Source organism: Protobothrops mucrosquamatus, unplaced genomic scaffold (assembly GCF_001527695.2).
Source record: "Protobothrops mucrosquamatus isolate PMUCROS unplaced genomic scaffold, P.Mucros_1.0 scaffold388, whole genome shotgun sequence".
NCBI classification, from domain to species: Eukaryota; Metazoa; Chordata; class Lepidosauria; order Squamata; family Viperidae; genus Protobothrops; species Protobothrops mucrosquamatus.
Window position 1 is genome coordinate 222,025 of NW_015386720.1, and position 127,444 is coordinate 349,468.

General features: G+C 38.1%; 3 protein-coding genes across 3 annotated transcripts; 1 reads left to right on the top strand and 2 right to left on the bottom strand.

The window, feature by feature from the left end:
* Positions 1-16,170: 16,170 nt before the first annotated feature.
* Positions 16,171-103,280, bottom strand: RPS6KC1 (ribosomal protein S6 kinase C1). The gene is made up of 16 exons (XM_015815946.1): positions 103,176-103,280; positions 96,034-96,069; positions 90,025-90,145; positions 84,928-85,043; positions 82,966-83,059; positions 81,841-81,897; positions 79,256-79,618; positions 64,172-64,293; positions 59,494-59,586; positions 50,800-50,847; positions 49,045-49,177; positions 40,752-42,290; positions 40,391-40,480; positions 25,653-25,735; positions 23,234-23,329; positions 16,171-16,367 (listed from the first exon to the last, which is right to left on the bottom strand). The coding sequence occupies exons 1-16, from the start codon at positions 103,278-103,280 to the stop codon at positions 16,257-16,259; spliced, it is 3,207 nt and encodes a 1,068-aa protein (XP_015671432.1). The 3' UTR covers positions 16,171-16,256.
* Positions 103,281-108,909: 5,629 nt separating this feature from the next.
* Positions 108,910-109,677, bottom strand: KTI12 (KTI12 chromatin associated homolog). The gene has a single exon (XM_015815950.1). The coding sequence runs from the start codon at positions 109,675-109,677 to the stop codon at positions 108,910-108,912; it is 768 nt and encodes a 255-aa protein (XP_015671436.1).
* A 602-nt stretch (positions 109,678-110,279) lies between these two features.
* ANGEL2 (angel homolog 2) lies at positions 110,280-123,934 on the top strand. The gene is made up of 9 exons (XM_015815947.1): positions 110,280-110,363; positions 113,728-114,134; positions 115,581-115,837; positions 116,723-116,792; positions 117,381-117,802; positions 118,691-118,817; positions 121,267-121,330; positions 121,927-122,090; positions 123,546-123,934. Exons 2-9 carry the CDS (start codon positions 113,735-113,737, stop codon positions 123,695-123,697), a joined length of 1,656 nt encoding a protein of 551 aa, XP_015671433.1. The 5' UTR covers positions 110,280-110,363; positions 113,728-113,734; the 3' UTR covers positions 123,698-123,934.
* Positions 123,935-127,444: the final 3,510 nt, after the last annotated feature.

A 127,444-nucleotide genomic window follows, 5' to 3' on the forward strand; every position in this document is an offset into this window, starting at 1 on the left:
GGGGGGTAGTTCATTCCAGAGGGTGGGGGCACCCACAGAGTAGGCCCTCCCCCTGGGGGTCGCCAGCCTACATTGCTTGGCCGACGGCACCCTGAGGAGGCCCGCTCTGTGGGAGCGTACCGGTCTATGGGAGGGAATCTGTGGCAGAAGGCGGTCTCGGAGGTAGCCAGGTCCGATGCCATGGATCGCTTTAACTAACTATTTCCTGCCAACCCACCTACTTGCTGGCTCAATCAATTGATCTTCCCAGAACTTTCCTGCTCCCTTTCCCCAACCTTAAACTCAAATAAGAAATACACATACATCTCTTTTGGGGAGGGGGGGGGAAGGAGAGGTCTATTATTTCAGGATGCCATCTAAATGTAAATGTTTTCATTATATCTGAAGGCTATTACTCTGAGATCCACTAAAGCAGGGGTAGGCAACCTCGGCTCTTTTATGACTCCTGGACTTCAACTCCCAGAATTCCTGAGTCAGCTGTGCTGACTCAGGAATTCTGGGAGTTGAAGTCCATGAGTCATAAAAGAGCCGAGGTTGCCTACCCCTGCACTAAGGCAAGAATTAACCGTAACTTGATCTAGACCACCTACAGTAGCTGCCTTGAAGACAACAGATAGATAGAAAGTTGCATTGTCCTTCCTTTTTTAAAAAAAATAAATAAATCAAATTCTAACACAAAAAGTTATGGACTTTGTTTCCAATACAGATACTGTGATACACATCTGCCTTATTTCTGAAATGTCGATGTGGCACTTGTAACTACAATATCCAAACACTGTCCAGTGCTGCTCAGTTCCTGGAAAGTTACAATGTTCCTCAGTAACTGGAACCCAGCCAGCAGAAGTGAATGAGAGGCGGGAAATTCCTGCTTCATCTTGCCTGAGACCCACCCTCAGCCAGCACCTTCATCTTACTGGAGCAAAGATAACAATAAATTCCAAATTAAATGCATAGTAAATGGTTTGTGCTGTGTATTTTATGACCATAAGCTTCCCTTTTATGTCTGATTGACATAAACAAGTTTATGCTTCTAAAACAGAAAAGAAAAATCATGAGCAAACCAAAAAGAGTGGATAAAGTATAATATAATGTGATTTGAGAGAATGAGACCTATGAAAAGCTGGCATCCACTTCAGCACAAAGTCTTCTAGAACAGACATGTCAAACACAAGGTCCGGGGGCCTGATGCAGCCCGCAAAGTGGTTTCATGTGGCCCGCAAAGCCATCCTGGAAACAGTGAGGGGACGGCCCCCGCTGCCTTGGCCCTGGCCCAGGCCGGCTGGGAGCCAATGTACAATTTTGTGGTGGCCATCTATGCTGAAACACATTCAGTCTTAGCTCCACAAGGCCGTCTAGAAACAGCGAGGAACCAGCCCCTGCTGTGTCGGCCCCGCCCCCTGGGTACATGCTGGGGAGGTGTCACCCTTTGTGAGGAATGAAGAAATGCACCATGCCTTGGCGCTTGCCCCAGTCCCACCCCCTTCTGCCAGAGACCCTCAGATCTGTCCCACTCCTGCCCAGGCCCCTACAGGCACCCTTGACGCGAACAATGTAGAGCTGGCCATGCCCACCCAGTAGGCCACACCCACTCCATCCACGCCCACCCAGTAGGCCACACACCCACCCTGGCCACACCCACCTGGCCCCCTGAGAGCAACTGCAATGCTGATGCGGCCCTCAATGAAATTGAGTTTGACACCTCTGTTCTAGAATATTAGGGTCATCTTTCCATTATCTCTCGTGGCAATCAGATTGTTATATTCCAGGACTACCATATTTGGTCAGCAAAAATCCAAATGTCCTCTAGATAGCAGCATATAGCACAGATGACTCTAACTCTTTACTGCTATTTAGTGGCATTTGGAATTTTTGCAACCTTTTCTGGTAACTTAGCCTTGACCTTTAATATTTTAAAACTGAATGTATAAGATTGATATCCTGCCTTTCCACTAGCAATCAAACCAATTTACATAACATTTTAAAAAAGAAACAGAGATGGCATGGTAAACTCTGCTAGAATCATTGAAAGAAGAACTATTCCAGCAAGGTAAGCAAGAAGGTTTCAGTTTCCCAACACTGCTTCAGATCTGTTTTATTCAGCATATTTCTACGTATCAATCACACCTAAGTTGAGGGGAACAAATATAAATGCATACATTTGATTGCCACAATACTCAAGTACTCAAACACAGTATTTCGGAACTAAAAAGTTGCTAAAGGGACAACTAAAATGGTCAAGACATCTTGAGCAATTTCCATGCTAACACTTGGTTATAATAAGAAGAATCATTCAATTTTTTTAAAAGCAAGCAAAACCAAGAAGATGATGGAGGTTTATAATATTGGGCTTGGTATGGACAAAACAGGCAGGATAAATATTTATCTTCTCCTCAGTTACAGAATATCTCTACGTTAGCAATTTAGAACATCACCTAGACATCACCGAGTTGATATATCTCTGATGTAGACATATTTAGGGTGTGAATTTTTATGGGGCTACTGCATGAACTGATAGACTTTTGGCCTATCCAGTGAAGGCTTTCTTTTCTTTCATTTCTTCTCTCATGCTGAACTATCTCAGAAAGCTGCATTAAGGTTGAAATGGAGTTTTTCTGTGTTGCTCTGGACTTGGAAGAAAAGCAAGATCAGCATGTCTTTGATTGATAAACAGCTTGTTTCAAGAAGTTAGAACCTTAACTTGCATTCAGAAAAAGACTACCATGTAAGACTACCCTGTACTGCCTGCTCCAAATTGTATTTTTCCTAATTGCTCTGGTCTGAGCCAAGTCTTTCCTCATCACCACCCTCTCTTCATTTAAGTGAGAAAGGTCAGTTTGATTTTTCCAAAACGGATACAAATCTTTAATTTTAGATACTACATTTCCAAGGACTGTGCCAACAATGTGACAGAGGGAGAAAGAGTGTCTGCTTGCATTGCAACTGATGCTGCTCTGAATTGGTAGGGAAGGTCACCAAGCCAGTCCTGGAATTATGGCCACGAGACAGTCCAGAAATTCCATGCACTGTGCCAAAAAACCCCTAAACCAAAACAGACAAAACGGCTCACGTGGACCCCTGCACTGTAGTGGGTGGAACTCCTGAAAGGGTCACTCGCTACTCTGGCAAGCTTATCTCACATGGACAGTACCGAGCCTGCCAAGTGTTAAAGTTGATTTGTGTTTTGAAAACTCCAAAGAAAGTTTGCTGTGGACTCAATGTTCAATCTCTTTCTCTTTTACATAGACCCCTACACACATAGACACACACACACAAGCATAAACAATTAAGTACAGCGATTAAATGCCATAGGAACTTTGCATAGTAGGAGCTAAATAAATAGGTGAATCCTTTCCCATTACTTCCCAATGTCAATGAGCTAAATTATGTTCAGTAGAGCCATTGATTCATCTAGTCTGATGTCTCCTGCAGAATATTTTTCTGCCCTTTCTCCCACAAATCCTTGTAATATCAGTTGCATTTTACCACCTCAAATAAATTAACACTTAATTCCCACAGCACGGTCTCATTTCTCATCTTGTCTCATCTTCTCATCTTTCCTACTATCTTCTCCTACAGATTTCTTATTATTTATCAATTGTTGTTTGTTACATAAGGTTAATGATTGTAACTCTGGTTATGACCTATGACCTATTACTTGCTGTTTATATGTACACTGTGAGCTTATGCACCAGAGACAAATTCCTGGTGTGTCTGATCACACTTGGCCAATAAAGAATTTCTATTCTGTTCTGTTCTGTTCTGTTCCACTTTGCTCTATTCTATTCTATTCTATTCTATTCTATTCTATTCCATAAATAAATATATAAAACCATTCTCCAAGGATTTGTTTGGATGTCAGTTTATGCCAACTAATCTGTGTATGCTTTGTGAACAGTTAAGTTTAATGTATTTTGTATATCATAAACAGGAGGTCCAGCTCAAAAATTTGTACTCATTGCTTTTTTTCTTTTATAAAATTTAAATCCAATTTCCTTGCTTTCTCACTCCCAACTTTGAAAGCCTTTAGACAGAGATAGCAATAGCAATAGCACTTAGACTTATATACCACTTCACAGTGCTTTACAGCCCTCTCTAACTGTTTTTACAGAGTCAGCATATTGGCCCCAACAATCTGGGTCCTCATTTTACTGACCTAGGAAGGATGGAAGGCTGAGACAACCTTGAGTTGATGAGGATTGAACTGCCAAATTGCAGGCAGCCCGCAGGCAGAACAAGTAGCCTGCAGTACTGCATTCTAACCACTGCGCGACCACGGCTCAGATACTAATCCAACTTTCCTAACTTTATGCTCTGCAGATATGTTGGCACCACTACAATTCCTAGTGGGGTTGATTGTGGAGTCTGCGTTATATTAAAACAGGAGGAAGTGATTGATATGGCGAACAAGAATATTATTTTAACACGAACAGAACAGATTCAGAAAATCTTTAATATCGTTCAACTAAAATTAAGCCAGGTGCCCTCTTGTGATTGCATTTATAATGACATTGTCCACTCAGTAATCTTCTGATGTTGTGGGCAACTTAACCAGGCAGCCCCTGTTCTACCTCGGAAGATTTATTTTTTTCTGGGGATTAATGATGGAAGAATAAATATATTCTGAAAAAAGTGCACTGATTTTTGAATCTATTATTGATACTGCACTACTGAATATAATCTGGAGTAGCAGTAATATAATCTGCAGGGATAAAGAGTAAAACTGTTTTTATTCTGTAAACAAATATCCAACACTTGGCAGTAATAGAGTAAGAACTCTCTTTCCCTCTCAAAAATCTGTTAAATAAATTCGTTTTCTCTTTCCTAGCTTCCTGCAAATAACCTTAAAAGTGTCCCTCAGTAGTCCTTGCCATGTTATTGTTCAGAGCATCTCTTTAAGCAGCCAAGACGTGAACAAAGCAAAGGAAAAGTAAACCCCCCCTTCCATCAGAAAGCCCCTAAAGCTATGGCATTTCTGATTTGTGCCATAAAACCCCATCCCCAATTTTCATAAGTACCTTCTTTGGATCCAGCTGGGTCATAGAAATTTAAATGCCACTGTTTCAAGGGAAAAGTGTATGTCATCCAACAAAAGATTTATCTCTGTTACCACAATCTCATCCCTCTCTGAATATATGAACAAGCTGCTTTTATATCTATATCATCATCACCACCACCACCACCATCATCATATTGTTGTTACTGCTGTTGTTGTTATTCAGTGGATTTTTCTCATTCCTAAAGCAAGTTGGTAGAAACCACGTATATCTGCCCCCTAAGGAAAGAATTCTATTCCTGACTTTTAAAACATCTGTATTTTTCTTTCAAGGAGTTCCATCCCTTAAGGCGCCCGAAAACTGTAATTGCACAATAAGAGAAGGCTGCAAAAGAAACATCACGATGAAACATCCAGGAGAGCAAATACAGGTAAAGCATTCGACAACAATCACCTGAGCTTGTAGCTTGCATCTTTAATACATGCATTTCCCCCTGCCCCCTTCCTTTCTTTGTTCCCTCAGTCAGGGACCACAGTCTCAAAGAATCAGTGTGCCTAACAGCAAAATAAGCCACATGACAGGCTCAAAAGCAGCCAGCACAACTGTCTGTGATGCCTGCCAATGAACCAGATGCCGCCACATATTGGCATCTGGGATCTGGAATATCAAGCCTGTCCTCCCCGGTTTGGCTGGGGATTCTGATCCAGGCTGCTGAAGGAGACAAAAGACAAAGAAAGAAAATAAAAAAAAGGTGAGAAGGAGAAATCACTTAAAGACAACCTCCCTGGGACTGATTTATACGCTCCCCCCCCCCTATTTTTTCTTTCCTCGTCTATAACATCTAACGGTGTCCATGAAAAACAAACAGAGGGCCAAACTGGCAACTCTTCAGAAATCAGAAGCAGTCATTTACCACAGCTGATCTTCATAAACTACATATCTTCAAAGTTGAGGCCATGTTTATTCTCTTCTACTGGTAGTATTGCTCTGTCAAGAAGGGAGGACCAGGCATCAGGGTCTGTTATGTGATCTTCAGGATGAAATCCTAAACATACAGTGAAGGATGTAAACTCGGTGGAGTTCAATGAACATATAGCACATCCAAATAAATATAACTGCCTGTTTCAAGGAAAAGGCATTTCTTTCTAATGGCTATCATATTTGTACTTCCTGGCAATAGATAACAATTGCCTTAGCATTGGCTTCTAAAGTAAAGTCGATTATGTGGGTTTTCTCTGTTATTTTTAACCAGGCCAGATATAGTGACCTCAGCCCAGTATTTGTTGAATGTCAACCATTTTGCATGATAGATGAGTGACATTAGTGCTCCTCCAGTCCCTAATATGGTTAAAATAGTAGAATATAAGTGCTCCAGGCAGAGCCTTTTCTGCAATCTTCTACACTTCTGTATACCATGCCATCTATGCTCATCAGGAGCCATCAATGCAGCTTAAAGAAAATAACAAAAGCCTTATTTATTTATTTATCCAAGTTGTTTTTTTTTTTTTAATTGAACCTGGATGACCATGGGCCAATAAACTTCTCTCACTAGGTCATTTTGAGGATAAAATAGAAAGGGGGTAATTACTGTCTTCACAAATTAAAATGGGCCTCTGCTGATTAAAAATCTGAAATGAATAATTTAGTTCTTCAGTTTAGTCCATGGAGAGCCACTTTTTGAACGCATTCAGAAATCGCTTTAGTCTCTTATTTTACTATTTCGGAGGTTGCATGGAATATAAATGACTTCCTCTGAGCAGTCAGAAGTTCTAGGGGTGAAGCATTTCCCTGTATTTGGCCAGTAATTGAAACATTTGCATTAATAGATAGGTTAAGCATAAGTCAATTGTCCCCCATCTGACTCCTAAGGAAGTGGCCAAACACTTATGATCCTAGGGAACCAATTTCTACATAGGTTCCTGCCCAAATACTCTAAACCTCAGGCATTCTGACATTTCCATGTGCAAAAGTAGAAAAATGAAAAATTCATCTATTTTAGCATCTTCCTTCTAAGTAATGTTTTAGTGGGGGTTTTTTGTCTATGGCTTATCGTGAAGCGTCAACCCAATTGTTGGGCTGTTCAGCTACCATGGTTAAGCAAACCAAGATACTGCAGTATAAAATGCAATCTGTTGGTGTTATGGCTTCATTCTGGGCTGGAATAAATGTAGCCTCAAAAGGAGAACTGATCCAGTGTCACGTCTTATAAAGAGAACATGTGACAATCAAAACTCAGAGGAATAGGCAAATAAATCTCAAGTCTTCTTTTCTTGTCATTGATTGTAATTTGGAGGCTCTGCAGAAAGTTTCATGATGATGTCTTTCCTCCCCCCCCCCCCCAAGAGAGGCAGCAATATTTAGTTATAGAACATATTTGAAGACATAATATGATCAGGAATGTACTGGTAAGAAGTATAAAGCAATGGATACAATAATTTACAAGTGCAATATAAATGAGAAACAGAAATATAAATGGTTTTCACAAGGGCAGCTTTTTTGCCCTTATTCTATGAAACCTTGCTGGATAAAATGATGAGCTAAACAGTTTTCTGCATATTAGCGCCTATAATTCAATTAATTTGCCTTTCCATCATATTTGGGGAAGAAAATTGCTCAGAATTTTGCATGGTGCCAAGGCAAGACTATTCAGAAATACGCCGCTTATTAACCCCCAGTCAAATTAGAAAGAGGTTTTGCATTGCCGGTTTTTTGAAAGAGCCTCTGACCATCACGACATCTGTTGTTTTCTTGGCCAGCCCTCCCCTAATTCAGTTTTCAGCTTCCCTAGCCAGATCATTTGCCAGCTGGCCAATGTGGTTTATTTCCCCCAGAAGGGCTTTTCCCAGATCAGCCAAACCCAGGATCTGGGGTTTACAGCTGCAAAAGAATCAGGGTGATTGTCCCTCCTCTGCATCTTACAATGGATGCCCAATATAAGGCTATATCATCTCACAAGCAGAAGCGCCTTAATTCTCACTGGGCATTATGCTTGCCAAGAAGACAGAGGTACAGCTGTCAGTGGAGAATTTTTGCCTGTGGTCCCCAACAGCTGGAGCACTGCCTTAAGTGTCACCCGGTAGCAGAACCTGGTCCTCTGAAACAAGTTTCTGTCTCCTCTGTTTTGCAGCAGCAGTTGCTTGTCCAGCAGCAAGGACACAGGGGCACAATTCCTCTTGCACTGCACAAAATAATGCAATGCTTCTCGACCTCATTTTAACCTCCTGGCTTTCAGAAGAGAGTCTCTGATTATATTCTGTCTTGCATCGAAACTTATTCGTTTTTTGAGTTCTTACCCACAGCTACCCTGATAACTGTGGTTGCGGGTATTTATCTTCTTACCAAAATATTTGCCAGAGAGCTGGCTTTGGCCTCTTTCCCACTTTCAGAACTCTTGGGTATGTTGGGGTACAAAAGGAAAAGCTCCCTCAAAATGAGTTCAGCTACTAGTGGCCATATGGATGTCTTGTTCATAACAATAGTGCAGAAATGGCTTGTCACTGCCTTTCTCTGAAAGGTCTTTTTGAATTCTCAGTCTAGTTTATACTTTTTACAGTCTTAGGAGTTCCTAGTGGTCTCCCATTCAAAAGTTAACCAGGAATTAGCTAAGGTTAACTACGGACTGTCCGTGCAGGTCTAACTTCCCGTAATTCCCAAGCTGTGTGTCCATTGCATGGCATGGACATTTAAAAGTTGAACTAAGGGGAAAGATACCATTGTTTTTCTCTGCAAATGTACACATACTCAGCACTGAGGCTTGGCTAAGCTTTTAGCCTAGTTACGTTTGCTTTTAGTGCATCCAGTTAATCCTGTGTACCAAGTTGATACGAAGTGTCATCAAGATACATTTCACTCTTTTGAACTTCTCCCACGGTTTCCATCTGTTGCCAAGCAGCAGAGAAGGTGATCATCTTGGGCATTTGTAGGAGGTGGAAGAAAAGCTGTTTTTGGGGAAGCAGAGCTCCCCCCCCCTCTTGTCCTATGTGAAAGGATTTAGGGTGTTAAGTATTAGTGTACTTCAGATTCTGAGATTGATAGGTTGTATTGGATTTTGTTGCTTGCTTTCTTCTCTTGGAAATGTACATACTTGAGACTTGTGAGAAAATGAGCCTAAAATGTTTCTCACTTAGATTACAAGCATTTCCTGATTAAATATTCTCCACCAGCTCCATCTAAACAGCAGGATTCAACTGATATTTGAAGTTCTTTTCACAAGGCACTGAGGGCTTCGAAAGCAAATAAGTACTCATTTTATTACTTAAATCACTATCATAAATCTTATCAAAGAGGAAGTTGCTGTTTCTTCAGCTTCCCCTTCAGTGTCCTTGAGAAAACAAATGACACGACAGTTACAAGAAATTGCAATTGGTAATACTTCCCATGCCTTTGGCTCTTGTTTAGTCTACATCTCTTTTTGCACATGAATTTGACGGTCAGGTCCACTTTATGACAGTAGTTGCCCTCCAGATTTTCTTTGCCTGGACCTCTTAAATGCTTTATCATGTGTTTGGAGAGTTATTTGCAAATATGCCTTGCAGACCTAATTCTAGTCACTTAGGCAAAGGATCCTGGAGCACACATGGCCCTTCTTGGGAAAATCACATACTCAAATGAGGGCCTCAAGCAGAGTTTTTCAGCCTGATCCAACGTTTGAGACTCCAGAGAAGGCTCAGTTGTGACCACAGACTCAGTTCATTCAGAAGAGTTTACCATTCTGTAATTGAAAATAGTTTTCTTATAATAAAATCAGCCCCAGATTACCTTTGATTTAGATTCAACATGGGGCCTTGGGAAGGAAGGAGCTGCCTCACTTTAGGATTGCCAGGTGGGAGATATCCATAGACTGTCTACAGCAGTGTTTCTCAACCTTGACCATTTTAAGGCATGTGGACTTCAACTCCCAGAATTCCACAGCCAGCATTGCTGGCTGTGGAATTCTGGGAGTTGAAGTCCACATGCCTTAAAATGGTCAAGGTTGAGAAACACTGGTCTACAGACTGCTATTATGATCTATTTGTATCATACACTGGATTGAAATCTCCTCTTTAATGGGGGTGTGAGGGGATTTGAATCCAGTGTGTGATACAGATAGAAAGGATTAGAATCCTCTTCCAGCAAATAATTAACTATACCTACAACTATATGACTGGCTGGCTTCCTTCCTTCTTTCTTTCAACAGTGGGAGGGAATAAATATTATTTGCTGGCATCAGAAACAACAGTCCTTTCTGATTATAAGTTATTTTTCTACTTGACTGGAGTATTCACTAGGTTAGGTCTTCACTTTTAGTAGGATTACTCTATAGAGATTGCAAAACTATGAACACTGGATAGCAGTAACAAGTTATAGAAAACATCTTTGCTGCCATGTACAGGTTGTCTGGATTTTTGTAGCCCAGATATTTTAGCCCTTGTTTTAAAGAACTATTTTCAGTTCTGTTTTCACTATATAACGATGGGATGAGGAATAATAAAAAGATAACGTATCTACTATCAGCTGGTGAAACAGTGATTCAGGTTATTTGTTCTTATGAAAAATTGAAGTTCACCTTGACACATTGGGGCATTGCATAAGTATTCCAGGTTCCTTTATCCTCCCTCAGAATGCTCATTTTCTTCATGCTTCCCAACAAAGTCTTCCATTGCCATCAGCCCTTCTCCCCTTATACCCTACCTTCTTGGGAGAGAAAATTATAAAGATATACATCGGGAGTGCATGACATTCAGTGCTGCTATTCAAGGATCCTATCCGGGCCCTTTTTATAAGATACTGCATCCCACTGTCTTCCTCAAACCATGATTTTTTCCATTCTCTCCTTCCAAATGCTAATGAGTATTCAATGACAGATTCCTGCTCAGTCTTCTCTTTTTCTTGATTGTGTCCTTAGGTTTTTCTTCCAAAGATTTTGAGTAGTTTCGCAAAAAAGTAAGTCACCTAGAGTCATTGACTGAGATGTGTGGCTATAGAAATTGAATGAATGAACTAACTAACTAACTAACTAACTAACTAACTAACTAAAGGTTAGGGATAGGGGGCATCTCTCAACTGAGTCCCAAAACTCAAACATATAATTTTTTTTAGATCATTGAAATTTCATCTTCACTAATATGAGTGGTCTTACTTAGTTCTTTGGTGGGCTTTGCTTAGTTCTTACACAAAAGCATTGGGAAAGATTCCTCTACTACGGTATAGGCATTCTGTGAACCTATGGATCTCTCCCTGTTTTGCACGAATTCTGCTTTATTTTCACTTGTGAAAATAAGTACACTACTAACGTTGTCCTTTTGATATATATGGGAGACAAGTTGGATTATCACAACATTTATACTTCAGTAAAATAAATATGAAAATTAGATTTTCCTTTTCACAGTGAAAAAAAGGAATGATGCAGTAAGTGTTATTTTTAGTGGAGGGATACAGTCTCTATTTCTGTACATTTCCAATCTACCTTTTCACACAGATAGAAGGCTTCAATATAGCCAAAGAAGAATGAGACTACCTCTGTTCCATTGCCAATACCAAAGTGGAAAAGTCCTGGAATAATTCTTGCTTTCTTCTGAAGACAAGGGGAAATTGAGGAGGCTAGGAGAGGAGGATGTTGGTCTTCTAAAACAGGGCTTTTCAACCAGTGGTACGGGTACCACCTGTGGTACATTGGCACCTGGCAGGTGGTACGCGACCATCCTAGAAAAGTGGTAGCAGGGAGGGAAATGAGCTGAGCCGGTGGCAGCACCTCACAAGCCTGAGCGAGAGATGGCTGGAGCTGGAGGCCTGTCAGGACTCAGCAGAAACGCTAGGATCAGTGCCGCTTTCCAGCTGATTGGCGCTTCTTTGGGGCTGTCAGGGCTCAGTGGAAGCGCCAGGATCAGCGCCAGGCTCCAGCTGGAGCTCAGCACTGATCCTGTGCTTCTGCTGAGCCCAGAACAAGCGCCAATCAGCTGTAATGTTGCAGCATCTCCAGGGTCTTGTGATTTACATTGAGATGCTTGCCAACTGATTCATATTTATGATGGTCACACTATCCCAGGGTCATGTGAAGTGATCAAAACCTGCTGCAATCACCCAGAAGATGGGGGGAATAAAAACCAAACACCCCCACCCCACCCCCGCTGTCAATCCTCAACAGAAATGCTCACAACAATGAAAACCTCAGACAGGAGGAGGAAGAGTGCCACCGGGCGGGCAGGCAGGTGTCTTGCTCGGCTGTGGCTTGGGGGGCACTTTTTTCAGTGCCATTGTAACTTCCAAGAGTCACTAAGCGAACTGTTTAAGTCGAGGAGTACCTATACTTTATCACTTTTTTCCTTTGGGGGGGGTCATCAAGTTTTTAACACCTTGCTAGGCAACTGGTGGTACTCGGATGTTGTACAATGGGTGAAAAGTGGTACAATGGGTGAAAAGGTTGAAAAGCCCTGTTCTAAAATGCCCTTCTTTGTTCTATATTCTGTAGTTGATGGGCTGCATAAGCAGGAAAGGCCTACATTTCCCCAACCTTGTATTATGAAAAGCAAATTGCTTCTGATAAAGATTTGTAAGATTCAATTCCAAATTTAAACCACCAATTCCAGATGGTTGTGGGAGAAACTTTATGCGTACACTTCACATTAACACTTCCTCAGATTATCCCACTAAAGTTATCACACTACAAATATTTTACATCATAATTAAAATTTACTAATAAGTTATACACTTTACCCTCTCCATCAACTTTTCCCAACAGATCATTCTCTTTTATTTTCCAGAAATTTTGTTCAGAAATCCCACTGGTGAGTTACCAGCTGAGACCACCATGAAGACAGACATCGGGCTATAGCTGATGCTAAGAAATGGACTTCTGTCTGTGCAATGAAGCTTCCTACCCTTTTTATCCTACTATATTCCCCTCCCTTTGTTCTAAGGCTATCCCATCTTCCAGAGCAGGTTTCAGGAGTCAGCAATCAGCCACCAGTTTCCCCAGCACATAGCACATCTTTGGATATGGTGCTATTCTCCCTTCTGCTGTCTCAGTCATTTGTTTTCATTCATTTATTCTTTTTTTAGAGGGAGAGGAAAAAATGATTAATTATCTGATTCAGAACTGACATGTATAGTACTCTTAAAATCTCTGCTAGAAGGACATATATATATATATGAATGAATATTTAGATGAAATCCAGACAAGAGCAAACCACTACTTGCTTTGGGATTGCAATTCCCAACATTCTGCTGGAGAGAAGACTGTCCTAGAAAGACTCAAAACTCTAACAATAAAAAATGGCTAAAGGTTCATGGTCACAACTGGAGGTTTTCTTCTCTTCCAAAACCACCACACGGCCACTGCTGGAAGGAAGCTCTGCATTTCTCTCAGCTTCAGAAATTTCCTCACCTCTCAGCACAGGAAGTTGTTGCCGCAGCTCACCTGAGGGAGTTCCTGTTATGTAGCAGTGGAAGAGTTTTGTTCAAATGAAGTTTTGGAGAATGATGTAATATCAGATAGCCCTCCATAATAGTAATTCTTTTGGTGACCTGGTTACAGCCTACAGTGTTATTACAGTCCCGTGGTTTGTGTTTTTATCACAAAGGGTGGAGGTGGGGGAAAACAGGAGCAGGATAATTTCAAAAGGAACCAAACAGAGCTTCCAGATTTCCTTTGGATCAATGAAGTCTTTTCCTTTTTCCACTTTATAGTAGCACCAGTTCTAGCATCCAACAGATGTAGCCTGTCAGATGCACATAGGGAATGGCCTGTAAAAAATCTTAACTTCCAGTATGAATTAGGATGAAGAGCAGGAATTACTAAAAAGCCTAAATATTTCTTTACCAAAGAAATTTACCCTTTGGTCTCCAGATAAAACTAAGAGAAACAAACAGACAAGAGTCTGTACTATACAATAGCCTATAGGCACCCTGGTATTCTACAGCACACTTACACAGATAAAAGAATGCTGGTGTTTATAACTTTCAGATCATCTGATTCTTTTTGCTATATGTCCCATAGGGAATTGCCAACTTGATCAATATTTCTGGAAATGGTTTAACTCTTCTTAAACTTGGGGGACTTAGCTCTCATTTTAAGCAAAAATCTCTTCATTTCTACAGTTGAAGAGTAAAAATTTCACTCCTTCTCCTGTAATCCTGGAACAGCAGTCTTCCTCAAATTTCTTGGCAGGTAACCCGTGTTAAACTCCCTGGGAAGTACTTCAGAGCCATGTAGACTGCTCATAAGCAATAAATAGTGAGAAAGGCATAGCCTCAGATGCAAACAGAGAGAAGGCTCGCCAGTGTGTTAGGATGAATTTAAGGAAGTAACAAGGCACATGTTTGTCTGGTATTTTAATATATGCTTTTAGAGCTTAATATCTTAATGAGCCATCCTAAAGTAGTTATTACAGAAGATTTTTACATGTACTAACACATTGACCTTTTAAAAGAACGAGTCTTTATTTTAAGTAAATATTAACTTTAGGTTGTCTTATCCTCAATTTTTGGAGTCTGTGTTTCCATTTAACAAAATTATCAACAGATTAAGGACCAATAGCCAAATCACCATTGTTTTAATTTTATCAGAAGTCAGCAGTCTTCTGAAACAGCTTCTTGGCAAATCTGTTTAAAAAACGATATTCATGAAAAGCACAACCGTTCCCTTGTAGACATCTCACCCATCCCTTTTCAGTTGGCCCTGTTCATGGCACATACAATGGAATTCCAATTGGGAAGCACCAGTGCTTGCGAAAGGTTTCCAAATGATCTTTCTGATAGTGCACTTTAATATAAAACTCCCAAATTTTCTCAGAGCAATTGTTTGCAGACTCTCCTCCTTAGGAGGGATTCACAATGGTAAAACACATAAAATAATGTACTGTTTCTAAATGAAGAAACAAAGTTATAGTAAAATTGAGAAGATAAAACATTTTCAGAATTCACACGAGCAAATAAAAACACATGTACATGTAACTGGAATTCTGCAAACTTGAACATTTCCCACGTAAGCAAAAAAGAAAAGAAAAAAGATTAGCTATATGAAAGCATGAATTTCCATACAATAAATGCTAGCTTTCCTTATACCCATACAGCCATACTTTTTTCTGCATTCTACTTTCTCAGTCCATTTAAATTACTAAAATAATCATTATCTAGATGAGAGATTTTTAATCTTGCAGTGATTTAAAACTTGAGGTTAAAATTAGTGCTTTAAAACAAACATTGCTTTGCAACCAACAAGCACAAAATAGCAATAGCTAGATTACATTTTAAGATATGACACTTAACCATTTTGGAATTACATTGCATGATGCTAGCTTTCATTCTCCTGCCATCCCCCTCTCCAAACTAGACATATTAAATGTCAAGTTTTGCAGAAGCACCATAATATTTTATTTAGCATATGTTAGTGTTAAGTTATTTTTCTCCCTGTTCTCCAGTCCACTTAAATTCAACTCTGCCAAGGCTACCAAAGTATAAAAAGGGGGCTATATTCAGTTGGCATAGATAATAGACATTGGAATGTACAACAGAAATTCCACAACTCATCATCGTTTAAAACAGTGGTTCTCAACCTTTTTAATGCCGCGACCCCAACCGGTCGTAAGTCGAGGACTAAACCGGTCGTAAGTCGAGGACTAAACCGGTCGTAAGTCGAGGACTTTCCCTGCCCGGGAGCGCTGCGCATGCGTGGTTCCGCCCCCTGCACTGTCCGAGGCGTAGCTGGCAAGTGGCAGAGGTGGAGCAGGCCGACCACCAGCTGGCCCAGCCCAAGGGAGGTAAGGCACCCGCCGGAAAAGGGGAAAAAAATGGCGGACAGCCTTGCTTGGCGACCCCCGTGAAATGGTCGATCAACCCCAAATGGGGTCCCGACCCACAGGTTGAGAACCACTGGTTTAAAATGAAACAAAATACAAGGTGTGCATTCTTATTTGCATAATTCCCCACTAACACCAGAGCTAGATATGACTTCAGTCACAGGGCTACTTTTCCATCCAGATTCCCATGATTTGAAATGTGGGTAAGGAAATACATGGCATGCAATGGCAACCACTTGTAATGCCCTACAATTAGCGCTGCACGTGATCCCAGCTCAAAAGAAGAATTGAAGTCAGTCCATACAAGTGTAAACCACACCTTTCTTTTGCTCAATCAAGCTTAAACATTTCATTTGGTGTTTGGATTCCAATTTCCAATTTATGCATCCTGGTCTGGAAACACCTTAAAGTCTTCATGATGGCAGCAAGCCAAGAGCATTGTCTGTTAAAAGTCTGCAGCCTAAGCATAGACAACTTGTACAGTTTTTCACTTAGCTAATTCGGTCCAATCAATGGTGGCAAAAAAAGGGTGTGCTTTGATGTCTTCAACTCCAGCAATTCCAGCACCAAGACGTTCCACAGAATTGAATTGCAAAAGCTGAAAAGAAAAGAACACACCAATCAACCCAGGCTTTTCTTGTTATAGCTTCATCAGCAGAGAGGATTGCATCCTCTGGAATTAATGGCTAAATTTCAATAATATTTATAATAAACTTAACTTGTTTTCCATATCAGTTTAACTAGTACTAGCACATTTAAAAAAATGGGAAAAGATCAGGATAGAGGCCTCTCATAGTTACAGCCCTAGTTTTATCATATTGTTGGCCATTCTCTTTTCTCTAAGTCATTTATCATTACTACATTACTATTGTAAAATAACAGCCTGTTTGTTGGAACCTGTTTTTACATATCAGTTACTTTGGAAATGTGGATTAGGAGGATTATTTTGGTATATTTTAGAATGTGTTCTCTTCCATCTTCCATAGCAATTCTGCAAATACTCATCTTGGAACTAATCATATAACCAGCCATTCTATGGAGACCCTGTAGATTGAACACAGCAGCATGTGATCAACCATATTGAAATGGTTTCCATGCTACACTGGTAGTAATTGATCAACTTAAATATCTGTCTGTTTTTGAGACTGAAAAACCAAAACAAAAAAATAAAATGTTGTAGTGTTAAATTCTGTTTCTTCAAAACTAGTTCTCTTTTACAGGTTTTATAAATAAGTACCAAATGTAGCCTGATATTATGGTTGATTTCCCTTACTTATATGAGGGTAAGTAATGCCAGGGCTATAGGAGAGTGTAAATTATCATAATTGTATAACAAACATGAATAACAACCCTTGAAACATCCGGCAGAGGTCAAGATAGTAAACTGAAGCAACTGATTCTATTAATGAAATGTAATTGGATTTATTTATTTCATTCTTAGAGCACTCTTCTCTTAAAGAACTTAACAAAGCTTATGTATTGCTACAAATGCTCTCACCTAGGAAGCATACATAGTTTAAGGCAATTATATCCCTGATAGCCACTATATATAGGAAATAATAGGGGTGTCTGTTATACATTTTATAGAAAGGTAAATGCTCTTTCCTGTAGAGAAATCCACACAAATTCTGTTCTATTCTTCTATCACATGTTATTATTCCTTTTATATTTATAAAAACCTGTAAAAATATTTGAAATATCAGTACCCAATCGCCTATTTTTTTGTCAATATCATATTCATACAAAACACTATCAGTTCTTCTATTCTGTCAAGCTTACTCTTTACTGAAACCTTTCCTAACCTGTCAAGATTGGTAAGTTGATGTAAGAAAGTTCTAGATCAGTGTTTCTCAATCTTGACAATTTTAAGGCATGTGGACTTCAACTCCTAGAATTCCACAGCCAGCAATGCTGGCTGTGGAATTCTGGGAGTTGAAGTCCACATGCCTTAAAATTGTCAAGGTTGAGAAACACTGTTCTAGATTCATAAAGCATGTCTTTTGACGAACCACATACCCTAAGTATAATCTGACATAAAGGATCAGTCCAAATCCTCAAATTCATAAGCTGAAGAGCTTGCGGTGTAAACCTCAGCCTGCAACAAGAATTGGTTGAAGAGAGCACCCCTGAGATCACCTAAGTCAGCTGATTAAAAATGCAGTCAAGGTCCCAAGCCAAGCAACATCTTGCAGATTAAGAGACAGCAGAGGAAGTCAAGTGTTCTGCTTGAAAGAAAGAAGCATTGACCGAACCAGTTGGTTAAACTGATAGAGATGGTTTCTAGAGATGGCTATTTGAGGCAACCTTATGCTTAAATCTCCTACCAGTGACTCTGACTGTTATGTTTTTGTTCGATTAATTGTATATTTTAGATCAGAAAAGGACTATTCTTGAATCTTCCTGAACTTGAGATACAGTATCTCTCCAGACTTTTTTGTAAGCTCTTGTGAATATTTTCTACACAGAAACCTTTGAGTTTACAATATGCTTCATGTTATTTTAATGAAAGATTTACAATTACAACTTATCTTGAATTTGTTATCAGAAGCTGTGTGTATATTTAATTGGCAATAAAGAATATTCCATAGACTTCTGTAAACAGTGTAACAAATCTGCAAGATGATTTGACAAGAAAGGACTGGCTATATCCTTGCTATTTTTCACTTTCCCTAAGCAACCGCCTAGGCTGCAAATTGTGATTATGTGACTGCAGGATGCTGCAACCAATCATAAATCTGAGCCAATTGCCAAGCCCCCAAATTGTGATGACTTTGGGGCTGCTGCAATCACCATTACTGGGAGTACAGGTCAAAAGTCCAAGGCCACCATAACTTTGTCATTAAACCAATGGTTGTAAGTCAAGGACTACTTATACTGACTTATTAATTTTACAATATCTGTATATTATTCCAATCTCTAAACATAATTATATGTGGTCATCTATTATATATTTAAGCAGTAAGTAACTTTATGCTTGTGGCTTTCTCATCATATCCAGATTTGTTTTTAGTAAACTTGATTAAATGTGAAACTCAAGCATGGCACAACATAGGAGAACAAATCCATCAGGACAAGATTCAGCAGTCCATCTGCATTTAAAAGACAAAGGCCATTCTTTCAAAGACAGCAAAGTCCACATTCTAGACAAAGAGGACAGCTGGTTTGAAAGAGGGTTCAAAGAGATCATCTATGTCAAAATTGAACAGCCCTCTCTCAACAGAGGGGGGGGAAGGATATGACATCATCTATCTCCAATCTACAACACAGTCCTTTCAACAGTTCCAAGAAGGCTCCACACCCATTTGCATTACTAAGATGACCCTGATGACACAGATAAGCCTCCAGTGGCTTCAATGACTCGCTAAAAGAATGCAAACAACCAGCTGTCTGCAAAGAGTATAAATTCTGCCATTCCCCACCATCCAGTCAGAGCTAAAGAAGCTTCTTGGCTGAGAAGTGAAACATCTTTAAGAAAAACAAGAAAGTCCAGTTGCCTCATGAAAAAAGCACCTTTTGGACAACCATGACCTGGATAACTGAGAATCTCCATAGACATGTAGAACTTAAGCTGTACTGGATTTTTGCACCTTGCTTGTGAGGCCTAGACTACTGAAGTATAATGTTTTTAGGTTAACGGAGAATACGTTAATTTATCTGAGTAAATATGTAATAAAAATGGCATATGAAAACTTTACTTGTCATAGCTCATTAAAGCATGCAGAATTAAAGTATTTCAGATAAAAGGTTGGCTACTATGTGAATGTACTGAGGAAGGTAGAGCATGGCTTCTGGAATTCTTTACTAAAAAGATACATAGGAGGCATCTGTGTTTAATTGTATAAGTAACATGTTGCATCTATTTAAGTGTACGTTTATCCTCTTCTCCATGTGGCATCTCTGTGTATGTGCACCAGGAAACATAGAGTGAACTGCATAGGTTCTGCTCTGAATCAAGATGAAGAAGGAGGAAGGTGGAGTTAGAAGAGCAGGATTTCAAGCTGTTGTCAATGACCTCTCCCATATGGATATATCTGAGAGTTTCTTCTGCTTTTTTTCCTCTACTGCAGTGTTTCTCAACCTTGACAATTTTAAGGCATGTGGACTTCAACTTCCAGAATTCCACAGCCAGCATTGCTGGCTGTGGAATTCTGGGAGTTGAAGTCCACATGCCTTAAAATTGTCAAGGTTGAGAAACACTGCTCTACTGCTTCCAGCTGAATCTAGCCTGTTTCAAACTTGCTCTTCTTTTGCCAGCTTCTCCCACAACACCAAAGTTTATCCCAGAGGACTAGCCTGCTGATAGATGAACACCTTTACATTATTTTCCAATATTTGGGGGAGGCTAGGAAGACATCTAAAAGAAGCTATTACATTATATGCAAGACTTATTAATGGTAGTTAACTGTCAGTAATTTTCTTTCAAGCTATCAAATATCAGCTCCTTTAAGCATTAGTTGTTTCTAAAATAATCTTGAACATTCCACTTATTGGTTCCTAAATGCAGAATAAGAGAAAGAAAAAGAATATATCAGCAAATACCTGTTGTATTAAAACACCCTGTGGTCATTTTCAGAGGTATTATCTTTTATGCTGCCTCTTATATTTATCAGCCTACAAGAAATACAGTGAAAAAAGATCGACTGTCTCCACTTAGTTTAGATGAAAACTAAATTTCCTTTTACCTGATTTTAATGAAGGTGTGTGAGACAGCCACGGTTTAAGACATCAGGCTAGAAACCAAGAGACTGTGAGTTCTAGCCCTACTTTAGGCACAAAGCCATCTGGGTGTCCTTGGGCCAGTCATTCTCTCTTAGCCCTAGGAAGGAGGCAATGGCAAAGCACTTCTGAAATCCTGCCAAGAAAACTGCAGGGATTACGTTCAGGCAGTTGCCAGGAGTCTCGATATACAATGAAGGTATGTCACAAAATGTATCCCTATTTGCACTACATGCAAGAAATATTTGTTTAAATCATATGGAAAAAGATAAAAATATTACTTGATGGATAGCCCCAGTATGGGGTTTCAGTGGAAACCAATGTGATCAGATCAGACAGAGGAAACTAAGATGAACTGATGCTTTTCGGACAATTAAAATATTGATCTAAAAAAAGTCTTCAAAGAGGCCCAGGGAGCTTTGGCAGCTAAAGTCTCACAAATGAAATGTAAAGAAATGGTACGATTGATTGTTAGTAGTAATAATACTAAGTAGGTTTTTTTTTTAAAAAAAAAATCCACAATAAAGTCAAAGGGGAGATGAATATATACATAGAAAGTGAAGTGAACTCTTCTTATCTGCAATTTCTGATTGAAAATGTTTGAAAGGAAGTAACCAGCAAAGCATAAAAATATTTACAAAGGATAAAGGAACTGAAGTTTACATTTCTTCCTTCTTATGAGTCTGTCACATAAGCAGTTCAAAAGAATAATTTCATTTCTAAGTTTCCTTTAAAGGGAACTATAGCATAATGCAGTTGTCTCTGGTATTATTTGGGGCGCGTGCCTTCATATGCATACATCTAATAATCAAAGTGAGAAATTTCCCCATAAAATGTATTCATTTGCACATCTTAAGTTGGCTCTGCCACTTAAAATTGCTCTAACCTCACTTAGTAAAATAACTCAGATAACAAAACAAGCCTTCTTTGTGAATATACATGAGTTAGTAGATAAGCAGTCAGAAAACAGCCACTCCGCCGTCTTCTGGAAAATATAACAACTGATACCAGGTGGAAAAGTTAAGTACAAAGACATTTATGTTCTGAAGGCTTTCCCTGTTACGAGGAAAAAACTTTTAATATGAGAAAGAAAATGCAAAATAAGCTGCATTAAAGTTGCATAGTTCAAAAAGAGACTGGTTATTATGCTAACTGGGGCAGCTTTCGAGAAATTTGATGTCAATTAAGAGAGCCTCAAGAATTTCATCTGTATCTTCAGATAATCAAACTAAGGAATAATAATAATAATAATAATAATGGCTCTGAAGTACGTAGCTTCTAGCTGGCTAGATCGGGGTGGGGTGTTATTTTTTCAGTGAGGTCAATGATTTTGAAATCCATGTCATGGGACACATTTGGCATGTATCTGCACACTGTTCCTCTCCTAGACATTCTGTGATGGGCTGACCCAAGCAACCTGTGAGGAGGTGGAAAAGGAAAATCATAATGACAAATGACTAGCTATGCCAAGAGTCCCTTTTTCCTTTTCCTGACAAAGCTTCCTCAAAAATGAATGGTAGTTTCCTTAGAAAGACACACAAAAGAAAATTGATTTACTAGCCAATGGAGCAGACTCTTCAACTGTAAAGTCAGCCACATGCAGCCCAGAGATGAAACACTTCCTTTTGGACATGGGTAACCTTGAACCTGGGGGAGGAGGGAAAATAACAAGCGGTCTGGCATAAAGTGCTAGTTGCTATGTATTGCTTTAATAAACTCCCAAAGATGCCAATGGTAAAATTCCATTCATTTTCAGTCTCCTTTCTGAGGGAGAGTATAAAATATCCTCTATTCTATGAGTCTAATAACTAGATGAAGTCATTGGGCTTAACAGTACATGTATACTTTTATTCTTATTTATTTATTTTAGTAAGTAAATTTCTACTACTCCCACTGAATACTGACTATAAATGGTTTATAATCCTATCTACATAAATAGATAAAACAATAAAAATAACCACACGATAGTAACAATTTTAAAAAACATAAGAACCATAACATTCAAACAAGAGGTCAGATCTAAATCAGTTTGGCTCCATCATCAAAGTTTGTTAAAATAACCAAGTTTTAGTATGTTTCTAAATCCTAATACATTATGCTAACTTTAATATTAAAAATATACCTTTACTCCCAAATCATCTATGTCAGGAGAGATAATTAAGGATAAATCAATGGATTTCTGCAGCAATTTTGTGCCCAAGCTATATTTGGTGACAACAGATGGATAGGTCTTATATACTTCTCAATCATTCCTTTTCTCCTTTCCAAAATTAAATAATTAAGTCCAGTGTTCATTCACCTTTTCCTGACAAAATAGCTCCTATTTTTTATAATTGTATAACTGTAAGACATTTCTACCCTACGCATTAATAGTTTAGTTTCTTTACTTGTTTACATATTAAACAGAATTTTACTGCTAAGAAGATGTAGCTACTGGGGACACTAAGATAAACCACAATCCTATTAGCACATTTTCAGATGCTGAATTTAAACATTACTCCCAAATCCTTTATAAAAGCTTCTAAAGATAAATAGGAAAGATAGGAAACCTTTTACAACATCAAGTATAAAAAGAACAAAGCTAATTTTATTAACACTGTAAGGTGATAAGGGGTTGTCATTTCCACTAAGTGAACAAAAATCCATTTATTACATTTTTTTATGTTCAGTAAAATATATGGCATATGTTAATCTGACTTTAGCCATAGCAAGGAGCACAACATTTGTACACATTCATCAAGAATTTACCTGTTGAAGGAGTGATCTGGCTTCTTCTGAAATGTGATCTGGCAAGTTTAAACAGGTATGAGTATTTATTCCTGCTGGGTGGCACTCCAAGAGACTCTATGGCAAACCAACAAGAAATGCATCATATTAAAGTGCATGTTATGATAAAGAATGGAGATGCATGTTACTATATTCAAAAACTTAAAAGTAATCCTCCTCAATCTATGTTAATATTTCCATAACTCTTAACCAGAAAGTGACTGATATTGCTGACTGGAAATGAAAGACGTTGTAATTCAACAAGGTGAGCTAGTTAATCAGGTGTAATAGAACTGATTATCAGCAGAACTGAACAGTGCAGCTTTACATTGGTTTAGGAGCTTCACCTTTTGAATATTCACTATGTATGCCTAAAATCTCATCCCTGTTGTGAGATGGAAAAAATGGAGGTGCAAGCTAAGATATACAATTCAAACAGGTAATTATGACCTCTGTGAAAATCTCTAACAATAATGGAATCTCATTAAAACCCAAAGCAATTACAGTGGGTATCTCCTCACCAAAGACTGTAAACAAATTTATTTTGCATTGTGCATACACATATTATCTCTTTCCACTGCAAACAAATCTGGAAAACAAGCTGATAGGTGTTCTGAAAATGTGAATGGGGACACGAGGATCAAGGAGGTACAGATCTCCGCTCCATTTCTCAGGCAGGTTACCCAACCTAATTATGTTCTTTTATACGGACATAACCCACCCAAATTCTCATCAGCTTCAAGGATAGTGGAAATTGTATTTCAACATACACCAAGACTAGCAAGAGGAAATATTCAGAAACACGTTAGGACCGGGGTATCCAACCTTGGCACCTTTAAAATTTGTGGACTTCAACTTCCAGAATCCCCCAGCCAGCCATGCTGGCTGGGGAATTCTGGGAGTTGAAGTCCACAAGTCTTAAAATTTACCAAGATTGGACACCCCTATTTTAGAGCAGAGTTTCCCAACCTTTCCTGCTTTGCAACCGGCGAGGGGGGGGAAGGGTTGGTTCTGCACGAGTGGTTGCCTAGCATGCATGTGCAGCTCCATTTGTGCAAGCTGCAAGCACGTGTGGCCGCCACTCACACAAGTGGAAATGCACGTGTGCATGCTCACCTGTCGTTTCCATGGCCCAGTTGCAAATAACTCATGGCCCACTAGTGAGCTGTAGCCCAGAGGTTGGGGACCCCTGCTTTAGGGAACATCATTTTCTTTCAGAAGAAGCTGAGGGGAAGAAGCCAATAGGCCCCTCCTTCCAACAAAAAGACCTGCCTTCTTCCTACATACTTTAACCCTTTCACCAGGCTGGAGGAAGGAGGATGAAATTGGGGGGAAAGATTCATTTGTTGAATAAAAAATATGGTCCTAAGTTGAATCGAACAAGTATGCCAAATAAATGTTGTTTTAAAAAAAATTCCCTTTGCATCTTACTATGTCTTCCTGAAGTCTTACAAGATCTATAAAGATGGGCCAAATACAAAACATTTAAATTCTATTCTATTCAAATGAGGAACAATGAAATAAGATACATCTTTTTCATGAATTAACTTCCACAGTGTACCCCAGCAACTTGCATTCATTTTTAATTACTTCTTGTTCCTTAGTGTTACATTTCAAAGGGAATACTTCTTTTACATCCATAGTTTTGGCCCCAGAAACACATTATGTACCCTAAACCCCAATAGCATGCCCTATTGACAGCATCATAATAAAATAAGCACTATTTTTCTTCCTTGTAAGAAAAATATATGTCTGGGTTCATCACCATGCTAAATCATAATATGTTCAGTTTCATTTTAAAACACTTTGTGAACTAGTAGTGGTATAGGCCATTGTTTATGGCTTAGCACATTGTAAGAACGTGGCCATCTGTGGTTTATTCAACAAATGATGTATGTGGTAGAGTACTAGCTTGGTCTAGTGGTTAAGGCACCAGGCTAGAAGGTAGTAGACCATGAGTTTAAGTCCCACCTTAGCCATGAAAGCTAGTTGGGTAACTTTGGGCCAATCACTCTCTCAGTCCAACCCACCTCACATAATTGTTGTGAGCAAAATAGGAGAAGAAAGATGTTTTACAAATAACTCATTACCTTGAGTTATTTGTAAAAATAATAAAGGCAGGAAATAAATACATAAATTAATAAAAAAATAGTATCTTCAATTGTTCTGTTTTTTTTCTTACAATACGAAAGTTCCTATCCTATATTTTTGTTATTTTATAGTATGATATTATTAATGCTTTCTAGGCTGCAAAAATCCTGATGTCCCCCTATATGTGAACAAAACATTACTTTTCTGTATCTCTTAGCTGCCTTTGGATATTTGCAGCCTAGAACTAATTCCCCAATTTTCTGTGGGATTTCAGAACATGGCATACTTTTTCCTTAAAGGTACACCATACCATTCCAGTAAGGAGTTCAAAGAGAAGGACACCCAAACTCCACCAGTCGCAGGCCTCTGTTTCTTCAAAAACAACACCAACTTCTGAATGAAAGGTAAGCACAGTTAAAACATAAAAAAAAACTTTTCAAACTTGCATTTGCAAGACAACTCGGACCATAACAGAACATCTTTCCCCAATTATCTAGACCAGGGGTAGTCAACCTTGGCTCTTTTATGACTCGTGGACTTCAACTCCCAGAATTCCTGAGCCAGCTGTGCTGGCTCAGGAATTCTGGGAGTTGAAGTCCACGAGTCATAAAAGAGCCAAGGTTGACTACCCCTGATCTAGACGTTACTAGACATACCAGTTTGCCACAGCAATCAGCATTGTCAAATTTTTATCTTCCAAACACAATACAGCTGCTGAGTTCACCCATCGTGTTAAACCATAAATAGTTTCAGTTTAACATGCTGCCTGAACCAGCCATTGTGGTTTATAAAACTTGTAGCCAATCACTGTGGCTTTTTCAACACATCTGTTGTTACAACAAGTATGATGGATGCTCCCACTCACTATCACAACCCTCACTTGGCTAGAGGAGCAATCTAATTGGCTGAATTAAAACAATTCCCAGTAATTCCAAAGAAAAATAAAACACACTAATAACAACATACAAAATGACAAAACTTAAAACAAGACCACAGGGGCGACAATAGAAACATCATAACAGGCACAGCAATTTCAATCAAGCCCACACGGGTAGGTATTTAGCTGAAAGCTCATTCATTTTGGTGAATTCAGGGAAGGAATTCCACAGTCAGCACCTGCCATTTTCATTCTGAAAGGAGATACATCTCCTCTTCATGTAGGAATCTGCTTCTAGAGCAATTGTCCCCAAACTGGTGCCCTCCAGGGTAAGGAATTATGGAAGCTGTTTTTCTGGGCATTTACATCTGGAGGTCTCTAAGTCAAAAAAAGGCAGCCATACCTCCTATTTTAGTGAAAGGACAAGATTATAGAATTCACTGAACAGCCTTGAGAAACCAATTATCTCTCAGCAATGTAGCATGGATTTAGCACTATAATTAGAGCCTTTTATCTTTAAGTGCTGTTGTTTTTAGGGTGGGGTAGACAATAAATTAAAAAAAAATCATGGCTATTGTAATGGATTTCTGCCAAATTTTCTGGCAAAGAAAGAGATGAGGAATGGGATTTCTGGGCAAAACCTTTGCGCATTGAACCTTTGGGTGCTGATACAGCACAGGGACTGAACTGTAGGAGCGTCCATGATGTGATCGAACTTTCTCTATGATGCACCTATGATTGAAGGTAGCAGGAAAGCAACTCTGTATTCTTAGCGTATTTAGAGTTGTGAAACTTTAAAGCAGGAGTCTTCAAACTTGGCCCTTTTATGACTTGTGGACTTCAACTCCCAGAATTCCTCATCTAGGCACGCTGAGGAATTTGGGTTTGGAAGCTCATGGGCATGCCAAAGTATATAAGGATGGTACATAAAGGTATATAAAGATGATATAACTTCCATACACCCAAGACCCAATGGTAACAGAAATATACAATATTCTTTCTCTGATATTAGTTCTCAAACCAACAAATGTAGCACTTGTTGTTTTATTGCTAGAACTTTTTATATATTTAGATCATATTAACAAGGCCTGACCATAATCAAAGTATGAGATTTGGACTAGAGCAAGGGGTTGGGCTACAAGGCCTCCAAGGTCCCTACCAACTCTGTTATTCTGTTAAAGTAATGTATTCATTTAATAAAAAGCATTATGAAATGTTGAAGTTCATAGCAAATCCCCTTTTTTGCTCAATACCCTGGTTAAGTACTTATGGTTTATTGTATGAATTGGATTAACCATTAGATTGTACCCACAGAATTAATTAAAATGCAAAGCAATTTAACATTTGTTAATTTTGTAAAATGTCAGCCACTTGATTAAAATTAAAGCAATTTGTAAATAAAATTTAAAGAAGTGATTTTTATAAAATTGAATGAAATTAGTATAGGAAGAAAATAATAAGAATATCTCTCATCACCCATGCAGAACACCCACAGGGGCAAGAAAGCTGCTAAAAATGTTTCTACCACCACCAGCAGCAAAACAGGTGTAATATAACTTTAATTACCCAGAAGGCACAATTTGTAAATCCATTTTAAGCCATGATTTTGTATCTCTTCACTCTACTTCATTATGAATGTTAATATTAGGTAGGTCTATGCAATTAAGCCTAAGATTTTACTGCATAGTTATGAGGAACACCTCTAAACTTGCAGCAATCATATATCCAGATACATCTATTGTTTAAAAAACTATTTTAACAATTAGGAAACTTTTGTTTACCTAAATTGCCCCATGCATGTGTTAGTAACCCTAACCCTAAAGGCTAATGTCAAGATGCCTAATGTCTAAACACCTGATTAGGTATTTTGCTTTTACTCATGTTGCCTCCAGGTCTCTTTAGATGGAGAGTTTATGAACATAGAGTGTCTCTGCCATCAGAGAATAAACAGCCATGAGTGGTTCTGGATCTTTCAGGCCTATGATACTGTTGACTTTCCTGAATAATTATGGAAATTCTACTTTTTTAAATGGTCTGGTAGATTTGGGGTCTGGATGCTGATCCTCTCCCTCATCCAAGAACAGTTTTTCCTCTTCCCTTTGTGACTGGTCTGAAAGAAGGCATCTGAGTCAGATGTGCACAAAATTACCTTGCTGGCCATTGGCACTGCTGAGGTGAATGGCTGAGAAAAATTGAGACAAAACAAACATCCCTCACAACCTTTTTAGTCCTCCACAGTGAATGGGATGGAGATACCCACTTCAAAACACCATGATGCCACTTATTGGAAAAAGCTTCAGAAAATATTTCCTCTGCACTCTCCTTCCCTTGCATTTTCTCTGCAATATATTGATATAATAACCTTTGCATATCACATCAATAAAGCAACCTTTACTCTAAGTAATATATCATAGAGACAAAAATAAAAAACCTATAGATTGCAAAATACATTTGAAGCCCAACCAATTAATGTAATTCTGCGTAGTGAAAAAGCTCTCCCCCTTCCAACCATCAAAAAGTTTTAATATTGCAATAAATCTTACTCAAATGCCAGTTCTCAATAATGAAGCCATTTCATTCATATCAGCTAAGACATTTATATAATAAAAAATGGTAGCCATAAACCCAAGCAACCATTTGCTTTTCTATTACTGTATTTCTAACAGAAGAGAATTTCAAGATATCTGCATTTGTATCAATTGGAACCATATGAAGATTTTCTTTAATATATATATAGAGAGCCAGTTTGGTGTAGTAGTTAAAGTGCTGGCCTAGAAACCAAGAGACTGGGAGTTCTAGTCCCACTTTAGGTATGAAAGCCTTCTGGCTGACTTTGGGCTAGTCCTTTTATTTTAGTCCAACCCACTTCATATAATTATTATGGGGAAAATAGGAAGGAGTATCAGGCATACTCATCATCTTCAGTTATGTATAAAGTAATAAAGGTGGGATAAAAATAAAATAAAAAAATAAAATAAAATAAATAAAATAATAAAATAAAATAAAATAAAATAAAATAAAATAATAAAATAAAATATAAAATAAAATATAAAATATAAAATATAAAATAAAATAAAATAAAATAAAATAATAAATAAAATAAAATAAAATAAAATAGCAAGTCATAAGAATAGACTGTCCACTAACTGACAGTACATTTTTCAAACAGGCATTTTTCCCAACCATTCTGGAGATACCAGGAGCACAATACCCAGAATATGCATTTAGCCACTGAGCAATAGTTCTTTCTTAACTAGTTCTCAATCTTCTCCTTCTGCTCCTTGTGAAAGAATCCTATTTATACAATATATCAGTCCATATATTCTGATGATATATTCACAGCATAATCAATTGTTCATTCACCTTTTACAAGAGTACTTCATTGAGAAAAAGCACAAAAGTATACAAAATATGTACCAACTCAAACGAATCTTTCGTCCAATCTACAACAATTTTCCTGTTCATTTAGTTCCAGGATTTACATCTTTCCTTTTTTTGACAGAAAAGATGGACACTAAATTTGGACCTTAGGCATTAAAATAAACGTTAAAACTAAAGAAAGGCATTCTTCTTCAGAATCTCTACTAACAACAATGGTTTCTGCCTGTCAATCTCACCTCTTTAAGAGACTAAAATGATATTTCTATTCTGATATTTTTGTGGCCAAGCATGTACATGCGCAAGAATCCTAATTCAAGCAACACCTAACTTCATGCACTTCCAACTTTCTCCTCTTTTCTTCAAAACTAACGTTATAATAACACTTTTCATGCCATTGAGAAATCATCATTGTCAAAAAAACTACCTGCAATTTGATATCAGAAAACTGTTCTGGTTCTAAAAAAAAGCCATGGGGTAATGTTTTTGTTTTGTTTTGCTCATAAGACCAGACTGGATATTAAGATAAATTAGCACAAGCTCTTACAGATTCCATTATTAGGATTTCAGCTTTTTCTGTGTCTACAATCCTAATAGGTTTGTTCATTCCAGGTTCTATGCATGCTATACTTGCTTTATGATTTCCAACTTGGGAGCTTACTTTTCTATCCTATCATAGCAAAATTGTCATAAGGCATTTATCACAACACAGTTTAAACTGTCTCCAACAAACCATGTTTCTTAAAGCTTCTTTTTCTTTCTGAATTGGGCAAAATACATGGCGCAAAGAGACATGGAAAGATACATGCTTGGCATTACAAGACAATATAAAAAGACCTGGACTTGGATTACAGAACAAACGAAAGTATACAATATCATTAAGAGAGTAAAAGAATTGGAATGGAAATGGGCTGGTCACATAGCAAGAAGAACTGATGGCAGGTGGATCAAGGCAGTCATGGAATGGACCCCATTTGATAAAAAGCGTCCACAAAAGAGACCTAAAACAAGATGGAGTGATGACATCAGCAAGTATTGTGGGCCCAATTGGCAAAAGAAAGCTCAGGATCATATTAGTTGGAAACATGGGGAAGAGGTCTTCATCCTGCAGTGGATAGACAATGGCTAAATTGATGATGACGATGATGATGATGATGATGATGATGATGATGATGATGATTCTTTTGAACATCTAGTTCTAGCCATTAAAGGGTTTATAGCAATCTGCATATTGGGTTTTCTTTAAAGAATCAAGGCAATATTTATGCATTTCCAGTGCTTTTTTGTAAAAAAAAAAAAAAAAAAAAAAAGATGCCGGAACTCACACAAGTCATACAACCCGCCTTGCCTACCCTACAAGGTTCCATCCAAAAAAGGTGCCGGAACTCCGTTCTGGGCGTTCTATGACAAAAAAAAGCCCTGTGCATTCATTTAAAATAATATAAGCGTTTCTACTGTGAAATAAAAAATCTTCATTTGCTTTAAGAAAATGGAAAGGGTTTTTTTCATGTTAGCTGCCCCCAAGGCAAAATTTAATCTTAAACTTTCTCTAAGCCATCTACTAATATAGAGTAGACAAGTTGTTTAGTTCAATCAAGTATGGGAAATAATCACTCCTAGTCTCACTTCTTTCCCAATTATATGGACAAGGAACTAATTTTCTCCCATACACACCCAATATGTACATAGAATGATTTTCAGATCTCATGGTCTAATGGAAGAGATTCCTTTGAGAATTATGGGTTTCACTGACAAGTATACGCTGAACTTTACTCTTGTTATCTTGGAGATAACCATAAGGGGTATTCTGTTGATCATATTTTTTTCAAACTTTTTCAAACAAATTAATTTGCTTATTCACTGAGATCTTGGTAGATTAGAACTCTGCATTCGCAACTGATCTTTGGGGACTTCAAGTATCACAGAAAGCTTCAGTGCTTCACAAAGCTTCCTTATTCCTTATGATTATTTTTTTCTACAAAACCTTTTTCTCAGAAATATTCAAATGCACAAGCTGAAATAATGTGTGATAATGAGACAGGCAAGGCTGTTGCTCAACAGCAACAAGTCTTAAATATTTTTATCAAAATGTTCTTCAAGAGCTTTCAGAGAGCCAGATACTGATATTGGCAAGATGGATCAATTTATAAACATAATGGGGGGAAGGATTACCTGATTTGAACAAACTATTCCACCACTGTGCATTTGTGGAAGCAAACTGCAGATAATCACATTTTTTTCAGTCAAATGGCAGGGGCAGGTCGGAAAAATCAGCTAGAACTGGAGATGTTTGATAATGACATTGGAAGATTCACCGTTAATTTGTGAAATTGTTTTTGCAGGCAAATCTTAGGTATCATGCAATGTGAAATGATTACATTGGCAATCCTAATCTAAAAGGATTAGGTGGCAAATACAAAAGGCTTAAAACCCTGGACTGTTCTGCCAACCAGAATAAACCAGAGTTGCATAACTGGTATCTTCCACATAAAGCTTCCATGATCAATAGCACGGTATGGTGGAAGTTATAGTTGAAAACTTTTATAGAGCACCAAGTAACCTAATCTTTGAATAGACAGTATGGAATTAAATGAGTCAAAACTGATTTTGCATAATGTTGTACGTTCATACATTGATGACAGTAAACAATGAATGAAATTATTCTATTAATCAATTCATATATTCTTTATGCGATTCTTACCTTTTGCAGTTTAAAAAACGTTATGGCTATTTTTTACACATTCTCTTTAATACCTACTTTATACATTTCAGATTATTTGTGAACTACCATGTATAACTTACATTTTCCTCATTTCAGCGGCAGTAATTCTTTAACATCTAAGATCATAAATTTGGCAAGGGAAAAAATGTCCATAACAGAAGGTGATCATTTGAATTTCAAACTGAATCTTTCTTGTTTTCTCCTCAATTAAACCAAAACATGTTGATTTAAAAGGTTTGTATCTGTATGTTTCTTTTTTCAAACTTATTTTTAGACAGAATAATGGCCCCCCTGCTAGCTTGGCATTTGCTCAAAATTTTTGTCCCTGCAAATCAAATCTGTTACTGGAATTTTTCCCTCTGCTTTCCCTGCTCCCCCCCTGCTCCCCCTTTCAAAATACCAAGGCACATTAACCAAAAGATAAAAAGGTTGGTTGCTGATATTACAAAGCGCAGGGCAGGTGGTTAATGTTTTTTTAGCACAAATATGTGATAAGATTCCCAGGGGATGCTAGGAGCAAAAGGATGTTTCAACAGAAGCGAAACATTTGCATCATGAGTTGGGGATAACCTTACTTTTAATCTTTACCCTAAGATTTGTCTACATTATTTAAAAAAAAACAAAGAAAATGTTTTTAATGACATGAATAGACAGTGACAATTTGGACATCTAATGGGCTATGAAATATTGTGAACTGGTAAGAAGTTTGCTATTTAGGATGGGCTTATAGCAAATCAGAGCATCTATAGCACTGACTCTAACTTTCAGATAGCAGTATCTTTCCTAGCTCTGCTTGAAGTAGTTGGGAATTAAAATGTCCATCTGCAAAAGATGTGCTTCCCAATTTTACATTTGTGGAAGTGGTTATTCTTCTACAGTCTACAACCTCCAGTGGCATCCATCTCTAATTATTTGGGCCTAACTAGAGCTTCTGCCTTTCTTTTTCCTCATCTCCTTTGTGCAATTGATTACTTATGGAAGAAAATGGCAGCCCCTACTACACTTCATTCTTCCTGCTTTCTACTCCATATTTTTGACCACTATTGCAAAGAATAAGAAAACTCTCAGCACCAAGAAGTAAGAGCAGCATGAAACTACATGTTTGACAACTTGCCTTCTTAACATATTCACCCAACTGTATTTATACATTTCTCCTTAGACATTCGGCTTCAATGGAACAGATGTGTTTTGTTTTTATTATATTGTACAGACTTTGTATATTTATTATTATTAAGGATTTTAATAATTATGATCGTCATTCTCTGAATTCATGAATTCTGACCTTTGGGTGGGTAAGAGCATTATGATTTGGAAATAGCATGACAGTCATTTGTATTTTCAAACTATATCCCACAGAACCTTTAGATTCTCCAAGAACTTTGGTTGGATTCTTTGAGAGCCCAGGGACCTTTTTTCTTTACATTTCATTCAAACACAGACAATTTTCTATCACAAGAACATTGTCTCTTCATCAGGAGTTCTGGGAACTTTTCTTTTAAACTAACAATTTCTGAAGCAAGCCTGGAAAAATCCGATTTGCATCACCTTAAAGATTATGAAGTCACCTTCACTGGGAATCAAGGGAATAGCCTGATAAATGATAATACTAAAATACTCAGCAACTTGTACTGCTGAAAAAGCAGTTGAGTACAATTATAATTAATTATAACACAGCTTCTTATTTATCTAGAGTTCTCTCATAATATAAGAAACTGCTAGCTGAGTCTGATTATAGACAACAGTTAATGGTATGTTGCCACCTACTGGCCAACTTTGAGAACTCTCCCCTGGCAAAAAGTTCCTTCAAAACCAAAGTAGATATTTTAGGACAAATGAATGGTGGTGGTCATGATGGAGGTTTTCTAATCCAAGCACTAGTTTTCAGCTTCAGGGGTTTAATTTTTTCCATGCACCCTGTTCCATTTTTAATTGCTCCTACTATTATCACCAGACAGAATTTCAGAAATACAGATCTCAATATCCGTTGGAGGTGGCAATTTACAAGTGGAAAATAGCAGGGTCAGAAAAGACTAAATGGGGTGCTCTTCAAATTCAAATCATCTTAAGAATATTCTGAGCAGCATGTGGCTGTATTCTGACAAGTGGAGAATTTGTTCTATTTGCCAGAAGATGATCTTCCAAAGGTGTATTTTTAGGATATATATTTAAAATGAATTGGAGTACAAGACTACATTAGTGTTCTGTCTGCAGTTAGAAAAACAACATACTTTCTTCAGAGTGTCATATTTTTTTTAAAAAAAATAGCATTAGGGACATGATAAGACAAAGCATCTAAGCATTATACTCCAACATATAGATTTGTATGGGGGGAAAACACTGCCCACTAAGGAAAAAGATGCTTTTCTCAGGTATTTGCCTGTTTTTTAAGATTTTTGTTGTACTAAAGCAAGATCTCATTCCTTCTAATTTTTTTGTCTCCAGTAATTTTTGGCCACGTGTTTTGAATGTTCTTAAGATGACCGTGGAAGGAATGACCTTCCCAAATTTATCCACATGTGATAATGGAAGATGTACCTTATCTTGACACAGAGTGTCCATTTTAACTACAGACAGTCCTCGACTTATAATCATTCATTTAGTGATCGTTCAAAGTTACAACAGTACTGGAAAAAGTGACTTATGACCAGTGCTTTTTTTGTAAAAAGAAAAGGTGCCGGAACTCACACACATCATATAACCCGCCTTGCCTACCCTACAAGGTTCCATCCAAAAAAGGTGCCGGAACTCCGTTCTGGGCGTTCTATGACAAAACAAGCCTTGCTTATGACTGTTTTCACACCTATGACCATTGCAACATCCCCATGGTCACATGATCAAAATTTGGATCCTTGGCAACTGGTTCGTGTTCAAAAGGGTTGCAATGACCCAGGTTCATGTGATCCCCTTGTGCGACCTTTGCGACAAGCAAAGTCAATGGGGAAGTCAGATTCACTTAACAACTGTACAGTGTTTTACTTAACAACAGTGGCAAGAAAAAGGCATAAGGTGGGGCAAAAGCTACTTAACAACTGTCTCGCTTAGCAACAGAAATTTTGGGCTCAATTGTGATCATTAAGTCGAGGACTACCTACTGTATACTGTACCTAAAAGGAACAAATCAAGCTGTGCTTTGTAAATGTCTAGTCTTTTTGAAAGACTCAAAAGGTCTTTTGAATTAAAAGATTCATTTAAAATCCTGAAAAATTACTGGTACTTTTCTGTCTAATCGTTTATCAAAAACAAAAGCAGAAGCAGTTGTTGTGAAGAGGGTTATAACTGGGTTGATATATTTTGTGTTAGTATTACTAGGGGTAAGGTCTTTCCTAACAACCTTTCCATTCCGCATAGTCTTGACAGTGATAAGAGAAGCATATAGATCTGGCCTCTTTTCCTATATTCTAATCAATGTATCATGGAAAACTGTGTGTGTTTGCAAAACAATACTTGGTTCCAGTAGAAAAGTTCCCTGCTTGTTACAAATAAAAAAAATAACAGAAGCATCATTCTTTTTTTTGTGATCTTATTGGATTCATGATCTTCTCTTTTTTTTTTACTTGAAATAATCCAATCTTGCCCTAACTGCTGATCTTCAGGTACGCTGAGGAATACCAGGTTGGGGAAAGCTGGAGCAGAATCACTCCCCAATTTCCCAGCATGACCATTCATACTGTTTTTCTACTTATAGGATAGTTGGGTGCATAACTGCAATCAACTCCAGAAACTCTACAATATGCCCATCTCTTTTTGAGTAAAGCTTATGTTTTCCCATTCATACTTTGGACAATGGTTGTTTGAGATGGAAAAAATAAGCCAGGTGACAAACATGTCATACATTTCCCATTCCTATACATTTAACATAAGAAAATGAATATACATTTTCTTATTCCTGTCACACCTGGGGGGCGTTGATCAGGTGACAGCACCAAGCCAACCTTGGCTGATAACACTGAACAGGGTCTGACTTGACTAGCACCTGAAGTTGCTGTGCTATAGACAACTAGCCTGAAAATTCAAAAAGGAATAGCAAATCCCTGCATTGGTGTCAGAAAAACGACGTTTGATTTCTATAGCCCTCTATCTCAACAAGTGATTCTGGTCATAAAGTATTATTACTTTATTACCTTGTCAAGAATTCAAATAATAGTTCTGTAATCCAGCACAGGATTCTGCCTTTTAAAGAGGATCTATGGAGAGACATCACCACTATGCCATGGAAGTGAGACCAGCAATAGATACAGGGCTGTATCTTGTGCCACAACTATGAATAATCAGAGTTAAGTATTATTAGTCTTTTTCCTTATTATTTCAAAGTCCATCAGGTGAAATATACAGATTTACAAAGCTTTGGCTGATAGAAGAGAGAAGCACACCTTGTAGTATAATAATAATAATAATAATAATAATAATAATAATAATAATAATAATAATAATAATAATAATAATAACAACAACAACAACAACAACAACAACAATAATAATAAAATTGGAAGGGACCTTGGAGGTCATCTAGTCCAACCCCCTGCTCAGGCAGGAAACCCTATACCATTTCAGACAAATGGTTGTCCATTTTTTTAAAAAAAACGTCCAGTATTAGAGCATTCACAACTTCTGGAGGCAACTCATTCCACTGATTAATTGTTCTAACTGTCAGGAAATTTCTCCTTAATTCTAGGTTGGTTAGTTAGTTTCCATCCATTGTTTCTTGTCCTGTTCTCTTCTATTTGGAGAATAGATTGACCCTCTCTTCCTTGTGGCAGCCCCTTAGATATTGTTTAATAGCTCTTGATTCTACATCAGAGAGTGAGGAACTTGTGAGTCTCTAAATGTTTGCTGAGCTACAACTCTCAGTATCCTCATCACAAATCATGTTGAGTGGAGAGGCTGGAAGTTGTAATTCAACAACATCTGAAAATCACAGGCTCGTGCTCCTATTCCACATCATTTTCACTTTGTCCAATGTTGCAAGTAGAAGGTTTATTGATTTTGTCTTCTATAGCATGTGGTGAAATATTCCAAAATACCACAAACCTAAGTATGCTAAACCTAAGTATGCAATAACATATCCAGATTTCTTTTGACATTTGTGACTGTTTATCTAGAAAGTGACAGAATATTTTCTCACAATTAATTTTAAGTTATATACTGTACTGTATATCTATATTAAGGTGTATATACACTGTAATATTTAAAATAATGAATATTACTTAACATAATGAATATTCCCCCATCATTGCCTCCATCTCCATCTCCATCTCTAAAATAGCATTCCCCTGGAGAGTCAATTCATAGCAACTTTATTGGGAATTAGGAAAGCAGTCAAAACTTAAAATCCCATAAATTAAAGAAGTCAGATAGAGAGAAATAAATTTACATACTTCCTCTATCTGACTTCTTTAATTTATGGGATTTTAAGGTACTCAGAATCTTAATTGTTGCAGTATTGATTCATTTCTATTGGATATTTTTAATCTTAAACAAATTACCTTACTTTTACGAAACTAAGAATTCAGTGGCCTCACTCACCCAGAAACATACACACTGTTAATAAAGTTTTTTTTAAAAAAAAAAAAAAAAGATAAGCAGCAAAATAAGAGGCAACAAATTAATATCAATTTCTACTAATTAGACGACAAGACAATAAAATTAAGATAGATGGCTCAACATCCTCCTGGTCACATGTATTTTTCATGTATTCAGGCATACTTTTAGTTATATATAACATTTTAAAAATGCCTAATGAGCTATAATTACGTTTTATAGATATTTAAATAAAGTACTGCATTGCAAATGCATATAATTTAAAAATCTGAATAACTGAAATATTCCAATCTGCAAATGAATTGAGAAGTGTGCATCAACTCAGTTTTACAGCAGAATGCAAACAATTTGACAAAAATAAAAGCAACTGAATTTTACTGATTCATTGAATTACTTAATAAAATTTTACCAGAAAGTTTTGTTAAATCAATTAAGCCTCCCAGGGAAGCAAAGGCCTACATCCTGATCTAGATCATCCAATTAGTGATGAATTCTCAACAAAAGAAAATAGTCCTTCAGTCTATCAAGACTCAAGATGCTTAAGATCTCAAAATTATTTTGTCTTGGGGCTTGGAAGTGAACAAGGAGCCAATAGAGAAAAATCAGCAAAATTATTCAGCAAAGATTTGGGGACAATGGTCTTAAGATGACCTCCAAAAATGTTCTTGCTTGAAGTAATTATTAAAATTATAGAGAAAAGTTCATAGATCTTATTCACAAATGTTCTCAGAAACAAGCATTTAAACATTATGATACAGCAAATAAACATCCCACTTAACTCTTCAAAGACTTGTTATCAGTCAACAAACTTCTGATGGTAGGTTTGCCTGCAGACAGAATATAGACTATTCCACAACTGGGCACTTGTACCCCTCCCAGGAAAAAAGATTTATTCTCAGTAAAATCAGGGCTTTGATGACATCTTAGGAATAAAAACTTTCTCTATGCAAAGAAAAAAACTACCTTTTATGTAGTTTACTATGAAAAGACAGCTTTTTGTACTGAGGTACAGTTAGCTATATGAGATTCTTCCTGCCTTCTACAATCTAAAACAGTACAATGCAAGAGACAGATTAACAACCTGAATCAAAACTAGGACTTTGATACCACAGGGAGTTCCTCCATAATATCACCATAAATAAAAATACTTTAAGAAATTGCACTAGTCCTTTGAAGCCCAAATAATTTATAGTTATATTCTGTTTATCCTGGGTTTGGTCCAGGCTAATCTGTTGCACCTCATTTCTTCTGAAATCTTTAGAAGTGAAATCACTATATAACTAATTCACTCTGTTGAGTTAAAGCAAGTGGCAGATCTCAGTGGCCTTAACTAAACTCAAAAACAAGAGAATTGGATCTAAATCATATTTGGATTGGGTGACCACAAAGGAATCACAGGGCTATAGATTAAACTAGTATGCTTTTTTTAAAAAAAATGACTAACCACTTTTGTCTGGTTGCCAAGAAACATGAATATGTCCATATAGTTTCCAGGAATCACATTCAATCTGAGGGATACCTTATCTACTCTTTCTTGTAATCAGTTCTGGTCAGACACTTTTACTTAATATAAAACTTAATTCCTCTTACTAACATTAAAGCTGATTAAAATATGCTACCTATGCATCACTTGCTGGGACACCCATTTTATTTGTCCATTCAATATTTATATTCATAGTAGATTTATAGCCACAGTTGGATTAAAATTTACTGAATATTTTCCTGGGGAAGATACCATAATATGTACATGCAAAGGAAAACCTATACAAACTATGATACATTCTTCGTTTTAACAATAAAAAGTTTCAAGAACTCTGTATACTTAAGCAGATTTCATAAATCTTTAGGCATATCTATTACATCTAACTTTATTTATTTATTTGTGAATGCTTCTAAACCAGTGTTTCTCAACCTTAGCAACTTTAAGAAGTCAAAACTTCAACTCCCAGAATTACCCCGCTAGCATGGCTGGCTGGAGAATTCAGAATAACAGAGTTGGGAAGGGACCTTGGAGATCTTCTAGTCCAACCTCCTGCTCAAGCAGTAAACCCTATACCATTTCAGACAAATGGTTGTCCATTTTTTTCTTAAAAACTTCCAGTATTAGAGCATTCACAACTTCTGGAGGCAACTCGTTCCACTGATTAATTGTTCTAACTGTCAGGAAATTTCTCCTTAATTCTAGGTTGGTTAGTTAGTTTCCATCCATTGTTTCTTGTCCTGTTCTCTTCTATTTGGAGAATAGATTGACCCTCTCTTCCTTGTGGCAGCCCCTTAGATATTGGAACACTGCTATCATGTCATCCTTTTTATTAAACTAGACATACCCAATTCCTACAACCATTTCTTCATATGTTTAATATATCATATTCCAAAATAGCATATATATTTAAAAAATAAAGATGTTAGCAGATACTGAACAGCTTGTATTCCCAAGAAACAGAAAAAGGGTGGAATGGGATGATAGTTCCATGAGAAAATGAAAGCTGCTAATCTGTTTTCCAAGTGAAACATTTGAGGTGATTGCTCTAACCTGGAGCACAGTACATTCTCTCTATGGCATCGTTGTCACAGGAATCTTCAACCTCACTCCACCTGCTAAAATACGTTAGCTGAATGTGTCCTAAAAACAAAACGACAGGAGAAATCAAAACATTTTTCCCTTCCATTTTATGCAGAAGTGAACTGTAATTACTCCTTTTGTAGCTAAAAACAGTATCATTAAGAATAATGGCATCATTAAGTACTAGAAGCTATTACTGGGGGTGAATTTGCTGCACTGATAATGAAGCTCTAGACAGGAAATGAAGATACTAATTACAAGATAAAACGCCTTCTCAGTTAATTGGGAGCAACAGCGAATAAAAAGAAATGCATTTGCAAAAGTTCCTGACCTCGATCATTCAATAAGATGTTGTTTGGGTTCAAATCGCGGCACACAATTCCTTCTCGATGCAAGGCATCAAGGGCTACAACCATTTCAGCTGCCCATCTTTGAACACAGCCTTCAGGGAGGTAAAATCTGGAGGTTAGTGCTAATCTCTCATCCAAGTCCTGAAAAAAATGATGTATTTCATTCTCTTCTCTGCTCCTCACACCCAACTCTTTGCTTTCTGCTTTGTGGGACAAAGAGGGAACTGTTCCCTCTTGACAGTTTTCTTCAGTATGATCAGAAAACAGCAACACAGCTTCACTGTCCACATCTAAGCTGTCTTCTGCAACATCTACGTTTGCACTGGCAACCATAACATTGTCCTTTATGCTGAAAATATCTAAAGATGATGATGCTTCTCCAAGTCCTTGAAAGGCCATCCTGTTCCCAAAACCAACTGAGTCAGTATCAGCTGTATGGGATGCCCTAACTGCTTCCTGATTGTCTTTGCATAGTCCTTGTGATTTTCCTTCCCTCAGATGCTCTACCTTTTGCTCAAGCTCTCTGCTTTGTTCTGCACTGTTATTCAATTGCAAGACATCGGGAGTTTCCAAAAGTTTGCTTTCCAAGATGTCTCCATTCTGTTCCATCAGTTTTGTTGGTCTATCCACTGAAGCCTCTTTCATTTGCTCCATAATGCCTGGCAAGTTGACCAAAAGGTCAGGTCTTCCTTCATCAATACTACCGACCTCATCAAAGGCTACATCCTTAAATGATATCACAGGCACAGAGTCATTAGAACCCCTGCTGATAGTGTCCTGAGATGCAAATCCTAACCTGTTTTCAATGGCTTCAAGGCTCTTATCCTGATCTAATGTAGGAAAAAACGGTTTGAAAGATTCTGATTTTAAGTTATGAAGTTTATCTCCAAAATCAAGCCCCAGAAGGTCACTGGTGCTATCTTTGCTATCAATTCTGAAAAATTCCATGGGGCTGTTCTTGGATTTATTTAATGATTCTGATATCATAGTAGGATTGGCAGCTTCCGGATCCACATCGTCAGCAAACTCTTTTATTTCCTGACACGTGAATGCAGATTCCAAGTTCCCAGAGGCAGCTTCATCTTGCACTTTGAGGACTCTTTGCTCATTGGTAATGAGAACATTATCATCTGGTTTCAGGACAGATTCCTCATTTAATGAACCAGGGTCAATTTTTTCTTGACTGTATTCATTGCATAATGTTAGATAACTTGTGGTACATTCCTCTTCTGAACTAGATCCGGAGTCAATCCATTTAGGGGAACTTTCCTGATCTTCTTCTTGGTTACTACTACCATCTTGAAAACTTGGAGTGAGACTGTCCTGCAGTGGTAAAACCTTTAATACATTGTCCCCGTTACTTCTTCTGGAGCCAAGGCTATTGCGGATATCCTGAGGACTAGGACTTGCCTGATGCAAATGTATTTTGGTACAGCTGGATTTTCTGGATTTAGGGGCTTCAAAGCTTTCTTCGGGGCTCCTATTCAAGAATTTACTAATGTAAGACCAAAGTTTGCCTCCTGTAAGAAAAAAGAAAGTAACCAAAGTTAGTTGTATTTCATTAATGCCTAACTATGGCAGATGGTGCAATTATATGTAAGAAGTATTAACACTGGTGGAAGATGGTATCCACTCTTATCCTCTAACAGAATGCAGTTAGGTGCTAGCATTACAATAGCATTAATCTGATATTTCTGCATTTTTATACCATCCATCATTTGCAACAGCAATGATATTTAAACATTCTAAATGGTTTATAATGAAAGAAACAGGAGAACCTCAGGAAAAAAAGTCAGGAAACAACACAAAGTATGCATTTCACATCTACCAGCTTGAAAAGTGTTCAGAATGCCCAAATCAAGATCTTAGAAAATCTGGGCACTTAGAAAAACTGCCCACTGACAAAATGTTCATCCAATATATATTATGATGATCAATTACAATCTCCTAAAATCTTCGGAAGAACTCAATACATGAAGGCCAACATCTGCTAAAGATTAGGCAGCTGTGATTTCACATTCTTGTGTACGTAGTAATAAAGTAATAGAAAATGAAGAAGGTAATTTTAATTTTAATTTTTTATTTTTTCACTATACAACAAAAATAAAACTGAAAAATACATTTTTCCCTTAACAGAACTGTGTTATACATCTCATATATATTATTTACAATTTATTTACATCAGTAATCATGTCTTTTTTTTGTTGTATAGTGAAAAAAGGAAAAATTAAAATTAAAAAAAGAAGAAAATGAAGAAGATAAAATGATCTTAGATTTTAGAATTCAAAAAAACAAGCATCTACCACATAACACCCCAGACATAACAACTGTTGATAAGACAAAAAGGTCTGGACAGTGGATGTGGCAGTACCTGGAGGTAGCACAGTAAAAGAGAACAAAAATGGAGAAAATCACAAAATAGAAACCCTGCAAATAGACATAGAATGAATATTGGGAAAAAACAAAGATAGTACCAATAGTAATAGATGCTTTGGAATTGGATGCAACCTCAAAACATCTGGAACACCACTTGAACATCATCAGCATTGACAAAATCACCATGGTCAATTTCAAAAAGCAGCTTTACTTGGAATACCTTACATCCTGCAGTGGTAACCTTTAACACCATCAAACCACATCTCCCTATCTCAGGTTCTTGGGAAGGACTGGATAGGTAGATAAAAATGCCAAAACCAGCCTGAACATCTGGATGACTGGATGAGTGACCCATAATAACAACAATTTTGTGGGGATCTTGCTGCTTTTTTTCTCTCTAGCCCTCCCCCAGTTATAAAAAAGAAAAACAACCCTCCATCCTCCAGTTTCAATCCCCTCATCTCTGTATCACATTCATAAATACACTCCATGGCAGGAAGAACATCCATAACCAATAAAGATCACTAAATATAGTTTATCAGTCACATTGCTGCAAATACCTGTCAATATTCTGAGGCCATAGGTCAGCTGACTATCGCCTCAGTTTAGATCTACCATATATTTTAAGTAAACTATGAGCTTGAAGTGGAACTCAAAATGGAAGTCAATGGGAGCCTTGCTTGTTGCTCATAAATTACTGAAATTAAAAATGTGACATGTATTTAAATGTATTGGCCACCCAACTCCAATGCATCCTAAAAGAAAACCATAAAAATGGCTAAAAGCATTAAATTAGACATGAACTCCATTTCATTTGAACTTCTTTCAGCTCACAGATGCAGTCACACATATTTATCAAATAGATTTTAAGCACTAAGACATAAGAAAAGCTGACTGGATAAGACCTAAGGTCCACAAAATGTAGCACTGTGCTTTTACATACAGAATGAGCCTAAAATGGTGGTGGTTGTCTTTAAAACTCAGCTCTTCTGGAATTCTTATGGTACAATAATAAAAGAGCCTTAAAATTGCCTTAATTGTCATGTAGTTCAATGTTATCTATTACAGCTGGCTTTGGCTCTCTAGCTTTTTAGAACAGATTTTTCTTATTACCTGCTAGTTTTTACTGGAAATGTTAAAGCTTTTCATTGGAAATGCTAGGGCTTAAAGTTAGGGCCATCAGAATGTAAAATGTGTTTACAACTGAGCTATGAGACTTACACCAGTAGATAACAAAGTTCTACTTGCAATTACATCTGTTTTTATCCAGCTGTTGTTTATTCTGGCCTTTTCTTTCCATACTCCCTTTTTAAAATAGCAATCTTTTTTACTGTCCCACCCAACCTAAAATTAGGTTTTAAGTTCCTGGAGGTAAGGGAACTATGTTTAGTTCCATAAAGTGATTGTGCTTGATAAATTATTATCATTATAAATGTATTTTTACTGAGAATCACTTTGCTGAGGTAGTTAAGGTAACAGGCTAGAAACCACTAGATCAGGGGTGTCAAACTGCCGGCCCGCGGGCTGGATGCGTCATGCCAAAACTGTGCCCATCCCATTGCTGGCAATGGAAAAAAAGTTGTGATGCGTCGCGACATGTCACGTGACGTTGCAAGTTTGACACCCCTGCACTAGATCATGAATTTGAATCCCACCCTAGGCATGAAGTCAGCTGGGTGACCTTGGGTGAGTCACTCTCTCTCTCAGCTCTAGAAAGAAGGCTATAGCAAACCACTTCTGAAAATGCTGCCAGAAAAACTGCAGGGATGAGACCAGGCAGTTGTCAAGAGTCAACACTGACTAGAAAGCACAAATATGTATACGTATTGCCTATGTATATGTGTATGTGTGTATATTTCTAAGCTCCAGGTTTGAGATGCTTTCTGAAACCTTGCCATTATTTTACCAGCACCCTCCAAAGTTTGAGAAGGTGCTCATACAACTATTTGCAAACATTAACCTTTTAAATAAAAGAAACCTTCACTAGTATATGGTACATACTTTGATGTAAACCAGGGGTCCCCAGGCCCGGTGCCAGTCCATGGCCCATTGGGAACCAGGCCATGCAAGCAGCGGGTGAGTGCGTCAGCCCGCAAAGCTGCATTTGTGCAAGCGGCACACACGTGAAACCATTTCCTCCCCCTCCCACTGCCGCCACCGTCAGTACACAAAGCTGGAAAGGTTGGGGACAGCTGATGTAAACCACGAATAATCATTTCAATAATCATCAAAATTCAACTATTCTTTCATGTATGTGTGCACAGAATAGCAATGAAATGCAAATATGCAAAGAAATGTTTTTTAATCATTGTGCAAGTTGAAAGCGGGAATCAACAATGTTATTTTTTTTCCAAATGTCCAATTTAGGTCACAGAGGAGCAATATTTCCATCTCGGTATATCATTAAGTCTTTATAAATGACACACTAATAATCTTTTTCATCTTATACTGCTGTAGCTAAGATTCAGTAGTAAATGCATTTGCCAATGTATCTGATTATTGGCCATCCATTATCATGTAAAATTACCCATATTTGGAGAGTGGGAAATCAATTGATTCAAAGAAGTTTCCATAAGTCTGCAACCTTATCTTTCAAATATTTGTATTCCTTTATAATAAAAATGTTAACAAGAATCAGTTTGAGGCATGCTTCTTAACATGCGGTTCTCCGTTTCCTTTATTTAATTTCAGCATCACAACCCATCTGTGAAGATTACCAATTTGATTTCTATTTACAAATGAATAACTGAGGCTGATGCTTTTTGCACTTTCATCCTCCAAAACCCTGGATCTTAATCTAGTGTTGTTTTGTGACAATATATGAGGTCCCAGGTATGCAAAGTATGGGATATTCCAACCCATGAGTAAGATGGGTGGGTGGGTGGGTGGATGGATGAGTGGATGGGCAACTAATTGCCAGGGTTGAGCCTCAGTCTCAACTGCCAAGGTGATGGGCAGGGCCAAGGAGTAGAGGTGCAGCATTCTGGGAAACAGCAGCAGCCAATCAGATGGTGGTCCTGCACCATCCCAAGGTGCTATGCTCCTTTGCCTATAGACCAGCCAGTGTATCTACAGAGATGGGGCAGGATCTGGCTCTTTACAAAACATTTGCCAACACCTGATCTAAAGTATTAGCTATCCCTCCCAATCTTATGTCACTTCAAACTTTCTAAGCATCCCAACTTTTTCATCCAAATTATTAATAAAAACATGGAATGGCCCAAGGCCCAGGCCAGTGCCATTATGTCCAACATCATTGCATAAAGAGAAATTTGATTGGCACACAGACCATGTGATATAAAGCCTGACACACCAAAATAAAAGTTGGCCAAATTCTGATGGAGGCAAACTCTGCACAACCATTGCAACTATTCTGGGGTTGGGAAAGTGAACAAACTTTTTTAGGCACTGTGGGTTACAAGAATAGGGGAATGACAAAGCACTTTTTAATGACTATGAGGAAATTTGAAGGTAATATTACTGATGGCAGCTTTTTGATAGAATAGCTGTGTGAAGCCTATGTGGAAGTTTAACATACTTACTGTACTGTTTAAGTTAAAATGACCTTGCTGCCATGTTTAAGTGACATAATCAGGAGGGCCTTCTGGGAACCACAAAAAAGAAGTTAGGCTATCCTTCCTGACTCAGAATTTAAATACTAATCAGTTACAGCATTGACAAAATTAAAATAGGGAATAGTTCTCTGTTTTCTGCTCTTAGGGCAACATATGACCATTAAGGTTCAAGGAGGAGGGCTACTAAACATTGCCTGCTATAGAATTAGTGTTCATTAACAGGAAACATCATCATTTTGAAGTTTCTTATGCGCTTTCCAGATGAATATGAATTTTAACACATTTATGCTGAAAAAGATGTGACACTTCCCAGCAGCCATTCAAGCTTAAGTTTGATCTCCATCAAAATCTTCCTTCAATGTCCCTCAAGACTCTCTTTGAAGCATCTGTTTTTACCATTTCTGGCACTGATGCCACTAAGTAGTAGTGAAGCTTCAAAATGTCTTGCCAAGTGCTTTGTGACAAAACTAACAGATGCTTTATGAATGTTCTCACCTTTAACAAACTATTTACTACATTGTAATGTGGAGGAAGCTTGTACTGGATTCAGCACCAATGCTTGGAAAAAGAGGAAAACTTTTCATTACTGATACTTATTTTCAATGGCACTTTTAACCTTTTAGATCCTAGAAATCCAACTTAATATTTAGACTGAACAGATACATTCTGCAATTGTGGAAAGACTGAAGGAATTAATCTATAGTTGTTTGACATGTGACTGGAGCTTCTCCATCTCCTATCTATATACAACTTTTTCCAGATGGTAATTCTTAAATAAGTGTGGAGGTAAAGCTCACCATGGTAAGTTGGCACCTTAAAAATTTAAATACTGGCTTTAGTTGCAGTGACATAAGTAACATGAGGCATCCCTTTACTGCAGTGTTTCTCAACCTTGACAATTTTAAGGCATGTGGACTTCAACTCCCAGAATGGCTGTGGAATTCTGGGAATTGAAGTCCACATGCCTTAAAATTGTCAAGGTTGAGAAACACTGCTTTACTGCATGCTAGTGCTAAAGAAATAGGCAGGTTACAATGCCCATCCTAATTGGGCCACTATGGTTGTTAAACAAAGGCATTTTTAAAAATAAAAGGCAGCAGTAAGCAACAGCCTCTCAAAAACTTCTGAAATGATCGGAGGCCTGTCAGATTCTGAGCATCTGCCACCAACTCACCACTGTATTTACAATAGGTGGCTACTGCGTGAGTCAACTGTATCGTGTAAACATAGTTCCCAAAATTAGAAATAGCACTGGAGATCAGTCCTGAAGCTATTACTAGCCAAAGATAGGCTTAACTCCATCCATGTTGGTTTTTTTAACATGTGACTGTACACAGGCAAAGAAGTTATGTTTTGAGTTTTTTGACTATAGGTAAATCGTGTTTATATGACCCAGGCCAAGGGATTTGTCTTAATATTCTCACTGAGCCCAACTAAGCAGGTTATTCTTACAAAATAACCAGCAGCATCCATGGGGGGAGCATCAAAAAGAAATTGGTGACAATGAATATGCTTCTCTCTTTAATTCATATTGTTCACTTCAGTGCAAGCAAGACCTGGAGAGCTTCTCACCTTTTCCTGAGAAATGATTCTGGTTAACTGAAACTGATTTGGTTAGTCGTCTGAAACTCCACAATAGAAGTTCCAACTCTTTGAACATGCTTGCAATGTAGATGCGTGACCCATAGGTCTTACTGAAGAAAACAGTACCTTAGTGAACCATTCCTGCCCCCCATGTACAGACGGGATCTATGGATTTGGCAATATGCATTCACCGACACCAGTGGAGTTTCTGCCTGACACATACAGAAGCCATACAAACATCCTTCACCATCTGGATCACTGCAGCAACAACCAAGACTCTCAGCCAGATAAAGTCTCCTTTTTAAAGACAATTTCCCTACAGTTATCACTTGTTCTAAGAGCATCATATGGAATTGTTATTTGAAGCAGAAAGGATTTGCAAACAGAATAAACAAATCAGCCTATCGCTGCATGGGATAAATATTTACCTCACTGTTTTACTCAAAGAGCACCTTAAGGAAAAGTTTGGTCTGTGTAACCTGTGTAGATCCAAAGGGGAAAGCAGCTGCTTTGGTGAATAGTGGAGCTACAAGAACTTTAGTGGGATGTAAATTATAAAAAACAATAATGTAACATAACAAAGAGCATGTATGCCTCAACACCCTTTGCAAGATAATCCCCAAAATTTTGGTTCAGAAGACTTCTAGCACCTTGATGGTATCACTTGAAGAAGCAGAGGCTTTCTTTCTCCCCTACCATCTCCCCCCTTCCCACAGCTCATCTGAATCCACAGACTAACCTTCTGCGTGATGCAGCACAAGGAAGACCGATTCCTCTGAGATGATGTACTTGTGCAAAGCCACCATGTTGGGCACACTGCGGGGGATGATGGTCTTTCTCTTCCTGCTGCATTCGCTACTTTTTCTTAGACCCTGACAGAGAACAGAAAGGTCAGTTGTACCCTCAGTTGCCTTTGGAGCATGCTGTGCTCTGTGCTTATCAACCAAACTAATCTATCCAAGTTACTCCAGGCTTCAGAGAAACCACTCATCTGCTGCTCTGTGCCCCTCAGTCCCCTGAGGCCCTGCTGATGGCATCTGGCGCACATCCAGAGAACAGAAGATGGCACAAAGCTGCCATTAAAATCAATTACATGGGTCAATGTTTTCATTAGAATCTCTCACAAACCAAGTCATCAGAATGACACTCAGTTATTTCTCTATGACCTTTTTCCCCCAGATATCTCTTGGGGGGAGAGGCAGGGAGGGCAGGGGCCGAGCTTGAAGGATCAAAGGAAACTGTTAAATCCATTCACAGTCAAAAGGCAAGTCTTGCCCCACCTTCAATTTGATAGAGTCGGGTATGCATACATTTCCATTGGGTCGAAGGGAAGATAGACTAGTAATGTGATTTGTTTCCTGAAGGTGTTATAGATTTTTAAAGATGGCACATAGGGAAAAAAAACCAAAACAACTTATGAAAGAAGCACTCCTGATAAATAAAGTGTGGTTGAATTATCGAAGATCACAATTAATTTTCACATGACCTCCAGCTATTGCTGGGGGTGGGGGTGGGGGAAACCAGCCCTGATTCTCTTCATCTCTTGGCAATGTCAAGAGGAGGAATGTAATAAAACAAAGCAATAAAACAAAAGTATGCATTACTACTATGCAAATATGCATTACTATTACTACCAGCTAACCCTCCGCTTTGTTTAGTGACCTACAAACTGTGCTCATTCCGCTTTATTAGATGATATTAGGAAATGGAGAAAGAGATGCGGGATTGTTATTCTCTCATCTCATACATTGTTTGTGGCTGGCCTTGTCATCTTCGTACTGCTTCCAAATTTGCAAATTAAACAAAGGCGTCTTCAAGTGGAAAAATATTAGATGAATAGGAATAGAAAACTCTAAAGCAGTGGAGGCCCCAACATATTGGCAAAGGCATCAGGAAGAGGAAAGCTTTGTGATGTATCCTATAGATGGGGAGTCATCTCCCAGATATTGTAGTACCACAACTTGTAGTAGTTTCAGCCAACATGGCCAACAGTGAGGAATACTAAGAAAGATTCAGATTTAGCAATCTAAATCACAAGCAAAAAAAGGTGGGCTAGGGAAACAAGAAAACAACAGCTATATACAAAACCACATAAATAAGTACAGTAGTGGCCCCTGAATTATCCTCTCCCATTCACCGTAAACATGAATAGTGGCAAACTAAGCAGTACAAGTGCTGGGAGAGAGCGAAGAATTACTTTAATATCAATATTTACTACTTCCACTATTGAACTGACCTAAATATTTCAGTGAAGAAAATGTAAACTATGCCATGGGACACTAATTGTAACAATTCCCTTTCCTTTGATGGTCAAAGCAGAAATAAGTGTTGCTAACAGCGGAAGCCATTTATTAGTTATGTAGCCTGCCACTGAAGATTAACAGATAAAACACAAACTCCACATTGCATTCTGGATTTTCTGGACTGAACTGTAAGCAGTGGGAAACAAGTTGCCATTGGCAAAGTGAATGATTTAGGAAAAATAATGACTTACCTTCAGTATGTATGTCTGTTGTGTCCTAGTATCCATTACAAGCAAAACCTAAATGGAAGAATAGAAATTAATCCAATCTGTCAGAATTTTCCAGTTATCAATATTAATATTTCCTCACTAATGATAAGAAATATAAGTCTCTAAAATGGACCTGACAGGCGGAATACACATATCAATTAATTTCTTTTTTATAAGATATGATAGCTGCAATACTTAATCAATAAATCAATTAGACTGATTATTTAAAAGTAAATCAGTAATAGTGTCAATTAAAATCTATCTCTAATTAGCAGAAGCATATTTTAAGCAATTAATTATTTTAAATGAAATACTTATAGGCATTAAAAATGGCAGGCAGAAAAGAGCATGGTCATCCTTGTAATCTCACACAGTAGCAGGTTTGCTACATTATTTAAAAACAAAAAGGTGACATGAAAATAAGAAAGTTTTTTTTAAAGTTCAAAATTATTTTCACCTGCAAATTTATGCAGTTCCAAGAACAGTTCATTGACAAATCTCGTAAGCGTAGTCGATTAAAAAAAAATGCATGAAAGCTCTGAATGTTTGGTATCTATTTCTGCTTTTGGATCCAGCATACATACCGCAGCAGAATTAAAGTTGTATGTACTGTTCTGTAAGGCACAGCAAACAGCACTGAAGTTTCTTATACTGACCCGCTTCATGCAGAACTTTTAAACGTAAACAAGATGCAGTGAGAACTATCAACTTACTTGTCTCTAGAACAGCTTGGATTAATTCATGGTCAAGAACTAACCATGCTTGTTAGTCAAAATCCTCTCCCAGTGCCTGGAATCTAATGGAGTCTGGCTGAGGAGGAATAGACTTAGACTCATTCTTAGAAAAACAATGAGCAAGTGGAAGCTCCCAAGGTATTTTGCAGATATACTGTATCTGCTACATTTATGCTTGTTTATCATTTGGGAAGACCTATTCATGGTCAATTGTACTTTAGATAGCTTTCATTTGAGTTACTACATGCAATATGCTTTACATGGGGCTTCCCTTTAAGACCATGCGGAAGCTTTAAATCATGGGTGTCCAACCTTTTGGCTTGCCTGCACTGCACTGAGTGAAGATGAATTGTCTTGGGCTGTATATAAAATATATAATATAGCTACAATCTTTACAATCTTGTGGGGCTGCATTACTAGCTATCCAGGGTCACAGGCAGACCATGGGCCATGGGTTGCACAAACCTGCTTTTGGCAAGTGAGCCAGCATTGTTTTTCTTTTGAGCATTTGCCCCGCTTAATTGTGGGATACACTTTTTGTGCTGCACTTGCCTAGTTCACACAGTGAAGCCATCAATGCACAACACAAAAGGGTTTGTTCTGCAGCTGCCAGTTTTGGAGCTGAGAAAAAGTGACTAACCAAAGGTCACCCAGTTGGCTTCCTTGTCTGATTCTGCTCCCACAACATATTTTATTGGCTCAATGAGAGGGGTTGGTTATGTGTTGCAGGAACACCAAAAAGGGATAGATTAACCCACTCAACTAGTTCCAAGGGATTGAATATAACCCAAACCAGAGCTAGCTACTTTATTACAGAATTCCCTCTGGTACCTGGCAGCTCAGAATTAATCTCTAATTGTTAATATATATGGTATTAGGTGGCAGCAAAGAAATATAGTACAGTAAATACTGCATTAGAGTTTTGTAGCCTAGATCTTATATCCCTAATTTCTTTCAAAACCCTGATTGGCTACCATGACCAAGCTGCTCCTCGTGCTGCCTCTGAGTGGCCAATAGAGAAGAGCCTACCACACTACTCCAGGAAGTACAGTACCCCCAACAGTACTGCCTCTGTGTGGCCAATAGAGAAGTGATTTCTGATCTGGTTACAGTGTGTTGCCAAAACATTGCTAAGGATGTTTGACTAGATCAGAGGTGAAACATAGTGTGGAACAGGACCAAGGAGTGACAAAATCTCACCTGGGCTTGTACTTTCTGAATACCTGTAATATAGACTCATCTCAGGAAAAACCACAATTAGCTCTGAACATGAGTTTATTAATTCGCTTATTTATTTATCAAATTTCTAAACGGCCCATCTCACTTATAGAGCAGCTCTTGTGTATTCACACTTAGTAGGGTGGTAAAGGCTTATCTGATCTTCAAACCAATATATGTATACACACAAAGGTGAGAAACGCACATACACATGTGTGGAAACACATATATATAGAATTAAGAAATATTTCAGTAATAATGCTGCCTATATAAATATGAATTTAAGCATGCCCAAGGGAAAAAAGCATGCTTTAAACATGTGTTTTGTCATAAGTTGAAAAATGTTCATCAAGATAGTAAATAAGGGCAATTTAAAAATGGACTAGGAACTGATGGGGTAAATCACAAGAAGACAACTGAGTTGTAGTTTCCCTCTTTAGCCACAAGACATGTGGAGTGGAAGACATGCCAAATTAAAATAGATAAAAATGGTTAAAAATGATGCGTCAATTTTCCTAGGGACTTTGTCTTTTCAACCAAGTTTATTTGCAGCTAGCTAACATTCACATTGAGGTAGTAAATACAAGAACATATGTGATTTTTTTTTAATGTGCCCTTTGACTGTCAATTTTTCCCAAACAGGTGTTGGTTAAATGATTATAAATTGGCCCCTGGATACACCTCTTCAACTGAGCCGTACAGGACTGGAGATAATATAATTAGAGTAAAAACATCAGGCTGGTGAATGCTTTCCATCTGTTTGGCAATAATATTTAGTTAACAATAGTCTTTAAAAAGAAGCACCTTCAACTTCCCTTCTTAAAGTTATTTATAGAGTCATTCTTAACACCCCAGCACTCTTGCTAACAAGAGCTTTAGCCACTTGGAAATTATTAGCCATAAGGCTAATAGCATGAAGAAACGTCTGTACACAGCATCTGCAGCTCTCCAAATTTACACGAAGCAACCTCATTTTAGAGTCATTTCTTAATGAATGGGCTTACGACTCTGCATTAATATTATCATTGCATACACAAAAGATCATAAGGAGCCAAGCATTTAAACAACACACACAAAAAACCAACACTAGGCTAATCGGTAGTGAAGCCATCAGCATAAAGGACAGAATAATCACTTCTTTAACCCTCAAGAGGGCTGGATCATTTATAGGGTAGAACACACAATTTAATAACACTGCTCATGGCTTTGCTCACCTTTCTAAAGACAAAAATCTAATTTGAACTAATTTGATATGACCGTCTTCCCAATCAAAAGCACCCAACACAAACTTTCATTTCAGGATAAAACAACTGCTATAACCAAGCCAATATGAAATAATTACCTTTGATAAGCATATTGTTATTGGGATGGTTACAATTAAAAGAAAGCTTCTTTTAATTCCACATACTTGTTTATCTACAGTTACCTACTATGCAGCAAAGCTTTAATTGAATATGTTGTCTAAGCAAGAATCACTCACAAACAGATCATAAACTATATCAGGATAATTTTTCTTAGTTGCTTCAGAATCTCTATGAATAACCTTGAGTGTAGCTCACGCTTCTATTCTTGTCAAATGTGGAATTACCATTTATGGTAGGTTTGCCAGTCTATGGTTTGATACAATTTCTCTGTGACAGTTGATGCCACATTATAAAAAAACAGGATGCCAACAGGATGCCCTTGCGAGAGAAAGCAAATGAGAAAAAGTGAACTGAATAGATTGCTCATCTTTTCCTTATTTCATTTTTTAATGAATGAATACACTGTTTACCAAAGAAGTGTGAAATATATTCTTACATGTATTATTAGGCGTCTTCATACATATTCCGGCACAGTGGAGAACTTGTAGCTCTCCCCCCACCTCCAAGATTTTGCACTCTGAATTCCCATCCATCCACCCAGCATGCACAACCAAAATAACTATAGACTTACAACAACATAAATTCTTTATCTATTATAGTGCTACATGTATCAAAATAATGACAGAGGAAGTTTTCTTACATCAGGACAAACAATTTGTCCATCTGTTCTATTAATGCCTACTCTTTCTATCAGTAACTCTCCACAATCTTGGGCAAACATCTTTCACATTATAAAATAACTGATTCTTTTAAATGAAGATGCTACAACCCATCTGATATTTTTTTAAAATGCAAAGCAAATAACATATAATTCAGCTCTGGTCCCTTTCTGCAATTAGCCTCCCACTACAACACATCTCTCTGAAAAAGCTTCCATAACTATTACTGGTCCTTATCCTGGAGCAGATAACAATTTACTGGAAGGGCTAGAAAGGAAAACCCAACCCAATACCATGCTCTTGTATTGTTTTATTGATATCATTGAGTTACTGGGAATCATGGAACAAGATTGATTTACAAATCAGCAAGAGCTAACTTTTACTCAACCTGCTTAAAGTCAGTTAATGTTTTCCTGAGTTAACTAAGGGGATAAGATAAACTAGACGTTCAGATTACCAACTTCCTTAATAAATAAAGGAGCAGGCAGTACTCCTGAGGAGCCAGACTTGGACCAAGTGGCTCCAGTTTCCTCTAGCTTATTTTAAATAATATTAAAGCCAAGGCAGTACCTGTCTACTATTTTGAAAAATAATGACAGCAAATGCCTGAAAAATGCATTAAAGACAAATATGCAGATCATGTTTTTTTAAACAACAACTAGAAAAACAGCATAAGCCCCTTCAAAGGAGTCTTTGTGCTTTGACAGTACTTTCAGTCTCCAAGAGCCATACTAAAGGTACAAAAATGTATGTAAATTAGGACAAATTGCTATATATGGAACAGAATATATGAGAGCACCGAGTAAGTTTAAAAGAAGGAAAGGCTCCAAAAGATTAAGAGTTCTTTAGTTTCTGAATTTCAAAAGTTAAACATACTGTGATTCTAGTCCTGTTGAGCAAAAATACATGCTAATAGAAAGCACAAATGTGCAATTACATAGTAGTTTACGCCACGGTTATTCCCACTGAATTTAATAGGCTTGTTGTCGGTTAAGTATTACACAGATTGCAACCTTGTTTCCCTACAAAGGGCTTATGTGGGGAGAGGTGAAGTCAACATTACTTTTATCCCACTTCACAAAATTACACATAAATTTTTGAGTGTTTTGATTGGGATCCAGCAGTTCAGTCTGCTATAAAGAAAAAAATTGGTTTATAAATAAATGCACTGGGGAAAAAAGAAAAAATAGGGGAGTAAAATGCTGGTAAATAATCATTCTTTAGCCTAAAGAAAATAGTTGATTTTAGATGCCTTTAAACACATAGACATTAGCAACTGTTTCAGTATGCTAATTTTTTAATTAAAAGATACTTCTGCAGCAAGCGCTCTTTCATATGCACTGCTGACTCTTCATCAAAAGCAAAGTTTCCAACTTAACACCCGCATAGCTGGTGGCAGCCTGAAGGGTTACCATCTGCTGCCACCCCAAGTCATGGTGGCCACCTTCAGAACATATGCATCAAAGTGCCAAGATTAGAGGCCGAAGGAATACAGAAGTTGGCAGAAGGGGAGCCGTAGGCCCAGAGGCAGGCAACAGGCAAGCCACCAGAAGCAAAGAATATGGCGAGCCATTAGTCACCTTATTCAACTCCTTGCCAAGGTCACGAGGACATAACTGGATGAATTAAGAATCTAGAATAAAAGCTTCCATCTCCACAGGTTGTTAAAGTAAACTGAACTGGCCTATTAATTGGGGCAACTGCTTTATCATCTCACTACACTACCCTGTGTTGTTTCCTTGTTTTTCCCCAGAAGATAACTTTTTCCGATTCCTCTTTCAAATTATGGAAAGGTTCTTTTTAGTTTTAAATTATCAGTTTTGCATTTGACTAGGAAGAACAGGCTCCTGGCTAGGAAAGTAAAGTTGCTACTTAAGCAAGAGACTGCTTTTTCTTTCCACAGGATGGTGAGGAACTTGTAAAGTTGTGGACTTGCATGGAAAAAATGGTAAACTGAAGATGGCCCCAATGAACACGTCAGAATGAAAAGCCAATAGACTCTCTGTAAAGCCTCTCCAGACAAGGAGAGGACCTGAGATCATCCACAAGTGCTCCATACAATTAATCGTCATGGTGTCTGGTGGGTTTAGCACTCTGAGGGATGAGAGAATAAAAATCTTGCTCAAACTACAATTGGTACCTTCAAAAGGACACTGAGTTTGTGTATGTCCTTTTCTAACCACTTTGGAATTTGCTTGTTAACTGCTTTTTAGCTATTGCATGACAAGCTTTACAGCACTGGGTGAGCTTTCTCCAATTCTTAGTGAAAGAAATTCTAAATACAAGTGTAAGCACTTTTTACTAAGTCATGAAACCTTATTAAGATTTTTAAAAAATGAGCACAATTCCATCTTTATGTTTTAAAGGATGTCTTAATTGTTCATAATGGCTTCAGCTATTTTAATTGTTTAAACAGTCTAGATTCTGGGGTTCTAAACCACTTGTAACAAAGGTGCAAACCTAGTGCAACTTCCACTCTAGACCAGCATTTCTCAACCTTGACAGCTTGAAGCAGTGTGGCCTTCAACTCCCAGAATTCCCTAGTCAGTCTTCAAATTGTTAAGGTTCACACATCTTCACGTTGCCAATGTTGAGAAAGACTGATCCAGAGATTTCTACCAAATTGTAAAATGAATATAACAGAAGAAAGGGGAAACTGTTATTTTTATAACAAGTGATCATATTGAACTTATTTCATATACAATATTAAAATCAAACCTCACTTTTCTCCTGCTTCCACCAACCCTGGTGGTGCCAGTTTTGGACTATAGCCCTTGCATGCTATTCAGTGGTCAGGTACAGCTCAAGGCCCCCCAAAAGGTTGAGTGCTACTGGCCTATAGACAATGATTGATTAATATGATAATTAATCACAAGGATAACAGTGCAGAGATGTAATATAAAACAATAGTAGAGGTATGTATCCATTTATTCTGAGGGACATCTTATTCCCCCAGACACTTGGCTAGATATAAATTGTTGCCACACAAATCATTCTTTTCATGGACATTATGGCCACTGTCATAAATCTAAAACCAGTTTTAACATAAAAGGCAGACTTACTCTCTCAGATGCACATACATACCCAAATTGGAAAGCCCTTTCTATTTGCCACATATAGATTATAATATAATAAATTTGCTACAGTTTAGATTAAACTGGTTCACCTTCAGTAACCAATTGGCCATTCCTTATTTGATTAGCCCATTTGCTACAAGGATTACCTTGAGTCAGCCAAAATCCCATAGGCCTGCTACATTTTTATTTTTTCACTTTATTAACAAGAAAAAAACAAATATACTGTAAAGTGGTTGGTTCTATCCTAGTCACTCTAATCCATCCTGCTCCCTTCTCACTTCTAGCAAATGTGTACCAACTTCAGCTTCCACTAGAATTTAGTCTCTGATACTAGTTCACATACCATCAGGCATTATATATTTTTAAGAAGACTAAGAATATTTAGTATCCAACTAAATATATTTTTTACAACAACCTTTAAAAGGCATTTTAACTCTCTCAAGGAACTCATGGAAGATCATAGGAACACATAAACATTGTATATTTATTCCTTGGTTTTCTATACATTAATATTTCTATAGTACAGTATCTTCCATATTTGTCCTAGGAATTTTGCAAATCTATTTCAAGAATTCAAACAATCCTAAGATCTGATTGTCTATCAATAACCAATAAAAATTTTGAATGAATTGACACTGGAACCAAGGATTTTCAACATTTACCTCAAAAAGTTGGCTAAGCTATACCAACTATTTGCCATCAGTATCTTTCTTTATTACCTATTAACCCAGTTTCATTTGATAATACAATATCTAGCATCATTAAACATCAACAACCATTTTTAGTCTTTTATATCTTGCCTTTATTATTTTTATAAATAAGCCAAGATGGTGACTATGGTGGTTGTTTCATCGGCTGAAAGAAAATGACTGGCCCAAAGTCGCCCAGCTGGCTTTCATGGCTTTCATGCCAAAGGCAAATCTAGAACTCACAGTCTGTTTGTTTCTAACCTGGTGCCTTAACCACTAGACCAGTGGTAGGCAACCTTGGCTCTTTTATGACTCGTGGACTTCAACTCTCAGGAATTCTGGGAGATGAAGTCCACGAGTCATAAAAGAGTCAAGGTTGCCTACCCCTGCACCAGACCAAACTCGAAGCAGCTTTATTTTAGGTATTTCAGTTAGCCAAATTTCATTCATTATTTGTATCACCTGGAGATTTGAGGAAAGAAGAACCAGCAGACCTAGAAAAAAGGTTAAATAACTGGCTCTACCAAAAATGTAGTAAACAATACTGAAGAAAAACTTTGCTGGTGTTTGAACTCAGTTTTTGAGTTATGGCTGTCGAATTTTCCAGCTTGCCTTCTTTCAAAGTTGTTTGTCCCCTGGTACTATCTTGGCAACTTTCTGAAAGCGCGCAGAGCAATTCTTTTTAAAAACAAGGCCCTTCTCACAGAATGGAACCAAACATAATTCTTTTACTCAAATATATTTTGCATGACCTTACATGAATTGCTTAGATAAAAGCCTTTCTTTTCCTTCTACTTTTGTTATTTTAAAGTGCAGATGCATTTGAGTCATTTTCCTCCTTTGTTTCATATCCTTAAGAACAGCAGCTTCAAAGACAAAATGTCAGCATGCAGTCGATTTATGACTGAACTCTTGAAGAGACACTGAAGAATTACCTTGTCAATCACCCCAAGGACTCGAAAGGCCTTCAGTTCCTCGGCAGGGCTCCTTAGGTTCCAAGAGGGCCTTGAACTGAGTGATCCTGGAGGCTAATGGAAGATATCAAAGATTACAACATCAATCAGGGTGGTACTTGAAGGAAGGTTGCCTGCTGAAGCAAATGCCAGGCTGAAGGAAACTAAATTTATCATAAATCAGAGGGAAGGCAGATGAAAGAAGTTTTCTGTTTGTCCTTAATGCAAAGAGGAAAAAAATAAGTTGATAGTAAATAATTTGCAAGAGATGAAAATGCATATAGGGCAGAAAGGAATATTAATATTTTTTTAAATATTCACAATTCATACAGTTCCCTAGTACTTTATGCAAGCAGGAAAACTTGGGTACAATACACATTATTACTCAAATTATAAAGGAACAGAAATGGGGTCATAAAATAAAGCATATTCATAAATAATATTGTGTGCGATGCCTTCACTTGAAAGAAAGTTTGAGGACAAGTACGTTTGTTACTAAATGAATATTTTTTTTTAAAGTTTTCAACTTTGATGAGATCTATTACAGAATTCCAAGGAATGTATTACCCTAAGAATACAACAAATGACCCATAAATAAAGCCACATAACTGAATATTAATCATTTTCCTCCTCTACATGGAAGCATTCTTTCTCCTTGTCATCTTCAGTTGCCTATCATCTTTATAATCACCAACCTGATGGCAACACATGCCACTCAAAACTGCAATCTGAAATGGAATAGGCCACTTTGCACTTCTGGGCTCTGCCACATCGGTTCTCTACATAAGCTGACCAGTTTCCAGTTAACTTCTGTAGGCAAGAATTTGCAGACTCTCATTAAGTCATAAGAGTTTATGATGTGTCCTAAATCTAGGTATAGTACTGAGGGAACACACTAGGGAACTTCTCCAATGAAATCACAGAAAGACTTGTGTTATTTTATTTTGTATAGCAGAACGCTGTTATTAATTTGCAAAAGAAAGACCTCAAGTACACTTGGTAATGCTAATGCAAATTAGCCAGTCCAGAAGACTAACCCTCATGGACAACTCCCTTCAGGGAAAGAAAATTGGGTTTTCTTACAAAAGTGCACCTATAAACATCATTTAGCAATATTCAAGATCAATCAAAATACAGAGGAGAAGATTGAAAACTCATACATTCATATTCATGCCCAAACATAGTTCATTAGGTAATATAGAACTGTTTACAATTCTTAAAATTAAGTTTAAGGCAAATAATATGCTTTACAAGTATTTTCTAATTCAGGGCCATCCATTATCAGAGAAAACCTAGGTTTGATGTTTTTCACATACTTAAATTACTCTATTTTTGTCCTACTATCACAAGCCATTCTGAACATCACATTATATTTCATGAGAAAATGAGGTAAAATCTGGATGAAGAAAACTAATATAAAGTAAGGCTGCCTGTAAATATGAAATTAATTACAATAGCAACATTCCTTCTGATATGGCAGCTTAAAGCAAAGTATGAATTGTTATACGGAGGACAGTCTAAAGGCTGAACTATATTAGTCTGTGAATTAAAAGAAGAAATAGCTTGATGAAATCTTAACATTTTCACAAATCTTCAGGAACAACTTCGAGGGGAGGAGGGGTAAGAATGAATGGAATGGAATGGAATGGAATGAATGAATGAATGAATGAATGAATGAATGAATGAATATAGGCCTTTAGCCTATTTTATTACCCAGGTAGAATTACTGAAAGAATCAGAAGAAAAAAAGGTTACTTCTCCACTTTTCAAGAAGTTTTCCCTATTCCATCCTGTTACAGAGCAGTAATGGCTAGGACTTGAGATGTTTTAAAAGACAGAAAACACTGGTACAGTTTTTTCTTTTTTCCTAACTTTTTCACTTAATAAACACTGATAGGCACTGCAAGAAGCTTGTTCCACTCTGGCTAGATTGCCAAAACTAACCTATGTATTGGGAATAAGAATGCCCCAAATTTGCTATAGGTTGCTTTTGGTAAATTTCAAACATGTACCTTTTCCACTTTATTCCAGCTTGCACTTGGTTAAATTTATTCCAGAGAATGTAAAAAGGGATACTGGGAAAACTGGATTTTGAAAATGGAAGGCTGAAGCTAGGATCTACATCAAAATTATTATTTGAGCCTGACCCTCTCACATCTATTCTTTTATATCTTGGATTCTTTCGCTACACAATTTTGCATAAATAGGTGGAATCTCCTTCAAGTCACACATAGTAGTGACAAAATAGACAGATTACCTCTGGTAATTATGCAAATTTGCACATAGAATTCACTGCCATATAAAGAAATTTGTCTTTCATTAAGCAGATCAGTATTATAATGCTGGAAAGAACCCTAAGGGAATTTTAACTTCAGTCTCTGCTATGGCTGGGTCCCCCTTAACATATGCATATCTACAAATTAAGTTAAAATTAAGCAGTCCACAAGAGGAGGGGGAACTGAGGAATCCTTCAAAGCTTACATGAAAACTTCTACTGCAGAAGAAATTTCCCCCAGTTTTTTTTCTCTGTATGAAAACAGGCTTAAAAAACAGAGTAATTGCTGTCCAGTTCAATAGATTATTTCTCTGTATGCTCAACACTGCACCATTCCTCTATCTCCACTGAAGATCTGCCTTGAACTATTATCAGGATTATTTAAAGTAAAGCCAAGAACTCTGTGGCCATTTTGTGATCCAAGTGGGAATCTGAATTTTTAACATTTCTACACCAGTGCAATCACCAACAATCGCACCAGAGCTGTAGAAAGGATTCCCAGAGTATGAACAAAAAGGTCCCAGGGAAGTTCATTTTATTATTTTATTATATTGTTGCTGTTACTGAGATAGAGTAAAGTCAAGATTTGTCAAAAAGCTCTTAGGCTTGGAGTTCAAGAACAAATACAGCAATTCCAATACTACAAATGCAGTATTAGTGCTATCTCTTTCTTTTAAAAGAGTTGTTTAAAAAAAAAAAAACACCTCAGGACACCTTCTCTTCTTCAATGTTCCCAATCTGCTTTTTTCTCCAAATCTGACCTCGCTATCATTTCACTTTATCTCAAATTATGTGTTTCTGCACTGTTTGCATTCTGAATGCAGCATTTTTTGTTTTGACAAACTGTCTTCATGGAAAGCTCAACCTGATCAGGACCAAAGTATTGTTCTGACCTTTCCTCTCCTTCTCCTCCCGGGAGCAAAGGAGTTTAATAAGGCCCCACTGGTGTCAGTGAATCAGAGTGCAGAGAAGAGCAACAAAGATGATTAGGGAACTGGAGGCTAAAACGTCAGAAAAATAGTTGCTGGAATTGGGTATGTCTAGTTTAATGAAGAGAAGGACGAGGGGTGACATGATAGCAGTGTTCCACAAAGAAGGGGTTGCCACAAAGAAGAGGGAGTCAACCTATTCTCCAAAGCCCCTGAAGGCAGGACAAGAAGTAATGGATGGAAACTAATCAAGGAGAAAAGCAACCTAGAACTAAGGAGAAATTTCCTGACAGTGAGAATAATTAATCAGTGGGATGATTTGCCTCCAGAAGTTGCGGATGCTCCAACACTGGAAGTTTTTAAGAAGAGATTGGACAACCATTTGTCTGAAATGGTATAAGGTTTACTGCCTGAGCAGGGGGTTGGACTAGAAACTCTACAAGGTCCCTTCCAACTCTGTTATGCTGTTAATTCTTTTGCTTGGCAATGATAATTTCAGGAATACAGAACACAATCCAGATAGGATAGCAGCAAAAGAATTAACACTCCATGCTTACCACACCAGGATCCCAATCTAAGACAACCCCGTCCCTAATTATTTCTCTAATACACACACAATCTGTGCTCAAAATAACAGATTGTCTGATCCTCACAAATAAGATCTAAGGATTACCTCCATATCTTCTCTAAATTCAGGGTAACAGAAATCTCTCTAGCAATTTATTTGTTCTTACCTCACTAACAAGGAAAAAAATTAAAAACTGCTTTCCTTAGCTACATATAATGATGCTAATGCTGATCCTGGCTGTGGTATTCTTTCTTAATAATGGATAAATATGTAACATTTCTGAAGAATCAAATAGGATCAGAAGACTGTGGGACACTTTCCTTCACTATGTTTTTAGCCCTTTATTTTATCTTATCTTATCTTATCTTATCTTATCATCTTATCTTATCTTATCTTATCTTATCTTATCTTATCTTATCTTATTTTATTTTATTTTATTTATTTTATTTTATTTTATTTTATTTTATTTTATTTTATTTTATTTTATTTTATTTTATTTTTTTTTTTTTTTTTTTTTTTTTTTTTTTTATTTTTTTTTTTTTTTTTTTTTTTTTTTTTTTTTTTTTTTTTTTTTTTTTTTTTTTTTTTTTTTTTTTTTTTTTTTTTTTTTTTTTTTTTTTTTTTTTTTTTTTTTTTTTTTTTTTTTTTTTTTTTTTTTTTTTTTTTTTTTTTTTTTTTTTTTATATATATATATATATATATATATATATATATATATATGCATTTATTTATCTAGCATAAACTATATTTATTTATTATCATATTTATATTTTTGGGTACTGTTAATCATAAAGAAATTCAATCAGTTGTGAAGTAGGCACAACATATGTACATATGTGTACACAAACACAAGAAAATTAAATATTTTAGAAATAAAAAAAAACCTACGCCAAGTACTGAGGCATCTTCTGATGAGGGTCTACAGTAAAGACTGGAAATTTTTTCTGCTCTCATCAGATATTCTGAAGTCTTCCTCTTCACTGCTTCACGACGAGTTGGACTTGATTCTCCTGTGTACCATAAAAGAATATATTTATAAGCCTGAAATCTCTGCAACAATTTCTTTTCCAGTTATAGTCCAAGAAATTTCAAGACACAAATCTTTTTTTCTGGAAAAGTAATCACAATAGAAATTTTAATGCATTGTTGCTCCTATCACCAAATGGCTACCACAGGATGTTCATCAAAAAATGGCTACTATAGTTAAGATAGTATATCACTAGACACCCATGTGCAAACATCTATGACAACGTCTGAACACCAAAAACGCAGAACAATGCTACTGAACCCATTTTTTTCTGTAACAGAATCCTATTTCATAGGATTTATGGAAACTCTTTCACCCTCCACTCCAAACATGCAAGATCTATTTATCCCAGCCTTCACTTTTTTCCATATAGCTGTTCTACAGATTCCCTAATATGATCCACGGTAATGGATCATATCCATATCCTAGATCCTGTTTAAGTATTTTCTGTTCCTACGTTATTTTTATGTTTATATATGAAATTTAGAAACTGCCCATCTCACTCAGATCTGTCAGATTGCTCACATATCACAGAGATGTGAATTTGATATATGTCTCAAAATTTTATATAAAAAACATATAAAATTCTGGTACAGGTAATCCTTGATTTACAACAGTTCATTTAGTGACTGTTCAAAGTTACAGCGGCACTGAAAAAAGTGACTTACGACTGTTTTTAACATTGTTATAGCATCCCCATGATCACATGATCAAAATTCAGACGCTTGCAAACTGACTCATATTTATGATTGTTGTAGTGTCCCGGAGTCAAGTGATCACCTTTTGCGATCTTCTGACAAGCAAAGTCAATGGGAAAACCACATTCACTTAACAAACGTGTTACTAATTTAACAACTGCAGTGATTCACTTAACAACTGTGGCAAGGAAGGTTGTAAAATGGAGCAAAATTCTCTTAACAAATGTCTCACTTAGCAACAAAAAATTTGGGCTCGATTGCGGTCGTAGGTCAAGGACTATCTGTATTTCAATAAAAGGAGGCCATTCAAACAAGGATAGAATAATCAAAGTTAAAAGGGCAGGGGGGGGCTCTGAAGGCATTTACCAACCCCAAGATTGTGTGTTCCTCTGAGATCCCCATGCAAGTCAACAGAGCCAAGTCTTCACGCTCTTCCAAAAGCATGGGAGAGTGGGCGTCTTGCCTTGAGCTATTGCAATTTATTTTCCTCTCTATTCCAATGTTAGTACAAACATATCCCCATGAGATGTTTTCCCAGTGTTTTCATAAAATCTTGCCTGTAATATACAAAATCAATCACAGCAAATACACACTCCTATACAAGAACAAATTTTCACAAAATTTAGCTGCCTAGCAGGGAGCGGGGGGGGGGGGTGAAGCACCTCCTTCCTCACATAGATATGGCCATTTTTTAGGATTTTATGATGTTGTAATGGGAGGCTTAAACCTTCAAATTCCTATGGCACACTTTTTTTTTATCTTAAAACTCCTAGACACTCATATACCCAGAAAGAAACAAAAAGACACTACACAATCTAGGGATTAGCTATATAATGTTTAGTAGGTTATGACAGTACCAAATTAGTGAATTTCTATCCTCTTTTGTTCCTCCTTTCTACTTTTCTCAGATACTCACTCCCTGGACTTAGAATTGTCTTAATTTTCAGATATGCCAAATTTTACATTTTCATTTTACTATCTGTTACATGGGTTGAATTTTATATATAATTAATTACTTAATATCTCATAATGTAAATATTTTTAATGTGCTATTTTTCAGTTATGTCTTAAATTTCTCCTTAAATGAAAGAATTACAATACCAATTATTTATAACAATTAATGTTTGGCTCTGAAATAACATCCCTGCTAAAAAAAATAATACCTCTAACTGTATTGCTAAAAACATTAAATGCCAAAGTTGCAATTAATGATTCTTAAATATTCAAGTTCACATTGCCTTCACGTGTCCTGAGATTTTCAACAGAGTATGAAGTCACATTACTTCTGAATAATCCTTGAGATTTTTATGCTTTGAGATTTTTTTTAAAAAAAAAAACATTAAAAAACATCAGGAATGTGTGCTAGGTATATTAAAGCTTTTAATTAATCTTTATAGCACAATCAAGCAAGGTCATCTTTCTTCAAACAAAATATTCATTTTCTATTTAGATGTCTTCCTTGATACCAGCAGATATTTGTGTTTCATTTGATGAGGATCAGAGGGTTTTTACCTGAATCAGACTTTTATAAATAAGGCAATGTTGATTTTTTAAAAAAAAAAAAAGATCTTCCTCTGAATAGATATAAAAAGTGTGATAATGCTGATGACAGAGACCTTCAAATAAAAACCCTTCGAGATTCCTCCTCTCTCTCTCTCTCTCTCTCTCTCTCTCCCCATTTGCTATACTGCAGCTGTGCCTCGCACAAATTCACATGAATGAAAATATTTAGGCGAGAAACCACCCCCTTAGCTTGTTTTCCATATGACTTTCCTGTAATTATTTTGTAATCTGTTCGCACAACAATATATAAAAACATCTGCAAAAACAGGTAATTAATGTGTCAAGCTAAACTAATGCATTTTTATGGTGGGCATGCTTCGTCAACTGTAATTATAACTCTTTTTAAGCAAATGATGATGTGTTTGTTGCAATGTGAAAGTGGTTATTTTAGATGCTCTGTTCACCATTCCTGCAAACAGAATATTAAAAAAGAAAAGATGAAAAATAACTACACTGCTACCAAGCAACACATATAGGCTTCTAGCCATTTTTAATTATTTGCTGTTTCCATTGCAAATCATCCTGTATGTTAAAAAAAAGAGGGGGGGGAGCATTTTCTTTTATTTGCATCAGCAGCTGAGTGGGCTTATATTTGCTGCAACTAAGCTAGTACAACACTTGGGTTCTCGCAGCGTGGAAAGGATATAGGCTGCTTCCCTGGCACTTGAGCCAGTTTCAAGTGTGAAAAGGCCCCCCAGTCTTCTCAGTGGGTATTGGTGAATATGTGCAATGATGATTGCAAAAGTATTCTGAATATCTGGGGCTAACTGCCATTTCTAAAAATATAAGAAGGGTCTTGTGGACTAGGCCAAAGTCATGTCTAGTCCAGAATGGACCCAACCAGGGGTATCTGAGAAACTTACAAAGAGATACAGAAAAGTTATAATCCCTTTCCGTGTTTTTTTTTTTCCCAGCAGCTGGTTTTCCAGGCTTGCTGCCTAGGATTCTGAAATCATAGTCATTAAGCCTAGTAGCCACTGTTAAGCTGATCCTCCATGAATCTGTCCAATTCTCCTTTAAAACTGTCTAAATGGGTAACCATCATCACGCCTGAAGTTAGCAAATGCCAGTCTGTGTCATGAAAATCAAAAACATTGAATTCATAGCCCTGTCTTCTTTTACTTGACGAATACACTTCTCGTGTGGCTCGTGTGTCTTTTAGATTATCTCTAGTTTAGCTTGTTGTCCAAACTGTAAGCTATGGTTGATTGTAATTATGGTTAATCAAAATAAAACAAAGTCATAAACTCTTAAATGAAGTTGGCTTCTTTCCATTTATCCAAGTTAAGAGTTATATTGTTCCTCCAAGGTCAGGCAGCACAGCAAGCTGCAATTAATCTGAAATATAAAATAAAGGTTATGGAATTGTTTGGCTTGTTGCTGTATTGAAGAAGATAGGGAGAACATGCAAGTATAAAGCTTGTCTAGATTTGTTCTGGTGACATTTACTAGGGATTAACAATATCATTAAATAAATTATGAATAGTAACAGCAATAATATTATTAATAAAATCCACCAATGAAAAAGGAGGGGAGAATTAAATTAAGACATAGCATCATGTCTTAAATCCCCATTGTTTTATATAAAGATATGTTGGTTTTTAACCAAACTGAAGACAGCATACGATAAACATTACAGACAATTAATAGCAATGTATAAAATTAGTTTGGCTAGTTAACTATTTAGAGCAACTAAATTAAAATATAGAATAAAAGGTTATGTCATTAAACCCCAAATTTATGGTACTTACTGAATTTGTAAAGTGGAGCAAGCAAACATTCTGCAGCTGCTTATTAAAATCAGGCCCCAAGTGCTATCAGCAGCATAGGCAAGAGTGCTTTGGACTCACCGGGAGAGGGATTGAAATGTGCAGCCCATCTGATGAAAAGGTAAGTTTACAGAGCAAATGCAAATTCACCTATTTGCATTTTATTTTAGCAAAACATAGGAAAAAAACCACCAAACATGAGCATTTTTGCTCCTAAATTTCAGCCCCCCAAATGGAGAATACTTTGAAGGTCGCAAGACGGGGTTAAGTGTGGTTCCTGTAGGTGCAGATCACCCACCCGGATATAGTGTTCTACTCATACAACTCAGAAAAATAATAATCTAACACATGGACATTAAGAGTAGTTCCACTTTTAGAGAAACTAATGAATATCCATTATAATATTTTATCTGGCAATATAGCTTTAGGTTGTCAGACAATATATGTCAACAATGCATTCTTGTCACATTCATATACTTGGTCCGTAATATATTATTTATGGAGTAGCTTAAAAAATTTAAGAGATGTGTAAACCTAAATATGAAATGCTCACTTATTTAGAATTGTTAATATATATTTTACAACCACTGTCAATTTAATGCTTTGCACCTTCATCCTACCAATAGAGCTAAGAGATATTAATTTTTAAAATTATTATACAGCCAGCAAAAAAAGCGACAAGACAATTGAAACCTAAATGAGATTTTTTTTGGGGGGGTGGTGTATGTGTCAAATGACTTTCTTCAGTAGGCTTCAAAGCCAACGGAAAATCAGAAAAACTGTTTGTTTTATCAGTGAAGGGTCTCTGCTTGTTAATTTCACAGCAGAAGCTTCAGGGCTCAACAATGGCAAGTATGGGGCCAGGAATCCTCAGTGCAGAAGTTCATTAATTCAGGAGGGATCAAGGTTAATTTGATCATCAATAAGTGTCAATGAGATAATAAAGTGTTGGGGGGTTGTTGTTTCTCTAAGTAGATGACACAAAACTTTATACCTATTTTATTTATTTTGTTTTGTTTTGTTTATATTTTATTTTTATCTTACCTTTCCAATCTAAAAGACTTTAGGCCATGGACAAGATATAATATAATTTATGATAATATGATTTATCTATAGTAACATAACATTATAAATTAAAAACAGAAACAAAAATTAGACAAATACCCACAATTCCTCACAAATGGCCAAATGCTCACTGAAATAAATGTCTTTGTGCTTTTCAAATGTCAAGGGAACAACAGCAAAGTATATCCCCATTAGGTGGAGGCCACTACTGAAGAGGCCTTTCTTCTGGCCCACATCCTTGCTATGGGGGGGTGGGACTTTGAGCAGGCCTTCTCTGTTTGGTGGGACAGGAGGGGCAGAACCATATTTAGTAAAGTAGTCCTTGATACAACCTGGTATCATGCCATATACTATGGCAAATGTAGACAGTGTATTAAAAAGCAGAGACGTGACCTTGCCAACAAAGGTCTGTATAGTCAAAGCTATATTTTTCCCAGTAGTAATGTATGGCTCAGAAAGCTGGACCATAAGGAAGCCTGCACGCCAAAGAATTGATGTTTTTGAATTGTGGTGCTGGAGAAAACTCTTGAGAGTCTCTTGGATTGCAAGAAGATCAAATGAGTCAATCCTAAAGGAAATCAATCCTGACTGTTTTTAAGAAGGACAGATACTAATGCCGAAGGTCAAATACTGGTCACCTATTGAGAAGAAAGGACTCGTTGAAAAATACCCTGACATTGGGAAAGACTGAAGGAGAAGGGGACGGAAGAGGATGAGATGGTCAGATAGTGTCATCAATGGAATGAACATGAATTTGGGCAAACTCCAGGAGAAAAATGGAGAGCAGGAGAGACTGACGTGCTACGGTCCAAGGGGTTGCGAAGAGTCAGACATGACTTAGTAACCGAACAACTACCGTGCCATATATAGCTTTATAGAAGATAACCAGCATGTTGAACTGGGCTCAGAGGTCAAGTAGAAACCAATGGTAACTTTGACTTCTTTGACATTCTCCTGTAGAGATTGCTTCAAGTCTTGAAGCCTGCCCACTCTCTGAGTTATTCCGAAACCAGCACTTGATGGCTTCTGTCATCCTAACTCAGGGTTTCCCCTTCCATGGGAAAGTGCAAATAGAGACCCAGGAAGAAGCTTTGAGTTACATTGTTATACAGAATACAGAATAACGGAAGGAGCCTTGGAGATCTTCTAGTCCAACCCCTTGCCCAAGCAGGAAACTCTATACCATTCCGGACAAATTGTTGTCCAATCTCTTCTTAAAAATCTCCAATGTTGGAGCACCCACAATTTCTGGAAGCAACTCATTTCACTGATTAACTCTTCTCACTGTCAGAAAATTTCTCCTTAGTTGTAGTTTGGATCTCTCTTTGATAAGTTTCCATCTGTTGCTTCTTATCCGGCCCACTGGTGCTTTGGAGAATAAGTCAACCCTCTGTATTTTGTGACAACCTCTCAAATATTGAAAGACTGCTATCATGTCGCCCTCAGTCCTTCTATTTGGTAGAACAGACATACACAGTTCCTGCAATCCACCTTTCCCAAAACTTCTTTGTATTGTTTTCATTGTTCATTTTGGTATTGGATTTTTAGGGGAAGTGTTTATTAATAAGAGGACTAATGGTAAAAAAAACCCTGCCCTAACTAGAGTTTGGCAGCTTAGTTGAGAAGAAACTAGGTAAACAGGGATGTGCCTGAGTGTGTGTGTGTGTGTGTGTGTGTGTGTGTGTGTGTGTGAGAGAGAGAGAGAGAGAGAGAGAGAGAGAGAGAGAGAGAGAGAGAGAGAGAGAGAGAGAACGCAAATGTTCATTGTGACCAGAAATGTTTTGCAGCTACTTTTAAATTCATTGGATCTCCATGTATTCCACAAGAACCTAATGTGTTTCCATGTTTGGTTGAAAGTGATTTCTGTGTGTGCCTAATTGGTGAGTGGCCATAACCCAGATCAGGAAATGTGTGTCACAGGGGCTTCTTCCTTTCATTTAGCATCTGTCAAGATACCAGTAAAATTAGCTTTCTGAAACCATAAGGCTTTCTTGTGTGGACTGTTATTTAACAAACACTGTTAAACTGGCATGAGATAAATTTATAAAGGCTGCCTGCAGTTTTTGTTGAGTTTCAGTCCCTGGGATTTTAATCAACAGAAAGAAAAGCCCTCCTCAAAAATAGCTTCTCTATTTTGATTAAAAAAACATTAAAATGTGTCAAACCTCTTCTTCTTCCAGCATAAGTTCTGGAGTAAACAGGAGAAGGTTATTTTCAAAGCCATGTTCCAAGGCTGCTCAGCCAGACCCCAATCACAGTGGCAGAGAACAAGTGAGAAGAGTGAAAAGGACTGCCATCCCCTTTGCATTCTGTTCTGGAAGAAGAGCTTTCAGCCCAGTTCAGAAAAGATGGCCAAGAAACAAGAGTAGCATGAGAGGAACTTGTTAGACAGCAAAGAGGGACCAAGCAGAAGCCTGATCCTGGGAAACCAGCTTGAACAGGGAATGCCCGTTCAATTCAGGGACTGCATGAAAAATATTTGCATTACACATTTCCTGGAAGATATTGCAGTGCCTGATTTTTTATTTATTTATTTATTTGTTTGTTTGTTTGTTTGTTTGTTTGTATCTGAAAAGCCTATGGTTTTTCCTCCTTTTCTATGACCACTTTAAATAACTATAGTTACAATCTAGATACAACTTGATGCAAAGCACTTCTATATAAGAAATAAAAGGAGAGCTATTGCAAGAAAATCATGTGTGTGCTTCACAAGCCATAACTGTAATCCGTAGAGAGTGGATAATACCCTAGGCCTAGAATGCTCTGAGGGAACAAAGGGTCTTCTGATCTTTAATAAAAACATTTGCCTTCCAGCTTTGCATGACAATACACAAGGCAATTGATAAAAAAAAACATCCACACAGAAAGCTTTACTTTTTAGAAAATAGTAAGAAAATACCAACAGTATTTCTATCATTGGAAAGAATTTTCAAAGTCTGCTTCTGGCTTCTGGCCTCCTTTCCAACCCATCTATAAAAGTAGGGACAGATTGATGTGATGCACAGTTCACTTGAGGACTTACTAGAAAGAATCAATTAACAAAAAGGGTATTTGCTTAATCAGAAGGCAATAAATGGGCCTGGAGGGGTGTACCAACCTTAGGCTGCTCTTCATATTAATAAACTCCAGCATCAGTTTTACAGATGGTCTAGATCATGTCCTTCTCTACAACTGGTGTAGCAAATTTCAGCCAGAATCCATGATGTTTTATAGCAGTCTTCCCTATTCTGATGCCCTCTGGATGTGCTGAGATTTTAATCCCCAGAATTCTTAGACAGCATGGGCAAGCATTAGGGGGGTGGGGTGACATCCAAATACATTGAAGGCATCAAGTTGGTGACAGCTGATTCATGGCATCAGTTTGAAGGAGGCATGCAGGTAGCTAGAAAACCATTCTGTAGAAACACATAGGCCTGAATCAGATTTGATGCTAAAAATTATTTTAGCTAATTATCTTTGAGTACTATACACCAGAATTTCATTTACCTGCTAGTTTGAGAGGGGGACTTTTGTGGGAGGAGACATCACATTACCTTTTTAATACCGTGCTAGAGACTGTACTCCTGCTGAAATATTGAATTTAAGCTTAATTAAAATTAAATTATTTAAATACAGTTCACATAATTACTCTCCACTTGGTTCTGAAAACAAGAAACAAACCCCAAAACACAACATTGCTGAAAATTTTCTCATCTTGCTGCCAAATCTGAGTGGAGCCAGGAAAGATACATGCAGCACGTACATGTAGCACAAAGGCTCCTCACTCCTATTACAGAATCAAAAAAAAAGAGAGCCAGAAGCAGCATAGATTCTGGGAACAGCAAAAGTAGGTTCTTTCACTAGCCCAGGGATCCTCAAAGTCTTCAAAGCTGGCTGAGGAATTCTGGGAGTTGAAGTCCACAAGTCTTAAAGTTGCCACGGTTGAGGACTCCTGCACTAGCCTGAAGGATTACTGTGTGTCCTTGATTAAACTTTAACCTTTCTGTCAGCGAAACGCAAAATGAAAAGCTAGGCCTTTCCAAACCAACACTTTGATTTCTGAGCAGGGACAGCGTTCCATAATTGGGGTGCTTCAGCCAAGAAATCCTGCTAGGTCTCCATAAAATGTACTATTCCCAATGGGAGGATGCAGATAATAATTCTTTGGTAGATCTTAACATTCTAACTTATAAAGGGGAAAGTGTTTTGATACTGAAGTTTTAAGCAGCAGAAGTATTTTGAAAATAATCATTAACTTCTATTGATATAGGCATATACAAAAAGTTTTCCATCCATCCATGCATCCATCCATCTATCTATCTGAATTAGATTTTTCTTTCTTTGCTTCCTTCGGGATAACCTCATGAATCTCCCAGGATAGTTCCTCTCTGAATTTATTTATTTGTAAAATGTATTAATATCAATCTTGTGAATCTTGCATTTCTGGCATCCTTGGGAGCACTCCAAAGACATCTATATACTCATGGAAGAAGACAAAATAAACATTGGTCTTAGCTTGAAAATTATTTTTATGCATTTAAGATTGTAGCATGTGTAACTTTGTGCTAAAATACAGAAAACAGAATAACAGCTTTGGAAAGGGCCTTGGAGGTCTTCTAGTGCAAACCATGCTCAGGCAGGAGACCCTCTACTATTCCAGATAAGTGGCTCTCCAATCTCTTCTTAAAAACCTCCAGTGATGGAATACCCACAACTTCTGGAGGCAAGCCGTTCTACTGATTGATTGTTCTCACTGACAGGAAATTTCACCTTAGTGCTACTGTAGGTTGGATCTCTCTTATTTATTTGTTAAATTTATTTGTTGCCTATCTCACTGTGAAGCCACTCTATAGACAGCTTTCTTTTTTTCTTTCTCTTTGTTAAGCTTCCATCAGTGACTTCTTGGGTTGCCCTCAAGTGCTTTGGAGAATCGGCTGACCCATTCCTCTCTGTGACAGCCCCTCAATTATTGGAAAACTGCTATCATGTCATCCCTAGTCCTTCTCTTCATACACACACACACACACACACACACACATCCTATGATTTAAAATTAGGACACATCTGATATATTAAAGGAACAGAACAGAATTATTGTCATGACAAAATAAAAAGAAATTAATCAGACTGATCCTACTTCTTACTTATTTTACTGATACATGTAGCTCCTTTTTTCTAGAGCATCCCTAATGAGAAGAATTTGGGTAAAGAGGTTAGGATTCAGAAAGCAGCTTCTCAGTCTCCAACCAAAACTTAAAATATATGATGCATTTCACCCTGAAGTGACAGACCAATCACTTTTCTTGGAAATGCTTCTAAGTGAAAAAGTGACAAGGGAGAGCAAGCAACATCTACAAAACATAGTTATGGTTTTCAAATAACTCAGAGTAAATTTCTTGGGTCCTGAGAGACAGTTCTGGCAATCTTCAACTAGCTAGCTTCATAACCATCATTTCCTGGTAGAGCACAGGCCTTGTTGAAAGGTTACAACTCAAGGAAATACCGTATTTCTTTGCTTTTCTGTTTCTCTTGTTGGACTAGGCGCAAAACGTTATTGAAAAAATGTTTTATACAAAGAGAGGAAAATAAAAATACAGGAGTCTATCAACGGGCAGTGTTGTTACGTGATGAGGAAATGCTGATCACAGCTGGCCTCCTTTAATAAATGTGCATGCAGCACATTTACTCTGGCCACAGATGTGCATTGTTTCGTTTCATCAAATCATTCTCCTTCATGAAAATATTACCTGTATCCTTTCTTGCTTTTTTCTTTTTTAAATAAAATTGTATTACAAAATACAATATATGGACTTCAAAATCTCTGTTAATTTCAATCACTGACTGATTTTACTCACACAATACTCCCAAATAAATCTGATATTTTTACCAGAAACTCTATACAAAGCAGTCTTTAAAGAAAGGAGTGGTCAGGACATATTTCTCCCCTGAATTTTGAATAATAAAGACACTTGTGTTTACATTTGGCTGCCACAAATATCCAAGAAATTCCTCACAAGAAAGCTACTAATAATCTCTCCTTTTCAGGAGGTGAGAGAACCAAGGACCCAGAAACATTTTTCAGTGCTAGCCCTTGCCTCCCATTGAGTTAACGTCTCCTTCACTCACCTGCTTCCCCCCACCCGCGCCTCTGCCTCCGCCTGCTACTTGGACAGGTAATCAATTCACCTGCGCTGCACAGGCTGCACAGCCCCAGAATGTGCCAGCCAAGGGGCCAGCGGGTTGTGGCTGCTGCCAGACATCATCGCTCCCCACGTGCTTGCCGTCTCTTTGCGCGTGCTGGGGGTGGTGTGTCCGGCCTGGCTGATCACCCTGATACCATATTTCCCCGAAAATAAGGCCTAATGCGTCTTATGGAGCCAAAAAAATATAAGACCGGGCCTTATTTTCAGGGAAACACGATATTTAATTATTGGCAAAGCTGATGAGGAATGTGGGACCTGCAGTCTTAATATATCTGAAGGGTGTCAGCTTGGAGAAATCTTCCTTAACGGATCAGAGCTTCTTGGTATATAAATTCCTACAAGGAAGATCGTCTGAAGATAAAAAGTCTGAAAACCACTTCCACTATCTTGAATGGGAATTAAAGAATATCAAAAATGTTGTTTTAGAAAAGGAGACTGTTAACTAATGTTATCTTCAGGAAGACACAAATGATTATAGAGTACTTTGCTCTGGAAGCAACTGCAATTCAAGTGTCCCAAAGCAGACTGGCATTGGAGAGCAGTTTTTTCTTTTATATAAAAAATGTTTCAATATCTGAAAGCAAGTTCAACACACACAGTCCAAAATAAATGTCTATGAAGAAGAAAAACCGTAGCTTATTAGTAGGGACCCATACTTTGGACACCACCAACACCAAAGACAAGATTCAATTTCTAGTTAGTGTAGACTATACCCAGCAAAGTGAAACAACATGACTTGTTAAAATATGACAAATTGTAAAAAAACAAGGAGAGGGAGAATAGGGAGTATCTTATGCTCACTAGATATCGGATAAAGTTTGTGATATACCTAATCTACATGCTTGATGCCACCATGTGGCAATAGCTTGTATTTGTATTTGTGTCTTTAGTAGAAAATAACACCCTATTTTTTTTAAAAAAAGACATCAGCACACAATTCTATGTAATGCTTGTGATTCCCAAATTAGGCTGAACTGTAAAATAGCATCATCGCTAGAATTTAAAGAGAGAGACTGGGGAGTTTAAAAAAGATGCAGGACAGAGGTATCAGAAGGTAGTTTTCTCACAACAAAAGGCAACAAGAATGAAGAAAGTCATTTGAAGTCTCAGCCTTTCTTCCAACTTTTAGTACAACTCTGGGAAAAAGTTGGAATAAGAGAATTACTGACGCAAAGTCACTCAGTGAGATTTCTCAGCTGACAGTGGACTTGAACAGGGAATCTCCAATCCAGATACACACTATAACTAACACACTATGTTAGCTCTCATTATTATTAAGGCAGCATTATTAATTGTAATTATATTGCTACATAAGGTCTATGGAGATTCTCATTATCCAGTCAAAGCTGAAGAAACTTCTTGGATGAGAAGCGAAATGTCTTCAAAGAAAAACAAGAAAGTCCAGTTGCCTCTTGAAAAAGCACCTTTGAGACAACCATGACCTGGATGACTGAGAATCTCCATTTAGCTATGCAGGAGTATGAATAGATTTCCAGAAACCATTTGCACTTCAGTATGAGATGCAGACAACACAGACTTATCCCCAACAGCCTGCACCTGTGTTCAATAGTGAAGGTACACAAGCAGAAAACATCCTGCAGAAAGCAGTTCCACAACACAGTCCTTTCAGCAGTTCCAAAAAGGCTCCACACCCATTTGTACTACTCAGGTGACCCTGAGGACACAGACAAACCTCCAAGTGGCCTCAACAACTCTCTAAAAGAATGCAAATGACCAGCTGTCTGCAAGGAATATAAATCCTTCCATTCTTCACCATTCAGTCGGAGCTGAAGAAGCTTTTTGGATGAGAAGTGAAATGTCTTCAAAGAAAAACAAGAAAGTCCAATTGCCTCTTGAAAAGGCACTTTTGGGACACTGCTACATAATGATACAAAAGCTAGAATGGATTAGATACTGGAGTAGGCCTGGAAAGATTCAAGTTCTAGTACACCCTTCGCAGGGCTTTTTTTCTCATAGAACGCCCAGAACGGAGTTCCGGCACCTTTTTTGGATGGAACCTTGTAGGGTAGGCAAGGCGGATTATATGACGTGTGTGAGTTCCGACACCTTTTTTTTTTATATAGAAAAAAAGCACTGCCCCTTAGGCATGGAAGCAAGCTATAGAATCAAGTTGACCTTGGTCCAGCCATTTCCTCGCAGTTTAAATCAATGCCAAGCTCTGCAATAAGCAACTGATAAACTAACCCTCTCATTATATCATGGATTAATAACTTCACCGCAAAAATTAGGTGAGTACAGCCTTTAAAAAGCAGGCCCTACAATCACACAGGGCAAACAAGTAAGAGGATGACTATTAGTATAGCGTAGTATTTTCCTAGGTAGTATCAGCAAATTGAATATACCGTTACTATAGACTTCCAGAATATGAGCAAATACAAATCTGTCCTCTGGAACAATATGCCCTCAGGTGTTTCTATGATGTTTACCTTACTAGCCTTTAAAGAAAGCATTAAAGCATCTTCTATAACTTTTATTATACTGGTTCATAACTTAAAGTAGTTGGATAGATCTTCCGCTCTCTTTCTGCTGGTGGATGGGAACTATTTTTGCACAATTAGTTTGCTGAGAAACTTGAGACGCCCAAAAATATTACCTTTCAGTTATCAATTCATATTCAGTGGAACGGATTCTCTTATCCCCTAGAGAAAAATAGAAGACTTTGCCTTGAGCACCCCCCTGTGGGCTCAGATTAGAACTTCAAGAAAGGGTTCTTTACATTGTGTCATAATAAATCTTGCTTTATATGCTGGGAATGATGTAGCTTCCCTCTAGAGAGGTTGTGCACTTCTCATCTTAAGCTTTACTTCTCTTTCTGATTATTCATACTGGAGATTTGTTCTTAATCATGTGAAATAATCATTATATGAAATAAAGTAACTTCAACTTATGATTTATAAGGTGGGGGTTTTTTTTCTACAAACCAAAAAGAAACAATACTATAGGCTCCGAACTATTGCTAAGTTGTGGTTAAATAAAATTGGAAATAAAAACTTTGAAACTCTCATTGTAATTCCCAAATGCAACCTTGGGGAGAAAATAAAGTTCCTGCTGAATCATATGTGAGCAAGAGTTTTTAAGATACTGTATGTCAAAAACAGATATAGAGCTAGAATTTTACCTATTGAAGTTATGGTAATTAAACTTGTTGGTCAGAAGTTCCTCGCTGCTAGCAAAAGCCACTGGACTGATTTGGAAAAAAACTTAATTCTATCAGAAGCCTCATCTACTAAACCTGCCTCAGAGGAATAGATCAGAGAGCAAACAGCAATCAGGGATTATTTCACCCTAAGTAGAGACCACCTTTTCCCCCTATCAGCTGGTACTGCCAAACTTATCAGAGGGAGAAGTCCTTCTATTGCATTCTGATCTTCAACCTGCTAAATTTTGTAACTAAGAAACCTCCTTTTAATGCCTTACTTGCTTTCTCTTTTCCTTTTGCATGCTGACTTCTAGACTGTAAGCCTATAAGTACCATTTCTGTTCTTTATAAGCTTTTCTATTTCAATAAAGAAAGAAATGTAATGTGGCCCAGGATTGGTTTTCTATTTCCTTTAATATCCCATTATTTAATTACAATTCAAACTTGCTGCATAGAGGATAAAGGCTTAAGCAAACTAAAATAAGTGTTAAAATAAATGAGATCATACCTTGAACTCCTTCTAAAAGCAGATCAACTCCTTTTCTGTAAAAGCCAAATGCAGCTTCATAATCTTCCTCTTCCTCCTTCTTCAAGGCCAGCTTTATCAGTTCTCCAGCTTTGTCCAAGTAATCTCTTCTGCCAAGCTTGGCCTTCAAGCTCCCAGTGAATAAACCCCGGCTCTCCCTCTCATTCTCAGATTTGATCCATTCCTGATCTAAAATGGCAGATGACAATACTGGATGTTCAGAAGCAGAGCTGAGACCAAGCGATGTGCTGGGGGAATCCTGGTTAGATGCCATTCCATCATCTAACTCAACAAGAGAATCTGCATCAATGGTCAAGGAAATCAAGTCACTGTCACTGGATAAACCTGTAGGGAAACAAAAGAATGGAGAACATTTATCCTCTAGAAAGTCTCGATTTAGAACCGGCACGTCAAACTCACGACATTACGTGATGTCGTGCGACATATCGCAACTTTTTCCCCATTGCCTGCAATGGGGTGGGTGCAGTTTTGTCATGATGCATCCGGCCCACCGGCCGGCAGTTTGACATGCCTGATTTAGAAGATAAGTAAAAGAAGTATCCATGAAAGGTATTAACTATTTTAGATCACTGCCTGTAAAAAAGAGAGTGGTCTTTCTTTTATGTGGTGATTAGGATAATAGATGTGATGTACTTTGAGCCCTCAGTAAGGTGTATCATAAACGCTAATGATGATGAAGAATGTTGATGGAAGATCATACAATTTATAACTTGTTTTTGTAAAACCTATTCCACTGGTGAGTAAAAAACAAAGTATTCTGCCAGGTTAAACTAAAAGTCAATCTAGTTGAATTTTTAATTCATACTATGGCTCAAGAACAGCCCATTGGAGACCGTCACTCAAGCTGCCCAGCAATTAATTTTGAGAAACGTATGGCTCCAGAGGTAGAGGTAATATACAGGCAGCATGTCTTTTAATCAGCCACAATTTTTCCTGTTAGGATTTATTTAATTTCCTTCCAAATCATTCTAGGTCAGTGATTATGATCAAAAAAAAACTTGGGATGCAACTTCTATAGTTCATGTGAGGAAATGCTTCTTTTTATCTGTCCCAAATCTCCTAACATTGGATTTATTGGATTAAATCCAAGTTCCAATTCAATGGGAAAGGAATACAATCTTCTTTATCCATTTCCATTATTGTTTATATTTTGCAGAGCATACACTTGCTGATGAATCCTTTTTTAATCTAATCTAATAAGTCTCAGTGTAAATGTCTATGAAGATCCTCAATCACCCAGGTCATGGTTGTCCCAAAGGCGCTGTTCAAAAGGCAACTGGACTTTCTTGGGGGGGGGGGTCCCTTGAATTGAAGAAGCTTCTTGGATGAGAAATGAAACATAATCAAGAGAAAATAAACCAAGAAAGTCCAATTGCCTTTTGAACAGCACCTTTGGGACAAGTCTCAGTGTAAATTTCCTCATAAAGGAGTGCTAGATTTGTTTTATTACAATTTCTTTCTGAACAATTAAAGTACAGTTAGTAGAAATACTGTATACTTTATCTATCTATATTAGCTGTCCAGGTTGTTTTGATAATATTTCAGAGTGCTGAACCAACCCATACTCATATTTCTTCTTCTTCAGTGTTTCTCCAAGAGATTTGGCTCCTAGGTTATTGAGTAACATAATTTTCTCAAAGTACATAATGACATTTAATAACTCATCTTTCTTTTAGCAAATAGATAAAATGTAGCAAGCAGGTGAATAACATTAAAATAGTCCCCATTGCTTGGAGATTTATAATTTTCATTCCTGTTTAGAGCTATTTAGAGCTCATTTGTAAATAAATCAATGGAATACAGTCAAAATGTCATTGAGGATTTGAATAAGATGCTGATCTGTATATCAATTCACATTCAGTGGACAACTTATTTTATTGCTATAGAGTAGAACTGGTGTAATATTAGAGCATTCCAAAAATTCTCATACTGAAAGTGCAAACCAGATGAGCATCACACAAAACTCAGATTAAAAGAACCAGTGAAGTGGCACAGCTTGAGGCTGAAGTCAAAAATCTGGTAATCCTCCAGTTCAAGTCTTACTTCTGCCAAAAATGCATTTGGTGATCTTAAGCTGGAAGAGATGAGCAATAGTTTAACAGAAAGGCCAATGTTTTGCAGATAAAATGTCTCAGGTTATAGCAGCTTGCTCACTATCTCTCTGAAACTGCAACAAATCAGGATCAATTATTCATGGCCATTCATGCCCTTGTAACTCTCATCTATGTTGCTACAGTTTGCTTTGCATGGGGCTGGCCTTGAGGACTATTCAGAAATTATTAGCCTGTATGTCGATGGGTTCTGCCTTGTTCTCCATGTGATACCATTACTGCAGGAGCTGCCTTGATTACCAATAAGATCCAAATACAATCCATTGTGTTGATGCTCCTCAAAAAGCCCTATTGAGCTTGGAATCTAGTAACGTTCAAAACTGTATGCTGCAAGTGGAGTCCACCCTAAAGGGCCGGTGCATTATGGGTGACCTCTTTTTTTAAATTAAATAAACAATTAACCTAAACTGCTCAATTTACTCCATTCTTTCTTACCTCCATATTCTGTCTGGCTAAGTGTCACTTCATCAAGGACACCAATATCCTTCCGAACTGTAGAAACAAAAATGAAGGCCAATGTTAATTACACATAGGTTTGAAATAGGACAGACTTACTGCAGCTGGAAATTCTAAAAAAATGTTGGGGGAAGGGCATCTTGTTGGGTAAATGCGATCTAGAAAAATATAAACCGGTTTTATTTTAAAAGCCTAAATCAGCTTCTCTCAATCATTCACCCTTCAGATATGTAGGATCTCCAACTAACCTGACCAACAGCCTATACTGAAGATGCACCACAACTCCATAAGCGTTTACATAACTGACCTGTATTTTCCCCTGGTGTTCTTGTTTTCATTTGGTCTCTATTTCTTTTAAGATTTTATATTGTGTTCTACCACATTTGTGAATTTACACCTGAAACCTCATTTGGTGAATCCCCCTAAAGAGCACTGGCTATTGGATGATCTAGAAATACACCAAAAAGCTGATTATAAAAAGGATTTCATAGTTTACAGAACATGAGATTAAAAATTATCTGAACAGTTATTGCTACAATAGGTATTATTTCATCATGGTTTCTGCATAACAGAGAAAACCAAACCAGGAAAAATTTATCACTTGCACAATCGAGAAAATTAGAATTTAAATATAATGCTGCCATCTAGAGGAGATGAAGATTAAGAGGCCATAAGAAGTTGTTACCAAATCTAATTTGAATGTGACAGAAAGACAGGAAATGTTAAGGCATGACTGAAAAGTATTGACATATTTTATTGTTTTCTTCTTACAGATCCCTTCTTTCTGTCTACTGGGTCACTTGGGGAAACAAGTAAAGAAACAATATATCAAAATAGTTAAAATTCCAATTTAGATTTAATCCTATTTTGGAGAAATAGGTGTCTAGCATGCCACTCAAAAGCCAAGAAAACAATTGCATACTATACTAAATCAGGATTGTTTCAATCTCAGCACATCAAGGAGATCAAGTGCCCAAAAGATGCCATATAAAATTCCTCAACTGCCTTTCCCAAAAATAAGATTACTATGTGTGTGTTTTTCAAGAAACTACAGTTTTAAAAAACCTGGAGCTAGATTACCAAAAGTAAGAAAAGAGAGCCAACCTTCAAAACTGCAGGTAGATAAGCTGTCTATCAGAGAGTCCACCAGAGGTTCTGCAGGACCAATCAATTCAGATCCATCATGCACCTCTCCATCCTTAAAACAGACAGAAAACAATATATATATATATACAGCTATTTTTCCCTATGGATCAATGTAACTTTCACCCAGGGGGAAAAAGTTACACGAAAAATAGCAATATTATCTAAAACACTGTTCCACAACTTGGCCAGAAACAAGCACTGTTGAGATTAGTTTTATATTCTTTCCAGATTCAGTCTAAGTATACATTGAAAGAAAGAATAGTCAATACATATCAAAAGTATTCCTAAATCAAATTAACTGATTCACAATGTGTTCCAGCTGACATATATTCCCGTCCTAGAAAAATGATATTGAACACTGTCATCTGTTTTCAAGAAGATATTATTTTAAAACAGCAATATTAGCTTTTAGGATAAAACAGATTTTTAAACCCGAGAGACATTCTAGCTATACACAAAATTCCTCAAAGAGGGTTAGAATTTCCTCACTAAACAATCTGCATGGATATATCAAATAGTTCATAACCCACCATATCCCCTGCCCCAGCTGCTAGAAACAAAAGAAAGCTATCTTATCTTAAATTAACTTTCACTATGTTTTAGTTTGATACCTCTCAAACTAAAATGGCTCCCCTCTAGAAAACATCTCTGCTGGTTTTTATATCAGCTTAGCAGCCTTATTCTTGTTGTACCAATTTAATTGTTACACCATAATTATAAATTATAAATCATAATTAACCCAACTGTAAACCTGCCATAAACATAATGTTTACCAGTCACACAAAGGCTGTGGTTTCTCAGTCAGGTTCATAGAAAACATACTGTATTTTGGCTTCCCAACACAATTGGAATGTATATGATACAGCTGAGCTTATGCAACTCTGGATCTGTTTAGTGCCTAGGCAAAGCTTAGCTCCCTAAGACCTCACGGAAGAAATACTAGATATAAACAAGCTTCCCTCACCACACTTCACAGTGTGAAGTTAGCCAACGCCAAATGGATCAGATCTGGGCTGCAAAAATCTGCATGGCTATAAATAATAGCAAAGAGGTACAGAATACTTTTATGCTTTGCTGCCATCTTAGTGATGCCTGGATATTTGCAGCAGTATATGCCTATTATTTAGAAGTTTGGGTGTCTAGAGGGAAGATCAAGGAGGAACAAATGACATGTGCTTAATGTTACAGAAAGACACAATTTACATTTTCACATTATCGTGATTTAATCACTTTATTGCATGTGCATTGCCACACTCACATCATTTTCGTTTGCTGAAGAGACCGCTTAATAGAATATCAGCAATGTGCAGTTACTAATCTACTAATCTAAGACACTCTCTTTCCTTCCAATGTGTACCAATAGCGTATTTAAGGCAGAAAAAAGTAGCAAAGCAGAAGCTGTTTGTCTATCTAATATAATCTATATGGTACTTTATTCATTTGTTTCACAACATTTGTATACTGTCCCAATCCAAAATTCTCTGGGTGCTCTTCAGTCTAATAAAGTACCTTTTTGTTTTATATCATATAGAGAATTATTTGCAATAGTAACTACTAATTTAGCCTAAGTAAGTGGTTGCAGATGGGGGTATGAGAGAATGAAGATTTTACACACACACGCTATTGATTGATTGGATTGATTGATTGATTAATTGATTGGCATACTATAGAGAATCTGTTTCAACCTTAGACCAATCCTAAGATCTTATCATTTGCAACTTCACTGTGTAGATGGGAAATTGCTATGGACAGCTGCCCTTGAGCAAATGTAATAATACACAGAAATTGCTTGTTTTCCTGTGATTTATGGTAAACTGCATTTGTACTGATTTTTACAGAGCAACAGTACTATGAACAAGTATTTCACTCACACAGTGAAATGAAATAATTTATTAGATGGGCTAGCTGAGAAAGATTAACCTTAAAGAAATCTTCAAGCTGCTTGCTATTATAGAGCATGGGGATGTTGGCAGAAAACTGAAGCAAATCTTCTGCGCACTGTCTTCTCTCTTCAATCACACCTTCTTCAAATCGCCCTGAAACATGAACAAAATTAACATTATGAGAAACAAATCATTTTTTTCTGACAATCCTTTATGAGAAAAAAAAAAAAAAAAGCTTTGCATCTATGAAGTCACACAACTGCTTCAGGAGACAGGGTCAAATATCTGAGCTCAAATGTTCCAGAATGTTTTACCGTCTATTGATGACATATATAATTTGGTAGCCCTAATGGAATGTAAAGCTCCCTTTTATGAGAACACATTGATTAGCCAATAAAACACTAAATATATACCATCAATATCAAAAAATAAATGAGATAGAGCTAGTCACATTATAGATATCTACTCTGTACTGTGCCCATGTCAATCCTAATCCCTTACGGTTGCAGACTTCAGTTATTTGGTTTATACTAAAAACAAAGACTTGGATTTTGAATTTTTCTTCACTGAACACCACGCACACGACAGTCTTGCTACTAGAAGGAAAAAAAAGGCAAGAATATATTGTGTCCCAAATGACTTAGGACCTTTAAATGTTACTTGGTGCTTCAACGGCTGCTAAACTAGACACTTAACAGATTGATCAAATCTCATGTTTTCTGGCAATATTTCTATTTGAGAGAGAGAGAGAGAATGCCATTTCAGCTGGGTAGTGATAAAGGCCAATTCATCCAGCTGCTTTATCCAATGAATGAAGTGAAAGGGAAAAGCAGAATGGCCTTCATCAGTCTACTGCAGTGGTTCTCAACCTGTGGGTCGGGACCCCATTTGGGGTCGATCGACCATTTCACGGGGGTCACCAAGCAAGGCTGTCCGCCATTTTTTTTTGTCCGCCATTTTTTTTGTCTGCCATTTTTTTCCCCTTTTCCGACGGGTGCCTTACCTCCCTTGGGCTGGGCCAGCTGGTGGTCGGCCTGCTCCGTCTCTGCCGCTTGCCAGCTACGCCTCGGCCGGTGCAGGGGGCAGAACCACGCATGCGCGGCGCTCCCGGGCAGGGAAAGTTCTCGACTTATGACCGGTTGGGTAGTCCTCGACTTACGACCGGTTTAGTCCTCGACTTACGACCGGTTGGGGTCGCGGCATTAAAAAGGTTGAGAACCACTGGTCTACTGGCAGTTGATTTCCTTCTCTCCTTATAGTGACCCTTAAAAAGGGAAGATCAGCTAGCCTGGCAAATGCAATGTTCATTTAAAAAGAGGCTGGAAGCAAGAGTTCAATTACATTGTTGTAACTGTCGCTTAGTTCGTTTGTTTTTTACTCTGTCTTTGTAAATTCTGACTCTAAAACACCATCCAGAGGAAGTTGTCTCTCGTCCTTCTCATTTTGCTGGTTATTAAAGTGTGTTTTCACAGGAAGGCTTTGAAACTAAAAATCATTTTTAATCAAACTTGATACAGAGATCAAGCTAAGGCATGTAAGCCACAATTGGTTGGGTTCACACATCTTATGAAGCTCAAATCAGCTACACTATAGCTTAGCACACTCTACTTCATTACATTGTTCTTTTAAAGCAGGGGTCTTCAAACTTGGCCCTTTTATGACTTGTGGACTTCAACTCCCAGAATTCCTCAGCCAGCATGCCTGGCTGAGGAATTCTGAGAGTTGAAGTCCACAAGTCATAAAAAGGGCCAAGTTTGAAGACCCCTGTTTTAAAGACTCACTCTATTTATTTCTCTTTTGTTTTGCTACTTTAGTGTTTTACTACTATTTTATCAATTTAATTCACTTTTGTTGATTGCCTTGAACAAAGCCGAGGAAAGACAGTATATACATATTTTAAATTTACAACCTTGACTTGACTACCTTGACTACATCTATTTTTATTATGTGCAATATTGGATTACCAGTTCAGTTTGGGCATTGTTAACTATGGTTTGGACCAATTGTAAAATAAGATGACACTACAACCTAGAATTAAGGAGAAACTTCCTAACAGTGAAGACAATTAACCAGTGGAACAGCTTGCCTTCAGAAGTTGTAGGGGCTTCATCACTGGAGGTTTTTAAGAAAAGACTAGACAGCCACCTATCTGAAATGGTATAGTATCTTCTGCTTGAGCAGGGGGTTGGACTAGAAGACCTCCAAGGTCCCTTCCAGCTCTATTCTGATTTACTGACAAATGATTTGGGCTTCTAAACATGTTGCAGGAAAACCAGGTTTTAGAGCTGCTTGATGTTTTCCATTTACTCAATATTCAGCTTCCTAAATGTTTTGACTTTACCACTGCATCCATGATACAATGGCTTCTTGAAGTAGATAAATTATGCTGTGTACTCAAGAACAGTGCCTCAAAAGGCATCATTACTAGATTATGGCTGATCACAGAAGCTAAGCAAAATCAGCCGTGGTGAGGTAAATGGAAGCTGCCTGAGAATTCCAGTTGGCAGATGAGACTCAGAAGTTGAAGTTGAAAAACATTCCAGAAAAAGTAATGGCAAATCTATTCCATAATACTGCCAAGAAAACTACAAGAACTCGATCCCTAGAAATCAAATGAAGACATTTTTTATTTTATCCAAGAATTATTATACAGCACCACTGCCATCAGAATACATAACTATCAAATCCTATCAAGGAATTTTTATTTTTATTTTGCTTTTTAAAGGTGTGCATTTTTTAAAAAAGAAGAGATATGAATAAAATCAGGATCAAGAATGAAGACAATCACCATTGCATTATAAACTGAGAAAACTGTTGTTCTTTCAGAAAGATTACATATTTCAATGATTTAATCATGGAGCCAATCTCAGCATATCGGCATGGGATGACAATGAAGAGACAGACATGAATCTCCTCCTTTTATTACCCAACATTTATCCATTACATTTACCACCATCTCTTCTTCCAAGGAGCTCAGTGTAGTGTGTGCATGAATATCTCTTGAAAAACATGGAAACTATGCTCACACACATGTATACATGGACATTTCATTCAGTGTCTCCCTAATCCCAACTGAATGTTCTAAACCAGCGGTCCCAATCTTTGCGGCTTGGAGGCTCAGCTGGGGAGGGGAGAGGGGAACCAGGCTGCGCAGTTCCACTCATGCAAGAAAGAAGAGAAGCCTTTGGGAACACGGTCTCGTACTCCTTCAGACTCACTGAGGCTGCCCGACACTCCAAAAGTGAATCGGGTGTCCTGTGCATGCAGCCTCAGTGAGTCAATGAAGCTGAGCAGGGCGTACTTCTGCCATTCAGCCTCTGCTCTCGCCACTCCGCTTTTGGAGCATCGAGAGCAGGCGGCTTGGCTGGGGGGGGGCAGAGGGAAACTGGGCCATGTGAGTTCACAGGTTTAGGCACTGTTTAGGCACTATTGTAAGCACTGCACTGTAATAGTTTACAATTTGAACCCTCTTCAATTTTTCCAATATCAGAAAGAACAACAGCACTTGATCATCTCAGAAGAGGACGCCTTGTCCAAAGTTATATCAGACATGTATTTTAAGGTGTTTTTCAATGTCAACATGCCTATAAATGACAAAAAATTCAAGAACAAAAAAGCTTCTATCCAAATAATAAAAATATGCTATTGGGACATCCAACAATTTACTCATGAGACTGCCTCTCCCTGAGGATATACCTCCTGGATACACTCCAGGTCCCTTCCCTTAAATGTTTCCATCCTATGGGACTTCAGAGGCGTGCCTTATCAGTGGTCACCCCAAGTCTTTTGGAACAGCCTCCGACTGGAAATCAGAGGAACCCCTACCCTCTTGGCAAATGTGAGCACTTGGCAACCAGTGAGCATTTGTGATCAGTGTAGCATCCCATGGCCACATGATCACCATTTGCGTACTTCATATCCCATTTCCAACAAAGTCAACAGAGAAGCCAGCAGTAAAATCACAAATTGTAGCCATATGATGTCTAATTATAATTAGTTCAATGAGTCACTTACTGACCACAGGGGGAATGACAGAGTTGCCAGTCCCAAAAATGATTGTTAAGTCAGTATTACCTGTACTGCCTCATAATTTCACTGATCAAAGTCCTTTTAAAATAAATTTTAATCAGAAGAGCATAATTGGAGCTTATGGACGTCTCTGAAGAATTATAAGAAATTGTACTGAAGGAATTCAACATAAACATTAAAAGGCATGTTTTCTTCTATCATTCAGCTATAAGAAAATATTTGAAAAGAACACTGTACATAAGTATGGCAAATAAATAAAATATTCTGCATTTTCCTGGGGTGATTAATGTCAAAGAAGTAACCAGCCATTCTCACACAGAACCACTCCCACAACAAAATACATTTTACAGGCACACAAACCCACTTCTTCCCCTTTCCAACAGAAACAGCCAAAAAGAAGAAAAAAACAGAGTAAAGATAGAGCAAAAGGAAAAGGTGGCTGCAGCAGGAAGGGAATGAAGACGAAGGGGAAAGTGGATGGAGATGCTACACAAGGAAAAATTAGCTGGAGGAGAACAAAATAAATAATACAACCTCTGCTTAGGCATTACAGTTCACAAGTCAATTTAACTAGTCAAGCAGTCCTTTTCAGAGGATGGCTAATTTTCAGGCTTATCTTCAGAGGCAGTCAAGTTTTTTTCAGCAGTGATAACTGTAGACATCTCACTTTGACCCAACTGCTTGTTTTCAACAGTTTATTCTGTTTATGTCAGGAACACAAGACAAATTATAATTTGGAACTGATCATGGCCAGCAAAATGGTCTGTGAATAAATTAACACTGGCCTACAATTAGATCCAGAATCAGGAGTGGAATCTGTACAAGTGAGGCTTATACAGTAATAAGTTATCTTGATGTTCTAATTGTAATTAGAATCTATAATGAGATATACAATGGCTATGTAATACATATAGGATACATTATTACTTTGTGGCCAAGTCAGTCTGATTTTTGACCCTTGGCAATAATGTGGACAAGTCCCTGCAATTTTCTTGGGAACATTTTTAAGAAGTGGTTTGCCATTGCTTGGCAATCCAATTATTCTATCTCACAGTGAACAAAAATGTATTCCAAAATTATTTAATGATTTTTAAAAGATGCTTACCAAATACTATTGCTTTAGCAAAAGGAGGAAACAATTCTGTATGCCTGAATAAGTGCTTATGAATCTGCCAGAGTTCTTTGTGCAATTTCTTAAAGTCACTGTATCTCTTCCAAACGACTATCTGAAGCAAAACAAAATAAAACAAAACAGAAAACAAACACACCCATGAGGCAATTAATCCTTCTAATAAAGCATTTATAAAAATAAAAAAGCAGAAACCAATACAGTCACCAAAAATATTAGCTAACAGTGTGAATCTAGATTTTGCTGTGATATCATTTTTTTCTTCCCCCTCTTTTTCTACCCGAAGAACAGATTTACTAAGACATATCAGGTAAGAATTTTAATCCAGGAAATCACTTAGTACTCAGTTTTGCTCATAAACTAATGGAGAGAAATCTAATTGAATTTTTCCCTAATAATGTATTTAAATTCAGTGTAGTCATCTAAGATATATTTCTAATGTTCTGTTTCAGTCCATTTTAAATCTGTGAATAACTGCACAGAAATAGTAAAAAAAAAAAAAAAAAACTGTCCAGTTGTGTCTGACTTAAGGGGGCGATGCTCATCACTGTTTTCCTAGCCGAAGGAGCCAGCATTGTCCAAAGACACTTCTGTGATCATGTGGCTATCATAACTATACGTCGAGGCACATGGAATGCTGTTATCTTCCCACCGAAGTGGTACCTATTTATCTACTTGCATTTGCATGCTTTTGAACTGCTAGGTTGGCGGGAGCGGGAGCAAGAATGGGAACTCACCCATTATACAGTAAGTATGCATCCATATTTGCAAAAAGACATTGTGTAACTTCCTACCTGTTAGACGTTGGCCAGCTTTTGTTTATTTAGGCATTCACTGAAACATACCAAGGGTAGCTAAACATCTGCATGCAACTGTAAGTCTTCAGTGCTACACAACTGAGGACTATAGCTTCTTTGATGAATATTTTTTTTAAAAAAATATGATTAAAACATCCATTAAATTTCTACCAATTGTCCAAAAGTGGAAAGCAACAATGAAGGCTCAAATAATTATTAAATTCACCAAGGTAATCTAAATTAGGGTTGTAACTATTTACCTCCTAGACCATCTTTTTTTAAAAAAAATAATAGATAATCACAAAATAAGGTACTGGCTTTGTGTATCTGTTCTTACAAATAAAGATTCTTTTATGTATTCGCATATTTATTCTCAGTCTCTCTCTCTCTCCCTCTTTCTGTCTCTCTCTTTTGTAAAGCTACTTACATAACCCTATCCCTTTTCTGCAACCTATCTTTACATTTTTCCAATGGATTTATTTGTTGTAAAAATCCAGTGCCAACCTGGAAGTCTTAAATGTTTCTTAAGAGTTGCCTTTTCTTGTTAGGAGCACCAAGATCCCATATACTCCATATTATATGCATACAATTGCACAAACACAAGTTATTAAAAAGATAAAATTATTCAGATTTCATGAATTCACATGCATATTTAACCATTCCACTATTCCCTTTTGGAATAAGTAACACAGAATGCAGAAAAAAGTAGGAAATAGGAAAGCAAAGAAATTAAAGTTATGAAATAAGAAAAAGAAAGATATCATGGTTAAAATTAGTATACAACAACACCATTCTCTCATTATACTTCTGCATACCTTTCTAGCCTTGCAAATCATTCTTGTTCTACCACCACTTCACACACTACATTTTGTCCCTTAAATTTCTCATCCCTCTATTCTTGGACATCTCATCAGCTCCATTAAACCCTTACTTTCTCAGTCTTCCCCTTCTTCTTGCCTAAATTACTCTTCTTTTACACTTGTCTTGTAATTTAACCCCACTCAATTCTTTTTTTTCCCATTCAGATAATCCTATTTATCAACCATTCTCAGCTATTGTGATGATAAAAAATGTTACAACCAGTGCTTTTTTTCTAAAAAAAAAAAAAAAAGGTGCCGGAACTCACACACGTCATACAACCCGCCTTGCCTATCCTACAAGGTTCCATCCAAAAAAGGTGCCGGAACTCCGTTCTGGGCGTTCTATGAGAAAAAAAGCTCTGGTTACAACCAATCCTCCCATTTATGACTTTTGCATATCTATAAAGCAAAGGAAAGCTGAAATAAGATCACAAGCACAGTCACAGTTTCACTTAATAACTGCTTAGCTTAATGACTAAGTTGCCTCTTCCAATTATAGCCATTAAACAAGGACTACCTGTATGTGATCAAAACAACTCTGTATTTTTTTTATTCTGGTCACTCACTTGTGCATTCAATCCACATTCATTCAGCACCCATATTACTATTTACATGTTCTGTTTTTAAGTACCTGGTTCTTACTGCATTCAACCTACTTTTTGCCCTGATGTACTTAAGTCTCTCTTCCCTATAGCAGAGTGGACAGAAGTACACTCTTCAAACCTTTTCATTTCTTTTCACAAATATTTATTCTGAATAGCAGATCACAACTAGTCATTATCTTTCTACAAGCATTTTGCATATTTTAATGTTTCTCTATCTTAACATAGTGTCCTTATTGTCCACCAATTGGTATTGAACTGTTTTTAATATTTAATGTTTAAAAATTAAACATTATTCCAGATATCGGTGCTCAAGGATTTTATTTAGTACAGATTTAGAAGTGAGCAGCTCTAATCTGAATCTTTCAGATAAAAATACAGATCAGAAAGAATAAGAAACTCTCTTGCCAATTCTGCCTGTCTTCTAATTCTCTGATGTTGTTTCCAACTACAAGAAATGTTAAAATGCTAAAAAAGCATGATTGTATATCATGTATTTTACTACTGTATAAAACATTTTCCTAGCCTCAAAACTTGTTATACGTAGTTATATACAGTATAATGTAATGCTGGAAGAAAGGCCTGCCAAGCTCAACAAAAACATCTATGCCTATTATATATATATAATTTAATGCTTTTTGGTTAGGCTATATTTTTATAATAACACCGAAGTGCTGTTTACAGTTGAAAATGTGAAACTTTTTTTAAAAAAAGTTAAACTAAATAAGCAGGCAGAAGACTTCATAAGTTTCAGTTTTGGCCTTAACACAGAGTCTACAAGTTATCTGTTTGCCAGTATCAGGTGATATTAACCAACTGTCATATTTGCCAAGCTAAATGAAATGCCTCCACTGAATAACAAGCCAATAAGTTGTTTTAAGTGTTGTTGAATATATATTTTTAAAAACAATATCAAATTTCAACATGAAAATATGAGCCAACTAGATCTAAAAAGGCAAATCATTTTAAATATCTAGATGAAGTAGCATTATATAATACAGATAAATTATACTAATTATCTTACATTGAGTTACATTAATTTGAGAGGTTAAAGGTTATGGCATTGATATATTTTTGACATTATTTTATATATTATATTTTTGGAAGGACTGATTCCATAAAAGCACTTTAAATAAATAAGTAAGTAAATAAGCAAGCAAGAAAGCAGAAAGATAGTTGGGGAATATATTGTAGGGTCCCTGTAACTTTTATAGAGGTCCATGGTCAATTTCTCCTCTCCAGCTCTCATCTGGCTGGGGTGAGTATATGACTTTCCTTATACACCATCCCATTCTCTCATTAGGAGGTGGACTATAAGCCTCCTCAAAATTCCTCCCTCCTTCCACCTAACCACCCTCTGCTCAGATCCCCCTTCCATTTCCTACCCAATCACAGATCCATACAATTTTTCCATATACTCCAAGCAATCTTTCCTGCTTCTCTTTTTCCACTCCAATTCCAATCTGTAACATTCTTTCCACCTTCATCTTCCCTACTCTCATCTCCAATATAGTCTTTAGTCTAATTTTCTCCCAAGATTCCTCCAACTCTAATCTGCAGCACAGTCCTTCAGTTGGATTTTCTTCCAGTTCCTTCTCTTTCTATACACAGTGTATGGAGTTTTAATTTTTCCCTTCTAAGCTCTGATTCTGAGGAGGATTCTGACCATCAGGGCTGAATTTATCACTGGGATTGGTAAAGAAGATGTTCTTTAAACTCTTTGAATGATGGGATGGTTGCTAATGAAATTCACTAAGACTGCAGTGGAGGAAAAAATGTGCCCTCTACTGCATCCTGTCTTAACAGACTGCCCTTCTCTGAGATTAGAAGCTAAGCAGGTTTGATAAGGAATACCAAGGCTGTAGTCTAAAATGAGAAGTTGAAAAGTCATCCTAAAAGAAGCAATACATGCTATGTCCATGCTACTACCAAATAAACTACATATACAATATATGTGTATAAAAGAGACTTTATTTTTTCAGTCTCCACACTACATACACAATTAACGGTCTCCTTACCCTTAATATTATTTAAAAACAAAATAAGATTGCCTTATTTATAATTAACATGATAAGGGATAAAGCTCAGCTATCATCATATTCCATCCAAGTTTATTGACTGTCTTTTTTTATATGGACTCCAAATTCTTCCTTTGCTTGATTTCTAATTCCTTGTCTGCTAATCAACTCATCTTCTTAAATGGAACTTAATATATAGTCATGATTCTTTGTGTCTGACAAAGCCAACTGAATAGGAAGGGACCTTGGAAGTTTTAGTCCAACCACCTGCTCAGGCAGGAGACCTATAACATTCCATGGAAATGGCTACCCAATGTCTTCTTAAAAACCTCTAGTGATGGAACTATCACAATTTCTGGATGCAAGCCATTTCACTGATTAACTGTTCTCACTGTCAGGAAATGTCTCCTTAGTTCTAGGTTAGATCTCTCCTTGATAGGTTTCCATCTGTTACTTCTTGTCTTACCCTCACATGCTTTGAAGAACAGGTTGACTCCCTCTTTTCTGTGACATCTGCTGAAGAATGTGTCCAGACAATTCAGGAAACCTGTCTGCTGGGCACATTATTCACATAACAGGATGAAAGTCTCTCTTCCACCCAGATAAAACTGCAGAAGGAATATCTGTCATTTTGTTCATGAGCCAAAGCCTAGAAGAACTTTCTGAACTTTCCCAGTATTTTACAAAATCAATCTCTCTGTCAAAACACTATCTCTATAGTGTGCTGGTCTTTGACCATAAAAAGATTTAATTTGACCAGTGATCAGAATGATCATCAGAGATGAGAGAACTATATACCTGGTCAACCTGTTGGGCTTTCAGGGAGAATCTGAAATATGATTAACATTCTAGTTCTCCATTCTCTCATTCCCCTCCCCCACCACCACTACTGAAAGCTCTCAGGAATACATATCACCAATTTCACCACATTTAGCTATGGAACCAAAGAAAATGCTCTGGGCTGCAGAACTCTGTTCTTTTTATGAATGTTTTCAGAGTTATTATCATAATTGCCTTGAGCATTCTGCTTTGTTTGCTATCAACCCCTTCTTACTTTATTCTTAGGAACACATACCGGTTCAGCAATAAGCACATTGTGTTAGTTACTGAATGCATATTTGCATTAAAAGGGGCCAAAATCAATGCCTTCTGGTCAGTTAAAAAGATCAGGAAACAGAGGATGAGAATAACCTCTACCTGAGGGTCTAATGCCAGAGAAGACAAATACTGGACTGAATGATCTCAGAGTATGGTCTAGAACAGGTGTCCTCAACCGTGGCAACTTTAAGACTTGTGGACTTCAACTCCCAGAATTCCTCAGCCAGCTGAGAGTTGAAGTCCACAAGTCTTAAAGTTGCCAAGGTTAAGGATCCCTGGTCTAGAATAAGGAACTTCCTTAAATTTCCTTCATTCTTTATCAAATCTGTTTGGCATTCCTTTCCTCTCATCTTCTAATGGCTGAATCACATTTAAAATCTGTGTGATTCCTGACACTCTGCAGTCTCTCAAATCATATTTCTGTATTTATTTAAAAATGTATATCTCAACTTGACAGTGCATAGTTATCACTTGCAGGCAACTACTGAGACTTTCTAATGGGGAGAGGGATGGTGACATTATCATGCAGATGCTGAGACTTATATATCTCCTGATAAGAGTCAATGAAAGGACAAACTAACAAAAATGTAAACAAAAGAGCCTTCATTACCTCTTGGACATCTTCTGGAGTTTTCCGTGAAACAATCTGAAAAACAAAAGCAAGGCCTTTTTAGTGCTCAAGGCTTTAAAAAGGATAAAAAATAACAAATGAAATTAGACTGTTAACACAGACTGAACTGGGAAACCAGCTTTATTGTGAAATCCTTGGTGCTCTGAGAGTTTAGTTGTGTGTTTGCAGATATTTCATTAACCAATTAGATAACATCATCACCGTGAGAGAGTGTGGGTGTTATATGCACTCCCAGATCCGATTTATGGTCACTCACTCACACATTGACAGCCCTGGTCAATAACCAGGAAACAATTAAACAATTACTTCAGATCACTTTCAACCAAACACTGAGGCATGACAGCCTCTTTAGAATCCACAAGTGATCCAGTGAATTTAAAACAACAGCAAAACTTTACTGGTTACAATGTACATTTGCTCTTTCTCAGACAAACATGCACATATACAAATACACACTCATATACACTTACCCACATTGTTTTCAACTAGGGAAAACATCAAGTCTGGATCCAAAGACTGGGCAAACTTTTTCCCCCTTTGTTTTCTTCATGACTTAATTCCTTTTTAAATACCTCCCAAAGGGATCTTTTAGACAAGATTCCTGGCTTTCGTCCACCTGCTTTGGTTTCTGCTTCATCTTTCTCCTAGTCCAGGGGTAGGCAACCTTGGCTCTTTTATGACTCGTGGACTTCAACTCCCAGAATTCCTGAGCCAGCCATGCTGGCTCAGGAATTCTGGGAGTTGAAGTCCACGAGTCATAAAAGAGCCAAGGTTGCCTACCCCTGGACTAGTCTTACAGGAGTTTGTTCTCTGTTTAAATACAGTAGCTTGTCCTACCAGTGTTTGGGAGCGGATTATGTAGTTTCCTCCTTGATAGTTCCTTGATTAGGGCATTGATTTCTGCTTGATTGTTTGCCTGGTATTAAATCTCTGCTTATCAGGATGTTGGCTGGTAGACAGGATGTGTTCTGGTTGCTTTTTTATTGTCCCTTTTTAATTATGTGTAAATATGATTTCTTTCTATGTAACTATTGTTGGCTGATTTGTCTGAGTGTCAAGCTTCCAGGAATTTCATAGTATTTTTGGATTTAGTTAATTAACTCTGGGCATCTAGGTCATATATTAGCAAAAGCAGGGCCACAGACAAGGGAGGAGTGTCAGATGGCTCCTCATATACTAATGCCATATACTGTATTGGTATAAAAACTACACATAGTTTATATATAAATCTCTATATTTGATTGGGAGCTGCCCAGAGTTAGTTATAAGATAGGTAGCTATATAAATGTTTTAAATAAATAAATGAACTTGCCATTCATTCTTTCTCTTTTTCTGTCTACATTGAAAATAGTGGAGTTTAAATTTAATGTATGACTTCTAAATATACACAGAATGATGATTTTTCAAGGACAACTTCTGTTGATGGAAGCTATTTTAAAAGAAATCATACTAATAATACCTGGCTGCTGAATGAAGGCAACCAAAGAATTGCAAGTATTAAAGAAGATGAACTACTCTACTCCTATTAGTCCAAAAAGAGGATATATTTTTCACCAGACAGTTTGTGAATAGCAGAAGGAGCAATATGTCAGGTTGAGTTTCTATCAAACACAAATAAGGATTATCTTCTGACCTTGAATGAGTTAGATCTCCATGGCCAGACAGAGCGCACTGATGGTCTGTCTGAATTTCTATTCAAAAACTAGGCAAACTTTTACAGAACAGGCAACATTGACCATTTTTTAAAAGATAGAAAAAGAGGGATTCAGGCACTCTGGTGTTGATATCCAGGAAAAATTCTATAGCAGACGATAAAATCAATATATAAACATCTTAAAAACAAACAGGTGATGCAAGTTTTTTAGCTTAGTGGTAGTACATGTAAAAACAGTCTTTGAATTGCAATAGATCAGAATTCGAATGCCAGGAGTTGGTTGCCAATAAAGCAAATGTATTGATAATATTGAGCTTCAAATAAGTGGATGGTGTCAACCAGCAACTCCATGCAGATGTTTAGTAGGACAGAAAAGACAGTCAAGTTCCATGGCACCCCACAGAGAGGTGTCTCAGGGAATGACCTCTCTCTCCCAACCAGAACCACCATAAAAAGATGCCCCTAATTCCCAATCCCTGGAGCCGGTGCATCACATCTATCCAAGCTACACCACAGATCATCTATACAGGTAACCAAGGCTATCTCCAAGCTAAATCCCAGCCTGATATTCCATTGAAACAAGTTTAGATAATCCATTTCCTCAAGGGTTTCTGCAGCTGCAAACCAATCCCCTTCTAAATAACCTTCCCCCAAAGGAAACGTTGATGACAAGGATAATAGTTATCTAAAGCCACTGGTCCAAGGACAGTTTCTTGAAGATGAGACATGCCACTGCCTGTTTTAAGGCAGGAGGCATCACACCCTCCTTCAAAGAATTGGACACCACAGCAAGGACCCAACCATATGTCACATTCATGATCTAGAATTATCTAGATCCAGCATACAGGTGGTTGAGCTCTGAGGACCTGTCCACTTTCTCAGGAATCACCAGTTCAAACTCATCCCAAATCATACACAAAACCAAGTCATCAACACCTTGGCCAGGTCTGTCCAGTCAGAGTCCAAGTTTTAAAAAAGAGATCCAGTTAGTTTTATTTTTACTGAGTAAATTGAAAGGAAGCATTACTGACAACTACGTTATGAAGAACATAAGAAGCTACATGTTCTAAAGAGATGATCTATGAAGATAAATCCTACTTCATTATCCTTTTAAAATCAATAGGCATTTGGACAGAGATGATCAACACATGGATTTTCAAAAGATTTCTGACAAAATACCTTTCAAAATAAACATAATATTCATGAAGCACTAGGTTAAAAAGAGAAAGCAAAGAATAAAAATGGGCAGTTCTTGCAATGGATGTATCTAAATGGTGAGGACACAGATTTTTGTACTGAAACTATTATATTTCAGAGTATTCATTAAAAATTGAAAAAAGAGGCGGGGTGACCAATGAGCTAGCAGTTTTTTTAACAACACCAACTGGTTTTACTTAGTTAAATCAATTTTAAAAGAGTCTATAAACTTGCAGAATGAGCTTTAAAACGGTAAATATTGCCTGAAATAGCAGGGAGAAAGAGTGTCATGTAGTTTTTCTGTCATTGAGGCTTCAAAACTAAAATGTAATCCCATTAACCCTGAGATTAAAAGTATTAATTGATTTAATCCCTTCATCAAACCCTTTATGATTTGGATACTTTTTTCACTTCTACTACTTTATACCCCCTCACCCAACTCTCATCTCTGAGATAATGTGATTTTGTGGAATATGGGGAAGCTGTAAAACAGCATACCCATTTTAAAAACACTTAAACAAGACAGGGAATAGTTTTTTTACTACTAATCTATTGACTGTCAAGTCTTGTTTTCCCCAGGATTAAACGTATATTTAAAAACTTGTCACTGTGACAGATGGAAATCACCCTAGGACTAGGACTCTGAGCTTCCCTCAGACCCATTCTTCCACCCATAACCTTCTATATCTCTTTCTTCTCATTTCTCATTCTCTCCAGAATATATACTCGCAGAAGGCACCCCTCATTAACATTCTTGGCATGGCAGTTCTCATATTTAATCATCACAATGTGATGCATAGAAGGGAAAATCCTGGCTTCACACAGCCACTTAAGAGATCTCAGCTAGTAGTGATTGAAACCAGAAATACTGTAGTCTTAAGCTTGTGTGGATTAGGAACTTAGGTGGCTACACTGAAAAAGATAAAATTTCATGTTGGAGATTACTAGGGAAGAAATCAAAAATAAAATTGGAATTATCCTGATGTTCTTCTATAATCTAATGGGATAATCACACTTGCATTTCTTGTACAGGTAACTACACTTACATATATATATATATATATATATATATATACTTATTTATGTATATTATTTATTATAATAAAATTTAACTTGTATATCTACTTGTTATTGATTTTTTTTATTTATATCATTAGAATGACTCTACCAATAATGATTCCCATTTACTGCTGAACATGACAACTAGCAGGGTGTACACATCTGATGGAAACTCAATTTCCTTCTGGGTAAAAGTATTAAAATCAGTTATTAAGTGTTCATATACATGCTAAATTAATGATTATAAATTCACAAGGTTGAGCATCAAATGCACTATTTACAGTAGCTCTGCTTTGAAGAGTGAGAAGTATGTGTGTAGATAATATTGTTACATCTTTCCTGTAAGACCTCTTTTCCCTAAGGCATTGCAAGCTTGAAGTGTTAATCACATAGGAACCAAGTAATGCCAAGAGAGCATGATGCAATGTGCATTAGATTCTGCAAGTCGAAAAAAAGAATTCAATCCTTTTTTCTGTTTTCTTTGTACTTTGTAACTGGTAAAGGTATGTGTACATTCTATATGCCTTCTACCATACTGTATATTTATAAGGATTTAACTTTCAACTGCGAAATAGTTCCACTTCACTGTTTTATGACACATGACTTGCACTATCTCTATATAAATATATACCTAACCTGTTTTCTTGTTTTCTCCCCTTTTATGCCTTCAAATTATTTTGTAACATCCAAAGAACTCATGAGAAAGATTACACCAAGTTAAGCCAACTTTGCAATTCTTGGCGATAAAAGTATTGCAATTTGTTCTTCTCCATACTGAAATTACCCAATTTTGGTTAAGAATGGAGAACATTTTCAACCTCAAAGGCATATATTATCGGTTGTTTAGACATACCCAGGTTCCACACCACATCTTTTCAACTATGTAACCCTGGACACATTCACGGGGAGGGAGTAGAAATTTTCACTGCTTTCTCTTTCCTCCCAGTTATTTTAGTGCAGATTTCTAGCTTGCCACTTAGCAGCAGTCTTCTATGAGGCATCTTTCCCCCATGTAACAAACAAGATCAGAGCAATATAGTTAGATTTTCAATTAGCATTACTAGAGCAAGAATGCAAACAAGGGCAAATCAGGTTCCACAGAACCAGAGGTTCCATGAGCATTTGATGGGATTCCACAAAAAACTAAGCCCAAAAATATTAAATAACTCTAATACTGTATATAAATTTGTGTAAACAAAGTACATTATGCGCCTGTTTCATTTTATTTTCAGATTTCTATCCCTGAAAAGCTTTGCCTCTTGATTAAGATTTTTTTTTAACCAATAGATTTCACAAGTAGAAAAAAATCGAAAAACCTGCTTGAGAAAATCTGGACTTCATTTCTCATTGTCCTCAGCCAGCATGGTTAATACCAAAAAGTAGTGAGAGCTGCAGGCCAGTACATTTGGAGAAGACTCTTTTAAAGAATATATGTGAAGCTTTCTGGACATTCTACAATGCTATATCAATGCTATTATTAGTACCACTAACATCTGCAAAGGAGTATTCTATAGAACAAATTCAGGGCAGTTCAGAAGATATATGGCATGAGTTAAAATCACAGAGAAGGATGCTTATATCTTTCTTCCAACAAAGCAAAAAGTATTTGTTTTCTCCCCAAAGGTCTCAGTAAATAAAAACAATTCAAGATAGTTTTCTATTTCTGGTACCATGATCTTTTATTTACCTGAAGAAATCTCAAATTAATAAAAAGTATTGAGAGTACTCTCCCACTCATCATCAACAGAAACTAACCTGGTACAGTGTTATTTGGCTACTTCTCGGTTGCTCTGTCATTACTATTGAATGTCTGCACTTTTTTAAAGAAAAGATGGAGAAATTAAGCAGCTGTATGACATAGAAGTACATTAAGGATCTTTAATTACAGACCTTTCCTCCAGCAATAAGGTTATTCTGAGGGTCCAAAATATTTAAAAGATGCAGTATTTAGGTAATATCTCTTAATTATGGACAGGGCTTGCAAATTCAAAGAGGACCTACTCTCTAAGATAAGATCCCCTGTAATGTTCAATGTGTTTCTACCAGTGTTCAAAATATCTGTGTAGTGATTAACATAGGAGTTTGGGTTGTTTTTTAAATCCAGACTGGGAATGAGTTTCCCAAAAAATATCTGCTATTTAAAGTATAAATGGGACTGGTTTGATTTGTGCACAGAACAAAATGTTCCTTTCTTAATATAATGCCTGCACTGAACTCAAGGGAACATATGCTTTGCAATTTAATCGCCTTTTGTCTTTCAAGGTAGACACCCAGAACAATCCATAACCTTCTGCTGCCCTTTGCAAACACAAATCAAGCATACACTGGCTGTTGCTCTGGTTCTTTCATCTTATTTGGACATATGATGACAGCTGCTCCATCCAATCTAGTCTTATACAGTGCAAATTTTGATTGCTCTTCTCCCAACACATTTTTTACCTGTCATTCACAATTCTGACAATCCTTCGTGGCTTTACTCAAAAGTAAGACCTCTTATATTCAGTGTGGTTTACCTAAGACAAGCAATATCACTTCTGCACATATTCTTTCCTCTCCTTTCTCCACCCCCACAAAGGAGGGAAGGGTGGATAGATGTGGGCCATGAATGATGCTTCTTCCATTTTTTATCATAGGGAGATAGGAGATCAAGGGGCATTGCAGAATCTCATAATCGAGGAAGTTTTAAGAATACAAACAATAAATACATTTTATGTGATGGGAAATTTTTATAGAAAGAGATGGAGATTCAGAGCTATTTCCCCGTTCGCGCTGTAAAGACTTGGATGATGGATTCTAAAAAATCTGCTGAGGGAAAGAAGTGAAACATCTTAGCTCAGTAATAAAGCACATGCTCTGACTGCAAAGAGCCCCAGGTCCAAACCCCGCTGCTCCAGCTTTCAAAGACTACGGATAATAGAACCAGGGAAAGATGCCAGAAGAGGGACCACCTCGATACACGCGTAGATGTCTAGGGCGAAAGAAACAGCCTCGCGTTTCCTGGATGTGCCGCGCGGGGCTCACGGGCGCATAGTCCAGACAGCTGGGGTTGCCCCCGCCCTGCTACTCAAGATCTAACCTGCAGCCTCACGGAAACCCAGAACAAGCTTCGGGAGTGCTGGGGGGAAATCAGCCCCGACGATCGACCACTGAAAACCATCGGGGAGCCGAGAGCCCCTCTCTCGCTTTCCTGTCCTCTCCAAAGGCAACTCACCCTCGCGGTGACCTTATACACCGTGTATCCCCGAGGATGGCGCTTGGGCTCGGTGACCGTGTAGAATCGGGCCACCTCCCCGCCTCGAATCCGCGGGGAGATCATCCTTGCCGCCGCGGCTGCTGGTGCAGTGGCCCGCCGGAGCTGCCGAGGCTGCCGCTTCCCCGGCGCCGGGTGGGCGCCGCCTCCCAGAGCTGTCACTCAACCGATTCACTCCCGGGTCAGGCCCGGACTCGAGGCAGGAGCAGCTGCGGAAGTACTGTGGCGGTACCGTTTCCTTCGTAGTAATTCAGCCAGCCGCGAAGGTTGGTACATTTTCCCGCTAGCAGGTCGATCCATCTCCCCACCCGCCCTTAAGGGCTGGAGACGAGAAAAGGGACCGGAAGGACCCTCGCTACGATGTTAAAAACGAGCAATAAATGTTGGAGCATAAACAACTCTGGAGCTTTTTTTGGTATCGAAAACAATGGAAAACCGTTCGATTTTGTCTGGTAGGGAATTCAAGAGTTGAATTCAGTGGGGTTTAAACTCATTAAGATTTGTTTTCATCCTAGTCCTTGTTGTGTCTATGTGTGTGTGAGAGACAGAGAGGTTTTTTCTTAACTCCACCTAGCAATTTCCAGACAGATATGCAGATTGAACCAAAAAATATTATTGCAGTTTAATTGATTATGCGAAATTGGGTACTTGTTTCAGTGGCATGTGTAAGGAAGTTGCACTTTTATACGAAACACTTGAAATAAGGTAGTATAAAAATAAGAAATGAGCACTGATTAGGGAACTTTGGTGAACACTGGACTATTGTAGAAATAATGGCAGAATTGCCAGAATGTCAGTTTAACTAACTACATTCACCAAAGTGCAGTGAGATGCAAAATAAGCTAAAAAATTTCCCCAGGAACCATGTTCCACTACCAATTCAGCCAACCAAATTCCTGGCATTACTAGGGGATCCTGATTTTTAAAAAATTCAACTCTCCAAAGTAACCTAGTTTTGAGTTTTGAAAGGTTTATGTTCAACACAACTGATAAATTTGGATAATGGGGAAGTGGACTTTCCAAACCATGTTGAGGAGTATACAGAAATATAACCAGGACAGGCTTTTTTGGCAGCTGCAGCACATTGCTGGCTCATATTTAAGTGATTGTCCACTAGGACTCTGAGATCCCTCTCAGTTACTACCATGTTTCTCCGAAAGTAAGCCCTAGCTTGATTTTTGGGGATGGACCTAATATAAGCCCTACCCCCAAAATAAGCCCTAGTTTTGGAGTGAGGCACACACCCAAAAATCAAGCTAGGGCAGGGGTGGGGGTATGGAGCTGCCCCATGAGCCCCGCACCCACTTACCTTGCAGCCAGGCCTCTTGTCGCTGGCCCACTTCTGTTTTCTGCAGCCAGGCCTGCATTTCTCAGTCACAGGCCTTTCCAGAAGGCCACTGTAGCCAAGAAAGGCTACAGTGGCCTTTCCAGAAGGCCACTGAGGCCAAGAATAGCGGCTGCAGAGGGCTTCTGGAAAGGCCTGGTTGCGAAATTGCAGGCCAGAATGCAGCTGCAGAATGAAGCTGCTCCTTCAGCTGCAAAAGTGGACCGGCTGGGCAGGGCTGTCGGTGCTGGAAGTGAGTATAAAAGACATCCCCTGAAAATAAGACCTGGTGCCTCTTTTGGAGGCAAAGAAAAAAATAAGACCCGGTCTTGTTTCCAGGGAAACATGGTATTGAGCAAGGTACCATCTATACTGTACTTGTGCATTTGGTTTTTCTTGCCTAAATGTAGAATCTTACATTTTTCATCATTGAATTTCATTTTGTTAGATAGCACCCAATATAAGAACTTTATTTTCATACACAAATACTTAATTAACCGTGATTTGGAAAATATGTTTCAGTATAAAGGAATGTGGACACAATCTTATCTGCAACACTTTATTGCAGCTGAGTGTTTTCATAAGATGCCATGCCTACTTTATCATATCTCCATATTTTTCTATTANATTAAATTCAAAGCACTGTAATAATTTGTGATGTTTTCTGTATGTTTGGGTAAGATATAACTTCATGATTAGAAAATGAAGACTTTAAACCTTCTGACTCTTATTTACTCTCAACTCTGTTATGTTATACCATCTCACTATATATCGTGGGTGTGCATTTGTGCATACATACAAACATATACATTATATGTAGTCTTCAAACATTTCCTTTATTTTTTGGACCAGGGCAGAGAGGAGAGGAAAATACTGATTCAAAACACGGGGGAGTAACCACTCCACCAGGTAGAATATTTAAAGGGCAAATGTCTGCAGAGTAAGCCTTCACGCCTGGAAAAGTATACACAAAGCCCCATCCTCACCTCTGCAGATCCCCACCTCTGCAAAAATCAGTGTTAAGTACTACCGTGTTTCCCCAAAAGTAAGACCCAGTCTTACTTTCTTTTGGGCTCTGAAGTAGGCACTAGGATTTACTTTCGAGGAGGGTTTACTTTTTGCCGGTACTAGTAGGCCACGAGCACGGGGGTGGGGCGGGGCCTGTGCATGGGGTGGAGAAGCAACGCGCCGGAGAGCATGGTGGTGGACCAGGTACAGTACCGGTGCGGGTGGGACATGTGCCCTTCCTGTATCAGGCTAGCCCCGGGGTGGCCATGCTGGGCAGCGGCCAGGCTAACCAAAGTGGCAGGTGGAGCGCCAGAGGCTCAGGGAGGGAGGGTGGTGAAGTGGACGAGTGGGTGAGGCGCGTGCCCTTCCCATGCCAGGCCAGCCCCTGAAGCCCAGGGCAGCTGTGCTGGACAGCAACGGGAAGGGTGCCAAGGAGACCACCTGCCTAGCCAGGCTCACCTGAGAGGTGAGTGGGGAGGCGGCAGCCCAGGACCAAAGCAGCAGGTGGAGCGCCAGAGGCTCAGGGAGGGAGGGTGGTGAAGCGGGCAGGCATCCTGCCATCCACCCATGCCGGCTGCCCCTTCCCCGGGAAGCTGGAGAGCTTGCTCTCACTTCCCCAGGAATTGCATTTCTTTGCTTATCTGACTCAGCCCCGTGCCATTTCTCCTTCACAATCCGCCGCCGCTGCGTGCAGGAAAACAAAAGTTTGTGAGGGGGGAAAAAAGGTCAATCAATTCCAACTTCTTGCGAAAAAAAAAAAAGATCTCGCGAAGTTGGAATTGATCTTTTCCCCCCATACACACAAACTTCTTTTGTTTACCTGAACGTGACGGCGGCAGATCATGAAGGAGAAATGGCGTGGGGCTGGGAGTCAGGTAAGCAAAGAAATGCAATTCCTGGGGGAAGCGAGGGCAAGCTCTCCAGCTCCACGGGGAAGGGGCAGCCAGCATGGATGCTGACGGCAAGACGCCCGCCCGCTTCACCACCCTCCCTCCCCAAGCCTCCGGTGCTCCACCTGCCACTTTGGTCCTGGGCTGCCGCCTCGCCACTCACCTCTTAGGTGAGCCTGGCCAGGAGGCGGCCTCTCCGGATCCCCGGGGCATAGGCCCCCTGCTCCAGCCAGAGGTCTGTCGGCCTGGCTGCCCCCACCTCAGCGCCCTTCCCGCCACCGCCCAGCACAGTATATAGCATATGTAGTGGGAGAAATGGTGCCTTTAGTCTCACATTCCATTTTCAAGGTATATTTTGGGAGCAGATTAAAATCTTTATACTACTGATATTAATAATAATAGCAGCAAAAAACAATAATAAAACTTAAGTCACAAAATTAATATAAAATTTGTAAGGTCCTAGATCCTGGCTCAGTGTTTTGCTTTGTTATCAATTGATCTTCACAATGAAGATCAATAATCAAGGTGTTTCATGTGTGGATTTTCTATAACATGCTGCAGAATCATACACAACGTGCATATAAGTCATTATAAAATTAATACAATTAAGATAGCCTCTGTAATTTACTGGCAGCTGGATCTCTGAAAATTGTTACATTATGATGGCAAAATAAATATAGAAGTGTAGGATTGTAAAAGCTAACAAATTTGTTACCACATTAGTTTCTGAGTCTTGTTTATTATACATCTAGGGCCAAATATAAATCAAAATCTTTCTTCATTAATGTGTTGTCATGCTACAATCTGCACAATTGAAATCTATAAATTTGGGCAGGCTTTACTGTACAACTTATAAACAGATTTTTTTTAAAAAAAAATTAACTACTGCAGATATATAATTTTGGTAAGAAAATGGGCATGATTTTTCATTTGAGAATGTTGTCACAATGTGGTTGTATTGCTGCCAAATTTAATACAGAATATACATCTGATTTTCTCTGAAGGCTGCTTGTGCAGAACACTTGGAATTTGTCTACTACATTCAACTGCACGACTTGAGATTCTCCTCATTTTAGATTGTGAGATCACCACAATGCTTCTAAGTTCTAGGTATAGAACCAGTATTTCCATGACTTCACTACACTACTGCATAGATTTTCATGAACATTCTTACTGTATTTGGTTTTAAAAGGATAGGATCCATTTTGATTGTTCAGTGACTTCTGCTTCATTCAATTAAAACTAGATGAGGAATGGCATCATGACAATAAGGTTTGTAATATATGAATTTGTTAGATATTTAACACTCATTTAACTGCCATGTACCAAAGGACCAATTCTCTTTACTGAGAAGTGAACATTAAAATAGTTCTGTTTTTACTGTGTCACAGCCAGCTCTGCACATATAAGAGAATAGCTTGAATAAGGTTATAAAACGTAATGGAAATCCCAAGTTAGTGTTGATATTTAAGCTATGTATCTATATACACACATACATATATAATTTTGTAAAGTTTTAAAAGGGAAGTTAAACATTCAAATCAATATAAAATAAAGAAAAATCAGAAAGAAAGCTAAAAGATTAAGAAAAATAGAAAAGAAAAAAATACAAAGAAACACAAAAACTCTTTTTATAATCTATCAAATCATCAAAACATAATCTAGTCAACAGTAAATGACTAAGATGGGGGTGGGGAATAGCCAACCCTTTAGAAATAAGATCCAGAAAGATCTTGACAGACTTGAACACTGGCCTTATCCAGCAAAATGCAGCTTTCTTTGTGTGTGCCTTCTCAGTCAAGATCAGTCCAGGCTTGCAGCTTTCTCTCTTTAATAAATTAATCCCAGAGAGAGAGAGACAAACAAGAAATATTATAAGCACAATGCAATGTTCTTTATGTAAACTATTGTTTAGTCATATTAATCCAAATGTATTTGATAAAACACTTTTCAGGATTGCACTGCATCTTTGATTAGAAAGCTGAATTTACGAACTTCAGTCACTGTATTTCTGCCAAATTCACCTCATGGGAATCACTACGAATGTTGAAATCTACCAATGTACTCCCTTAAACAAGGCACAGTATGAAAATGACAGTTGCAATTCAAATATAAATAGATGTATACTGAAAAACATTATTTTAAAAATGCCTTCATCACTCTTCATCCAAGTTTTGAAAGCAGTCTATACATTTGGCAATTGACAAAATGGATAAATCCCTGTCCATAATTAAATAGCAAAAAGCAGTCTAAACCAGTGTTTCTCAACCTTGACAATTTTAAGGCATGTGGACTTCAACTCCCAGAATTCCACAGCCAGCAATGCTGGCTGTGGGATTCTGGGAGTTGAAGTCCACATGCCTTAAAATTGTCAAGGTTGAGAAACACTGGTCTAAACGAAGCGTCCTCACTAAGTCCATCCTCCACATACAGAGCAGGGCCGGCCCCGGCTACTCAGAGGAAGCTGCTGTGTTCAGTGCAGATTTTGACTCAGGTACTGAAGAAACATGCTGCCCAGCTGGGGCAGATTTTCTTCGCCTTCTCCCGGGTGCATCTTGGCATAACTGAGGAACTGCCTTCGCAGGCGGCTCAGTTCAGCCAGGCTGACCGGCCTGTTCAGCAGCAAGCCCAGAGGCTCTCGGCCGCCTCCTGCTAGCCCATCCACCGCCACAGGAATGAACTGTCCGGCCTGGGCGCCGTCCCTCTGAGCAGCCATGACGGCGGCCAGCACCTCTTGAGTCAGGCGGTCGAGCTGGTGAAGGAAGCCGGCGGCTTGGAGCGGCTGTGAGCGCGTGGACTGGTTGGGAGGAGGCGGGCGCCGCTCCAAGAGGGCAGCGCGGATCTCGGGCAGCGGCAGGGGCTCGGCGGGGTCCTCGGGCGCCAGAAAGAGAGGCCAGTCCCAGCGGTTCTGCGAGTCCGGCGGCTCCAAAGGAGGGCGGTCGGGACGCGCGTCACCTCCCGGGCAGAGCACCAGGCAGTGCGGGGTCCCCGCGTGCTTGCTGAGGCAGTAGAGCTCGTAGCGGAAGCTCTTCAGCTCGCTGCCCGCGTCGACGATTACCACGTCCCGCTGGTTCAGCAGCCGTTCAGCCGCCGCCCGCAGGGCAGCCCGGCCTCCGGCCACGTCCGCTTCGGACACAACGAAGGCGCGCCGTTCGCCTTCAGAGACCAAAGCGGCGCGCAGCTCTTCGGCGCGCCGGCTCTTGCCGCTGCCCGGCAGCCCGCACAGCAACACCAGCGGCATCGCGCCTTCGCTCACTCTCCCCCGGAAACCTCCCGGTGCATCATTCCTGCTTCCGCCCAACGCTGAGATGGCGGCGGCGACGTTTCCGTTAACCAAGAGAGTGTTCGAGCGCGCTTTCCGCTTCCGGTTTCCCCCCCTTCCAATCACTTCGATATTTTGGATTTCGGAAATACGAAAGAGATAAAATAATGAAGAGCAGTTTCCAGTCCGAACTGCCGGGCTCCACAGCAAACCCTTTGATGAATCAATCCGCCCGCCACGAAATAATCATCTAAAAAGGAACTCAGAGTTAAAAACTAGCCACCTCTTTGATCTTCAGCACAGCTGAATTTCCTAAAGGGAGAAAATTAGGAGGGGGTTTAAAAAAAACAAGAGTTTCTCAGCAGCTTGTTTTTCGTGAGTCTATAGAAACGCGATCGAAAGTAACGCCCGTGGGGAAAAAAATAAAACTACAAGTCCCATGCGCCGAAGCGAAAGCGGGGGGGGGAAGAGGGTCGGAGAAACAGATGGGCTTTGTTCTGTGGGAGGAGTCGCCGGTTTGGAGCACGCGCGGGGCTGAGTCCTGATCGCGCGCGGTAAATGAAAGAGGCGGCGGCGGCGGCGGCGGCGGCGGCCTGAGATGACCCCTCGGGCGAGTGACGGTGGAGAGCAGAGTGACCGGGAGAGCGGAAGTAGCCCACTCGGAGGTAACGATATGGGCCCTCGTGGCCTAGGTCAGACTCTCCAAATCCTTAGTGCCGTCGGATATGTTGGACTACAACTCACATCGCTCCCTTAATATGGTCACTGTAGTCGAGCATCACCGGAGAACGCTGGCCAGAGGGATAAGAGCTGCCCCTTCTGATCCGCAGTGTTTCTCAACCTTGACCATTTTAAGGCAGGTGGACTTCAACTCCCAGAATTCCACAGCCAGCATTGCTGGCTGTGGAATTCTGGGAGTTGAAGTCCACCTGCCTTAAAATGGTCAAGGTTGAGAAACACTGTGCTAGGGATTGGATGTGGAGGATTGTGAAACAAGGAGTCCTTGCTGCTCTCTAAGCTTGCTTGTTTTCCTGCAGACGTTTCATTACCCAAACTACGGTAGGTAACATCATCAGTGCTAGTAATATTGCCTAGTTTGGGTAATGAAACGTCTGCAAGAAAACAAGCAAGCTTAAGAGAGCACCAAGGACCCCCCTTCATTTCGACTCTGATCTACAATTATTCTCCTTTATTGATAGTGAAACAGACAATCATTAACCAAGCAGCACTTCCCTATACTGTATACAGGCTGGGTTAATTCATCACATTAAGCCATAGACTTAACAGGGTGATTTGGCTGAAGGCTAATACATTGTATAAATCCAGCCGTCGTGTTTGTGAAGCTTAGATTAGGGCATCTCAAAGGTGCTTTTTCAAGAGGCAACTGGACTTTCTTGTTTTTCTTTGAAGATGTTTCACTTCTCAATCAAGAAGCTTCTTGATTGGGTGGTGGGGAATGGAAGGATTTATATTCCTTGCAGACAGCTGGTCATTTGCATTCTTTTAGAGAGTCGTTGAGGCCACTTGGAGGTTTGTCTTTGTCCTCAGGGTGACCTGAATAGTGCAAATGGGTGTGGAGTCTTCTTGCTGAAAGGACTATGTTGTAGATTGGAGATAGATGATGTCATATCCCTCCCCCTCTACTGAGAGAAGGCTGTTCAATTTTGACATAGATGGCCTCTTTGACTCCTCTTTCAAATCAACTGCCCTCTCTGTCCAAAATATGGACTTTGCTGTCTTTGAAAGAATGGCCTTTGTCTTTTAAATGCAGATGGACTGCTGAATCTTGTCCAGATGAGTTTGTTCTCCTATGTTGTGCCATATGTTTATGAAGTGGTTGTTTTGTTTCCCCAATGTACAAATCTGCCCATGGCTCACTGCATTGTACTGCATATACCACGTTGCTCTGTTTGTGTCTGGGTGATTTACCCTTGGGGTAGACAAGCTTCTGCCTTAGTGTATTCTTGGGTTTAAAGTGTGCACGTATGTTGTATTGGCTGAAGATCCTCCTGAATTTTCAGAGGCAACTGTGAAAATGATGAACAAGGAAGGTGAACGTTTTTGTTGTTTGAGTCAGATGTTTCCAAAAATAACTGATGCCAAGTTTAAGAAAAGTATTTTTGTTGGTTCGCAGATCAGATACATCATCAATGATAAGCAGTTCAAAGATCTGATAATGGGGCCAGTGAAAATAACTTGGAAAGTATTTGAGGATGTCACTGAGAATTTTATTGGTAACTGCCACAATGGAAAATAGTATCAAGATAACTGGGATCCATCAAAGTTGGCTGATGACACTGCAGCGAGTTGCATCAGACACTGAGTACAAATAAAAATCAGCAAAACACTTTTGATGAAGGTTGTGGCTTGGATCATATTTATATGGAAATACTTAGTGTACCCTTCATCTTAAAAGGAATTTAAGAAAGATATTATTTTTATGCCATAAAAGACTTTGTGGATACCCCAAGTTTTTTTTTTAAATGAGTTGGTTATACAACACTCAGGCACAGTTAGAATCACATAACATTGGATAATTTTTTTCCAAAAGCTTTGCTTATAGACCCTTCAAACTGAACACAAATATAATTTCAGAATGACTGCCTCATGCAGGAATCCTGAGAAATATGCAATTAACTTTTAAAGACTATAATGTATTTAATCACTATTCCGACGTCTGCAAAGGTTCAACAGGACTAAAAAGGTTTTGCTGCTGATTTTTATTTGTAACTTGTGTTCCGTTGCAAGAGAAGATCTGGATAGAACCTGTTTATTAGATTTATATCCTACTTTTTGTACAGGAGTTTGAGGCAATATACATAGTACTCCATCCTCTTATTTGTCCTTAAAATAACAGCTCTGTGAATCGGTTGTGCTGAGAAAGAACAACTGGCCCAAGGCTGCCCAGTTACTGAGAATGGACTAGAAGCTGGGCCTGCCTGCTCGAAATCTAACTCCTTAACCATTACAATTCACAGGTTCTCATGTTCATGTAATTTCTTTTTTAAAATATTTTTATTAAATAATAATACATCCATTCAGTTATGGATTAAATAGTTGCCAAAAGGGGTCAAGGAGTAGCTGCATATATTATTCTTAAAATAGCTTCAGAAATTTTAATCAGACCTTACTAACTGTTTATTCACACTCTTGTAGTTGCCCATCACGTCAGGGCCAAAAAAGAAATGGTATTAAGATAAAAAGATATGCAAAACTGTATTCATACAGTTACCATCATATCTACTGCACTTTAGTCCTGAAAAGGAACTTGCATATAAAAGATACTCAAACTGTGAATGAAAAGCAGGAGACCAAAATGTCCAGCATTCTGTATCTTCTGCAGCCAACTAGAAAACAGGATACAGGTATTCCTTGACTTACAACCACAATTGGGAATTTTGGTTGCTAATCATGGAGGTTGTTAAGTTAGCTGTACCTGATTTTATCACCTTTTTTGCCATGGTTATTAAATTAATCACTGCAGGTGTTAAGTGAATTGTGTTGTTAAGCAAATCCAGCTTCCTCTATTAACTTTGCTTGTAGAAAGCTGACTGGAAAGGTTGCAAATGGCGAATCACGTGGCCCTGAAATGCTCAACCATCATAAATATGTGCCAGTTGCCAAATGGCTGAATTTTGATTACATGACTGTAAAGATCCTGCAATGGTTGTAAATGCGAGAACTGGTACTAAGACACTTTTTTCAATGCTGTTGTAATTTTGAACAATCCCTAAACAAACAACAAATGGTTGTAAGTCAAGGAGTACCTGTAGCACAAAAAGTATGTGAAAGCAGAATGAGCCCAGCAACTGGCTTTTACCTACACTTTCTGTTACTGAAATATTGATGCCAGTAAGTGATGATTATACACTTTTCTGGACAGCTATCTTAAACATTGTGCAAATGTTGCCAGCCTAAATTTTTAGGTAATTGTAACCTTTTCCCTCTGTTCCTTCTCCATTTATTCTTCCTCCTTTCCATCGTACGTTTTCTGTTACAGAAATCTAACTACTGTTGCTTTTTTTCTAGATATCCCATGCTGTCCCGCCATGTTCACAGGCTGGTTAGAGATTGGGGCTTTTACCGGAATCATCTTCAAAGACACCTCCAAAATGTTCAAGCTTTTCAGTGCCTGAATTGTGTGGAGTACTATTCTTGGGCTTGCTACCCACACTTGAACCTTCAGAATTTTGGAGAGAGTTGGAGACATCACCTGTTCTGGAACTTGCAGCTTTCTCCTAATCTCTGGCAAAACTATTCCATTCATTATTGTACTGCAAAAATGAAATCCGAGGACTATGAACCAGTTTTTAAAAAAAGAAGAGACAGTGAGGTTCAGGACATTAGTTGCAGTGTTGAAAAAAATATAAACGTATCTTCTTTACATGAAAAATCATCATCTCCGCTTAAAGAAGAAAACATTCCAAGACCAAAACGTAATGTGGCATTTTATTATGTTGATTGTTGGTCTTAATAGGATATGGATAATTAGCTGGCATATAGAGAGAGAATTTGGATAATCTGTCTAATTTTTATGATTGCCCAACTTTGGGTGACAAACAGAATAAAAACATAACCCAGAAACCTCCCCCAAACCAAGAAAAGAGCCCCACAAATGTACATACACATATACCAGAGCCCCCATAACTAACATTCTTGAGCAAAGAACTAAGTCAGTGGTGGTGAACCTATGGCACAGGTGCCAGAGGCGGCACTCAGAGCCCTCTCTGTGGGCACGCGTGCCGTCGCCCCAGTCCTAGGCCTTCAGCTGGGTTTTATAAAACCTTTTCACTTTAGGCCTCCGCTGCCGTGTGCAAAAAAAAAAAAAAAAAGGTTCAATCAGTCAATTTCAACTTCTTGCGAGAAAAAGAAAGATCTTGCAAAGTTGAAATTGATTGATTGAACTTTTAGTCCCATCCAGTCTGCCGTTACAACCGCAGCCACACCCACCCAGTGGGCCAGGCCCAGCCAATGGGCCACGCCCAGCCAATGGGCCACACCCACCCGGCACTCGACGATGCATAAGTGGGTTTTGGGTTGCCGTTTGGGCACTCAGTCTCTAAAAGGTTCGCCATCACTGAACTAAGTCTTCACAGCCTTCCTAAAGGCCAATTGGGTAGGGTCATATGCATCTCGGGGGGGGGGAGGTTGTTTCATAGAGCAGGTGCAGGTGCCTATGAGAGAAAAGGAACACTTCCTGGGACCCATCAGGTGACATTGCTTCATCAGAAGATCCAGAGCATTCCCACTGCCAGATCTAATGGGTTGAGCAGAGATCAGTGGGGATCAGCATTCCCACAAGTAATCTAAGTAAACAGGTTTCTAATCCAAGACATTGAGTGATACATTGAAAAAGATAAGTTGTTGCCCAATGCCCGGTGTAAGTTCTTTGGAGGAACAACAGGCTATCGTCTGATTTTAGTATCTCTCTTCGTCAACTACACTGCCTGGTATTTATTCAGATACTTAAAAACTATTCATAATTACTAGATTGTATGTAGATATCCCAGAGCACACTTTTTGGGGTCTCAGTAAATGAAATTATTTCTTCTTAAAGATACCCTCGGGAATCTTTTAGGTAATCTTGATATGCTATGCTATGTTTTTAATAAACATTTCTGAGAATAAAGATGCCCCCACAATTTTTAAATGGGAGTCGGTGTTAATGGAAAATAGTATTATACAATAAGAAAAAAAATAATTTGGCATCTTCTAGATTTCTTCTTGATTATTGTTTATACATTGTTCCTGCTTTGCATCTGGTAAATAGATCCAAATTTGAGTAGATTTACATTAACATACTAAGATCTGTCATTAATTAAATTCATATATATATTAATTTAAACCTTATTTCCATCCCTTGGTTTATTGTGTTTTGCCAGGTTTGATCAAGAGACATTGGGAATACTTTTGCCATCAAAATAAAAAAACAACAATTGTTGGAGACAAGATACAGGTCAACCAAGATGATAAAGACCCAGAGACAAAATTTGATTTTACTGTAATGTCATACAACATTCTTTCCCAGGATTTATTAGAATACAACCCCCACCTCTATAAGCACTGCCAGCAGCAAATACTAGCTTGGAATTATCGCTTTCCCAACATTCTTGCAGACATCAAACAGCTTGACGCAGATGTAAGTAGAAAGCTGCCAGTAAGAAAACTGATCATGGATACATGGTATCGTTCTTACTGATAATAAATGTACACAGGTGCATTTCACATATTATAGATTTCAATAAAATTGAACATATATGTGATATAATTTATTTACTCTTTTTATTCATTTAATTAGATTTACATGCCCTCCTATCATGCCATAATGGCCCTTGTTGACTTAAAAGTTAAAAACACCATATAAAATAACAACCAATATATAAAATCCACAATGACCACTAGAATAAAAATAAATGCAATAAATAAGAATACCCGTTGTCCTCCAACTAATCTCTCAACTCCCATGTCTAGGAACAAATCCAGATCTTCAAGGCTTTTCAGAAAGTCAGTAGGGTCAGGGCCAATCTAATCTCAGGAGGTATGATGTTTCAAAGGAAACACTTATCTCTGACAAATCTGACATCAAAAAGAAAGTTTTCTTCATGAATCTTGACTTACTTTCTTGCAGTACAATGTTACATATGTTTACTGAAAAATGGGTCGTTTTCAGGTGGGAAAACATTGAGAAAGCCAACACTTTCACAGAAAATCTGTTACTTTTAGCATTATAAGCTACCCTGAGCCTAAGAGTATTTACATAAATCTGCATAGCATCGTGATCACCTAAAAAGCTGGAAAAGCTACACATATGTTAACTCTGTCTCTCTGAAATCAGTAAGACTTGGAAATTCTTAACTTTGCTTGGATTGCATCCAATCCATTTCACCAATCCTTTATTTAACGTTAAATTGTCTGCATTATTTTTTATTACTGTATTACCTAGAATTCAAATCACTTCTAAAATAATAATGCTAGGTGATGACATGGATCTTTCACTGTTGCTCACTTGCTTCCCTACCCACAGGTACTGTGTTTGCAGGAAGTCCAAGAAGACCAGTATGGAGTAGAGATCAAGCCAAGCTTGGAAGCCCTAGGTACTATACTTCCGTTATATGTAACCAAAAAAACCTGCATAGTAAGACAGGGAGCTTATTTACTTAGTTATAAAACTGTAGGGAGTACTCTTCCTTAGTTTACACCCCTGCAGTTCTATTTACCCCCAGCTCAGTTTCAATACTGGAAAGTGAGCAATTTGTAAGAAAGCAGCAGCAACTAATAGGTCTGCTCTCTTTCCTATCCCACTCCAATAAATAATCCTATTAGGAAACCAACAAATGCTTTTTAAATATGTGAACATATACTGTATAATGGATTATTTTATATGCCATTAATTCTTCAGAAGTTGCTCATTGTGAAACCTTTATTTTGCCCAATCATTCCTACCTAATCATGATGCTAAATTGTTTTGCTTAATTATGTTTTGTTAAATCATAAATGCTGAATTCGCACATTGTGCTAATCCCTGATTTCTTTTGTTAAATCAACTGTAATGAACAGGTTCACCTGGTGCTCTAAACCAAAAGTAAACTGCATTACAGATTAGCATGAGGCATAATTCTTGCTCTTATTCTATGCTGTAGTTCTTGGAAATCATGAAACTTGTCCTTTTCTTGTTTTTGTAGGCTATCACTGTGAATACAAAATGAGGACCGGAAGAAAGCCTGATGGCTGTGCCATATGCTTCAAGATCTCCAAATTTAGTCTTATTTCTTCTAATCCTGTGGAATTCTTCCGTCACAATATCCCACTTTTGGACAGAGATAACGTGGGGCTAGTTCTGCTCCTGCAGCCTCGGTTTTCCTACAAAGCTCCCACAGCCATCTGTGTGGCCAATACACATCTCCTGTATAATCCAAGGCGGGGAGACATTAAACTAACCCAGTTAGCCATGCTCTTGGCAGAAATTACCAGTGTTGCCATTCGTGAAGATGGGCGTTTTTGTCCCCTTGTCGTCTGTGGTGATTTCAATTCTGTCCCTCATTCTCCTCTGTACAATTTCTTGACAGAAGGAAAGCTGAATTATGAAGGTCTGGCAATAGGAAAAGTAAGTACCTGTTTGTGAAGCTGTTGTGAAAACAAAGACAAACTAGAGTCCCTGAAAATTAGTCAGCAACAATTATTAATTTCTTGCAATAAGCAACTGTAAGAGTAAAGATTGCACTAAGGCCTGTGCGAATTGAAAGCCTTGTGATGAGGAAATGGAAAAATTCAGGAAAAAAAATGGGGAACCTCTCTCTACCCACCCTCACCCACAGCATGTGACTAAAAAGCTCTGGAATTGGTTTCTTCCAATGTTTCTGAACTTTTCACTCCCTCGTCCCCTATGTCTTCCCCTCTCTAATGGAGAATAAGCAGGCATACACTTTAAAGTTTGTATACCATGCCTCAGCTCATCCTGATCTGTGACATGAGGACTGCCACAGTTAAGAGGGTGATATGCACGAAGGATCATTGGAAAGCAGAACATGAAAATGACAGTGCATTAAGGGGTTGGCCCAGTAAAGCCTGCGTACAGATCTTAGTTGCATGAATGCTATTGTGAGTTCTTGGAGGAAAGCTGTGTTACACAAGTTTAAGACTATTTACGCTATACTTTGAAATAGACAAAGAATTTTTACATTCTAAAATAATTCTTGAAATAATAGCCCTGCTAAGTTTATATGTGACACTAGTTATTCTAGTGCAGACATGTCAAAACTCGCAATGTCATGTGACGTCGCGCGGTGTATTGGGACAGTTTCACCATTGCCGGCAATAGGGTGGGCGCGGCTTCCGGATGACGCGTCCTGCCCGCTGGCCGGCAGTTTGACACCCCTGTTCTAGTGGGTGGAACACAAAGCCATGAAGGGTTATTTTGGGAGAGCAGACATACATTCTGATTTCTAAGAATATAACTATATCTTGTTTTGTTTTGTTTTGTTTTGTTTTTAAGGTGTCTGGCCAGGAACAGTCCCCAAGGGGCAATAGGATACTTAAGATTCCCATTTGGCCTCAAAGCCTTGGCATTTCTCAGGACTGCATGTACGAGGAACAGCAGAAACGCCTAGTAAAAGAAAGAGGTACCTTTTTTATCTTTATTTTTTGGGGGGAGGCCAGGGAGTGGCTTTCTGAACATTCTGTTTCTCTCAAAGATGATTGTTAAGTGTTAGAGACTGAATGTTTGTACAGGAGCCTAGAAAGCAAATGCAACAGAACCAGGATTGCCGTTTTTGATAGTTATTCCAAGTGCTCGGCTGTAGGTATGGGCAACTTTTGTACAGAGTGGGAATGAAGGAACTTAAAATTGTGTGTGTGTCCCTGAACATATACACTAAATCTGTAGCTTCATGATAGAGTATCTGCTTTATTTACTGAAGGCCATTATATGAATTTTTGATGCTGTCGTGATTCCGTGCCAGCCTGTGTTCCCAACAGCTGAGTCCAGGGAATCTGAGGAGGAGGTGGAGGAGGCATTTGGAGGGCTATCAGGGTCAGAGGGAGGCTCTGATGAATTACAAGACTCACGGTCTGATGAAGAGCCTGGTCCCTCCAGTCGTGTTACGGATGAAGCTCAGCTGTGTGGGGAGAGTGAGTCGGATTTGGAGGATTCACAGCTGATGGACGTGATTGATGCTCGTAGACGCAGGCAATTAGCTAGAGCAGATCAGCAGCAGTCAATACGACAACTCCAGGGGAGGAGGAGAAGGCATTGAGAAGCCACGCCTTGGGACTGCTTTATAAAAAGGGAAGGTGTGGGCGGTGCTGGTTGCTGAAGGCAACCGTTTGTAAAGAACTTCCAAGGATCATGGTCTGTTTTCTTTTATCAGTGAATTTCTTGTTTAAACTTCTGCTCTGTTTGCTTTTGTAACCAATTATCTGTTAGGAAAGTATTCTGTGTTTTTTGTTTTGGAGAAAAACTTATCAGGACTGTTTTGGAAATAAAAAGAGGTTGGTTTTCCCAGCCTACTGTTTAAGAGGGGTTTGTTCTTGTGACGTAACAAGAACGGACATAGGCTGGGACAGAACAGTTGCATTCTTTTTTTATATAAGTAGCAGATGAAATTAGGGGGGGGGGGGAAATCTACCTGAGACTTTGGAGAGCCAGTGCTGCAGAAGTGAAATGTTGGGTTGATCAGAGCTGGATAGAGTTTGAGGAATAGGAGCTCACTTAATATTTTGAGGGGGCCTGAGGGCCACAGAGTAGGTGGGCAAGAATGGATTTTTTGTGAATTTGGGAGATGCTCTTGTTTTCTAACTGTAATAATGCTTGGTGAAACATGCAAGTAATAGATGTGATTTTATACCATCTCACTCACATACTTATGCTTTCCTGTAGTCTTGTAATGCAGTTTACACATACGTCTACCCTAACATTTCATTCACATTTCATCTCATTTATTATATTTATTAAGGCCAGCCAAATCTATTGTGACTCTGAATGGCATGCAACATTAAACAGTTATAAATACAAAACAAAAAAAAACAAAAAACCCAGGCATCCAGAAGAAAAATGCCAATCTCTGAAAAGAGTCATAGAATACACAAGGGAAGTGACACCCACTCCAGCCCAAGGCCTGGGAGAAGACCCAGACTTTAAGGGATCTTTTAAACAATGTCTGGGGGGCGTGGGTGAAGGCAAACAAATATCTGGGGGATTTTGTCCCAGAGGGCAGAGCAGACATACATCCAAGGCCCTATTAGATACACTTTCATGGATCAGACCTTGACCATGCCAGCTGTGCCTAATCAGGAACTTCAGGAAACTTCACTTTTAGTGCTAAACAATCATGATTAGAGGTGGTTTCTGCTGCAGTGTATTAAAGGGGCAGATTGTTTTTAAGGTGCAACAGAAGTGGCTTCCTATGATCCAGTGTTCAGGACTGAATTCAGATGCCATTCATTTCCCTCAAAGGTAGCGATATAAGAATTATTCCAAAGAATTATATTTGAAAATTAGTGTCTCTGGAACACATAGATTATTTAGATCTGCTCTGTGTAGCATGAAAGTAGTTCAGCAGATGTTATTACTCTTGCCATTTTGGCAGGAAAAATTATTTATAAAGATCTTTAAGAGCCAACATAGTTGCTTGCATCTGTATCACTGGCATTTTATATACAAAAGACTCGCACTTATGAGGTGGACAGCTATGAAAGAGAGAGATGATAGATAGATAGATAGATAGACAGACAGACAGACAGACAGACAGACAGACAGACAGACAGACAGACAGACAGACAGACAGACTTCTGTTTGCATTTGTAGCTCATGCCCAATGCTATGTACAGCGTCAATCTATCTTGAAGCTGTTCTTTTTGAGATTGGCTTATGATGTGAGACTGAAAAAAACTCAAATGGAGGACAAGTACTTTTTATAGAAACTGACCTTTTCAATTAAAATAATCAAGCAGCAAGTTATGTGAAAAAAATTCTACCTGAGGGTCTGAAAACGTGAACGTTCAACCAAATAGGTACACTAAACTAACTGATTCTAATGTCAGGTTCCTATCATCAGTGTCTCTTTTTTCTAGAGAGCAAAGAAACTAAAGACGCAAGTTTAGAACAGTCAGAAGAGATCCTAATAGTAGCAAAAAGGTAACTCTTGACAATTTTTATTAATTTGCTTTTCAGTTATCAATACTTGAAGTACCCAGATTTAGCTGGATTTTTATAAATGCAAGCTTAAATTAAAGCAAAAATAATCCTAGAAGTATCATCAAACATGGACAAGAATTTGTGGGAAGGGCCAAGGGAAAGTAGCATATTCATTCACTTTAATTAGCAAGGGTGATTTAAGAGATTGTGTAAGTGTGGTCAATATTATCACAGTAAAACTGCAGTGAAGGAAAGAGTAAAAAGATGGGCTTTCTCTGTTTCAAGTTTATTAAAACCCAACTAAACTGTATGGCGAAAGTTTTCACTTAAAAGTATTTCAGATTTCTACCCAGGGATATATAAAACCTTATATATCTTATAAAACCTAGGTTAGTCTAGGTTAGTTTATTTTGTGACAACTTGATAGTGGAAAAAAGATGATCAGCAGATGAACCTTTAAATGCTGGAGTAGAGGGAGGTAGTCTATGTTCCTGAGTGTCTGCATAGTTAGCTTTACATGTTGATAATTTAGATTTAGAAAGGTAGGTTTGTGGTATGGGGAATATTCAGGTTTTTAATCACCTCTTCCATTTTAGATTACCCACAGATTTACATCACAGCTTTCAATTGTCTTCAGTCTATTCTCATTATCTGCATGACAGTGGAGTTCCAGAAGTAACAACCTGCCACTCCAGAAGTGCAGTGACTGTAGATTACATCTTCTATTCTGCAGCAAGGGACAGTGTTACTCAGGAACCAGGTAACCAAATCTGTACCAGACCTATGGCCAATTTGGTACATTTTCAGCCATGGCAGAACCAAGAAGAAAGTAATATCTTTGGTTCCCTACAGCTTACAGTATCGTATAAACCAGTGGTTCTCAACCTGTGGGTCGGGACCCCATTTGGGGTCGATTGACCATTTCATGGGGGTCGCCAAGCAAGGCTGTCCGCCATTTTTTTTGTCTGCCATTTTTTTTGTCCGCCATTTTTTCCCCTTTTCCAGCGGGTGCCTTACCTCCCTTGGGCTGGGCCAGCTGGTGGTCGGCCTGCTCCGTCTCTGCCGCTTGCCAGCTACGCCTCGGCCGGCGCAGGGGGCGGAACCACGCATGCGCGGCGCTCCCGGGCAGGGAAAGTCCTCGACTTACGACCGGTTGGGTAGTCCTCGACTTACGACCGGTTTAGTCCTCGACTTACGACCGGTTTAGTCCTCGACTTACGACCGGTTGGGGTCGCGGCATTAAAAAGGTTGAGAACCACTGGTATAAACATCGAAGAGAGTCTATTTACATACAAGACTGTATTTGAATTTTTGTATTGCCCAAACAGATGGCTTAGTCCACATCCTAGCCTAGCATGAATATTTTGCAACTTGCCATCAACAAGTAACATTTCTTTTCTTATCTTTGCTGTGGTGAGTTCCCTCTTTGCATAAATTCCATCCTCAGAATGGTAGTGATCAAAAATAAATCTAGCTGATTCATACATATTTATTTCACTCAAGTTTAAGCTGCAGATATGAACACCTAAAATTGTTGATTTCTGCAGAATTCAGGGTGCCGTTAGAGGGACAGAAGAAATTATTATGGCTTGAAAAAAATGCATCCATGTCCTATTTTAATCCTGAGTGTTTTTGCTTGGAAGTAATGTTATGAAACCTCATGCTATTGTATGCTCATTTCTTTTAGCAAATAATATGTTCCATAAAATATGGCCTGGTTTTGCTACTTCAGAAAACATATCTAAATATTTAATCTAGCAATAGAAGGTCTGGCAATCATTCATTAAATGGTGCTAAAATATAAGCATGCTAAAATATAAGCTGCTGTTTGTGTATATTCCAACTGGTGCATCACACTTTCATTAGAAAGTCTTTCTCATGTTATCACACGCTCTTATATGTAGTTAGCAGAACAGAAGGAAACCTTCTGTAACAAGGCATTTTCCAAATGTACAGCTTTCCAACTGCCAAAATTCTTAGCCAATAAGGATATGGCTAGAAATTCTAGCAATTGAGGTCCACACATCTGGATGCCCACATTGGAGAAAGGTAGTTCTTACTAATGTCAGACTCAATGATAGCACCATAATACATCCAGATTTGGCCAAAAATGGAATTGCCTGTCAAGCAGTTTCTGTATTCACATTGTATATATCTAAAAAGCCTTTCTTTCTTCTTCTTTTACTTCTTCTTCTTCTTCTTCTTCTTCTTCTAGGAGCTGAGCTTCTTTTCAGTGGAGGCCTGAGTCTTCTGGGTAGACTGTCATTGGTAACTGAGCAAGATCTGTGGGGAGTCAATGGACTTCCTAATGAAAGCAATTCCTCTGACCATCTCCCTCTCCTGGCTAAGTTCAGGCTGGAAGAATAACTTTTGGATGAAAATAATTGATGTCTTCTCTCTCCTTCTCTCATCTTAATTTTTATCAAATCCAGCAAAAATGACTGAAGGTATTTTTAAAAGATCTGCTGTAAATTATCAACATCACTCACATAAAGAAAAAGCAAACTACTTTTACATAGGGATTTCTTTTTTAATCAATGAAAATATTTGTGCTGTATTTAAAAATGTATATGCAAATGTATATGTTTTCACAGAAGTGGTATAAATTACTTTTTAAAATAAAAATATTATTGCTATGCTGGGGTTTTATTAGCACATTTTTTTATTTTAAATTTCAAGGCAAATAATATAAAAACACATATCCCTATATTCTTCCATGGAAAGAGCTCTCAGGATATCTTTAATTTGGCCTATGGAGAAGCCATAGATCAGTGTTTCTCAACCTTGACAATTTTAAGGCATGTGGACTTCAACTCCCAGAATTCCACAGCCAGCAATGCTGGCTGTGGAATTCTGGGAGTTGAAGTCCACATGCCTTAAAATTGTCAAGGTTGAGAAACACTGCCATAGATCTTGCAGGTAGGAACAAAAGTGGTACAGCTTTCCTTGACAAGGAAACGCAGCAAACGACACCATCACCATTTATGTGGATAATTAGAGTTACAGATATGTCCGGGACTACTTTTATTGCCATCACTACTATAATAGCATCTCAACCTGGCCTTGTTTCATAGATCCAATTGTTGGTCACATCGCTTGAGGGATGGTTTACAAACCTTGCATATGAGACAGCTGTTGGACACTCTCTTACAAAGTAGGAAGGCAACTTTGGAAGCTCTGCTCATTTAAAAGGCATTCCAGTTATATACAAATAAAATATTGCTAAGTACTGGAGGTCTAAGACAAAATCTTTATCAAAAAGGCTGTTCTCCTGACATATTCTCTGATAAAGTGGGCTCTTAGATGCCAAGCTTCAGTATTTCTGCTCAACGAGAGTCCGACAAATTATGATGATATTCACATATTTTCTTTTAAAAAGAGCAGAGCTAATTAACTGCATTTGAATACATACAGCAATGAGAAAGGATGTACCTGATGTCTTTGTTATGAAGGTTGCTACATTAAAAAAAATCCAGACTCAGTTCTTCCCTATAGAGAATTGATTGAACAGATGGAAATCCAATTCATTAGTTTAATCACCCTAATATAATTATCGCTCTGCACTCTGAAAACACCTTGGGGGAAGATGCTTGCTAGTGGCTTAATATGTCACATGTAACATATGCAAATATGCTTTGGATTGTATAGCTCACTGATAAAAGTCAGCATGTTTTCAGCAGAACCTATCTGTACTGAACGTACCCTCATGCTGTTAGTGTTTTGGGTTGTAACCTAAACTTTACTCCCTACCCTTATGGTAGAATTTTAAAGACTTACTGCTTTGATTGCTGAAGCGATCCTATGAACATGTTGGTGTGGAACGTCAATAGCGCAGCAATTAAGCATAAGCTTAGCAGACCCAATTTCCATTTTTTTAGCATCCCTGAGAGATTCCCATTGGAACTGCTGCTTGTCAGTATAAACATCACTGATTTCGATTTGTAGACAAATACAATGCAGGATAGCTTCCTATATGTCAAGGAGAACCAATATTTTTCCATCTGGGGCTAAACTTTTTTGTGTAATAAATAGGCTGTAATATTTAGTCTTGTTCTGAAGGAAGTTTTAAAATTTTACTGCATGAAATTGGGGATTTAAACCTTTGTGTGTGTGTGTGCCTTCAGCTCAGTTTTGATGCCTGATGACTCCCTGGACTAATTCTTGCAGTTTTCTTGGCAATATTTTTTTGCTATTGCCTCCTCCTTAGGCTGAGAAAGAGTAACTAGCCCCAAATCACCCAGTTAGCTTTTTGCCTAAGGTGAGGCTAGGATTCACAGACTCGTTTCTTCTAGTCTAGTGCCTTAACCACTATATCAAACTGGCTTTCATTTTAAGATTTACTATTTTACAAAAAAACATGTTTTGCAAAATGCTACTTTATGACCCAACCACGTTCCCTGTGTGTCTTTCATGAGTGTCTAAAACAGGGGTGTCAAACTGCCGGCCCATGGGCCAGACGCATCACAAGAAAACCGCACCCATCCCATTGCCAGTAATGGGGAAAAAGTTCCGATACGTCGCACGACATCATGTGACGTGAGTTTGACATGTCTGGTCTAAAATATACGATGTGCACTTGTAAATACAACTGTAATAACTGAGCTATTCTAAATCACAAAAACCCTCAACTATCTTACAAAAAATATTCCGATTATGATGGATGATGGATGAGCAGAGAGCTAAGTGATAACCTGCTTGAATTCTTATGAATGTGCTTTGTGAACCTGCAGAAAAGGGACGTGTTGAGCACAACCCACCTTTGTTCAGCAGGCAGAGTATAATTGTCCTCACTTGTTCTTTCCATTTTGCCGTGGCTAGCAGAAAAAAAATTAATGATGCAAAGTTAGCATATTTGCATGATACATTCAAAATGTATAAATAGTGGTTTTACTGGTGGCATATAAAAACTTGCTTGGAAATATTTGTACTTGACTTTTGGGTAAGACAGTGGCAAACTAAGATGTCTCCAGAGGAGTAGAGATGATGGTGTGGCCAGAACCACTTGCTGGAAGCAAGATCATGAGTCATTTCTTTATTCTTTTTTTTTCTCTTCCCTTTTTCTTAATTTTGTATTTCTTTCAAATTTCTGATTTTTCTTTCTGATTCCAGTTTGTAATATCTTTTAGTATTATTAAACACTTTAATAAAAAAAATATTTTTAAAAAATGCCTTGTACAGTACCGTCTTGCTCAGCTAGGTAGTACTGTAAGAGTTTATGTTGAATCATATTCCCACTTTCCTACTAAATTTAGTCCTATTAAATTCTTGATCCTTTTTATAGGATTATAAGTAGAATCAAACTGTTACTCTTGTTCATTTATTCCCTGTTCCATGAATATTCATCACCTTTAGGATTTTCTTTTTACATGACTTTGCAACTAAAGTTCATAATGGTGCAATGGATCTTATTAATATATAAAAGAAGAACAATTAACACTAAGGCTTGGGCTTATTTCATTTTTTTCATAATTCAACTCTTCCACTTTGTGATTTGTAATTGCACCCTAGTTTTAAAAAACTTAACTAAAATGATTACTAAGGATAGTTGTGTAAGCCAATTAAATCATGGATGATTTGAGCCAGCCGTATTTTGCCTACCCACACAGGTTGGCTTCTCTCATATTGAGGTTTCACTGCAGAAATACTAGAGAAATGTCATGTCCCATTGAAGTTTTTGAAGACCTCTGGAAAAAAAGTCATTGATAGCATCAGTTTAGAAAAAATTGTAAAAAATTGGGGCTCCATTGTACTAGAGATGCAGCCTTGAAATGGAAGTTTGGGACTTCTGGGAAAGATATTACAAACTGAAGATGGGTCTGTGAAAGAGCTGGTGACTGCGGCAAAGACCAAGGAACCAGTGAGTAGACGTTCCTTGGAATCTTTCCAGAAAGAGAGAGGGGGATCACTCACATTTATTTATTTATTTATTTTATTTATTTATCAAATTTATACCCCGCCCTTCTCCTGGCGGACTCAGGGCGGCTTACAGCAAGTTAAAAAACAGACAATAATACAAAATACTAAGTTTAAAATGTAACTAAAATGAAATATTAATTTTGGCCGTTTCTTTTTAAAATTTTTGTTAAAACCAAATTAAAAATACCCCTTAGGCCA

Excerpts from the sequence above, each read along its gene's own strand:
- ANGEL2 (XM_015815947.1), top strand. The coding sequence starts at position 113,735 with ATGCTGTCCCGCCATGTTCACAGGCTGGTTAGAGATTGGGGCTTTTAC. Across the intron at positions 115,838-116,722 it reads TCAAACAGCTTGACGCAGAT|GTACTGTGTTTGCAGGAAGT; the intron begins GTAAGTAGAAAG and ends CCCTACCCACAG. Across the intron at positions 121,331-121,926 it reads ATCCTAATAGTAGCAAAAAG|ATTACCCACAGATTTACATC; the intron begins GTAACTCTTGAC and ends CTTCCATTTTAG.
- RPS6KC1 (XM_015815946.1), bottom strand. The coding sequence starts at position 103,280 with ATGATCTCCCCGCGGATTCGAGGCGGGGAGGTGGCCCGATTCTACACG. Across the intron at positions 83,060-84,927 it reads AGCTTGAAGATTTCTTTAAG|GATGGAGAGGTGCATGATGG; the intron begins GTTAATCTTTCT and ends GTCTGTTTTAAG. Across the intron at positions 25,736-40,390 it reads GAGAATGTACTGTGCTCCAG|AAGTTGGTGTTGTTTTTGAA; the intron begins GTTAGAGCAATC and ends CCTTTCATTCAG.
- KTI12 (XM_015815950.1), bottom strand. The coding sequence starts at position 109,677 with ATGCCGCTGGTGTTGCTGTGCGGGCTGCCGGGCAGCGGCAAGAGCCGG.